Source organism: Lathyrus oleraceus, chromosome 6 (genome assembly GCF_024323335.1).
Source record: "Lathyrus oleraceus cultivar Zhongwan6 chromosome 6, CAAS_Psat_ZW6_1.0, whole genome shotgun sequence".
Taxonomy (NCBI): domain Eukaryota; kingdom Viridiplantae; phylum Streptophyta; class Magnoliopsida; order Fabales; family Fabaceae; genus Lathyrus; species Lathyrus oleraceus.
Window position 1 is genome coordinate 522,674,114 of NC_066584.1, and position 144,179 is coordinate 522,818,292.

The 144,179-nt window shown below is 40.5% G+C and overlaps 1 non-coding gene across 1 annotated transcript; it reads left to right on the forward strand.

The window, feature by feature from the left end:
- The first annotated feature begins 22,939 nt into the window (after positions 1–22,939).
- LOC127098748 (small nucleolar RNA R71) lies at positions 22,940–23,046 on the forward strand. The gene has a single exon (XR_007793448.1). It is a non-coding gene; the product is annotated as a small nucleolar RNA R71 (small nucleolar RNA).
- Positions 23,047–144,179: the final 121,133 nt, after the last annotated feature.

Below are 144,179 nucleotides of genomic sequence, written 5' to 3' on the forward strand. Positions count from 1 at the left end.
ACAAAAAAGAGAAACTGAGAGTGGCTGATCTATACTATCGTACACACCGTTTGGTAATAGTTTATATATGATATATACTTTATCTATTTTGTTGATATATTTGTTACTGTGTTTCAAATACATGTTCATATATGTAACTAGTGTGTTAAAATATATATATATATATATATATATATATATATATATATATATATATATATATATATATATATATATATATATATATATATATATATATATATATATATATATTTCTATTTTATGTTATAGTTTGATTATGTTTTCGGATCGGATCGTGTCAATACGCCGTTTTCACATATACGTGTATGAGGCGTGACATTTGTGTTATCTGATCCAGTTGCGATGATCGCAATTTTGCGCTAGCAACGCCGTTGTTTTTTTTTATATATACATATATTTAGATCTGCACATTTTTTTCATAACTAACTACCCTGATTTTTCCTAAACCCTGACAATTTCGCCACAAACTCTAAATTTCAAACATAAAACTTTAACCGTGTTATTTCCTCTCAACCATAAACCTTTTCTTAAACCTTAACAAAGCTTATTATTATTTCCTATTTTTGCTCATATTTATGTTATTCATACATTGTAACTGTTTCGCCCTTGTAATATTTTAAGTTTTAACTTGTAATATTTTCAGTTTTACTTTTCGCCATCTTCATTATGTAACTGCACTAAAGCGTTGTAATAATTAGGATTTTATTTTCTGCCATTTATTTTCTGCCATTTTATTTTTCTGCCATTTATTTTTCTGCCATTGAAATTCCTGCCATTGATCCTATATTAACTGCGTGGTTTAGTAATGTAGGGCGTGAAAACCTACTAAATTAATTATTTAATATTTTTCTATAACCTTTATATTTTTTGTAAATAAATAATAAATACTAACTATTTTAATAATTTTTTTTTATTACTTACGTATAATAATAAATCCTTATATATTTTGTAAATAAAATCTAATTGACCATTTTTTTAATTGAATAATAATAATAAACCTATTAATCTAATAATTTGATATTTTCTATATTCTTTATTTATTTTTTAAATGACTAACTTAATATTTTTCATATAACTCTTTTATTTTATAATTTGTACATTAATGTATTTTAAATTCTTTTATTATTACTAAATTATTTTAAACTCATATTTTTCTAATAACTTCTAAAAAAATCTAACTTGTTTAACCTAAAATAATTTCTTTTAAAATTCTAACCTTTTTATTATCACTTTATTATTATTGTTATTTTATTATTGCTTTATTACCATTGTTTATTTATTGTTTTATTATTATTTGCTTTTATCTATTCTATTTTTGCTTCATTATTTTCCTTATTTTAATTTTGTTTTATTTATAATATTAGGAACAAATGTATAGGTTATAAATTTATTCTTTCTCGCCTGATTATTATGTATCTGTCCCATAGCCATGTAATAGTTTAGGAATTTATTTTTCTTGCTTTTATTTTTGTAAATATTTATTGCGTGGTTAGTAATTTAGGGAGTACAAAAAACTAACTGTAAATAATTGAACTTAGAAAATTAAATTCAAGACAAATATCTGAAAAATAACACTCACACACGTAAGTCGATCTTTGATCGCCATCTGTACTTCCTAGGGTATTCCTCTTGGTTGCCTTCTTTAAATGGTCAAGTCCCTCGAAAATAGGGGTGTCTTAAGCAAAGTCCCTTCAAACAGAAAAATCATCAAGTCCCTATAAACTTAAAAGATCAAGTCCCTACGAGGTTGCCTACGATATAATGATCTTGTCCCTTCGGTAAATATGATGATAGTCCCTACGAGTTACTAAAAGACACCCCTTATGTTGCCTTCATTGACCATACGATGACCCTACGCCCGTCCCTTAAACGCATCCCAGGTAATGACTACTTATTCCTTAATAATAGGGATAGTCTTACCATTGAAAGAATATACGAGAACACGAAAGACTTAATCTAGGGTAGGTATCTCATAGTTACTTGCTCACACTTTTCAAAATTACTTTTACACCTCACAATTTCTAAACTAGGCTTTGTATACACCCATACGAGGGTCATTACAAAGTACTTAAAGAAATTTTTCTAATCACACACTACACTCTTGCAAACAAACAAAGTGAGCTAAGTAACTAAGAGCCCATGGATAACCATGGATATAAAGGGTGCTAATACCTTCCCTTTGTATAACCTACCCCCCGAACTCAAAATCTTTTTAAGGTCTTTCCTGTTCTTTTATGTCCTTTCCTTTTGGATAAAATAAAAGTCGGTGGCGACTCTTGCTATCCGCAACATTTAACTAAAGTCAGTTCTCCCACCGTGTTACAGAACTGGCAACTTTGCTGGGGATTTAATAAAAGAGGGGTACCCTTAGGAATTAGATAACTTTAAAATTGTTTGCCTTGTTTGCTTTATACTTATCTGTTGGGTGCTCTTATGTGTGAAAGACCCTAACCCGGATCTAGTGTACCTTAGGTAAATGGCAATAGACCAAGGAAACTGTACGGCGTATATCGATATGGTTGATCTGGTGGCCATAGTTAGTGTGACTTCTTGGTTGGTGCTTATGTTCCTTAAGCAAGTTGAGGATAATATGAGGCTGCCATATGTTGTCAATACACTAACTGACTTTTAGAACCCTAGTCATCCCATCTTGGCCTTTAGAAAGTAGTGAGATAACCGGCTTTGGTGAAGACTGAAGTTGGCTGATACTCGATACTACACTCATTGAGATCCTAAACTTGGAGGGTTTTGGTTGGCAAGTAAGTTGCCTACTGAACAACCACCCTTGTGAAGGATCAATGATTTTGAGATCCCTTAGAACCTGGTTACTTTTGTAGGACAGGATGAATCAACTAAACTTCAGGGGAGGGTACTTACCTTTAAACCTCATGCAAGCCTTCAAACTTAGGGCACATGTTTGTGATTGAGCATAACATCATAGCATCATCATGCATCATAAGCATAACATTTTCACTAACCATTTCAAGGACCAAAGGATTTATCTTTGTTCTTTGTTGCAGGTCATGGCTTCTGCTCGTAGGAATACTATCCGGATCAACTTTGTAGGAATACCTCCTAAGCTTAAGGAATTGGTCTCTCAACTTTCTGAAAACTCCCAGTTCATCAAGAGGCATGGTCACCTACTGGATCTAGTCACTTCAGGGTTCAATGAAGACATGATGAGTGTCCTGTTTCAATTCTTTGACCCTAAACATCATTGCTTCACATTTCCCGACTATCAGCTGGTTCCTACAATGGAAGAGTTCTCCAAGCTTCTGGGTATACCTATTCTTGATCAGAAACCCTTCACAGGCTTGGAAAAAGAGCCTAAACCTGAAGTCATTGCTGCAGCCTTACATTTAAAGAAATCAGACATTGTCCTAGAAACAAGGAGTGGAGTTAAGGGTATTCTTGCTAAGGTATTGATGGAGAAAGCTCAAGTATTCCTAAAGGCTATGAGTTATGATGCTTTTGAGTAGATCTTAGCCCTATTGACTTATGGCTTAGTATTGTTCCCCAATCCAGACCAGTTCATAGACGTACACGCCATCAACATATTTCTGACTCGCAATCCAGTGCCTACATTACTTGGAGACATCTTACACTCTCTTCATACCCGTACTACGAAGGCACGAGGAACTCTGATGTGTTGCATACCTCTATTATCTAGGTGGTTTATTTCTCACCTTCCTCGATCAGTGATGAACAATGAACAAGGGTTCAGGTGGTCCAAGAGGATTATGTCACTTTCTCATTCAGATATTCGTTGGTGCTCTAGATCTATGGAGAATGTTACCATCATTGACCGTTGTGGGGAGTTCCCTAATGTACCACTCCTTGGTATAAGAGGGGGCATTACCTACAACCCTTCTTTAGCTCTACGTCAGTTTGGTTACGCTCAGACTGATGGTCCTCATGACATGCTTATTCAGGGTATTGTGTTCGACTACGACAAGGATCTTCAAGGTTACCGTCAAAGGTTCATACGAGCATGGGGTAAAGTGAACAAGGTTGACAGCAAGACTCTGGAACCCAAGTACACTATTCCTATGGAACCACATCTCAGATGGGTACGATCTCGTGCTCAGACTCTTATGATGCCATATCCTGCTATCCTGCCAGTTACCATGGAGCCTGTTGCTGAAGGAGATACTTCTTACATCATTCTTCATCCAGACATGCCCACTGACATGGAAGAGTTACAAAGGTCCTGGATCCAGTTGAAGGAGCAAAGAGATACTTTTGAGACTCATTACAAGGCAAGTCAGGAAAGAATCCTGGAGCTAACAAAACAACTTCACGAGGAGCGGAATCTCAACTCATACCTCAACACAAAGAGGAAACGTCCATGGGAGACTTAAAACCCCATTTTTTGTATTCATTTCATTTTTATTGTAAGCCCAAGGGGCAAACAAGTTTATTACTAATAAAAGTTTACTTTTTGGTGGTTTAAACAAATTTAAATCCTACGGTCCTTGAAAACATTGCATAAGCATCTACATACCATATTATTGCATCACAGGTTTCTTACGAACAGGTATCTTATCTTCTCGCTGTTTATTTCAGCAGAAATGGCTCTTGAACAGACTGTCAAGATCACTTCCAAGGGTCCTATCAAAATTACTGCTGAAGGCCTGGTGAAGACTGTTGCTGAAGTTAGAGTGCCTCCCATGATTATTACCACTCCTGGCCCTATTCCTTATACTTCGGATAAAGCTATACCCTGGAATTACGGTTTTGATGTTTATATCCATAGTGTTAAGCAGGAACCTTTGACTGATACACCTGTTACTGATGATAACCTTGATGTTGATAATATTGCTGGATCTAGTAAGATCACCAGAAGTGGAAGAATTTTCTCTCCTCCAGCTACCTCAAAAAATACAGTTCTTCCAACTACTACCTCCACTTCTGAGCCAAGTACTGATGCTCGAGGCAAAGGTCCTGTGGTTGAACCTGTGCAAGCTGAAGCACCGACTGCTGAAAATCTCTCTAAACAGATGGAAGAAGTGCTGAAGATCATTCGTAAAAGTGATTATGATATTGTTGACCAGTTGGGGCATACTCCCTCCAAAATTTCCATGTTGTCTTTGTTGCTGTGTTTTGAGGCTCATGCTAAAGCCTTGATCAAATTCTTAAGGACTGCTCATGTACCAAATGAAATTTCTGTGGATCAATTTGAAAATTGTGTTGCACATCTGACTTATGATAATGGGTTAGGTTTTTCTGATGCTGACTTGACTCCTGCCAAAAGAAACCATAATAGAGCTTTACATATCTCCATTGAATGTAGGGGAACTACCTTGACTCATGTGTTGATAGACAATGGCTCTTCATTAAATGTACTTCCCAAAGAGGTTCTGAACAAGCTCAGTCTTGAAGATGTTGAGTTAAGATCAAGTAATATAGTGGTGAGAGCCTTTGATGGTTCAAGAAGAGTGGTGCATGGAGAAATAGATCTCCCGATCAAAGTAGGCTCTCAAGTCTTCGATTCTACCTTCTATGTAATGGATATTCGTCCTGCGTACTCTTGTTTGCTTGGGCGCCCCTGGATCCACGGGGTAGGTGCTGTGACCTCCACTCTACATCAGAAGTTGAGATATCCAGTGAAGGGAAAGATCGTAACTGTTTATGGAGAGGAAGAATATATGGTCAGTCATGTGAATACATTTAAGTATGTTGAAGTGGAAAGTGAATATGTTGAGACTCCTTGCCAGACATTTGAAGTAGTTCCTTGGGTCGTTCCCGCTAGTGAAGCTCCTCCTGTGGTTAAAAGAGTTTCTGTGGTTACCAGAGTACCTCCTACAACGGCTTCCCTCAAAGATGCTAGAGCTGTGGTTGAAGAAGGTGGTTGTACTATTTGGGGTCAGCTTCCCGACATTCCTTACAAGTCTGACAAGTTTGGTCTGGGTTTCACTGCAGAGTCCCAGAAGGCTATTCGTCGTGCTCGTGCTGTTCGTATCACCAATCCAGGGAACATGAAAGATCAAATCAATGTTGTGGGTGACTATAATGAAGACTACAATCTGGATAACTGGATTTCTCCTACTGTGGGTGATGGGCTCAACAATTGGAAGACTGAAGACGTTATTCCTATCTCCTTTAGTCAGGAGTAAATACTATTACTGCATTGTTATTTTTAAGCCTTGTGCCTTACCCGGGGCAAAATGGTATGCTTGTTTCGGGATGTCATTTCATTTGCATACTTCATTCAATAAAAATCAATGGACGTTTCGTTTTCGTAAATATTGGGCTATTTGTTTTTCTTTTATTTTATTTTCATCAGCTATGTGTTCTTACACACACCCACATCACTAAAATGCAGATCCTCATCCACTCTGGATCCTGTTGATAACAGTTCTACTATTGCCAATTATAATTTCGAGAATCCGATCTATCAAGCTGAAGATGGAAAGGATGAAGATTGTGAAGTACCTGTAGAGCTTGCTAGGTTATTACAACAAGAAGAGAAAGTTACACAGTCGCATGAGGAATCAATTGAGGTTGTAAATCTGGGTACTGAAGTAGACAAGAAAGAAGTCAAAATAGGAGCAGGCTTGGAAAACAGTGTCAAAGAAAGATTGAGTCGGATGTTACGTGACTATGTAGAGGTTTTCGCTGGAAAAATCAAGAGATGATATGGAATGATGAATGTCAAGAAGCTTTTGACAAAATCAAGAAGTATCTCCAAGAACCTATAAATCTGATGCCACCAGTTGAAGGAAGACCTCTAATCATGTATTTGACCGTGTTAGAAAATTCAATAGGGTGTGTGTTGGGGCAATATGACGAGTCTGGTCGAAAAGAGCATGCAATATACTACCTTAGCAAAAGGTACCGACTGTGAAACAAGATACTCCCAGCTCGAGAAAGCTTACTATGCTTTGGCTTAGGTTGCTCGCCGACTAAGACAGTATATGTTGAATCATACCACTTTATTGATTTCTAAGATGGATCTTATCAAATATACATCTAAGAAACCTGCTCTCTCCGAAAGAACAACAAGATGATTGCTGAACTCTGCACGCAGTTCAAAATAAAACACCATAACTCTTCTCCGTACCGGCCAAAGATGAATGGCACCATGGAGGCTGCTAATAAGAATATTAAGAAGATCATACAAAAGATGACAGTAACATACAAAGACTGGCATGAGATGTTACCCTTTGCTCTTCATGGTTATCGCACTTCAGTGCGCACTTTGACAGGGGCAACTCCTTTCTCTTTGGTCTACGGAATGGAAGCCGTGTTACCAGTGGAAGTTCAGATTCCCTCTCTAAGAATCATGAAAGAGGCAGGTTTAGACGAGGATGAATGGATTCAGACTCGACTCGACCAGATAAATTTGATTGATGAGAAGAGGTTGGCAGCTGTTTGTCATGGTCAGATGTACCAGAAACGGATGATCAAAGCTTTCAATAAGAAGGTTAAGCCAAAGGTATATCAGGCTGGTGACTTGGTAATCAAGCGTATCATACTACCACAGGGTGATCCTAGGGGCAAGTGGACTCCTACATATGAAGGACCATTTGTGGTCAAAAGAGTATTCTCAGGAGGTGCCATGATGCTTACTACTATGGATGGTGAAGACTTTCCACAGCCTGTAAACGCAGACATAGTTAAAAAATACTACGCATAAAAAGAGACCCGCTAGGTTGACTGGCCTAGGCAAAAATAAGGGCATCCCGGCAAACCAAAAGGGTTCGGGCAAAAATTATGGATATATATAAAAAAAATGTACACCCGGCAAGTCGAAAACCTGAAAAGGCAGCTTGGGCAAAAAAGGGTATCCCGGTGGATTGAAAACCTGAAAGGGAAATCCAGGCAAAAGTTAGGGATTAAAGCGTATGACTATGTCTCGTTTGGATCACTCATGTAACTTCAATTGATGGTGCTACCTAAATCAAGTTCAAACAGATACAGATCAATCCAATCGTTTCTGTCTCAACAGCAGAAGATGAGATATTTGAAGATAATGGCAATAGTAGAATTGAAACTCAATAGGATCATTTTTCACATAGCTGTTTTCTTTGTTTTATAAAAAATTTACGACGAATTCCTCTTACTAGGATTTCTGTCTCCTTGTACAAACTTGCCTATGTATAGGTCACTTTGTGATATAAATAAAATTTCATCTTTGAATCCAGATTTACTTTTACTCTATTTACATAAGCGAAAACGTCCATTGGTTGTGTTTGAATGTATGTATGCTTTTGAATACGATTGATGTTTACCAGAAATGCATAAAATGCAGTAATAGTATTTACTAAGGACGAATGAGGGTAGTAGTTCAACGAAGCTTCGCCGGTTCATCCCCACTACAAATCCCCAGTAGAGCAAATATATCTTTATAGATACTTCGAATTACGTCTCCCCTTGAATTTATGTCCATCTCTTTTATCCTCAGTCGGGATACTCAAGAACTTATTCCTTCAATAGAAGTACGACGAACGAATACGGGAAGTGACAAATACTATACTATCAAACAAGACGGGAACGAGTTCCTCATACTCTTCAGCAACGAATCGGGATTTATTTTCCCTAGCCAGCAGTTGTTATACAAAGATATCCGGACGCTTCAGGCCGCATGATTCATACATACATCATTTACATCATACCATAGCATATCCATAAGTGAATAATACATTTACTTAGATGCACCATGCCATGCATGCATACATATTGCATAAACTAACCTTTTCCTTGCAGGATGGTTATATACAGATAAAATACTATCAACAATTCACAACAGGTCAGAAACGATCTATACGAAGATCTAGTGTTGATACTTAATCATTACTCAAGGTGTCCTTGGATAGTAGGCAAACGGTCTATACGAAGATCTATTCCCTAGTCCAGGATGTTTTCAGGAGAGTTAATCCTGATACTCTTTTGTCCTTGGATAGTAGGCAAACGGTCTATACGAAGATCTATTCCCTAGTCCAGGATATTTTCAGGAGATTTCATCCTGACACTCTTTTGTTCTTGGATAGTAGGCAAACGGTCTATACGAAGATCTATTCCCTAGTCCAGGATATTTTCAGGAGATTTCATCCTGACACTCTTTTGTTCTTGGATAGTAGGCAAACGGTCTATACGAAGATCTATTCCCTAGTCCAGGATATTTTCAGAAGATTTAATCCTGATATTCTTTTGTTCTTGGATAGTAGGCAAACGGTCTATACGAAGATCTATTCCCTAATCCAGGATATTTCCAGAAGAGATAATCATCACGAAGATTTATTTCTACTGGTCTATTCAACAATTCAAAACAGTTCAGAGACGATCTATACGAAGGTCTAGTGCTGATACTTAATTCAGAAAGAAATCGCCACGAAGATTTGGTTCTGACACTTAAATTAAAAGTATGTTCTTAGATCCGATTCAGAGACGGCCTATACGAAGACCTAGTACTGATATCCAGTATCAACATCAATATATTATCACCTCCTGATATTATGGATGGCATCTATAAGCCCATCTCCAGTTCTTCCAAGTGGCATCTTCAAGCCCACTTAAGCATATACAACTAGTCATCAGTGTTACTTTACGCACCGGCGAGTGCAAATTTTTGGGCTTTTGTGTTCAATCCCCTTCAACCTTCCAAGTCACGAATGGCACACAGGCCAATCTAACTCCTCAGGTTTCAGAAAATTGAACATGGGCAGCTGTTGCACCCCAAAATTTGCCCTCTATTTTTAACTCTAACCAATTTTTTGTTTCACATTCATTTGCATCATCTTCATAGCATAACATTTTTTTCTGTCTTAATATTAGCCGGAATAATTTCTCGGAATTTACAAACAGACTGGTCAAATTAACTTTTTAACTGTGCCTAAAATTAGTCAACGAAAAAATGTCAAGTTTAAGTTTGCAAATGTCGGTAACATTAATCTGCGGTTCACGTGGTTTAATTTGACATGCTAAAAATATTTTTACGACTATTTTTGGTCATATGTTGATCAGTCTGAGCAGTTTAAACGGTCATAATTTTTATTTCAAAATCCGACCAAACGCTGTATTTTTCCGAGTCATTTATTTCGCGCTGATTATTTTGACGTGTTCATTTTATTTTTTCGAGCATTTTGGTGCCCGACTTTTATTTTTTTGAGTCTATTTATTTTTATATTGGGTCTAGAATAAATAAATAGGTTAATTAGTTTTTATTTTAATTTTAACTATTTTAATTATTTAACTTTATTCAGTTTTTAATTTAATATTGGGTTTCAAAATAAACTTAGGCTCATTATCATTAACCTAATTTGTTCCTATATATATTTACTAGCATGACTGATAGAGGGAGGCAGAAAGACAGAACAAAAAAGAGAAACTGAGAGTGGCTGATCTATACTATCGTACACACAGATTGGTAATAGTTTATATATGATATATACTTTATCTATTTTGTTGATATATTTGTTACTGTGTTTCAAATACATGTTCATATATGTAACTAGTGTGTTAAATATATATATATATATATATATATATATATATATATATATATATATATATATATATATATATATATATATATATATATATATATATATATATATATTTCTATTTTATGTTATAGTTTGATTATGTTTTCGGATCGGATCGTGTCAATACGCCGTTTTCACATATACGTGTATGAGGCGTGACATTTGTGTTATCCGATCCAGTTGCGATGATCGCAATTTTGCGCTAGCAATGCCGTTGTTTTTTTTAATTCATATTTTTTTATATATATACATATATTTAGATCTGCACATTTTTTTCATAACTAACTACCCTGATTTTTCCTAAACCCTGACAATTTCGCCACAAACTCTAAATTTCAAACCTAAAACTTTAACCGTGTTATTTCCTCTCAACCATAAACCTTTTCTTAAACCTTAACAAACCTTATTATTATTTCCTATTTTCGCTCATATTTGTGTTATTCATACACTGTAACTGCTTCGCCCTTGTAATATTTTAAGTTTTAACTTGTAATATTTTCAGTTTTACTTTTCGCCATCTTCATTATGTAACTGCACCAAAGCGTTGTAATAATTAGGATTTTATTTTCTGCCATTTATTTTCTGCCATTTTATTTTTCTGCCATTTATTTTTCTGCCATTTAAATTCCTGCCATTGATTCTATATTAACTGCGTGGTTTAGTAATGTAGGGCGTGAAAACCTACTAAATTAATTATTTAATATTTTTCTACAACCTTTATATTTTTTGTAAATAAATAATAAATACTAACTATTTTAATAACTTTTTTTTTATTACTTACTTATAATAATAAATCCTTATATGTTTTGTAAATAAAATCTAATTGACCATTTTTCTAATTGAATAATAATAATAAGGATTTAATTGAAATACACTGACAGTGTAAAAGGATTTTACACTGTCAGTTAATCATAGCCGTTGGATGTTGAAACAAGTTTGACTTTTTATATAAAAATCTATAAAGTAATGCAAATGGATGATGGTGATGAATTGATTGTGTAAAACATTTTACACTGACAGTGCACAGTAATTAATCTCTAATAATAAACCTATTAATCTAATAATTTGATATTTTCTATAATCTTTATTTATTTTGTAAATGACTAACTTAATATTTTTCATATAACTCTTTTATTTTATAATTTGTACATTAATGTATTTTAAATTCTTTTATTATTACTAATTTATTTTAAACTCATATTTTTCTAATAACTTCTAAAAAAATCTAACTTGTTTAACCTAAAATAATTTCTTTTAAAACTCTAACCTTTTTATTATCACTTTATTATTATTGTTATTTTATTATTGCTTTATTACCATTGTTTATTTATAATTTTATTATTATTTGCTTTTATCTATTCTATTTTTGCTTCATTATTTTCCTTATTTTAATTTTGTTTTATTTATAATATTAGGAACAAATGTATAGGTTGTAAATTTATTCTTTCTCGCCTGATTATTACGTATCTGTCCCATAGCCATGTAATAGTTTAGGAATTTATTTTTCTTGCTTTTATTTTTGTAAATATTTATTGCGTGGTTAGTAATTTAGGGAGTGCAAAAAACTAACTGTAAATAATTGAACTTAGAAAATTAAATTCAAGACAAATATCTGAAAAATAACACTCACACACGTAAGTCGATCTTTGATCGCCATCTGTACTTCCTAGGGTATTCCTCTTGGTTGCCTTCTTTAAATGGTCAAGTCCCTCAAAAATAGGGGTGTCTTAAGCAAAGTCCCTTCAAACAGAAAAATCATCAAGTCCCTATAAACTTAAAAGATCAAGTCCCTACGAGGTTGCCTACGATATAATGATCTTGTCCCTTCGGTAAATATGATGATAGTCCCTACGAGTTGCTAAAAGACACCCCTTATGTTGCCTTCATTGACCATACGATGACCCTTACGCCCGTCCCTTAAACACATCCAAGGTAATGACTATCTATTCCTTAATAATAGGGACAGTCTTACCATTGAAAGAATATACGAGAACACGAAAGACTTAATCTAGGGTAGGTATCTCATAGTTACTTGCTCACACTTTTCAAAATTACTTTTACACCTCACAATTTCTAAACTAGGCTTTGTATACACCCATACGAGGGTCATTACAAAGTACTTAAAGAAATTTTTCTAATCACACACTACACTCTTGCAAACAAACAAAGTGAGCTAAGTAACTAAGAGCCCATGGATAACCATGGATATAAAGGGTGCTAATACCTTCCCTTTGTATAACCTACCCCCCGAACTCAAAATCTTTTTAAGGTCTTTCCTGTTCTTTTATGTCCTTTCCTTTTGGATAAAATAAAAGTCGGTGGCGACTCTTGCTATCCGCAACATTTAACTAAAGTCAGTTCTCCCACCGTGTTACAGATGCACAAGGAAATTGAGGTATATGTTGATGATATGATCGCTAAGTCAAGAACGGAAGTTAAACATGTAGAGCACCTGTTGAAGCTTTTTCAGCGCTTGAGGAAGTATAAGCTTCGCCTGAATCCCAACAAGTGTACATTTGGAGTCCGTTCTGGAAAGTTATTGGGTTTCATTGTCAGTGAAAGAGGTATTGAGGTTGATCCTGCAAAGGTCAAAGCAATACAAGAGATGCCTGCGCCCAAAACCGAGAAGCAAGTCTGAGGTTTTCTTGGCCGCTTGAATTATATTTCCAGATTCATATCCCACATGACTGCCACATGTGCGCCGATATTCAAGCTCCTCCGGAAAGATCAGTCTAATGATTGGACAGAGGATTGCCAAAAAGCCTTTGACAGTATTAAAGAGTATCTGTCTAAACCTCCGATCCTGTCTCCGCCTATAGAAGGAAGACCTTTGATCATGTATCTGACTGTTCTTGAAGACTCAATGGGTTGCGTCCTTGGTCAGCAAGATGAATCAAGAAAGAAAGAATATGCTATTTACTACTGGAGCAAGAAGTTCACCGGTTGTGAGTCCCGATACTCAATGCTTGAGAAGACATGTTGTGCTTTGTCTTGGGCTGCTAAGCGCTTACGCCAGTATATGATAAATCATACAACTTGGTTGATATCCAGAATGGACCCAATCAAGTACATCTTCGAGAAGCCTGCTTTAACAAGGAGGATTGGCCGTTGGCAGATGTTGTTATCTGAGTATGATATTGAGGAGATTCTGTATTTGAAAATGAAAGATTGTGATGAGCCTACACTCGATAAAGGGCCAGAGCCTGGTTCAAGATGGAGTATGGTGTTTGATGGCGCTGTAAATCAGTATGGAAATGGTATTGGGGCAGTGATTATTACTCCTCAGGGCACACATATTCCTTTTACAGCAAGTCTAACTTTCAAATGCACGAATAATATGGCTGAGTATGAGGCCTGTATTATGGGATTGGAAGAATGCATTGATCTAAGGATCAAACATCTTGACGTATATGGTGATTCGGCCCTCGTTGTCAATCAGATTAAGGGTGAATGGGAAACGAATCAGCCTGGTCTTATTTCATATAGAGATTATGCGAGGAGGATTTCAACGTTCTTTATTGAGGTTGACTTCCATCATATTCCTCGAGATGAGAATCGGATGGCAGATGCTCTTGCTACGCTTGCTTTGATGATTGTGGTAAAACTGTGGAATGAAGTTCCCAATATCACTGTGATGCCTTGGACAGACCAACTCATGTGTTTGCAGTTGAAGAAGTAAAATATGATAAGCCATGGTATTATGACATCAAATGTTTCCTTCAGAACCAGGTTTACCCGCCAGGGGCAACTGTGAAAGATAGGAAGACTTTGAGGAGATTATCAGGCAGTTTCTACCTCAATGGCGATGTGCTTTATAAAAGAAATTTTGATATGGTGCTGCTCAGATGCGTGGATAGATACGAAGCAGACCTGTTAATGACTGAGGTCCATGAGGGTTCATTTAGTACTCATTCCAATGGGCATGCCATGGCTAGAAAGATGTTGAGAGCAGGCTACTATTGGCTGACAATGGAGTCTGACTGCTGCAAGTACGTGAAGAAATGTCATAAGTGTCAGATTTATGCGGATAAGATCCATATTCCCCCGACACTTCTAAATGTGATTTCATCACCATGGCCTTTCTCCATGTGGGGAATCGACATGATTGGCATGATAGAGCCGAAAGCGTCCAACAGACACAGATTTATTCTCGTAGCAATTGATTACTTCACCAAATGGGTTGAAGCGACATCGTATGCCAACGTGACCAGGCAGGTGGTCGTGAAGTTTATCAAGAATCAACTCATATGCCTCTATTGTGTGCCAGATAAGATCATTACTGATAATGGATCTAACTTGAACAACAAGATGATGAAAGAGTTGTGTAGTGAGTTCAGGATTGCACACCATAATGCTTCTCCTTACAGACCCAAGATGAATGGGGCTGTTGAAGTTGCTAATAAGAATATCAAGAAGATTATCCAGAAGATGGTTGTTACGTATAAAGATTGGCATGAGATGCTGCCATTTTCTTTACACGGATACCGTACGTCTGTCCGCACTTCAACAGGGGCAACCCCTTTTTCTCTTGTTTATGGCATGGAGGTCGTACTCCCAATAGAGGTGGAGATCCCATCAATGAGAGTCTTGATGGAGGCCAAGTTGACCGATGCTGAATGGGTTCAGAGTCGTTATGACCAGCTGAATTTGATAGAAGAGAAGAGATTGACTGCCATGTGCCATGGTCGGTTGTATCAACAGAGAATGAAGAAAGCTTTTGATAAGAAGGTCAAGCCTCGCGTGTTCCGAGAGGGCGACCTTGTGCTCAAGAAAGTCTTGTCTTTCGCGCCCGATTCCAGGGGCAAGTGGACTCCAAACTATGAAGGCCCATATGTTGTAAAGAGAGCCTTTTCAAGCGGTGCTTTGATACTCACAACTATGGATGGGGAGGATTTCACTCGTCTTGTGAACTCAGATGCAGTCAAGAAATACTTCGCCTAGAGAATAAAAACAGAATAACTCGCTAAGTTGAAAACCCGAAAGGGCGGCTTAGGCAAAAATGAGCGTCTCGGTGGATTGAAAACCCGAAAGGGAGATCCAGGTGATGCGGTCAATAACTTGATGCGGTGTTCGCAAGTATACGAACGCGTCAGAGTAATATAAAAGATTGTCGAATCCACAGAGACCAAGTGTCAATCTATCGTTATCTATTGTTATGATGTTTATCAAAGGCAATTGAAATAGGTGTTTTTGTAGTGTGCAATGAAAAGTAAAGTTTCAGATATAATTAATAAAGACAGGGTCAAATGTAATTCACGTAATTAATTGATAATCCAAGTACTTGCTAGTAGAGCTACTTATGGGCAATGTTTCCTACTTTAAAAAGAACTAATTTAACAGGAAATGTCGCTTTCGCGTATTCAGAACCGAGTTGTATTCCCTAATCAAACCCTCTTATTGTCACTTATAAAAAGGCGCGCATTGCGTTAGAGTAGTAAACCTATTTTTAAGAAATATAGTATCTTGACTAAGTTGAAAAATATTATAACCTGGATTTCCTAACCAAAAGAGGTTCTTACGAACCAGACTCTAAACTTATAAACGCGTCCGAAAATAGTTTTAAAATCTCTTTTCTTCTTAATGTTAAAATCTCCTAATGAACTAAACAAAGCGCTTTCGCTGTTTTTAAAATAGTTAAAAACAATTAAGTTTAAAAAGACGTTGGACGGCTTTCGATCTTACCCAACGGAATTGAAGTGCGGGAAAACTTAAGTTGAAAGTTAAAATAGCCCTTAAGTGTTTCTACGAACAGTTGTACGGATTACATGTTCAATTGCGATCCTTACATTCAAACCTTATAAATTTAGCTAGACATGGTAAAGTAAAAGTGCATTAAAATAAATAAAAGTAGTGCGAGTGCGGAAAGTAAATAAAAGTAGTGCGAGTGCGGAAAGTAAATAATTTAAAGCGAGTGCGAGGAAATAAATAAAAGTAAAGCGAGTGCGAGGAAATAAATAAAAGTAAAGCGAGTGCGGGAAATAAATAATGTAAAGCGAGTGCGGGAAATAAATAAAGTAAAGCGAGTGCGGGAAATAAATAAAGTAAAGGCGAGTAATAAAAACCTGCTCCAATCGGAGGGCTGAGTAAATTGCAATACGGAAAAGAAAATGGCGGCAGGATTAACTTCCTTCCAAAGTGCTCCAAACTCGATTACAGACTCTATCACAGACTCGATTACACAATTGTGGTAACACTTCAATGCAAAGGCATTAAACTCACACTAGCTCCTAACAGGATAAATAACTGACCTATCCTAACAGGAACATCTTCTAAAATGCCTATTGGATATTTAAGAGATCTATCGGCTAACTGAAGTGACATCTTAGTGGGCTGTAATTCTCCTAAGTTTAACCTCTCACAAACTGCTAAAGGCATTAAACTCACACTAGCTCCTAAGTCTAGAAAAGCTTTTTCGATGACATGATTACCCAAAAGGCAAGGAATGGAGAAATTTCAAGGATCTTTATCTTTCTTACTCAGAAAGCTTGCTAATTTATCCTCGGAAATAGCATTACATTCCAAAGGCTTCGGATCGTCAAGTCTACGTTTGTTGGTAAGGATGTCTTTGAGAAACTTTGCATAAGAAGGTATTTGGGTGATGGCTTCTGTGAAAGGGATTTCTACATGAAGTTTTTCTATAACTTTAATAAATTTTTGATACTGTTTATTGATCTGGGTTTGTTTGAGTCTTTGGGATATGGTATAGGTGGTTTATATGGCGGGGGTGGTACGTAAGTTTTATCTTTAGGTTCTTCTCCTTTATCTCGACCTTCCTGGTTTTCAGATTCCTCTGGTTCCTTTACTTCGTCCGTGGGTTTGGTACATTCCTTAGAAGTTTCGGGTTCACTCAATCTTGGGTTTGGTGGCTCATCATAAGCGTTCCCACTTCGTAGGGTAATGGCATTGGCTTGTCCTCTCGGATTTTGTTGAGGTTGTCTAGGGAATTGTCCTCCAGGTGTAGTCTGAGGGGCTTGGTTTAAATCTACCTGAGAGATATGGGTTTCAAGCATCTTAGTATGAGTAACTATTTGGTCAACTTTGGTTCCTAACTGAGTAATCAATTAGTTAACATGAATGTTTTGGTTCACGAACTCCTTGTTTTGTTGGGTTTGAGCGGTGATAAAATTTTCCATAATTTTCTCAAGGCTCGGCTTTGGTGGTACAAGTTGCATAGGTTGATTTGATTTAGGGGCTTGATAACTAGGTCTCGGAGGTGCATTATTTTGGATAGGGTTATTGTTTTTATAGGAGAAGTTCGGGTGATTCCTCCATCCAGGGTTATACGTATTCGAGTATGGGTTCCCTTGGGTGTAGTTCACTTGCTCAGAGTGGATTTCGTTTAATAGACTGCATTCTGCAGATTGGTGTCCTTTGGTTCCACATATCTCACAATCCGATGAAACTGCAGCTACAATATTCGGGTTTATGCACATATGCTCGACCTTAAGGGCTAATGCGTCCATTTTAGCTTGCATCATGTCTATAGAGCTTAGTTCATGCACTCCTCCCTGGGCTTCCTTCTTCTCAACTATCGCTCGTTCGACTCCCCATGATTGATGGTTTTGAGCCATATCTTCGATGAGGGCACTAGCTTCAGGATAAGGTTTGTTCATCATAGTGTAGCACCTCAAATTTGCACCTCCCATTTGTACATTCATTTCATTTTTAGGTCATTAACATTTCATTCACATTGCATAGTCCATTGCATATCATCAGTCAAGACTAGTCAGAAGATTCAACTATGCAAGCAAGCAAGTGCATTTTCCATGGAATCAAAACCCTAAGGTTGGTTCAATGAGTTCATATGATTCAAGGATCATCTTGAAGTGGTTTGACCAAGAATTGAAGGCTCAAAGCTCATCATTCAATGATCAATTCATCTGAAACCCTAGAAAGTCAACAAAAGTCAACTGTCAGTTCAACCATGGATTTAAAGGTGGGAGATGGTTAGAGAGGCCTCATTCATGTCCATACAAGTCTCATTTGACATTTCAAACATCAACAATGAAGAATTTGAGGTCAGATCAAAACTTTCCAAAAATAGTAAGTGACCTGTAATTTGAAATTGCCAAAAATGGAAAGGTTTTCTCCTCAAGATTACATCATCAAGAAAGCTTCAAATGAAATTTTGTCCAACATGAAAGTTGAAGATCTTTCTCTCCCCTTTCCAAAAAGTCCAAGATCATGAATTTCTCATATGTGGTTGAAAAGATATGGATCAAACATGGCCAAGTGAACATGGAACTTCAAACATGCATAACTTTCAAACCAAATGGCCAAATGGAGTGGTTCTTTTTTGTACATTCTTATTTTGACCTCTACTATCCAAAACATGCATTACATGCCATGCATTCTCATCACATAATTATTTGATATTTCATTTGATTTTTGGAAGTGATTTTCAAAGTTTAAAATTGGCCAATTGTTGGAACTTTCTATCATTGCCAATAGCTCCAAAATGAGGTTTTAAGTGAAATTGAATCATAAAAACGTGCATTGTTCCATTCATTTCATGCATAGGGGTGCATTATCCAATTTGCACTTACACTCTCATATTTTCCCTAATCCACTTGCCAAATGCTTAAACATGTTTAAGGACTTGATTAGGAGCAAGTATATAAGCCAAACCCTAACAAATTTCAGCATTAACAACACCACATTTTCAGATCTAAAAAATTTCTTCAAATTTTCTCTCTCAATTTTCTCTCGAATTCTCCAAACACCTTGCATTGTTCTTGATTGATTCATCACCTAGAAGCATATTGGAGCATTATTGAAGCAAGATCTAGCAGGGATCGTGCGACTGGAAGCTGGTTGGAACTTGAAGCTCATCCATGGCAGTTGAGAATTCTGGAAGGATCGTGCACGATTAAGCTTTCATTCTTCATCCATTCATCCATACAAGTATTGAGGAGGATCTGTTTGAGCTGTTCAAGGCCTGAAATCACCAATTCCACTTCTGCATCTTCATTAAGGTCAGAAATCGATCTCCTCTATTCATGAAATTGTTAGGTGTTTGTTGTAGATCCTTCAATGTTGAGCAAACTGAGCTTTGTTTCATAAAAATCTATGCACTATTGTGATAGTTATGCTGATTTGAAGTTTGATGTGTGAAACTTAATTGATTCGATTTGCTTGATATATGTTGAATTAGAACAAACTAGGCATGGATTGTTGATGTATGATGAGAGATGAACACATTGATATGCTTGTTTCGTGTTTCTGAGAAAAATGTTCTTGAAGTATGATGAACATGATGAGGATGATAGGGTTTGCGTTTCCAGAACTCGTTTGATCTTTCCCAGCGCATTTCCAGAATTGTGCATGTGTTTGTGAATTACTCGTTTCTGATTGGGCCAGGCAAGCACCATGCACGCGTATGATTGGTTAGGATGGCCACGTCATTAGTGAAACAGTGCGTTTCACTATGAAGCGCGCCTCAGTTCAAATGTGGTTCCACTTCGAATCCTGGCTGTGACATGAATTCAAATGCATTTTTCGTTTTCTCTTTTCCCTCCATAATATTCATGTGCATTGTTTCATGTTTTTTTATTTTTTCTTGCACTTCATAAATTCATAACTAAATGAATATTGATCCAAATAATGTGTGGATTTTTGCATTATTCTCCTTGTTGTTTCTAGTTTTTTATGAGCATTTTTCCAGAATTTGTGCTCGGATGAAAATTAATTTGGCCTAGGGTTTGTGTGCATGTGTCATATTTTGTACCTTGCTTGCCCTATCTCTTGTGAAATGATGAGATTTAATCCAATGCTTATGAAATTTGACATGCTTAAACTAGACACATTGCTGGACATTTTGGTGTTTAGTTTGCAATTTTATCATGTGCCATTGCTGAGTTATGATCTTTTGAATGTAGGTGTGACAATGTGTTTCACACCTTTGCTTGTCCAGTTTAATTAATTTGTTTGCCATGAATTCCAATTGATGTGATTTTTTGTATGATGCATGAGATGGATGTTGTGATTGATCATGAATTTTGTTGGAATTCTTGGATTGATTTCTGATTTGATTGAGATTTTTCTTGCTGGATGGTCATTTGTGAGCTTTTGAATTGCTTTGAACTTCAATTGTGTGTGAAATGCTTGTGGTTTATCCTATGAATGTGAAATTTTGCACATTGTTTCTAGACATGTTCAAGTTTGTTTTGGCTTTGATTGGAGGTCTTTATCATGTTCCAATTCTGTTTTAGGCTTGTGCTAAGTTGATGTAGCATTTGGTGTCTCATTTGAGCTTGTTTTGGTTGCCTTGACTTGATGAATTTGATTACCATGCCTATTATGGTCCAATTGCCCTAATTTTGTGTGTGTTGATCATGTTGTGTGTTCTGTTTAGCCATGAATTTTGTTGAGATTTATTGAATCATTTTTGAATTAATGTGCATTTGTTCATTCTGTTGCCTCAATGTGCTTTCAACTTGCATACTTGGCCATATTTTGTTTATGAAATGAATTTGGTGCATGTTGTTGACATGAGACCTTTTGGATTGTGTTCTTAATTTATTGAGGTTGATTCATGTTGAATTTCATGTTCTGTTTTGAATTATTTCTCCCTCTTTGACCCTAGGCCTTGACCTAGTGGTTTGTTGCTTATGTTTGAGCTTTGTTTTCAGGATAAGAAGCACATGGCCATAATGGGATTGATTCACTTGCTTGAGTTGAATAATTGGTTGATGTTGACTAATCTTGAGTTGTTTTGTAGGTGGATTTTAGCTCATTTGAGTTGAGCTTGTGGCTTGCACCTTGTTGCATTGCTTGTTTGTCTGTTTGACTGTTAATGTTGAATGTTGTTTGTCTGTTTGACTTGTATACTGATTGAGTTAGATTTTTTCAGGTACATTAGTTGCTTAAGTTCTTTTGAACTTGATTTTGCTTTTGCTTGGTTGCTTAAGCATTGAGGTATAATTTCTCTGACTTCATGTAGTCTGGAAGACTTGTCCTATTACTTGGGCATGCACCTGTCTGAAGCCCTCCTTAAGAGGCAATGCTTGTGTTTGTTTATCTTTTGTGCCAAGCAGGAAAAGTCCTTTGATAAGGCAATTGGCAGATAAAAGAGATGTGTAATCCATCTCCTGCTATTCAGTGTGTCATCCGCTTTGCTCACACACCTTGTGTTGATGCATTGTGGATATTAACCCAAGATCTTTATTGAGTCAGTCATATGTGGAGAAGAGTTCCAACTTTCTGAACTCCCACACTTTCATTTGTCTGAAGCTCTCCCAGGCCAGGGATAAGAGTTGTGGGGTCTTACCCTCACTTCCCATTTCATCTGCTTCACCCTAACTTCAATTGGGTTAAGAGCTAACATCACCCTGTTACAATGGCTTGTTTGTCGAGGTTGACATGACCCCTCGACTAAAGCTTAACCTTGTGTGAGCCCATCTGTTTGTATATAGTGTGTGTGCTTGCTCTTGTGCTTGTGTGACTTTGCTTGTGCTGTTTAGGATAGCTTGCTCCCTGTGCAAGTTAGATAGAAACTTCAACCTAGGACCATGGTGAATTTACATGATAACTATTAGGCTCGAGTTAGTCTCCCTTCTAGTTGGTCATTTCCCAGTCTCTGGTTTGGTTAGAAGTTCTTTCCCTGCGTAGGGGAACTACGTCGCCCTGATCCTCATACCAGATGAGGTACGTAGGCAGGAGATGAGCTGATCTCTCCGGGCGCCCTTTTTGTTTTCAACCCTTTGTGTGTGTTGGAGTCTGACGTAAGTCCAGCGATTGGCAGTCGGTTTCCTGTGTCTTGTTTACTTGTTGGAGTCTGACGTAAGTCCAGCGATTGGCAGTCGGTTTCCTGTGCGTGTGTTTGTTGGTTCGGAGTCTGACGTAAGTCCAGCGATTGGCAGTCGGTTTCCTGTGTGGTTTTGTTTGGCGTGCGTTAGCCGAGCTACGAGTGCTCTGATTCTTCTTTAGTCCGAGAAGATATGTATGCATAGGATGCGACATCCTAGCGAGCACGTTTTCCCTCTGTCCCGAACTACGTCGACTCTGATGTCTGTGCCTGACAGACTACGTAGGCCCAGGATGCGATATCCTGCCGAGTCCTGTTTCTCTTGTCTTTCTGTGTGTTCTTTCCAGCCTTTGTGTGCAGTTTTTAGCAACCTTTATCCTTCCTTTTGTGCGTGGATCCAGTCGAGTACGACGGATGCGTAGGGGTGCTAATACCTTCCCTTCGCATAACCGACTCCCGATCCCATCTCTCTTTGGTCGCGAGACCATTCCTTTCCAGGTTTACTTCGAGCGTTTCCTTTCCCTCTTTTGGGATAAATAACGCACGGTGGCGACTCTGTTGTTTCGTTTTCCCGCCGGTTTTTCGCGTAATGCGACACATAGCACCGCCTGCGGCAGCATCGATGATCATCTTTGTGTTGTAATGAAGTCCATTATAGAAGGTTTGAATGATTAACCAATTTTCTAAGCCATGATGTGGGCATGCTCGTAACAACTCTTTATATCTCTCCCAAGCTTCGAACAACGATTCTCCTTGGTTTTGGGTAAATCTAGTTATATGGTTTTGAAGAACGACGGTCTTACTCGAGGGAAAATATCTAGCAAGAAAAACTCTTCTAAGGTTATCCCAAGTTGTAATGGAATTGGATGGAAGGGAATCTAACCATGATAGGGCTTTATCTCTGAGGGAAAAAGGAAATAATCTTAAACGTATTGCCTCAGGAGAAGCTCCATTGGTTTTAAAAGTGTCTGCTAATTGAAGAAATATTTTTAAATGTTGGTTTGGGTTCTCGGTAGCGAGACCTGCGAATTGTCTCTGTTGCACTAATTGCAATAGGGATGGTTTAAGTTCAAAATTATTAGCTGGTATGGTTGGGTTTACTATACTAGAACTAGGTTCTTCGTTAGATGGTTGAGCGAAATCTTTAAGAGGTCTTTGGTTTTGATCTTCGGCCATAGCTCTCTTAATTTTATGAAAGAACAAACGTGCGCGAGCGTAACGTTCAGGTTCTGCCAGAGGGTATACTAAGCTTAAACTTCCGGTGCTGCGAGTTCTTCGCATTGACCGACGGGAAATAGCCTAAGTCTAAACGATATAACAACAGGAAAAAGAAATTTGACGAAATTGGTCCCCGGCAACGGCGCCAATAACTTGATGCGGTCAATAACTTGATGCGGTGTTTGCAAGTATACGAACGCGTCAGAGTAATATAAAAGATTGTCGAATCCACAGAGACCAAGTGTCAATCTATCGTTATCTATTGTTATGGTATTTATCAAAGGCAATCGAAATAGGTGTTTTTGTAGTGTGCAATGAAAAGTAAAGTTTCAGATATAATTAATAAAGACAGAGTCGAATGTAATTCACGTAATTAATTGATAATCCAAGTACTTGCTAGTAGAGCTACTTATGGGCAATGTTTCCTACTTTGAAAAGAACTAATTTAACATGAACTGTCTCTTTCGCGTATTCAGAACCGAGTTGTACTCCCTAATCAAACCCTCTTATTGTCACTTATAAAAATGCGCGCATTGCGTTAGAGTAGTAAACCTATTTTTAAGAAATATAGTATCTTGACTAAGTTGAAAAGTATTATAACCTGGATTTCCTAACCAAAAGAGGTTCTTACGAACCAGACTCTAAACTTATAAACGCGTCCGAAAATAGTTTTAAAAACTCTTTTCTTCTTAATGTTAAAATCTCCTAATGAACTAAACAAAGCGCTTTCGGTGTTTTTGAAATAGTTAAAAACAATTAAGTTTAAAAAGCCGTTGGACGTCTTTCGATCTTACCCAACAGAATTGAAGTGCGGGAAAACTTAAGTTGAAATTTAAAATAGCCCTTAAGTGTTTCTACGAACAGTTGTACGGATTACTTATTCAATTGCAATCCTTACATTCTAACCTTATAAATTTAGCTAGACATGGTAAAGTAAAAGTGCATTAAAATAAATAAAAGTAGTGCGAGTGCGGAAAGTAAATAAAAGTAGTGCGAGCGCGGAAAGTAAATAATTTAAAGCGAGTGCAAGGAAATAAATAAAAGTAAAGCGAGTGCGAGGAAATAAATAAAAGTAAAGCGAGTGCGGGAAATAAATAATGTAAAGCGAGTGCGGGAAATAAATAAAGTAAAGCGAGTGCGGGAAATAAATAAAGTAAAGGCGAGTAATAAAAACCTGCTCCAATCGGAGGGCTGAGTAAATTGCAATACGGAAAAGAAAATGGCGGCAGGATTAACTTCCTTCCAAAGTGCTCCAAACTCGATTACAGACTCTATCACAGACTCGATTACACAATTGTGGTAACACTCCAATGCGAAGCGATTACCACTTTATAAAACTGAATATATGCCTAAGTGAAACAAAGTTGCTTCTGAGTTTGCCTCTGCTCTAAGTTTGGATGGTTGGAAAAGTGAATTCGCGTTTCTATTTATAAGCAAGTAAAAAGATGGAAATGACTTGGATGCCCCTCAACTTGAAAATAGGAGGGAACCATTTTTCCTCTTGTGGCGCCCGCCACAAGGCCATGGCACCCGCCACAAGCACAATATGGGGCGCCTTAGTGGAAGTAGTGGGAAAATGTGGGAGTTGATGGAAGTTGAATTTGACACGTCATGGCTTGGCCTATGGCGCCCGCCATTGGGTAGGCCATAAGAGCAAAATGCTGAATTTTAGGGTTTTTAGCCCTTTTTCACTCCTTTTCTCGATCGGGGCTCCGATTAAAGTAAAAACCTGTAAACAAAGAAAAACATAACAATAACACAACAAAATGATAATAAAACAACTAGAATGCATGTGAAATCAGAGTCGAAAAGACGTAAATTTTAGTGTGATCAAACTCTCCCACACTTAAACCTTTGCTTGTCCTCAAGCAAAACATTGAAAAGCTCATAAAAGAAAATTTGTGTAAACGAGTGCTTCAGGTAAAAATTCTAAGTTCAAGCCGGGATGCAGTGATAGGTACTAACTGAGTGAACTAAGGGTATCATGATGACACTAATCCGCAATTACGGACATAAACTTCATTCCTATATTAACCAACCCATATTATCCCACAATACCTAGGCCTGCCTCTTCATCTCTTTTTGTGTCTTTTTCATTCAGGCGCAATCACATTAAGCCCGTTATCCGTACATGCTTCATAGTAGAGTGGCCTGTTAGTGATTATGATCTGAACATGGGATTTCTGGCACATAAATATGTGTAAATCCTTTTATTGGACTCAACTGTAGTTGTGGGGGATCGGATCGTAATCCATCCTACCGAGTTTAGTGCCAGATACCTCTGAACCAACTAGTAGTGGGTACTGCTTTTCTTTTTCTTTTTCTTTTTGTAGCAATTTTTTACAATTCTTTGGTTTAAATGACTTTGTGAGGGTCACCTATACCGGAGTTGCCTTTTTGCTTTCTTATTTTTTTGTTTTTCTGGATCATTCACTTATTTGCATCGGTCCCCTATGTAGAGGATGCGTAGGCCGGAGCTGACTACTGAGATAAACTACTAAGGACTTATACAGAAATGATGATTAAGGCCATGGTATATGGGGTTTCGGGAATGATTCCTATATTTACGAAGCTTATGGTGCTAAAACAGATACTGATGTTTCGCAAAGTTCTCCCAAGTCACCGCATCCTTACTCAAAACATGTCCTTAAAACCTGAAAACTTTCGAAATAACACTATTTTCTTTTGCAAAAAAATTTTGGTGAGGCTAAAGGTATGGGGAGGTAGGATTTTACTAAAGATCTACTGTATTTGGTGACTCGTCAGACTCATGCATTATACTAAAAAGCAAAATAAACAACTAAAAGGAAATAACAATAAATAAACTATCTAAAAACAACAAAGAAAAACGATAAAGGAAAAGCGAGAAAAGACAATAAAGAAAAGACGATAGAGTCTCCTCCCACACTTAAATCGAACATTGTCCCCAATGTTTCGAAATAAGATAAGGGAAGAGTTACCTGGCAACCTATTGCTGACCACTAGTGCCCTCTCCATCCTGAGGTGGACGACGGGATCGGGTACGACGTCGGTCTCTCTGAACCATCCTCGCCATCAGAGCATCCTGAGCGGTCCTCATCTCTCGAAGGTTACCTAATATGGTACCCTGAGTGTTCTCTATGAGAGCGATGTGTTGCTGGTGGTGTTGTTGTTGACGGGCTTGTGTATTGGTAACCGTTTGCAGAGACTGTAGAACAGTGTCGTAGGACCTGTCAGACCTCCCCTGCGATTCTTGCATGAATTTCATATTATCCGTCATTTGTTGCTGGAGGGTAGAGAGTAGGTCATCACGCCTTTGCTCTCTAGCCAGGTGGTCACGCCACATCTCCTCTGTAATATAGAAGCCAAGAATGGTACCTGCAGAAGAAGAAGATGGTGCGGTGTGTGGTGGTGAAGGATGATGGGGGGACACATGGGGTACGGGAGATCGCTCTCTCCGATCATATTCATCATCGGTGTCATGTCCCGCCTCATCAGGAATGTTAGGAGGAAGAGGGCCTAAAACAAGTGGAGCGTTTAGATCGTAGGTCCAATTCCTTTCCTCTCGTACATCTGTACGTCTAGTGCACGGTAAAATAATAGATGGGATGGCTACACCATGAACCATAAGCATATAGCCTCCTTCTCTCCTCGAGCGGCACAATTTCATGTCTCTCAGAAATTTTAGGTTAATTGTGCAAGGAGGTAAGAGGTTTAGGGTAGCCATCTCATCGTTTAGGTTAAGCGCCCGAGCAATAGATGTAATCAATCCACCAAAAGAAATCGGTCCCGCCTTATTCCGAGTTAAAATCATATGGGCGAGCATGAACGGAACCGAATTAATTCGCCTATTTGTGAGGCTTCCTTGTAAAAATAGAAGCTCTCTAGCATTAACCTTATTTGGATTCTCCCGGCCAAAAATAGTGCATGCCAACAGATATCTAAAAACTCTGATGGTCGGGTTATGGATAGTTGAGGCAAGAACTCCTTCAAAAGAGTTTATGGAAGTGTTTGATAAACGCTCCCAGAAGGAAAATACCTCAACAGACCATTCGGAATCCAAAGGGGCCTCACAAATAGCACCTTCCCCATGAGGGATCCCTAACAAGCTGGCTAGTTCATCGGTACTAAATTGGTATTCAACAGCAAACATTCTAAATTTGACAGTACCAACTGTGCTATTAGTGTTAGGGTTGACAATATAAATTAAGGAACTTAGAAATTCGATTGTCAACCGCTCATAGGTGGGTTCTTTGTTGATAAAGAAATTATGCAAACCTAAGTTGTCTAATAAATGGAAAATGCTATGATAGATACCTAAAGTGTAGAGACAGTCTTCGTCAACATACCTTGTCAGGAGGATTTCCCGATTTTGCAATCGTTCAATAATTTTTCTTTGTCTTTCCCCCGGTTTCCCTCCTCGAAGAATGAATCCGTTAAACTCCATTTGAATGCTCTTGAAGAAGATGAAGTGGTTGGTGAAAAGGTTGGATTTTTGCAAAATCCGACAGATGAAATTGAAAATGGAAATTGGAATAATGATTTGTGTGGTGTGGTGGTTAGGAAAGTATGAGCTTTTTGTGGGTTCAAGGATGTTTTTCCAAGGTGAAAAAATGGGTTTGGGAGGCTCTAAGTTGCAAAAATGGTGAAGAAAAGGGGTCTGCCCCGACCATTTACAGATGCTGTGGCGGGCGCCACAGGTCCTATGGCGGGCGCCACAAGGCAAAATCTGACTGGGTCAGATTTTGGTCCTTTGGTTTGGGCTTCTCTTGTCTTTTGGCTTTGAGGGGTCTGGATAGCATTTGTCTTGTGATTCTTCTAGTTTCTTTGGCTTGCATAATTTTATAAAAGTAAAAACGAAAATAAAAAGTGAAACTGAAACAAAAACAAAAACAGAAATTAAAAATAAATAAATAACTGAAAAATTAAAATGCAAATAAAATAAATATAAAACATATATAGATAAAATAGAAATACTAATGTATAGTAGTAGTTTATATAATATTCAAATGCGATAATATAAAATGAGTAATGCAAATACGAGAAATATATAAAAGAGAAATAAAATGAAATGAAATGGTGAGATCAGGTAGTAGGGGTGTCGTCTGCCTGAGTGGATCCACGGAGCACGGCTATCTCCTGCCTGAGCTCTGCTGTCTCTTGATATAGACAATCGGCTTCAGTAGCATGGGTGAGATCAGACACTCCCATCTGTAAAGTTAGGTCAGCCACCTCCTGTCTAAGCTCTGCAATCTCTCTACGACACTCAGCAATCTGGGTGCGTACGTCGGGTGTCTGCAATGAATGATTATTAGAGAAAATAGTGATTCTAGGAGATGGTGGTGTAGGCGTGTATTCAGCAACGGGTGGCGATCTCGGTGCCTCGACGGTCTCTCCCTGGTCCTCTAGAGCATAACTCCAATTCGCTGGATCATGTACACTGGTCATCATAGGGTTCGGCTATGTGAAGTAATGGATGGCCTCGCTGTCGACTAGCAATCAGAACTGACATGGGTGGAAAGAGGCTCTCCTCATCAATCATCTGGTCAAACAGAAATCGATGTCCATGGTCGTGTACCCACAGTAGGTCCGAAGATGTAACAGCTTGCGAGACAGACCTAAAGCGACGGCAATCTGTGTGATGATTCCACCAACATGGATGACTCCTTCGGTGGATCTGGAGATACCGCTGAGATTGTTTAATAAAAAGTTCCCACATGCTACTGGGCGAGACTGGGATGCACAAAATAGTAGGAAGATCTCCTCTTCACTCAGTAGTGTCTCTGCATCCGGCCTTCCCAGGAAGGAATGTGCTAATATCATATGAAAATATCTGAAGGTTGGGTTATGTATGACATAAGATAGCTGCGTAGATGGATCCTGGCTTCCGCCACCTGAGATATCACTCCAAAACTTCTCCACTTCCTTACCCAAGAAATATCCCCTAGGTGTCTCCGGGATAGCATCAGGAGTGGTCTGGAAACCCAATAAGTCGCCGAACTCTTTCTGGATGAAAGAGTACTCAACTCCGAAAAGCCTGAAAGCAGTATACCCATCTGGTCCAGAATATGGGTCATAGTCGAATGAAATCAGGAACTCCAAAGTCAGGTTCCTATATGTGTTACTCAAATCATCAGTAAACTCATCCCAGTGAAGCTGGTGGCTAAAGAATCAGATACTAGGCTCGATACCCAGTGCCTCCATACAGTGCTGGTCAGGATAACTTGTGGGTGCCATAGGGCGCTGATACAAAGCGATGTAACGCTCCCTCTGAGCATTATCTCTATAGGCAACATGCATGTCATCGAAACCCTGCATCCTGTAAAAGTTAAGAAAGTGATCCTGAAAATGCAAACCATTCAAACTTTTAGTCTCTATGCAAAATATGATAAAATAAAATAAAAATAAAAATAAAAATAAATAAATGCGAGAAAGTAAAATGAAAGAAAAACCATGGGTTGCCTCCGACGTAGTGTTTGTTTAACGTCAATAGCTTGACGATTAGAATTTATACACCTATAGTAGTAGGAATTGGTGGATCAATCAGGGTGTGGCTCGAGTAGTATGCTAGAATGTGTCCTCCATCGTAGAGCTTCAGTCTTTGTCCATTTACAATGAATGGACTACATGTATTGTTCTTGATTTCTACGGCTCCGGATCTCAGAATCTTGGATACTTCGAAAGGACCAGTCCATCTTGAACGTAGCTTTCCAGGGAAGAGTCGTAACCTAGTGTTGAAAAGGAGAACAGAATCGCCTATATTGAAGTTTTTCTTTACTATTCTTTTGTCGTGATAGGCTTTTGTCCTCTCTTTATATATTTTTGCATTCTCGTAGGCAGATTGCCTAAGCTCTTCTAATTTATGAATGTCTAGGGTACACTTTTCTCCAGCGGCTAAGTAGTCTAAATTCAAAGTTTTAATGGCCCAATAGGCCTTATGCTCTAATTCGAATGGTAAGTGACATGATTTTCCATAAACTAGTTGATAAGGATTAGTTCCTATAAGGGTTTTGAAAGCGGTTCTATAGGCCCATAATGCTTCTTGAAGCTTCTGAGACAAGTCTCTCCTAGAAATAGAAACGGTTTCTCTAGGATTTATTTTATCTCCCTATTAGATACTTCTACTTGGCCACTAGTTCGTGGGTGGCACGGTGTTGCTACTCTATGCCTAACTCCATATTTTCTTAAAAGTTTGTCAAATATTCTCGATATAAAGTGTGATCCTCCATCGCTTATGACTAAACGTGGTGTTCCAAATCTAGGGAATATATAGTTTTTAAATAGTTTGATTACTACCCTAGTGTCGTTTGTGGGTGCGGCTATAACTTCAATCCACTTACACACATAGTCTACGGCTACTAAGATGTACCTATTTCCTAAGGATGGTGGAAAAGGTCCCATGAAATCTATACCCCATACATCAAAGAGTTCTACTTCCTGAATGTTTCTTAAGGGCATTTCATCTCGTCTTGAAATGTTTCCAGTGCGTTGGCATCTATCACATTTGATAATGCAAGCATAGACATCACGCCACATGGTAGGCCAGAATAGGCCAGCTTGAAGAATCTTGGCGTATGTCTTAGAGGTGCTCGCATGTCCACCATAGGGTGCAGAATGACAATGCTCGAAAATACTATTTACCTCTTCTTCTGGAACGCAACGGCGAAAAATGCCATCTTTACCCCTTTTGAAAAGGAGCGGTTTGTCCCAATAGAAGTTTCTCACATCGTGGAAGAACTTCTTTTTGCGGTGATAGTCAAGATCAGGGGGTACTATATCAGCAGCTAGGTAATTAACGAAATCTGCATACCAGGGTACGTTACTTATTGCTAAGGAATTTTGGGAATGCTCATAAGGATCTAAGTTATTATCTTCAATGGTTTCTACTCTAACTATCAGTCTATCACAGGCAAAATCATCATTTATGGGTATTAGTTCTGGTTTTAGATGTTCTAGCCTAGAAAGGTGATCAGCTACTACATTTTCAGTGCCTTTTTTGTCTCTTATATCTAAATCAAATTCTTGCAGTAATAGAATCCATCGGAGTAACCTGGGCTTGGCATCTTTTTACTTAATAGGTAACGAATGGCAGCATGATCGGTGTAAACAATAATTTTTGCTCCTACTAGATAAGATCTAAATTTGTCTATAGCGAAAACTACAGCGAGTAATTCTTTTTCAGTTGTTGCGTAATTAAGTTAGGAAGCATCTAGGGTTCTACTGGCATAATAAATGGCATGTAATCTTTTATCTTTTCTTTGTCCTAGAACGGCTCCAACTGCGTAATCACTAGCATCGCACATTATCTCAAACGGTTTTGACCAATCAGGTGGTTTCATAATGGGTGCAGATACTAATGCTTGCTTTAAAAGATTAAATGCATCATTACATTTTTCATCGAAAATGAATTCAGTATCTTTCATTAAAAGTCCGGTTAACGGTTTGGTTATTTTGGAGAAGTCCTTAATAAAACGCCGGTAGAATCCAGCGTGTCCAAGAAAGCTTCGGACTTCTCTGATGGTTTTTGGGGGTTTTAGATTTTCTATAACTTCTATTTTAGCTTTATCTACCTCTATACCTTTTTCGGAAACTATATGTCCTAAAACTATTCCTTCGGTCACCATGAAATGACATTTTTCCCAATTTAGCACGAGGTTTACCTCCATGCATCTCTCCAGGATTTTCTCAAGGTTAGCAAGACAATTGTGGAAATCAAATCCGCAAACCGAGAAATCATCCATAAACACTTCCATGATACCATCTAGGTAATCTGCAAAGATTGACATCATGCAGCGTTGGAAAGTAGCTGGGGCGTTACAGAGGCCGAACGACATTAGTCTGTAGGCAAAAGTTCCATAAGGGCATGTAAAGGTAGTTTTTTTCTTGATCTTCGGGGTGGATAGGTATTTGGAAGAATCCAGAGTATCCATCTAGATAGCAGAAGTAAGAGTGTCTGGCTAGACGCTCTAACATCTGGTCTATAAATGGTAAAGGGAAATGGTCATTCCTAGTTGCTTTATTTAATTTTCTATAATCTATACACATCCGCCATCCTCCTTCTAAACGTTTTACTACATGTTTGCCTTTATCGTTTTGCACGACTGTGATGCCTCCCTTTTTAGGTACTACATGCACAGGGCTCACCCACTTACTATCCGAGATCTGGTAGATTATACCTGCCTCAAGTAACTTAAGAACTTCCTTTTTAACAACATCACTCATTATAGGGTCTATTCTTCTCTGATGTTCACTAGAGGGTTTTGAATCTTCTTCTAGTGAAATCTGATGCATGCATACGGATGGGCTTATACCTTTCAGGTCAGAGATATTATATCCTAAGGCTGAGGGATATCTTCGTAAAATGTCTAAAAGTTGGTTCGTCTTCTCTTGGCTCAAGGTAGCACTAACTATAACTGAACGGTTCATCTTTTCATCGAGGAACTCATATCTCAGGTTCTTAGGCAGTTCCTTAAGTTCTAAGGTTGGTTTCTTAGGGCATGGCATAGGATCTGGGGTAAGGGATAAACATTCATAAAGGTTATCATCAATGTAGGGTTTCTTAAAGTCATCATCTTCCCTTATGGGGGTTGATGGTAACTTAATTGTTTTTATAATTTCTTTTTGTTCTAATTCTCTAACACATTCATCAATGATATCTAAGGCATAACACGAGTCTCCCATCACAGGTGCCATAAGAAATTTCAAAAGTATAAATTCTATTTTCTCGTCACCTACCTCAAACGTCAACTTTCCTTTCTTGACATCTATTATGGCTCCTGCAGTCGATAAGAAGGGTCTACCTAGAAGGATTGGTATATCATTGTCCTCTTTGATGTCCATGACAACAAAATCAGTAGGGATAAATAACGGACATATCCTAACAGGAACATCTTCTAAAATGCCTATTGGATATTTAACAGATCTATCGGCTAACTGAAGTGACATCTTAGTGGGCTGTAATTCTCCTAAGTTTAACCTCTCACAAACTGCTAAAGGCATTTGTAAGATCCCAATTTTATCCCTAAGATCCCTCATGGCATTATATCTTAACATTGCATTGCCTCAAGGATCATTAAACACCTTGCTTCCTTCCCTGTGGGTGGGATATCTCTTTGAGAGTGGTTCTTGATCATCAAGCATTGCTTGCATTTGTATATCATTGCTTTTCTTTTAATCACTAACCAAAATGTACAAAAATATGTCATTAACCTTTGTTACTTGCAGCTTAAGCAGTCAACAGGTCAAGGCAATTCAAGTGAATCTTTTGTGCAAGAGATGAAATTTCCATTGAGATATGGATCATGTGATCATTATATGGAGCTTATGTGAGCTATAGGTTCATTTTGGAGCAAATTCCCAAGTGGCAAAAGCCCCAGTTTCATCAGAACATTTTCAAGTCATCTAAGGACCAATGCAGTCAACTGAAAAGTCAACTATGGGTTTTGAATGTGAGAATTGAGTTTCTTCATCCCATTCATGTTTAAATCATGCTTATTCATCATGCCAAAGATCAAGGTTGAAGAATTTGAAGCCAAGTCAAAAGTTTCCAAAAAAGGAAAGTGACCTATAATTTCAACTTTCCAAAAATGGAAAGTTTTTGGTCCAACTTCAACTCAACTTTCCAACATCAAAGAAGCTTCAAATTAAATTTTGTCCAACATGAAAGTTGAAGATCTCTCTCTCCCATTTCCAAAAAGTCCAAAATCATGAGTATCTGATGAATGGTTGAGGAGATATGGTCCAATCAATGCCAAGTGTGCTTGAAACTTCAAATGGCCATAACTTTTGATTCATAACTCCAAATTTGGTGCTTCTTTTTCTAAAATGCTTCTCATGACATGAAGTTTCCAAACCATTCATTACATTGCATTAATTTCCATCATATGATCATTTGTGCATTCAAGGCAATTTTGGAGGGAAACTTGAAAATTCAAAAATGGTGCATCATGGGAGCTTTTTACCATTGCTAATGTGTTTGAAAAATGATTTTGAGTGACTTTGATCAAGCACATGGCACTGTTCACGTGGGATTACTACATGCACCATGCAATTTTCAAATTTTGTCAAAACACCTTATTTTGCTAATCACCATTAACCAATTGCTAATTAACATTTCTGTATGATTAGTACAGCATATAAATACCATAATCATAACAGAATTTGGGACTTTTCACCATTTCAGATCTAGTTTTCATCTCACATCAAAAAATTTCTCTCAACCAAAACTTGCAATTTCTTCACATAAACTTGCATTTTTCTTCTATATTCTGAATCATTGAGTGGAGTAGATGGAGAATCAAGCCTTGGATCATTGATTTTGGTCAGAATTCATGCATAATTCAAGCAAGAACTCAAGAATGGAAGTTGATTGATAAGCTAGATCTACATGGTTTCAAGCTTCAATTACTTCACCAAACTTCATTACAAGTATTCTGGAGTTGATTTGGATCATTCAAGGCCTTGGATCGTGCATTTCAAGAAGCTGCTCTTCAAGAGGTCAATTTTTTCGAACTTCACAATTCTCAAATCCATGCACATGTTCATGTAGATCTTTCCATGTTGAGTTTACTGATGCTTTTAGAATTGAAAATGATGCATTATAGAGTAAGAGATGCTTGATTAAAGTTTGTTGCACAAAAATGTTTTTCATCGATTCTCTTTGATCATGATGAATTGGACTAAAATAATGGTTGATCTGAATTCCTGGTTGAAAGAGCGTTCTAATGATGTAAGATTTTGCAATTCTGGAAAAATTTCTTGAGCTTTGTTACTGTTCATCATCGTCTTCGCGAGGAAGATGATGTAGCGTCCGTCTTTGCGTCCGCCTGGTTCGTGCTGACGCTGGCCTAGGGCTTTTGTCTTATTCATCCACGCGAGCGCTTCGCTGGCCTTTCCATTGGCTAGCATCTGTTTGACTACGCCACATAAGCTGTTGACCTCCACGTCGTTTAATGAAACGACTACGTTTCATGTGTTTAGCGCGCTTCATTTCAAATTGCAACCTGGTTCGATTCCGCCTGATGTAGTTTTTCAAATTCATTCACATTTTTTCCTTTTTCCCTCCAATTTCATATCACATGATCATTTTGATTTTAAATTTTTTAGTCAACTTTGAAAATCCATATTAAATTGAAAAATGCTCCAAATAATCCCTGGTTTTTTGCTACTTGTTCATTGAGATGTCCTTTATTTTATGATGTTAATTTCTAAAGTTGTGCATGGCTGGATTTTGAATTGTGTTAGAATATGTGAACATGTGTACATTTGTGACCTTGCTCAATTCATCTTATCATGAAATGCTTGATATTGATCCAAATGCCATGAAATTTTGCATGATTGTTCCTAACATGTTAATGGATGTTTGAGGCTTGATTGTGCATTTTTCTCATTTACCATTTCTGTTTTATGCATGTGTTTGCATGGTGTGACAATTTGTGTCACACAATTGGATGATCAACTTGTGCAATTTAACTTCCATATCAAATGACTTCTGTTGATTCAGATTTTTCTATGATGATCATGTTTGATGTGTTGAATGTTCATAAATATTTCCAGAATTGTTTGAATCATTTCTGTTTTGATTTGGAATTTTCATTCTCAATGTCCAAATGTATGCTTTGAAATTGTCTTTGACTTCTCTTGCTCATTACATGGCCTTGCTTGATGATTTTGTTTTGGTCCTTTTTAGGACATGTTCATATGTGTTTGAAGTTGCATTGTGTTGAATATTAGCTCCTGTTTTGAATTTTTTCTTCACCTTTGACCCTAGGCTTTGACCTAGTGATTTGTACTTACATGTGAGCTTTGAATTTCAGGACCAAACACCTAATCTCCATGGTTGATGTTGCTTCATCATTTGAATGTTGATATTTGCTATTGATTGCTAACATTTGATTGTTTTGTAGGTTGAGGAAAATTCGCTTGAGTTTGCCTTATGGCTTATATGTTGTACATTGAGATTGTCTGTTTGTTGTTGATTGTTGTCTGTTTGTCTGAATACTCTACTGATTTGTTTAGTTGTTTACACAGGTACCTAAGTTGCTTTAAGTTCATTTGAACTTTGCTTTGCTTGTCGTTGGCATACCACTTAGGTATAATCCCTATTCTCCATGTAGTCTGGAAGACCTGTCTGAAGCCCTCCTTAAGAGGCCATGTTTTTGTTTGTTTAATTTTGTGCCAAGCAGGTTAAGTCCTCTTAAAGAGGCAATTGGCAGATAAAAGGGATGTGTAATCCATCCCCTGCTATTCAGTTGTGTCATTCATTTTGCTCACACCATGTGTTGATGCACTTTGAATAAAAAACCCAAAATCTTGTCCATAGAGTCAGTCATTTGTGGAATAGAGTCCCTCATTCTGGACTCCTACACATTCTTTGATTAAAGCTCTCCCAGGCCAGGGATAAGAGCTATGAGGCATAACGCTCATCTCCATTTCATCTGCTTCACCCTAACTCTCAATGTTAGGGTGAAGAGCTCAAAACACCCATTTCCAGTTGGCTTGTTTGTCGAGGTTGATGTGACCCCTTGACTAAAGCCTAACCTTGCTTGAGCCTATTGATTGTGTATAGTGTGTGATAATTGACTGCTTGTTTGCTTATTTGCCCATATGTGCATAATTGTTTGTGTGTGCCTCTGTGCATTGTCCTCATCTGTGAGCATTAATTGTATATCATTTCATGATCATTGTTCATACTTTGTGACATTTTGTTTTGTCCATTGAGGAGTCAATTGTAAGTCCATTTATTGGCAGTTGTTTCCTGTGATCTGGTAGGAGTTGGGAGTAAGACCATTGATTGGCATTCCATTTCCTTGGAGTCGAGTGTAAGACCATTTATTAGCAACTTGTTTCCTCTTGCTTATTGCATTTGTTTTCTTTGATTTGTAAAACTAGTATAAGTCCATAGATTGGCATCTGGTATCTATCTTTGTTTGTGAGGCTAGTATAAGTCTATTGATTGGCATCTGGTATCCATTTTGGTTTTGTGAGGCTAGTGTAAATCCATTGAATCGTATCTGGTATCCATCTTTGTTTTATGAGTCTAGTGTAAGTCCATTGATTGGCATCTGGTTTCCATTTATGTTGACTTGTTTCTGATATATTGCTTATCTGCTTTGCATGTTACCTTTTCCAAAGGAATCACTTGGATCATCTACATATGATCTCAAGAGGTGAACACCTAAGAAGTTTTGCATCTCTTAACCTCCCATCCTTTTTGTTCTTTAAACCTCCATTTGTATGTTAACTCAAACCAAAAAATATTGTGCAGACATTTTCATTTCTTTTCAAACTAGAAACATAGGCCTTAAGCCTTTGATTGTTCAAACTCCATTTTCACAATACCTCTTTTGAATTGAATTCTAATCATACTTTGGCTCCTTTTTTGTGAATAATTCTAATTGACTAATTCCACTCATTCAATTGTTTTTGTGGCTCAAGTCCACTTCTTGATAAGTTTTCATACATTAGCCATAGGTTTGATTTATTCTAGTGGTTGATGTGAATCTCACCTTTTGTCCTTAGTGATTTAATTGTAAGACTTCCTTGCTTATTATAGGGCATGGTCCCTCACTAGCAAGTTGAAGCTTTTCTCACATGGTGGACTTGTGGTTGTATAGGTTGAGTTTTCTCCCGTGGATAACGAAAGACCTTAGGGCTTTTGTTTTAAAATCAATTCACCCATGTTTTGGAAATCTTTTAGCCGAACTACGAGGTTTTGATCCTGTAAAGGTACGTAGGCAATGGTTATCCATCCAAACACAAAAATAATAAAATTGTATATTCTTCTCTCATCCCTTCATTCATGTTTGCACAATAAATGTTTCATAAACAGTACCTTTTGCAATAATTTGTGAAAAGGGTTCCCTAGGAGTACCTAGGATGCTTTGGGTGCCTAACACCTTCCCTTTGCATAATTACCCCCTTACCCAGATCTCTGTACCCCTTTTATTAGTTTTCTTTGCAAAACTTCTTAGGGTTTTGTTCGCTTTTTAGCCATTCCTTTGGATAAATAAAAGTGTGGTGGCGACTCTATCTTGTATGTTTTGCTTTTGGTTTAATCAATAAATCATAAAGTGATGAATACACCGCTACAGAAAAGTGGCGACTCTGTTGGGGAGAGAAAGTTCCTAGTGGGTTTTCCAACTTTTCACATTTGTTGTGATATATTGTTTATGACATATTTTTGTGCAAATTTGGGATGAATGTATTGTTTGTAATGATTGATTTGCTTGATATATCAATTGCTTGCTTGCTTTGGTGATCTGTGAGATGAGTTATATACCCGAACTCGAGTGCACCTTATGATAGGAGAATGTCATAGTCTTGTCGACTTGTGTGGAGTTTTTCCTTAGCAAGTTGATTTGCGAGTCCATTCACTTGGTGGAGGTCATGTTGGATTACTAATGTCACACAAGTTATTTGTGGTTAGGCATTATTCTTCCAATCATGTGCCTTAGAAGCCAAGGACCTTAGTTTACCAAGCCCATCTTGGCCTATTTTTAGGACGTAGTGCGGAGGTCGTTCAAATGTAAGATCTGATGCGATTGTTACACGATACTACACTCATAAGAGTCTCTCTTGAGAATATTTTTGGAATACGAGTATTCGTTCCTCCGATAATATTCAAAAGATGGGATGATGACTATGGGAACCTCTGGTAGAACATGTTCGGCAGGTTTAAACCATAGTACACTCCCTTTGGGTGGTTCTTAACCGAGACTCCATGCTTGTGACTCACAACAAACCCGTGATTCATGGTTGATCCGTTCAGACAACCTTAATATCAATGGAACCTGGGTGTTGATAAGGTGTAAACCATAATCCACCAAAACGGATTATTGATATTAAGGAGGTTTGAATCGCTCGTATATCGTTAATATCAATGGAACTTGGGTGTCGATAAGGTGAAAACCATAATCCACCAAAATGGATGATTGATATTAAGGATAAAATGAACCATTCCATGACCTTTGTCTGGTGTGCTTTGCTTGATCCTTGAGTGTGATTGTTGCATTCATGCATTCATGCATTCATTCGCATCCATATCATCATAGAAAAATAAATTTTCAAGGAACTTAAGGGGTTTATTTGCAAAATTTTCAGATATGGAAAGACCAAAAAGGCATACAAAGAAGTACAGCTTCAGACAACCCGATTTGAAAGAGTTAAGGAATCTAACATCTTATGTATTAGATCCCTTGGGTTTCAAAGCTCGTTATGGGAAGCTTCTGCCTCTGCTGACTACTCAGGTGGATGAAGGATTGATGGGTACTTTGGTTCAGTTCTATGATCCTCTGTATCACTACTTCTCTTTTCCAGACTTTCAGCTGTTTCCTACCCTGGAGGAGTATGCTCATCTTGTGGGTATCCCGATTCTGGATCAGGTGCCGTTCAGTGGCTTGGAGAGTATTCCTACTTCTCGAGAGATCGCAGACATGTTGCACATAGATGAATCCTTGGTTAAAGCTCATATGACTACCAAAGGTGGAATTCAAGGTCTCCCTTCTAAGTTCCTCATCGCTCAAGCTACCGTTTATGGGAAGGCCATGAGTGAGGATGCCTTTGAAGCCATATTCGTGCTTCTCATCTATGGATTGGTATTGTTCCCCAACATCGACAAATTCGTGGATGTGAACGTTATTAGGATCTTCTCTGTTCTTAATCCCGTTCCGACTCTGTTGGGTGATGCCTATGTCTATTTGCATCTGAGGAATGCGAAGGGTGGTGACGCTATTGTGTGCTGTTTGCCTCTGTTGTATAAGTGGTTTATTTCTCACTTACCTCAGACGGTCGCTTTCAAGGAAAACAAGGGATGTCTACGGCGGTCTACGAGACTTATGTCTCTCACTAATGATGATATCTCTTGGTATGATCGTGCATATGACGGTGTCCAGATTATTGACTCTTATGGCGAATTCTCCAATGTGCCTCTTCTTGGCACATGTGGTGGGATTAGCTACAATCTGGTACTAGCACGTCGTCAGCTTGGGTTCCCCCTAAAGGATAAACCTAATAACATTCTGTTAGAAGGTGTGTTCTTTCAGGAGGGTAAAGATCCCCAAGGCCTGAAATCCAGGATGGTCCGCGCTTGGCGCAAGATGCACAAGAAGGGTAGAAGTGAGTTGGGTCCGAAGAATTGCATAGCTTTGGAGCCATATACTACTTGGGTGAGGAAGAGAGCATCTGAGTATCTCATGCCTTATGATTATCCGAGACCTACACCGTTGGTTGCGGCTGGGCCTTCAACCCTCCCTAACCAAGGCGTAGAGGAGTTGAGAGACGAAGACCTTTCACGTGCCTGGATCCGTGAAAGAGAAGAGTTGCTTCAGCAAATCAAGGAGAAAGATGCCATGATCGAGTTTCTCGAGCATCAGGTCATTGATGATCCTGACGATACTTGGACTTCTCTACTTCCTCAGTCTTCTAAGTTCTGGAAAAGGAGGTATGACAGACTCGCCAAAGATAAGGCGGATATGGAAGCAGCATACGAGAGAGAGATTAAGAGGCTTCGTGCAGCTTATCTTCCGGCATCCCGAGCTTCTAGGGATCCATAGGATGTTTATTTTCCTTTTCTCTTGTAATGATTGACAATGTTGTACTTCTTTGTTCAAATATATTTGATGAGATATTTTCCATATACGGTTAAATGCTTAATATTCAAAATTGCAAATAATACCCTAAAAGTTCCTTTGAAAATAAAAAACAAATCATGTGCACGAGCATTGCATGCATCATTTTGCATAAGCAGGTGTTTGTTCCGGTCTTCTTGTCTGTGGCCTAACTCTGTGCTCTTCATTTATTTTGAAGACAAGCTGACTCATCGGTACTACGCCAGAGCCAACTCTTCTAGATTAATGGATCATCTCGAACAAGAGAATCGTGAGCTAAAAGATGAAGTCGCCAGACTCACTGCTCTGATGGAGCAATTCTTAGCTGCACAGAATCAACCGTCTCCAACACCTGCAACTCCTCCCCAGAGGACTGTTATATCCGAGGTTGTTTCTTCAATAGTGCCAGCTGCCAATGCCCATTTTGTGCCAGCCATGCCAGCCGGGTTTCCATGGGGTATGCCTCCTGGCTTTATGCCTGATATTCCGGCTCCAACATTTGCTTCCATGCCGGCATCTAGCTCGGTCCTTGCAATGCCTCCTCCTGTCGTGCATACCATTCCTAGGGTAGACGACACCATCTATCATTCTGAGCCGTCTGAGGGCCCAGATGTTAATGAGAAGATGGACGCAATGAACGGCCAATTTCTTGAACTCCGCAAGGAATTGAAGACCCTTCGAGGAAAGGATTTGTTCGGCAAATCTGCTGCTGAACTATGTTTGGTTCCCGGTGTGAAAATACCTGTCAAATTCACAGTCCCTGACTTTGAGAAGTATAAGGGGAACACCTGCCCGCTCAGCCACCTGGTTATGTATACCAGGAAAATGTCTACTCAAACGGATAATGATCAACTGCTGATTCCTTACTTCCAGGATAGTTTGTCCGGTGCGGCACTTCGATGGTATATGAGTCTGGATAGTGCAAACATCCGTTCCTTCAATGATCTTGGCGAATCCTTCGTCAAGCAGTACAAATACAACGTGGATATGGCTCCCGATCGGGATCAGCTCAAAGTCATGTCCTAGAAGGACAAAGAGACATTTAAGGAATACGCCCAGAGGTGGCGAGAGCTGGCAGCTCAGATTACTCCTCCGCTGGAAGAGAAGGAAATGACCAAAATCTTTTTGAAGACTTTGAGTTCATTTTACTATGAGCGGATGATCGCTAGTGCTCCCTCTGATTTCACCGAGATGGTGAACATGGGGATGCGACTGGAGGAAGGAGTCCGTGAAGGACGTTTATCTAAGGATGAAGGCTCTTCAAGCAAACGGTATGGGGCGTTTGCGAAGAAGAAAGATGGGGAGGCACATGCTGTGCAATCCCATGTCAAACCCAGAAGACCCTCTGCCAGGAGGAAGCCTGTGCGTCATGCCAGCAACCAGCATCAGGTGGCTCACATAGCACCTGTCTTCCGTGATAATCAGCAATATCAGCATCAGCAGCATAATACTCAATAGTCTCAACAATATCAGCAACAGCATCGCCCTCAGCAACAGGCTTACCAGCCCCGCAACAGTAATCCAGCTGGTCCGAATTATGAGAGGAAGAAGATCACTTTCGATCCGATTCCTATGTCATATGCAGAGCTATATCCCTCTTTAATAGAGCGGAAATTGATTACTCCCAGGGATCCTCCGGCTGTACCTGCTAACCCTCAGTGGTGGTACAAGCCCGACCAGCACTGTGTTTATCATTCGGGTGCTCCCGGTCATAATATGGACAATTTCTATCCGCTGAAGACTAAGGTTCAAGACCTTATGAGATGCGGCATTCTGAGCTTTGAGGACTCAGGCCCCAATGTTACGAAGAAACCATTGCCCGAGCATGGGAAGTCAGTTAACATGGTCCAGGGTTGCCCTGGCAAATACAAGGTCAAATATGTAAGCCATATTCGACAATCATTGGTTGAGTTGCATCATCTACTGTGTGATTACAGTCATATGGAGCATGACCATGACAAATGCCGTATCTGCTCTGTCAATCGTCTGGGTTGTCGCCAAGTGCGTAGAGAGCTGCAAGAGCTATTGGATGATGGAACTATTGAGATTCTTCAGAACAGGAATGTTGATGAAGACGAACCAAAAGTGAATGTGATTTCTCCTGCGTTCAAGTTACCTGAGCCTGTTGTCATTCGTTATGATGGCAGCAAGCAGAAGGTCTCTCCTTCTTTGGTGATTAAGCCTGCCGACCCTGTGCCTTATTCATCCGATAAAGCACTTCCCTTCCGCTATAATCCTGTTGCCGTTGAAGATGGGAAAGAAGTGCCTTTGCCTTCACCCTCTGTTGTCAACATAGCTGATGTGAGTGGATTGACCCGTAGTGGTCGTGTGTTTTCAGCACCGAAGCCGCAGGCTAAGGTTGACTCTGTTGAGCATCCGGTGGGGAATGCGGTTAATCCTCCGAACCCGACACTTGCTGTTGCGAAACCCTCCTCTGTACAAAAGACTCCTACTTCTTCTGTTGGCCCTAGTGGCACTGTGAATGAAGATTTTGATGAGATGCTGAGGTTCATCAAGAAGAGTGAGTACAACGTTGTAGACCAGCTTCTACAAACGCCGTCCAAGATCTCCATGTTATCTTTGCTTCTGAATTCAGAACCTCATAGGGAGGCTCTGCAGAAAGTTTTGGACGTGGCTTATGTCGATCACGACGTCACTATTGAACAGTTTGACAGCATCGTTGCAAACACTACTGCTTGCAACACTTTGAGTTTCTGTGACGCTGATCTCCTTGAGGAGGGAAGAGACCACAACATGGCTTTACATATATCCATGAATTGTAAGAACGACGCCATGTCCAACGTGCTAGTGGACACTGGGTCATCTCTAAATGTATTGCCAAAGACCACTCTTTCTAGATTGTCAAATCAAGGGCCTCCCATGAGGCAGAGTGGTGTTGTTGTGAAAGCTTTTGATGGGTCGCGTAAGACCGTGATTGGGGAAGTTGATCTCCCGATCAAGATTGGACCAAGTGATTTCCAAGTTACCTTCCAGGTTATGGATATCCACCCATCTTATAGCTGTCTCCTTGGTAGACCATGGATTCACGAGGTTGGCGCCGTGACATCCACCCTACACCAGAAGCTGAAATTCATTAAGAATAAGAAACTGGTTGTGGTAGGAGGAGAAAAGGCTCTCCTGGTTAGCCACTTATCTTCTTTCTCATACATTGATGTTGAGGATGAAGTTGGAACTCCTTTCCAAGCTTTATCTATTGCTGAGCCGATTGAGAAGAAGTCTCCTTCATTTGCTTCCTATCGAGATGTAAAACTGGCCATTGAATGTGGTGCAGTTGCTGGTCTAGGAAAGATGATTGAGCTTGAAGATAACAAGTCCCGGGCTGGCATTGGCTATTCTTCTGGGGTCTTCAATGAGAAAGGGTTGTTCAAGAGTGGAGGTTTCATCCACACCGATCAAGTTGAGGAAGCTGTTGCTATTCTGGAAGAGGATGCAGAGGATACTGACAACTTCGTTATCCCTGGCGAGATCTGCCACAATTGGGTCGCTGTGGATGTTCCTACGGTCATTCATAAGTCAGCGTAATATGTTCACTTTGTTAAAAACCCTTCTCCCATGCCAAAAGGAGAAGTGATGACATTGTTGGCAGCATTTATACAATGATATTTCATTCAATAAATTCATGTTAAACGTTTGTTTTTCCATTTGTTTTCACTTTTTGCTTTTGCATGAAATTGGTGATCACAAAAAACCCTAAAAAACAAGAATAAAAACAATCTTTTCATCTGCATAATGATTTGCTTGTTTAAATTCTAAAGCTTTTTATTGTCCAAAATCATTATGCAGGTTGATTCTAAAACCCATTGAACATAATGATCCAACGCCATCTCCCAATTTTGAATTCCCTGTATTCGAGGCAGAGGAAGATGATGTTGAAGGGATTCCTGATGAGATTACCCGTCTGCTTGAGCACGAAGAGAAGATCATTCAGCCGCACCTTGAGAATCTGGAAACAGTCAACTTGGGGTCTGAAGATTGTGTTTGTATAGTGAAGATTGGGGCACTCCTTGAAGAGTCTGTCAAGAAGGGGTTGATCAGTTTGCTACGAGAATATTCCGATATCTTCGCTTGGTCGTATGAAGACATGTCGGGTCTAGATACAAATATTGTGCAATATTTCCTGCCTTTGAAGCCTGAGTGCGTGCCTGTGAAGCAGAAGCTCAGAAGAACTCATCCAGATATGGCAGTGAAGATCAAAGAAGAAGTTCAGAAGCAAATTGATGCGGGGTTTCTGGTGACTTCTACATATCCTCAATGGGTGGCCAATATTGTGCCTGTGCCCAAGAAAGACGGAAAAGTCCGTATGTGTGTTGATTACAGAGATTTGAATAAAGCTAGTCCGAAAGATGATTTTCCTCTACCACACATTCATATGTTAGTAGACAATACAGCTAAATTCAAAGTCTTTTCCTTTATGGACGGATTTTCCGGATATAATCAAATCAAGATGGCACCCGAGGATATGGAGAAGACAACAGTCATCACACCTTGGGGAACATTCTGTTATCGAGTGATGCCCTTCGGTTTGAAGAACGCCGGAGCCACGTATCAACGAGCCATGACTACCTTGTTTCATGATATGATGCATAAGGAGATTGAGGTCTATGTCGATGATATGATTGCTAAGTCCCGAACGGAAGTTGAACATGTTGAGCATTTGTTGAAGCTTTTTCAGCGTTTGAGGAAGTTCAGGCTTCGTTTGAATCCGAACAAATGTACATTTGGAGTCCGTTCCGGCAAGTTATTGGGTTTTGTTGTCAGCGAGAGAGGTATTGAGGTTGATCCTGCAAAGGTCAAAGCAATACAAGAGATGCCTGCGCCCAGAACTGAAAAGCAAGTCCGAGGTTTTCTTGGCCGCTTGAACTATATTTCCATATTTATATCCCACATGACTGCCACATGTGCGCCGATATTCAAGCTCCTCCGGAAAGATCAGTCTCATGATTGGACCGAGGATTGCCAGAAAGCTTTCGACAGTATCAAAGAGTATCTGTCTGAACCTCCGATCTTGTCTCCACCAGTAGAAGGAAGACCTCTGATCATGTATTTGACTGTTCTTGAAGACTCGATGGGTTGTGTACTCGGTCAGTAAGACAAATCGGGAAAGAAAGAATCTGCTATTTACTACCTGAGTAAGAAGTTCACTTGTGAGTCTCGATACTCAATGCTTGAAAAGACTTGTTGTGCTTTGGCTTGGGCTGCTAAGCGTTTGCGCCAGTACATGATAAACCATACAACTTGGTTGATATCCAGAATGGATCCAATTAAGTACATCTTCGAGAAGCCTGCTTTAACTGGGAGGATTGCCCGTTGGCAGATGTTGTTGTCTGAGTATGATATCGAGTATCGAGCTCAGAAAGCTATTAAAGGTAGTATCTTGGCTGACCATTTGGCACATCAGCCAATTGAAGATCATCAATCTGTTCAGTACGACTTCCCAGATGAGGAGATTCTGTATTTGAAAATGAAATATTGTGATGAGCCAACACTTGATGAAGGTCTAGAACCTGGTTCTAGATGGACGATGGTGTTTGATGGCGCTGTGAATCAGTACGGAAATGGAATTTGGGCAGTAATCATTACTCCTCAGGGCATACATATTCCGTTTACAACAAGGCTAACTTTCAAATGCACGAATAACATGGCTGAGTACGAAGCCTGTATTATGGGATTGGAAGAATGCATTGATTTGAGGATCAAGCATCTTGATGTGTATGGTGATTCGGCCCTCGTTGTCAATCAGATCAAGGGTGAATGGGAGACGAATCAACCTGGTCTCATTCCATATAGAGATTATGCGAGGAGGATTTCAACGTTTTTTTACAGAAGTTGACTTTCATCATATTCCTCGAGAAGATAATCGAATGGCAGATGCACTTGCTACGCTTGCTTCCATGATTGTGGTCAAGTATTGGAATGAAGTCCCCAATATCACCGTGATGCGCTTGGATAGACCAACTCACGTGTTTGCAGTTGAAGAAGTGAATGATGACAAGCCTTGGTATTTTGATATCAAGAATTTCCTCCAGAACCAGGTCTACCCGCCTGGGGCATCTGTGAAAGATAGGAAAACTCTGAGAAGGTTGTCAGGCAGTTTCTACCTCAGTGGTGAAGTGCTTTATAAGAGAAATTATGACATGGTTTTGCTCAGATGCGTGGATAGACACGAAGCAAACCTGTTGATGACTGAGGTCCATGAGGGTTCATTTGGTACTCATTCCAATGGACATGCGATGGCTAGAAAGATGTTGAGAGCAGGCTACTATTGGCTGACAATGGAGTCTGACTGCTGCAAATATGTGAAGAAATGCCACAAGTGTCAAATTTATGCGGATAAGATTCATATTCCTCCGACACTTCTGAATATAATTTCATCACCATGGCCTTTCTCTATGTGGGGAATCGACATGATCGGCATAATTGAACCGAAAGCGTCCAATGGACACAGGTTTATTCTCGTAGCAATTGATTACTTCACCAAATGGGTCGAAGCCGCATCATATGCGAATGTGACCAGGCAAGTGGTCGTGAAGTTTATCAAGAACCAGCTGATATGCCGTTATGGTGTGCCTGATAAGATCATTACTGATAATGGATCTAACTTGAATAATAAGATGATGGAAGAGTTGTGCGTTGAGTTCAAGATTGCACACCATAATTCCTCTCCTTACAGACCCAAGATGAATGGGGTTGTTGAAGCTGCTAATAAGAATATCAAGAGGATTATCCAGAAGATGACAGTCACGTACAAAGATTGGCATGAGATGCTGCCATTTGCTTTGCATGGATATCGTACATCTGTCCGCACTTCAACAGGGGCAACCCCTTTCTCTCTTGTTTATGGCATGGATGTTGTTCTCCCAGTAGAGGTGGAGATCCCATCAATGAGAGTCTTGATGGAAGCCAAGTTGACTGATGCTGAATGGATTCAGAGTCGTTATGACCAACTGAATTTGATTGAAGAGAAGCGATTAACTGCCATGTGCCATGGTCAGTTATATCAGCAGAGAATGAAGAAAGCATTCGATAGGAAGGTCAAGCCTCGTGTGTTCCGAGAAGGTGACCTCGTGCTCAAAAAAGTCTTGTCTTTCGTGCCCGATTCCAGGGGCAAGTGGACTCCAAACTATGAAGGTCCATATGTTGTCAAGAGAGCCTTTTCAGGCGGTGCTTTGATGCTTACAACAATGGATGGGGAGGATTTCACTCGTCCTGTGAATTCAGATGCAGTCAAGAAATACTTTGCCTAAAAAGAAAAACAGAATAGCTCGCTAAGTTGAAAACCCGAAAGGGCGGCTTAGGCAAAAATGAGCGTCTCGTTGGAAAACCCGAAAGGGTGATCCAGGCAAAAGTTAGAGACATGAAAAAAAAGTATTTGCTTCCCGCTAGATTGAGTACCTCACCCTGGGGCAATCTAGGCAAAAATTAGGGATTTGGCAAGTAACTGCATCCTGATAAGACTTTCTGTTTCACAGTTGTCTTTTCGTCAGAGATTCTCGCTCAGTCATCATCAACTGAAGCTTCGAATACATCGGATTCAAATTGGTAGAGAAATGGTCATAATGTTCAATGTAGCCCTCTTCCAATATATATCACCGATTTCAAATTTGTACAGATCTATGGAGTCTTGCCATTTGCAGGCTACCATTCCATCAAATAAATTTGAGCTTTTATCCAATTATTTGCACTCTTATTTGTTTCAATTCAACAAATGTTTTGCATGTTTTAATTGATAAAATGTCATTGTTTTAAACAAATAAAATTTTTTAAACTTGTTTTTGAACAAAGTGAACATTCACAATGATGAAAGGATACTTAAGAATTTCTCAGTGCTCTCCCAAGGGTGGCATGATTTCCAACAGGGTAAGACATTTGTTCATATTCCTAGCATGGATGTATCCTCTTTCTCCAGATTGTTGTTGGGGTTATTCCCCAAGCAGAGCTTCTGTTGAGATTTTTCCCTGAGCAGGGTGTTTGTTGGGATTTCTCCCGAACAGATTTTGTTGAACAGATCCTTTATTATGACTCCTCCTCACTCAGAGTGTTTGTTGAAGACTTTAATTTTCCTCTCCAGCAATATTCTCTCCCCAGCATGGGTGCTTTCCTTTTGGAAGATTCGGTGGTTGGTGGGTTGACATCCCGGTACTGCGTCATTTTCCTCGGATAGATCCCCAGCGGAGCTGTTGGTATGATGTACTTCATCTATGCCATATCTCCCCGTCAGAGTGCTTGTTGAGGTTGTCACCTCTTTTCCCTTCAGCAGAGCAGTGATTATTTCCTCCTCAGTAATTGTGGTTTTCTTTCGGAAGGTTCAGTATTTGGTGGTTGATCCCCAGTTCTCTTTCTCTGCCTCAGGTAAATCCCCAGTAGATTTGTGGTATGATGGATTATATCTGTGATGATTTTATCCCATGCAGAGATTTGGTGATTTCCTGACGTTTCTGATCCCCAGTAGAGTGGCTTGTGTGGCATAATCTACTTGTGTGATATTTTCTCCCTCAGTGGGTTTTTCCCCAGTGGAGTTGTTTGGAGTTGCTTTCATGGCAGTTTTCGCTTGTGCGGTGAGCTCCTTTTCTCAGTTGAGACTGATGATCCCCCTGTAGAAGTCTCGTGTTTTCTCTACTTCCCTAACAGATTTGCCTTTGTGGCAGTTTCTGCCTGCTGTGAACTTCTGATCCCCAGTTGGGTTGATTGATAATCCATCGCTCATAGATTTTGTGATTTCTTTGATATCTCTGATTTGTTTTTTTCCAGCAGATCTTTGTTTCTTAGCATTCAGATCTCCAGCAGATTGGCTTTCCAGTTGGATTTCTGGGATTTTCCTCTGGAAGTGTAATACCGGGCGTTTGATTCCTGGACCTTGTTTGTGTTAGAAATGTCTGTTTTGTCAGCATTCATCAAACATAAATCACGCATATTCATGCATACTTTCAACATTCAGATATTCATGTTGCATTTCTTGCCATATATCTTTTGTTTGTTGTCTCCTGCTAGTGGTGATATAGATCTCTCCAGTAGATCTCTCCAAGCAGATGTCGGGTGTCTAATCTCTCAATATAGAGTCAGCCCCATAAGCAGAAAGTGTCTGTCTTTTCTTCTGCATTTCCCCACTGAGATATATCCTCGTGGATGACGGTTTTTTCTGTTTCCTCCCAACACATATATTGGGATGGGTTTTCCCTTTTGAGTTCTATCCTCATTAGGACGAGTCTTGATTCAGTTTGCCTTTTTGGTTTGATCCTGAATTGGCCGTTTTTCAATTGTCTCTTGTGCTTCCCTGAGGAATAAATGAATAAATTGCCCAGTAACCGGCAATAGTTCATCTTCTCCCCAGCGGAGTTTTGGGGCTTCTACCCAGTAACCGGTAGTTGTAAGTCCTATTTTTGTGGTTTTCTACCCAGTAGCCGGTAGTTGTAAATCCTATATACCTTTTTTTCCCTTTGTGGAATTTGTGGTTGTGAACATTTTGTTCCTCAGCAAGATTTTATGGTTTTCTACCCAGTATTCGGTAGTTGTAAACCCTGTTTCCTTGCTCTCCACGCAGAGTTTTTGGTTTTCTACCCAGTATCAGGTAGTTATAAATCCTACTTTCATCCCCTAGCAGAGGTAACCTTTGTGATTCATTCTGGTTGATGGTGGATTTTGGCGGTCTTCTACCCAGTATTCGGTAGTTATAAATCCTATGTTGTTGTTGTCTCCCTAGTGGAGTTTGTGCTGCCTTGTGGAATAGTTGGATAATTGCTCAGTAACCGGCAATTATTTCACATTATCCTCAGCTGAGTCTTTGGTTTTCTACCCAGTAGTCGGTAGTGGTAAACCTCTTGTTTCCTCAGCCAAAGTCTTTGGTCTTCTACCCAGTATTCAGTAGTTGTAAATCCTTTGTTCTCCCTTTTGCAGAGTTAACCTTGTTGTTCATCCTAATCGATGATGGTTACTCTTTGTGCTTATCTTCATCCAGTATTCGATTTTGATATTCCCTCTCTTCTGGGTAATTGCTCTGAGTAAGCACTTGTATTCCCAACAAGTCTTTTGTGGATAATTGCCGTATGCTAGCAATTTTATCCTCAGTGGGTCCTTTCACCGTTTGCCAGTGATTTGTTCCCCGGATCATTGATTTTGTATCAATGCATCCCCGGTGAGTCCTCTTTCATTTACCCTTTTGTTGGTAATGATTGTTGCTCCCTTTGATCGGTCATCTTTATACACCTAGTTTTGGTATCCCGATGCCTTTCTTTTCGGTTGATTTATCCTTTATTAACCCAGTAACCGGTTGTGGATAATCTTCCATGCGAGTGTATTATCCATGTTCTGACGGTAATGGATAATATATCTCATGCACTCTTCAGTCGAAGCCTGTTGTGTTTCCCCAGTCGAGTAAGATTCGTGTTTCCTTTGCGGAACTGAATATTCTTTCTTCTCTTTTTGAGCGTATCTCCCAGTAACCGGTGATATGTCTCTTGGACAGTTGCCGTATGCTTGCAATTTATCCCCAATGAGTTATCTTTCGTCTACCCTATTGTTGTTGGTAACGATTGTTTCTCTTTTCGATCGGTCACCTATTATATACCCAGTAACCGGTATCCCTGGTGTTCCTTCCATGCGAGTATACTATCCATGTTCTAACGGTAATGGATAATATATCTCATGCACTCTTTGGTTGAACCCTTCTGTTCTTCCCCATTTGAGTAAGATTCGTTTTCCCGTTGCGGGGTCGAATGTCCATCCTGTAAGTCGATTTGCTTTTTCAAGCCCTCCTTTCGGATGATGAGTATGTTGGCATATATACCAATTCAGGCTTTGGTCGGTCACCTATTATATACCCAGTAACCGGTATCCCTGGTGTTCCTTCCTTCTGCTCCCTATTATGACCTTGGTCCCCTGCGGAGTCAGATTTTCCTGAGTTGACGTACCTTTTTCAGGTCTTCCTCGGATGTTTTGGTTGATTGATATCTCTCACCCTTATATCGGTCTTAGATATTCATTCTTCCTGAGCTTGTTGTTCTTTCACCCAATAACCGGTGTTCAGATCACATTACTCTTTGAGCTTGTTACCCAGTAACCGGTAACACCTCATTTTATAGATTTTCCCCAAAAGAGTCTTTGTTAGACATTCCCCAGCGGAGTTTCTGTTGTGGTTTTTACTCTTTTGCTGTATTGGCGTTTTCCCCAATATATGCAATTTTCCCCGGCAGGGAGGTTCTGTGTGAATCTTTTCCTCGACCTGAGTCCGGATTTTTATCCGAAGTATCCTTTGTGGATAGTTGTGCTGTATTGGCGTTTTCCCCAATACACGCATCTGTGAGTCGGCTTGAGTTTTTCCATTGGATTCGTTCCCTTTGGAAATTTCTTTTCCCCAGTTCGAGTCCTTTACTCCCCAGTGAGGTCTCCAGTCCAGTCGTGTCCTGCTCACGCAGTGTCAAGTTCTTGTTTTTCCTAATTCAGAGTCGTGTCCTGCTCACGCATTCCTTTTCTTATCCCCATGAGAGTCTTGTTAGAGTCTCTGTTCCTGGTGAGTGTATCACTCCGATGGATCATTTTTTCTTCTTTGTGGACCTATATCCCCACAGAGCTGGTTTGTTTTGCATTCATACATTTGCATCATGAGGTCTCTTAGGGACCAAAATTTGTCTCATTATTGTTATTTAAGCCCATTCTACCGCGTCGAGATGAAGATTTTAACCTTCACTTCTCCGGTTAGAATGACCTTAAATAGGGGCATCTGTAAGATCCCAATTTTGTCCCTAAGATCCCTCATGGCATTATATCATAACATTGCATTGTCTCAAGGATCATTAAACACCTTGCTTCCTTCCCTGTGGGTGGGATATCTCTTTGAGAGTGGTTCTAGATCACCAAGCATTGCTTACATTTGTATATCATTGCTTTTCTTTTAATCACTAACCAAAATGTACAAAAATATGTCATTAACCTTTGTTACTTGCAGCTTAAGCAGTCAACAGGTCAAGGCAATTCAAGTGAATCTTTTATACAAGAGATGAAATTTCCATTGAGATATGGATCATGTGATCATTATATGGAGCTTATGTGAGCTATAGGTTCATTTTGGAGCAAATTCCCAAGTGGCAAAAGCCCCAGTTTCATCAGAACATTTTTAGGTCATCTAAGGACCAATGCAGTCAACTGAAAAGTCAACTGTGGGTTTTGAATGTGAGAATTGAGTTTCTTCATCCCATTCATGTTCAAATCATGCTTATTCATCATGCCAAAGATCAAGGTTGAAGAATTTGAAGCCAAGTCAAAAGTTTCCAAAAAAGGAAAGTGACCTATAATTTCAACTTTCCAAAAATGGAAAGTTTTTGGTCCAACTTCAACTCAACTTTCCAACATCAAAGAAGCTTTAAATGAAATTTTTTCCAACATGAAAGTTGAAGAACTCTCTCTCCCATTTCCAAAAAGTCCAAAATCATGAGTATCTGATGAATGGTTGAGGAGATATGGTCCAATCATTGCCAAGTGTGCTTGAAACTTCAAATGGCCATAACTTTTGATTCATAACTCCAAATTTGGTGCCTCTTTTTCTAAAATGCTTCTCATGACATGAAGTTTCCAAACCATGCATCACATTGCATGAATTTCCATCATATGATCATTTGTGCATTCAAGGCAATTTTGGAGGGAAACTTGAAAATTCAAAAATGGTGCATCATGGGAGCTTTTTACCATTGCCAATGTGTTTGAAAAATGATTTTGAGTGACTTTGATCAAGCACATGGCACTGTTCACGTGGGATTACTACATGCACCATGCAATTTTCAAATTTTGTCAAAACACCTTATTTTGCTAATCACCATTAACCAATTGCTAATTAACATTTCAGTATGATTAGTACAGCATATAAATACCATAATCATAACAGAATTTGGGACTTTTCACCATTTTAGATCTAGTTTTCATCTCACATCAAAAAAATTCTCTCAACCAAAACTTGCAATTTCTTTATATAACCTTGCATTTTTCTTCTATATTCTGAATCATTGAGTGGAGTAGATGGAGAATCAAGCCTTGGATCATTGATTTTGGTCAGCATTTATGCATAATTCAAGCAAGAACTCAAGAATGGAAGTTGATTGATAAGCTAGATCTACACGGTTTCAAGCTTCAATTCATTCACCAAACTTCATTACAAGTATTCTGGAGTTGATTTGGATCATTCAAGGCCTTGGATCGTGCATTTCAAGAAGCTGCTCTTCAAGAGGTCAATTTTTTCGAACTTCACAATACTCAAATCCATGCACATGTTCATGTAGATCTTTCCATGCTGAGTTTACTGATGCTTTTAGAATTGAAAATGATGCATTATAGAGTAAGATATGCTTGATTAAAGTTTGTTGCACAAAAATGTTTTTCATCGATTCTCTTTGATCATGATGAATTGGACTGAAATAATGGTTGATCTGAATTCCTGGTTGAAAGAGCGTTCTAATGATGTAAGATTTTACAATTCTGGAAAAATTTCTTGAGCTTTGTTACTGTTCATCATCGTCTTCGCGAGGAAGACGATGTACCGTCCGTCTTTGCGTCCGCCTGGTTCGTGCTGACGCTGGCCTAGGGCTTTTGTCTTATTCGTCCACGCGAGCGCTTCGCTGGCCTTTCCATTGACCAGCATTTGTTTGACTGCGCCACATAAGTTGTTGACCTCCACGTCGTTTAATGAAACGACTGCGTTTCATGTGTTTAGCACGTTTCATTTCAAATTGCAACCTGGTTCGATTCCGCCTAATGTAGTTTTTCAAATTCATTCACATTTTTTCCTTTTTCCCTCCAATTTCACATCACATGATCATTTTGATTTTAAATTTTTTAGTCAACTTTAAAAATCCATATTAAATTGAAAAATGCTCCAAATAATCCCTGGTTTTTTGCTACTTGTTCATTGAGATATCCTTTATTTTATGACTTAAATTCTAAAGTTGTGCATGGATGGATTTTGAATTGTGTTAGAATATGTGAACATGTGTACATTTGTGACCTTGCTCCATTCATCTTATCATGAAATGCTTGATATTGATCCAAATTCCATGAAATTTTGCATGATTGTTCCTAACATGTTAATGGATGTTTGAGGCTTGATTGTGCATTTTTCTCATTTACCATTTCTGTTTTATGCATGTGTTTGCATGGTGTGACAATTTGTGTCACACAATTGGATGATCAACTTGTGCAATTTAACTTCCATATCAAATGACTTCTGTTGATTCAGATTTTTTGTATGATGATCATGTTTGATGTGTTGAATGTTCATAAATTTTTCCAGAATTGTTTGAATCATTTCTGTTTTGATTTGGAATTTTCATTCTCAATGTCCAAATGTATGCTTTGAAATTGTCTTTGATTTCTCTTGCTCATTACATGGCCTTGCTTGATGATTTTGTTTTGGTCCTTTTTAGGACCTGTTCATATGTGTTTGAAGTTGCATTGTGTTGAATATTAGCTCCTGTTTTGAATTTTTTCTTCACCTTTGACCCTAGGCTTTGACCTAGTGGTTTGTACTTACATGTGAGCTTTGAATTTCAGGACCAAACACCTAATCTCCATGGTTGATGTTGCTTCATCATTTGAATGTTGATATTTGCTATTGATTGCTAACATTTGATTGTTTTGTAGGTTGAGGATAATTCGCTTGAGTTTGCCTTATGGCTTATATGTTGTACATTGAGATTGTCTGTTTGTTGTTGATTGTTGTCTGTTTGTCTGAATACTCTACTGATTTGTTTAGTTGTTTACACAGGTACCTAAGTTGCTTTAAGTTCATTTGAACTTTGCTTTGCTTGTGGTTGGCATACCACTTAGGTATAATCCCTATTCTCCATGTAGTCTGGAAGACCTGTCATGTTATTTTTGGCAGGCACCTGTCTGAAGCCCTCCTTAAGAGGCCATGTTTTTGTTTGTTTAATTTTGTGCCAAGCAGGTTAAGTCCTCTTAAAGAGGCAATTGGCAGATAAAAGGGATGTGTAATCCATCCCCTGCTATTCAGTTGTGTCATTCATTTTGCTCACACCATGTGTTGATGCACTTTGAATAAAAAACCCAAAATCTTGTCCATAGAGTCAATCATTTGTGGAATAGAGTCCCTCATTCTGGACTCCCACACATTCTTTGATTAAAGCTCTCCCAGGCCAGGGATAAGAGCTATGAGGCATAACCCTCATCTCCATTTCATCTGCTTCACCCTAACTCTCAATGTTAGGGTGAAGAGCTCAAAACACCCATTTCCAGTTGGCTTGTTTGTCGAGGTTGATGTGACCCCTTGACTAAAGCCTAACCTTGCTTGAGCCTATTGGTTGTGTATAGTGTGTGATAATTGACTGCTTGTTTGCTTATTTGCCCATATGTGCATAATTGTTTGTGTGTGCCTCTGTGCATTATCCTCATCTGTGAGCATTAATTGTATATCATTTCATGATCATTGTTCATACTTTGTGACATTTTGTTTTGTCCATTGAGGAGTCAATTGTAAGTCCATTTATTGGCAGTTGTTTCCTGTGATCTGGTAGGAGTTGGGACTAAGACCATTGATTGGCATTCCATTTCCTTGGAGTCGAGTGTAAGACCATTTATTGGCAACTTGTTTCCTCTTGCTTATTGCATTTGTTTTCTTTGATTTGTGAAACTAGTATAAGTCCATAGATTGGCATCTGGTATCTATCTTTGTTTGTGAGGCTAGTATAAGTCCATTGATTGGCATCTGGTATCCATTTTGGTTTTGTGAGGCTAGTGTAAATCCATTGATTGGTATCTGGTATCCATCTTTGTTTTGTGAGTCTAGTGTAAGTCCATTGATTGGCATCTAGTTTCCATTTATGTTGACTTGTTTCTGATATATTGCTTATCTGCTTTGCATGTTACCTTTTCCAAAGGAATCACTTGGATCATCTACATATGATCTCAAGAGGTGAACACCTAAGAAGTTTTGCATCCCTTAACCTCCCATCCTTTTTGTTCTTTAAACCTCCATTTGTATGTTAACTCAAACCAAAAAATATTGTGCAAACATTTTCATTTCTTTTCAAACTAGAAACCTAGGCCTTAAGCCTTTGATTGTTCAAACTCCATTTTCACAATACTTTTTTTGAATTGAATTCTAATCATACTTTGACTCCTTTTTTGTGAATAATTCTAATTGACTAATTCCACTCATTCAATTGTTTTTGTGGCTCAAGTCCACTTCTTGATAACTTTTCATACATTAGCCATAGGTTTGATTTATTCTAGTGGTTGATGTGAATCTCACCTTTTGTCCTTAGTGATTGAATTGTAAGACTTCCTTGCTTATTATAGGGCATGGTCCCTCACTAGCAAGTTGAAGCTTTTCTCACATGGTGGACTTGTGGTTGTATAGGTTGAGTTTTCTCCTGTGGATAACGAAAGACCTTAGGGCTTTTGTTTTAAAATCAATTCACCCATGTTTTGGAAATCTTTTAGCCGAACTACGAGGTTTTGATCCTGTAAAGGTACGTAGGCAATTGTTATCCATCCAAACACAAAAATAATAAAATTGTATATTCTTCTCTCATCCCTTCATTCATGTTTGCACAATAAATGTTTCATAAACAGTATCTTTTGCAACAATTTGTGAAAAGGGTTCCCTAGGAGTACCTAGGATGCTTTGGGTGCCTAACACCTTCCCTTTGCATAATTACCCCCTTACCCAGATCTCTGTACCCCTTTTATTAGTTTTCTTTGCAAAACTTCTTAGGCTTTTGTTCACTTTTTAGCCATTCCTTTGGATAAATAAAAGTGCGGTGGCGACTCTATCTTGTATGTTTTGCTTTTGGTTTAATCAATAAATCATAAAGTGATGAATACACCGCTACAGCATTAAACTCACACTAGCTCCTAAGTCTAGAAAAGCTTTTTCGATGACATGATTACCCAAAATGCAAGGAATGGAAAAATTTCCAGGATCTTTATCTTTCTTACTCAGAAAGCTTGCTAATTTGTCCTCGGAAATAACATTACATTCCAAAGGCTTCGGATCGTCAAGTCTACGTTTGTTGGTAAGGATGTCTTTGAGAAACTTTGCATAAGAAGGTATTTGGGTGATGGCTTCTGTGAAAGGGATTTCTACATGAAGTTTTTCTATAACTTTAATAAATTTTTGATACTGTTTATTGATCTGGGTTTGTTTGAGTCTTTGGGGATATGGTATAGGTGGTTTATATGGCGGGGGTGGTACGTAAGTTTTATCTTTAGGTTCTTCTCCTTTATCTCGACCTTCCTGGTTTTCAAATTCCTCTGGTTCCTTTGCTTCGTCCGTGGGTTTGGTACATTCCTTAGAAGTTTCGGGTTCACTCAATCTTGGGTTTGGTGGCTCATCATAAGCGTTCCCACTTCGTAGGGTAATGGCATTGGCTTGTCCTCTCGGATTTTGTTGAGGTTGTCTAGGGAATTATCCTCCAGGTGTAGTCTGAGGGGCTTGGTTTAAAGCTACCTGAGAGATTTGGTGAAATTCTAGTTATCATACTTTCGATGTCACACGGGTTGTTATGACATCCAATTCTGCATAGACAAGAATTATGCAGAACTTAAAAGTAAGTGCAGTAAATAACACAAGTAATTGTTTACCCAGTTCAGTCCAACATGACCTACGTCTGGGGGCTACCAAGCCAGGGAGGAAATCCACTATCAGTAGTATTAATTCAAAGCTAAACTCACCCGTTTACAACTCTTCACTTAATCCCTACCCAATGCAATTTCAATCTTACACTAAGATCAGAGTTCCTACTCACTCCCCCTCAATCACCTCAGTGATTACTACCTTTAATCAATATTAAAGACAATTTTGAAGTCACACTTCAAACAATTCTTGATTGTGCTTAACAGCTTTAATCAAGATACACAGCACTCACGCTTAAAAGCTTAGAGTGACACAACACTTACAACTCAATGAACACCCTACACCAAAGCAATCATCTACGAGATATGTCTAATACAAGACTCACAAAAATACAGCAGTGAAGTATGATGGACACACTAACACTTCACGCCTCAAAATCCCCAATTCTGAATGAAGGAACGACTTCCTTTTATATTGCAGTACTTGGGCTTTGCACTTGTATTCTCCTAAATTTAAGGTCCAGCGAGTTCCCTTAAATTCCACATCTAGGTTACTAACAAATAGGCTATTTGTTAGGTTCATTAAATGTAGCTTGGTTGTTGATTTCCTGGATTTTCTCTCAGCTGTTGAATCCCTGAAGAATAGCCTGAGAAAAAGCTGAAACAGAAAAACTAAACAACCTACAATCTAGCATATGCTGTCAGGAATGAATGTCACAACATTCAGCTTGACATCAAGGACCATATGCTAAGTCTGTTTTTCCTGAAAACAAACTGTACAAGTTCGCTGAACTGTACAGGACCAAACTGTCCATTCTACAGTAGCAGCTTACATTAATACATGTCAAAGCATCCAATTTGACATTTACACATTTAGCCTTAAGTCAGTTCTGTTATCCTTTTGAAGAACAGACTGAGAAACATACTGAAGTGTAGCAGAAAACCACTCTATCTATTGTTCAGTATATGCTGTCAATGATGAATGTCATAACATCCAGTTTGACATTCATATAGTAGGCCTTATGCCAGGTCTGGTATTTCCTTGATAACCAGACTGGAAATGAATACTGAGCTTTAATAGAACACCAACTGTTTTATTCCTCAGTATCTGCTGACAGGGATGAATGTCACCACATCCAATTTGACATTCAATAAATCCTGTATTAGCTAATCCTGCAGTAAGATACTCAAGTATGTCATGACATTAGTCAAGACATCAGAGTACAGTTAGATATTCTAACCTACAATGCAGTTACACAAACGCCTTCACAACATGTCATGACATCAGTCAAGACATTAGAATCCAGCTAGTGTTTTACCATACAATGCAGCCAATTAAACACCTACAAACTCCCCCTTTGGCAAATTTTTGGCTAAAACACTTTGATCCCACAACAGAGTTCATAGCAGCGGAAATCACACACCTAGCAGGAAATAGACCTAGCTAATACACTCAGAGTGACAGCACACTCACACACATGGAAGTTAAATACAAACTTCACCACACATCAGCTGCAGGGGAGGGAATCTTGAATCTGTCATGAATATCTGTTTTAACACAATAATCTGTTGTCCTGGGGTATCACCTGTTACTCCCCCTTTTTGTCAAAAATGTTGCCAAAGCAACACTTTAAATTACAGACCACACAAAAAAAAACAGAATTACACACAAATGACAGAATTACAGACTTGGTTTTGCCTCACAGTTTCAACCAAGTTAGCACCCACTTGATCTTGCTTCACAGCTTTGATCAGGTAATCACCCACTTTTGCTTTACAGTAGGTACAGCCATATCAGATGCCATGACTTTGTTTCTGACATCCAGAACCACTCCTGCATGAACAGCGTCCTTGAACTCCTGCAGGTGCATATGCCGCCTCACGTTAGGATATCTCCTTATCCTCTTGTTGCCACACTTGTTGTAAGTGGCATAGCTATGATCTGTTGACCAATCAGAGCATAGTTCCAATTGTTTAATAGGCAGAGATATTAAACAATACATTCCAAACATCATTGGTTGCTATAAGTTCTCAGAGAGACATATTCCCAGTTTGCCCCTTAAGTTTTCAAACTGAGTAGCATCCAGAGCCTTTGTAAATATGTCAGCCAGTTGAAGTTCAGTGGCTACATGTTCCAAGGTAATCACCTTGTCTTCCACCAGATCTCTGATGAAATGATGTCTAATGTCAATATGTTTGGTCCTGCTGTGTTGGATGGGATTCTTGGAAATATTGATGGCACTGAGATTATCACAGAACAATGTCATGACATTTTGAGTGACATTGTGTAGCATTACGCGAAAAACCGGCGGGAAACGAAAACAACAGAGCCGCCACCGTGCGTTATTTATCCCAAAGGAGGGAAAGGAAACGCTCAGAGTAAACCTGGACAAAGCATGGCCTCGCGACCAAAGAGAAAGGGATCGGGAGTCGGTTATGCGAAGGGAAGGTATTAGCACCCCTACGCATCCGTCGTACTCGACGGGATCCACGCACAATAGGAAGGAAAATGGTTGCTAAAACACTGCTCAAAACAAACAAACATTGGTTGAAAGAGACACAAGAAAACAAACAAGACTGACTCGGCAGGATATCGCATCCTGGGCCTACTTAGTCTACCAAGCATAGACATCAGAGTCAAAGTAGTTCGGACCGGGGAGGACACATGCTCGCTAGGATGTCGCATCCTATGCATACGTATCTTCTTGGACGAAGAAGAATCAGAGCATTCGTAGCTCGGCTCACGCACGCCAAACAAAACGACACAAACACGGGCAAACATGGAACCCGAATGCTAATCGTTGGAGTTACATCAACTTCCGAACCAAACACACCCACACTAGAACCCAAATTCCACTTGATGGACTTATATCAGCTTCCGAACATACAACAAGAGGATACGGAATGCCAATCGCTGGGCTTACATCCATTTCCTGACACACACAAGAAGAGGAAGGGTCTCGATTGCAACTAGGGCAAAAGAAAGGGAAGGTCTCAATCACAACAAGGGCGAGAGAAAAGAAGTTAGTGTTAGTTGTTAGTCAAACTCGACAAGACATCGCATCTCGTGCCTACGTATCTCATCTGGACATGAGAATCAGAGTTGCCGTAGTTCGGCTAAACTATTCCTGTTGGTTTGTGTTTTTTAAGTGGATAACGTCACTACGCAATCTACCGGATGCTCGACCTTGGGAGACTTACTCACCTGTAGTAGAAGGAGTTGACGTATCCTTAAGAGGGGATAATGTTTGTTTGTGTTTTAGGAAAGCTCACGCAAGAAAGGAAGTCCTATACGAAGGAACCGTACTACCTTAATTGACATGCAAACGAGACTACGCGGAGTCTAGCAAACCTAGGGGATACAATCACACCACACAAGCACATACAGCATGAAATAAACACACCAACAAGGGGCTCAAACATCAAGGCTAGGCTTTAGTCGAGGGGTCATGTCAACCTCGACAAACAAGCCTCTGTATCAAGGTGAGGTTAGCTCTTAACCTTGACATTGAGAGTCAAGGTGAAGCTGATGAAAGGTGAGTGAAGATGAGACTTCATAGCTCTTATCCCTGGTCAGGGAGAGCTTCAGACAATGAAGTGTGGGTCCAGAAAGTGGGAACCCTTCTACACTTGTGACACTGACTCAACTTATCTTGGGTTAATTTCCACAAGGCATCAACATGTGATGTGAGCCAAGGGACGACTCAACAGAATAGCAGGAGGTGGACTACACACCTCTTGTGTCTGCCAATTGCCTTAACAAAGGTCTTTTCCTGCTTGGGGACAAAAATAAACAATCACAGGCATTGCCTCTTAAGGAGGACTTCAGACAGGTGCCTGGCCAAGTAACAGGCCAGGTCTTCCAGACTATATGGAGACAAGAGATTCTACCTCAATGCTTAAGCAAAGCAAAGCAAGTTCTCAAAGAACTATTAGCAACTAATGTACCTGAAATCAATCAAATACAGTCAGTATACCAATCACAAAGTCAAAACAAGCAAATAAGAATCAACAGTCAACACTATCAATCACATGTGCAAAGCACAAGCCCAAAGCAAGTGAGCTAAGCATCCTACAAAATAGAACAAGTTAGTTCATAAAAATCAACCGAACTCAATCAACTTGCATTGATCTCCTTAAAGCATTTGCTTCTTAACCTGAAAAGCAAACTCAAACATGAGAAATAAGACCACTAGGACAAGCCTAGGGTCAAAAGGAGGTGAAAAATTCAAAACAGCAAGTGAAAATTGATCAAAATCAAGATTTATCAAACAAGAATAGAATCCAATTGGTCTCACATCAAAACTATGCACCAAATCCATTTTATGAACAAAACATGTCAAACTATGCATTTTGGAATCACAAAGGACCAAACAGAATGATCACAATCAAATCAATATCAAAACATTTCAATAAATCCTCAAAAAAATCATGATCAAACAGAATTCATAACATGTCAATCATACCAAATCTCAGCTCATTTGGATCAAGGGAAGCAGGTCAATGAAATTCAGAAAGTCCACACAAATTCAAGCAAGCTCATTCATGACATCAAAACAAGCATCAACTTCAACCAATCATAAAACAGCAATCAAACATGATAAATGAATGAGACCAAAGCCAAAATGCTCTTCAAGATGTCTACAATACACATGCCAAATTTCACATCCATCCAATTAATAACCAGGATTTCACAAATCAAATGGAAGCATGTCTCACAAAAAATCAACAAATGACTAAGCAGCAAATAAAATCCCAATCAAATAGGAAATGGATTCAAAAATTCCAGAAAAATTCACATGTATTCTCAACATTCGCAAGTATTCTCATGCAAAAATTCAGCTCAATTCAGTTTCAACAAGCATAGAAAATAAAATCAAGAAGATGCACAAAGCATGGCATGGCACAAAATGTAACACCTCCAAAGATCATGTCATAACTCTCAATCCAGGAACTCAAAAGTTACAAACCACATATCAAAATGACCAAGAATGAGTCTAGTTTAAGCACAAAAATTTTCATGGATTTCTAATGGAGCATCATTATTTTATGAACAAAAGAGTAGGCATGGTGCATCAAAGGACACATTCACACAAACCCTAAGCATTTTCAAAATCTACCCGTGCACAATATTATTAAAAATCACCATAAAAAACTAGAGATCATGAAGAGCATTTCACAAAAACTCCCACATTATTTGGACAAATATTGAAGAACTTATGATTTTTCTAAGACTGACATACAAAATGAAATAAAGGATGAAATCAAAATGAGATTAAATGGAATTATTGGACATAATGGCAATTGCGTAATTCTGGCGTTCACTAAGTGAAACGCCGCGTTTCATTAACGCGCGTGGCACAACGCTATTGGTCCCAAGGCGCGGGAAACATCAATTCAAAAACAAAGCCAGGCGAAACAGATCAAAGCATGAGTTGGAAAAGAAATTCAAACATCTTCTTCGTGTTCTTCATCCAGAAATCACTCAAGAACACATGTTCATCAAACTCAACAAAACGCATACCATTAGAAAGATCTCATCATGCATATCAACAATCCAGCAAGCATTTGTTTTAATTCTAACCATATCAATGGGATCGATCGAATAAAGTTTCACATTCAAATGTTCAAATCAAGATATCTCATGCGATTCTTAATGGAATTCGATTCTACAAAGTGCAGTGTGCTCTATGCAATAAGATCTATCCTAAGCATATCATGATTTCAAGAATCATAGAATTCGAATTCCAACCTTGTGTGAAGTGCAGATCTTGATTCGATGTTTTCAGGCTTCGAAATGATGAAACAGATGTGGATTGATGCTTAGGAAGATGATTGAAGTAGGTCTTTTAGCTCAACCGTGCCTCAACGATCCAAAATTCGCGACTGCCATGAACATGCTCCAAATGCAACAGTGGTGATGCTTCAAGGTTTGCCACGATTCTCCTTCAAACAGACGCTCAATCTACCTACAAATGATGAATGGAACAAAGAGGAAGCAAAAGGAATCAAGGAATTCGATGAAAAAGTGAAAAAAGATTGAGAGAGTTTTTGAGAGAATTGAGATGATTCTGAGTTTGGATCTGAGAAAATGAAATGTGATTATGTGAAACAGTTAGAATTAATGCTTTATATGATGTACTAATCACTTTGTTAATCAAGATTAAGCAAATTCAAGTGGATTAGCAAAAATGCAATTTTAAGCTAAGTGGCCAAAATGCCCTTTTTCAATTAAAGCCAATGGAACAGTAAAAGTGCAGCTGAAACAAGTCACATTTTCCATTTATGAAATTCTAGTTATCAGACTTTAGATGTCACACGGGTCGTTATGACATCCAATTCTGCACAGACAGGAATTATGCAGAACTTAAACGTAAGTGCAGTAAATAACACAAGTAATTGTTTACCCAATTCAGTCCAACATGACCTACATCTGGGGGCTACCAAGCCAGGGAGGAAATCCACTATTAGTAGTATCAATTCAAAGCTAAACTCACCCGTTTACAACTTATCACTTAATCCCTACCCAATGCAATTTCAATCTTACACTAAGATCAGAGTTCCTACTCACTCCCCCTCAATCACCTCAGTGATTACTACCTTTAATCAATATTAAAGACAATTTGAAGTCACACTTCAAACAACTCTTGATTGTGCTTCACAGCTTTAATCAAGATACACAGCACTCACGCTTAAAAGCTTTGAGCGAAACAACACTTACAACTCAATGAACACCCTATGCCACAACAATCATCTACTTGATAATGGCTTGGCTTACAAGATACGTCTAATACAAGACTCACAAAAATACAGCAGTGAAGTATGATGGACACACAAAATCTTCACGCCTCAAAATCCCTGACATTGAATGAAGGAACACCTTGCTTTTTATATTGCAGTACCTGGGCTTTTGCACCTGTATTCTCCTGAATTTAAGGTCACACGAGTTCCCATAAATTCAACATTTAGGTTACTAACAAATAGGCTATTTGTTAGGTTCATTAAATGTAACTTGGTTGTTGATTTCCTGGTTTTTCACTAAGCTGTTGACTTCCTGAAGAATAGCCCATGAAAAGCTGAAACAGAAAACTGAACAACCTACAATATAGCATATGCTGTCAGGAATGAATGTCACGACATTCAGCTTGACATCAAGGTCCATATGCTGAGTCTGTTTTTCCAGAAAACAGACTGTACAATTTTGCTGACCTGTACATGATCAAAATGACCATGCTACAGTAACAACTTACATTAATAAATGTTAAAGTGTCCAATTTAACATTTACACATTTGGCCTTAAGTTAGTCCTGTTATCCTCTTGAAGAACAAACAAAGAAACATACTGAAGTGTAGCAGAACACCAATCTGTCTATTATTCAGTATATATTGTCCATGATGAATGTCATAACATCCAGTTTGACATTCATACAACAGGCCTTATGCCAGGTCTGGTTCTTCCTTGATAACCAGACTGCAAATGAATACTGAGCTCTAACAGAACACCAACTGTTCTATTCCTCAATAGCTGCTGACAGGGATGAATGTCACAGTCTCCAGTTTGACATTCAATAAATCCTGTATTAGCTAATCCTGCAGTGACTACTCAAGTGTGTCATGACATCAGTCAAGACATCAGAGTACAGTTAGATATTCTAACCTACAATGTAGTCACATAAACATACCATGTCATGACATCAGTCAAGACATTAGTAACCAGTTAGTGTTTTACCATATAATGCAGCCAATTAAGCACCTACAAACTCCCCCTTTGGCAAATTTTTGGCTAAAACACTTTGATCCCCATAACAGAGTTCATAGAAGCGGAATCACACACCTAGCAGGAAATAAGCTTAGCTAATACACTCAGAGTGGCAGCTCACTCACACACATGGAAGTTAAATAAAAACTTCACAAAGCAGCACACATACAGAAGTTAAATCTAAAATCTAAACTTCAACACACAGCAGCTGCAGGGGAGGGAATCTGTCACGAGAGTCTGTTGTAGAGACCCACTCTGTTTGTCAGGGGTGGTGGTTATTACTCCCCCTTTTTGTCAAAAATGTTGCCAAAGCCAACAACAAAACCAGAGAATAATGACAGAGTTACAGACTTGGTTTTACTCCACCGTTTCAACCAAGTTAGCATCCACTTGATCTTGCTTCATAGCTTTGATCAAGTAATCACCCACTTTTGCTTTACAATAGGTACCACCATATCAGATGCCATGATTTTGTTTCTGACATCCAGAACCACTCCTGCATGAACAGCATCCTTGAACTCCTGCAGGTACATTGGCCTTCTCATGGTAGGGTGTCTCCTTACCCTCTTGTAGCCACACTTGTTGCAAGTAGCATAGCTATGATCTGTTGACCAATCAGAGCATAGTACCAATTGTTTAATAGGCAGAGATATTAAACAATACATCCCAAACATCAGTGGTTGCTATAAGGTCTCAGAGAGACATATTCCCAGTTTGCTCCTTAAGTTTTCAAACTGAGTAGCATCCAGAGCCTTTGTAAATATGTCAGCCAGTTGAAGGTCCGTGGCTACATGTTCTAAAGTGATCACCTTGTCTTCCACCAGATCTCTGATGAAGTGGTGCCTAATGTCAATATGTTTGGTCCTGCTGTGTTGGATGGGATTCTTGGAGATATTGATGGAACTGAGATTATCACAAAACAATGTCATGACATTTTGAGTGACATTGTACTCAGTGAGCATCTGTTTCATCCACACCAGTTGGGAACAACTGCTTCCAGCAGCTATGTATTCAGCCTCTGCAGTGGATAGTGAAACACAATTCTGCTTCTTGCTGAACCAAGATATGAGATTGTCTCCCAAGAAGAAACATCCTCCTAATGTGATTTTTCTGTCATCAGCACTCCCAGCCCAGTCAGCATCACAATACCCAGATAGGACAGGCTCAGACCCATGTGAGTACAACATCCCATAGTCACAAGTCCCATTGATGTACTTAAGAATCCTTTTGACTTGATTCAAGTGGCTCACCTTAGGCTCTGCTTGGTATCTAGCACATACTCCAACTGCATAAGAAATGTCAGGTCTACTTGCAGTTAGGTATAGTAGACTGCCTATCATGCTTCTGTACAAGCATTGATCAACACTAGGCCCTCCATCATCTTTGGTTAACTTCAGATGAGTAGGCGCAGGAGTTCTCTTGTGCCTAGCATTATCCATACCAAACTTCTTAACTATGTTCTTGGCATACTTGCTCTGGGAGAGAAACATAGAATCCTCCATTTGGTTTACTTGCATTCCAAGGAAATAAGTCAGTTCTCCAACTAGACTCATTTCAAACTCTGATTGCATTTGGTGAACAAATTGTTGAACCATTTGTTCTGACATTCCACCAAAGACTATATCATCCACATAGATTTGAGCAATCATGATTTTGCTGTCTTCATCCTTCACAAACAAGGTTTTATCTATTCCACCTTTTCTGTATCCATTTGAGGTCAGAAATTCGGTTAACCTTTCATACCATGCTCTAGGTGCTTGTTTCAACCCATACAAGGCTTTCCTCAACTTGTATACATGCTTAGGTTGGTTAGGATCACAGAACCCTTTAGGTTGTTCCACATAGACTTCTTCATTCAAGTAGCCATTTAAGAATGCACTCTTCACACCCATTTGGAACAGCTTAAACTTCAGGATGCAGGCTACCCCTAACAGCAATCTGATGGACTCAAGCCTAGCCCCAAGAGCAAATGTCACATCAAAGTCTACCCCTTCAACTTGAGTGTATCCTTGAGCTACTAGTCTTGCTTTATTCCTAGTAATTACTCCTTTCTCATCAGATTTGTTTTTGTAGATTCACTTGGTACCAATGATGTTGGTCCCTTCAGGTCTTGGAACTAGCTCCCATACTTCATTCCTTTTGAACTGCTCAAGTTCCTCTTGCATGGCAATGATCCAATATTCGTCAGTCAGGGCTTCTTTCACATTCTTTGGTTCAACCTTGGATACAAAGCAGGAATTTGAGCTTATTCCCCGTGACCTGGTAGTCACACCACTATTGGGATCCCCTATGATAAGATCCTTAGGGTGGTCTTTCTGAATTCTGATAGATGGCACTTTGGTGGTTGCATCTACTTCACATTCAGGAGGAGGTTCCTCTCCTTCTTCAGACTTGACTGGAATGTCAGTTGAACTGTCAAGGAATGTTTCAACATCCTCCATGACATCGGTTCCTTCCTCTTTATCGTCCACAATAACATTTATGGATTCCATCAGGACATTTGTCCTGTAGTTGAACACTCTGTAGGCTCTGCTGTTAGTGGAGTATCCCAGAAATATACCCTCATCACTTTTCGGATCTAGCTTCCTTCTCTGTTCACGATCTGTGAGAATGTAGCATTTACATCCAAAGATATGAAAGTACTTCACAGTGGGTTTTCTGCCTTTCCATATTTCATACAGAGTGGAGGAGGTTCCTTTTCTCAAGGTGACTCTGTTGTGAACATAGCACGCGGTGTTCATTGCTTCAGCCAAAACGTGCATGGGGAGCTTCTTTGCATGAATCATTGCTCTGGCAGATTCTTGAATAGTTCTACTTTTTCTTTCAACTATCCCATTCTGCTGGGGAGTTATAGGGGAGGAGAACTCATGACTTATTCCTTCAGATGAGCAAAACTCATTAAACTTGGAATTCTTGAACTCCGTACCATGATCACTCCTAATCCGGACCACACAACTGTCCTTTTCCCTTTGAAGTCTGATGCACAGGTCTTTGAAGACATCAAATGTATCTGACTTCTCTCTGATGAAGCTTATCCACGTGTATCTGGAATGGTCATCAACCACCACGTAGGCATATCTCTTCCCACCAAGACTTTCAACCTGCATAGGTCCCATTAAGTCCATATGCAGCAGTTCCAGAACTCTGGAAGTTGTAGGATGTCCCAGCTTCGGATGTGACATCTTGGTTTGCTTGCCTACCTGGCATTCACCACAGACTCTTCCTTCATCAATAAGCAGCTTTGGGATCCCTCTGACTGCTTCCTTGGATATAATCATCTTCATTCCCCGTAAGTGAAGATGTCCAAGACGTCTATGCCACATCTTCACCTCTTGTTCTTCCTTGGTTGAAGAGCATATTGTTGAAAAGTTAGAGACATTAGGTTCCCACAGATAACAATTATCTTTGGACCTGGTTCCTCTCATAACTTCCTGATTGTCACCATTAGTCACAATGCATAGCTCCTTAGTAAACTGAACGTGAAACCCTTGATCACACAGCTGACTTATGCTGATGAGGTTTGCAGTTAGTCCTCTTACTAACAGCACATTATTCAGTTTTGGAACTCCAGAGCAGTCCAGCTTACCCACACCTTTTATTTTACCTTTGGCACCATCACCAAAGGTCACATAGCTGGTAGTGTGAGGTTGAATATCCACCAGTAGATTTTCCATACCAGTCATATGTCTTGAGCATCCACTGTCAAAGTACCAGTCTTCTCTGGTAGAAGCCCTTAGAGCAGTGTGTGCTATCCTAGCATACCATTGTTGCTTCTTGATGGGAACATGGCGCTTATATGGTTTATGCTTAGGCCTGACATGCGAGGCTTGGTTAGGGAAACCATGAATCCAGTAGCAGAAGGCTTTTATATGACCAAGCCTACCACAGTGGTGACACCTCCACTCCTGGTATTTCCTCTTCTGATGATCATTCATCCTAGTTCCTCGATGTTGAGACATTGGCTTTGACTTCCGCTTGAACTTCTGAACTTTAGCCTTTGGGCGTTTGTGTTCAACTGAGGATCTTTTCCCAAATCCTAGGCCAGATTTGGTTCCAGACTGCTGTCCCACCTTTAGAATCTCTTCCAAGGTGTCAGTTCCCTTATTCATCATTCTGATGGATTTGATCATCTGATTCAGCTTGGAGGTCAGCATGGCTATCTCACCATTTAGACCCTCTATGACAGACAGTTGCTTCTGTCTCTCATCTTCCAGTTCCTTGATGAGTTTCTTCTGCTTTTCTCCTTGTGCACGTACTTCTGCACTGGTGGTACACAGCTTCTTATAGGCTGCAGCAAGTTCATCAAAGGTCAGTTCATCTGCACTTGAGTCATCATCAGAGGCACAAACACTGGTTAGTGCAGTGACATGTTTGGCAGATTCTCCATCAGATTCACTTTCAGAATCTCCTTCAGACCATGTGATAGTTAGCCCTTTCTGTTGCATCTTGAGATAAGTAGGACATTCAGCTCTGACGTGTCCATACCCTTCACAACCATGACACTGGATTCCCTTGCCTTGGTTGAACTTTTCTTCAGAAGTTGATCTTTTCCTGATGTCAGACGGGATGTTCTTGACATTAGGTCTCCCTCTTTGATCAATCTTCTTCACGAACTTGTTGAACTGTCTCCCAAGCATGGCTAAAGCTTCTGATATACTTTCATCACCCTCAGTATATCCTGCTTCTGACTCCTCTTCAGCATTAGATACAAAAGCTATGCTTTTGTTCTTCTTTTCAGCATTCTCACACAAGCCCATTTCAAAGGTTTGGAGAGAACCAATGAGCTCATCCACCTTCATATTGCAGATGTCCTGCGCCTCCTCTATGGCTGTGACCTTCATAGCAAATCTCTTAGGCAAGGACCTGAGAATCTTTCTTACAAGTTTCTCTTCAGCCATTTTCTCACCTAGTCCACCAGAGGTGTTTGCAATTTCAAGAATATTCATGTGAAAGTCATGAATAGTCTCATCCTCTTTCATCCTCAGATTTTCAAACTTGGTGGTCAGCATCTGAAGTTTGGACATCTTCACCTTGGAAGTACCTTCATGAGTTACCTTGAGGGTATCCCAAACTTCCTTAGCTAGTTCACAGTGGTGTACCAGCCTGAAGATGTTTTTACTGATTCCATTGAACAACGCATTCAAGGCCTTGGAATTTCCAAGAGCTAATGCCTCTTGCTCCTTGTCCCACTCTTCTTCAGGAATCTGCACACTGACTCCATCTTCACCTGTCCTCATTGGATGTTCCAATCCTTTGTTGACAGCTCTCCAGACTTTGCTGTCTAGAGACCTTAAGAAGGCTATCATACGAGGCTTCCAGTCATCATAAATAGAGCCATCCAACATGGGTGGTCTGTTTGAGTGTCCTATATCCTTGTCCATGGTACTAGAAAGTAACTTCCCTAGATCTCACCCAGAAATTCACAGGCAGGGTGCCTGCTCTGTTGCCAATTGAAATTCTAGTTATCAGACTTTAGATGTCACACGGGTTGTTATGACATCCAATTCTGCACAGACAGGAATTATGCAGAACTTAAACGTAAGTGCAGTAAATAACACAAGTAATTGTTTACCCAGTTCAGTCCAACATGACCTACATCTGGGGGCTACCAAGCCAGGGAGGAAATCCACTATTAGTAGTATCAATTCAAAGCTAAACTCACCCGTTTACAACTTATCACTTAATCCCTACCCAATGCAATTTCAATCTTACACTAAGATCAGAGTTCCTACTCACTCCCCCTCAATCACCTCAGTGATTACTACCTTTAATCAATATTAAAGACAATTTGAAGTCACACTTCAAACAACTCTTGATTGTTCTACACAGCTTTAATCAAGATACACAGCACTCACGCTTAAAGGCTTTGAGCGACACAACACTTACAACTCAATGAACACCCTATGCCACAACAATCATCTACTTGATAATGGCTTGGCTTACAAGATACGTCTAATACAAGACTCACAAAAATACAGCAGTGAAGTATGATGGACACACAAAATCTTCACGCCTCAAAATCCCTGACACTGAATGAAGGAACGCCTTGCTTTTTATATTGCAGTACCTGGGCTTTTGCACCTGTATTCTCCTGAATTTAAGGTCACACGAGTTCCCATAAATTCAACATTTAGGTTACTAACAAATAGGCTATTTGTTAGGTTCATTAAATGTAACTTGGTTGTTGATTTCCTGGTTTTTCTCTAAGCTGTTGACTTCCTGAAGAATAGCCCAAGAAAAGCTGAAACAGAAAACTGAACAACCTACAATATAGCATATGCTGTCAGGAATGAATGTCACGACATTCAGCTTGACATCAAGGTCCATATGCTGAGTCTGTTTTTCCAGAAAACAGACTGTACAATTTTGCTGACCTGTACATGATCAAAATGACCATACTACAGTAACAACTTACATTAATAAATGTTAAAGTGTCCAATTTAACATTTACACATTTGGCCTTAAGTTAGTTCTATTATCCTCTTGAAGAACAAACTAAGAAACATACTGAAGTGTAGCAGAACACCAATCTGTCTATTATTCAGTATATATTGTCCATGATGAATGTCATAACATCCAGTTTGACATTCATACAGCAGGCCTTATGCCAGGTCTGGTTCTTCCTTGATAACCAGACTGCAAATGAATACTGAGCTCTAACAGAACACCAACTGTTCTATTCCTCAGTAGCTGCTGACAGGGATGAATGTCACAGTCTCCAGTTTGACATTCAATAAATCCTGTATTAGCTAATCCTGCAGTGACTACTCAAGTGTGTCATGACATCAGTCAAGACATTAGAGTACAGTTAGATATTCTAACCTACAATGTAGTCACATAAACATACCATGTCATGACATCAGTCAAGACATTAGTAACCAGTTAGTGTTTTACCATATAATGCAGCCAATTAAGCACCTACAATTTAGAATGTGTTGGAAATGGTTTGAAGTGCAAATGACATGTATTTTTCAAATTGACTATTTTTCCCACCAAAATGCAAAATGAACACTTGAAAAATGGACTTTTGCTATGATGATTTTTGATGAAATGTGATGATGCATTATGATAGTACATGTCAAATGTGACTTGCTCAAAAAAGAATCACCCAATTTGGCCTTTCCATTCAAAAGTTATGGCACTTTGAATTTCAACTTTTTCTGAAAATGATTTGATCATAACTTGCCAACCACACATGAGAAATGAGTGTTCTTGGACTTTTTGGAAATGGGAGAACAAGATCTTAAAGTTTTATTTTGGACAAAATTCCATTTGAATCTTGTATGATGATGTAAATTTGAGGAGAAGAACTTTCCATTTTTGGCAGTTTCCAATTACAGGTCACTTGCTATTTTTGGAAACTTTTCCTCTGACCTCAAATTCTTCAATCTTGATCTTTAAAATGTCAAATGAGACTTGTATGGACATGAATGAAGCCTTTCAAACCAACTCCCACCTTCAAATCCATGAAATCAGGCACAGTTGACCACAGTTGACTCTCTAGGGTTTGAGATGCAATTCAGCTTGACTGATGACTTCTGAACATCCAATCTTTGGCCAAACCACTTCAAAATGATCCCTAGATCATATGAACTTGATAAACCAACCCTAGGGCTTTGTTTCCTTGAGAAATGCACTTGCTTGCTTGTTTGACTGATCTCCTGATCATCTTGACCTAATTTTGTCTGATGACTTGCACTTGGGCAAAGGACAATGCAATGCTATGCAGTGGACTATGTTATGTTAATGACCTAATATGAAAATGAATGTGCAAAATGGTAGGTGCAAATTTGAGGTGCTACAGCTGCCTCTATTCAATCAACTGGGAACCCGAATGGATGAGAGCAACGGCTGTCAGACTTTCAGGGTAAACAGGGATTGAATACCGAAGAACCGTAGAAATTTGCACAATGCGGGGATCCACCAACGGAAACGTCCACTGGGATCTGATATTTATCACTGGTTTTTGGTTTTTCTCTCAAAGGTACAATCACATCCAGACATCTCAAGACGATGAATGGGAATAGAAATCACAACTAGATGCCAACGGACAAATAGGAAACACTCAACGTTTACCAAGACCAACGGAGAGGCAAATCAAATGGGGATGACCAGGAAGGGATACAACCATACGTCAGCGGACGACATGGGAAAAACTCATCGTTTACCGAAACCAACGGAGACGTAAATCAACCGGGGACGACCAGGAAAAACTCGACGTTTACCAAGACCAACGAAGAGGTAACCAGACATTAACGGATGACGGATGAACTGGGAAGACTCGACCAGACGTCAACGGACGAAAGAGAGAAGCTCGACATTTATCGACACCAACGGAGAAGGAGACCAGACATCAACGGACGACGGATGAACTGGGAAGACTCGACCAGACGTCAACGGATGAAGGGGAGAAGCTCGACGTTTATCGACACCAACGGAGAAGGAGAAAACTCGACCAGACGTCAACGGACGAACGGGAGAAGCTCGACGTTTATCGACACCAACGGAGAAGGAGACCAGACATCAACGGACGACGGATGAACTGGGAAGACTCGACCAGACGTCAACGGACAAAAGGGAGAAGCTCGACGTTTATCGACACCAACGGAGAAGGAGACCAAATATCAATGGACGACGGATGAACTGGGAAGAAAGCAATACATCTAGATGTCAACGGACAACTAGGAAAATCTCGACGTTTATCGACACCAACGGAGAGGAGGAGACCAGACATCAACGGACGACGGATGCTGGGAAAGAGGTACAACTATACGTCAACGGACGAATAGGCAAAAACTCGACGTTTATCGACACCAACGGAGAGGAGGAAACTTCACTAAGGAAGGGGTGTAACAACCGAAAACCGAATAGGACGTCACCGACGACTCTACTGGGGAATCTGGCTGGGAATCAACTAGACATTAACGAATGACTGGGGAATAGGATATACAATCAGACGTCAACGGACGACTGAGAAAAACTCAACGTTTACCAAGACCAACGGAGAGGTAGCTCTGCATGGGGAAAGATACAACTAGACGTCATCGGACGAATAAGAAAAACTCGACGTTTATCGACACCAACGGAGAGGAGGAATACTCTGAGGGGAATCATATGGTATTACCAAATGATCTGTGGGGAATAAACAACTATACGTCATCGGACGCATAGGAAAAACTCGATGTTTATCGAAACCAACGGAGAGGTAGCTCACTGGGGATCAAGTTCACGACAGAGAGCCGACAGGAAGGAACACCAAGGATACCGGGTTGTAGGCATGAAAACAGGTGACCGACCAAAGCGTGAATTAGTTTTGTGTTCCAAAACGCTCATCATCCTGAAGAGGGCTAGAAAAACAGTCTTGTTAAAGGATGGACATTCGATTCCACAAGGAATACGAATCTTACTCAGCTGGGGAGGACAAAACTTCGACCCAAGAGCGCATGAGATATATTATCTATAGCCGTCAAAACGTAGATAATAACCTTGCATGGAAGTTTATCCATAACCGGGTTGAGGTTGTTAAATGGATAAATCAACCGACATCATCCTGAAGAGAGCAAAGGCAAACTTGTTAGAGGATGGACATCCGATTCCACAAGGAATACGAATCTTACTCGACTGGGAGGGACGACACTTCGACCAACAAGCGCATGAGATATATTATCTATAGCCGTCAAAACGTAGATAATATACTCGCATGGAAGATTATCCATAACCGGATTGGTTGTTAAATGGATAAATCAACCGACATCATCCTGAAGAGAGCGAAAGCAAACTTGTTAAAGGATGGACATTCGATTCCACAAGGAATACGAATCTTACTCGACTGGGAGGGACAACACTTCGACCAACGAGCGTATGAGATATATTATCTATAGCCGTCAAAACGTAGATAATATACTCGCATGGAAGATTATCCATAACCGGATTGGTTGTTAAATGGATAAATCGACCGAAAAGAAAGGCATCGGGGTACCAGGACTAGGTATGCAAAGATGACCAATCAAAAGGGGAAACCACAGACATTACCAGCAAACGGTGAATGAAAGAGGACCCGCTGGGGATAAAGTTGCTGACTCGGAGCAAATATCCGAAAGGATGGGAATATCAATTCCAACTGGATAATGATAACCACAAAAAGGGGATTACATCTACCGGTTAGTAGGTAGAAAACCACGGAAAACAGTAACCGTCATCAATCAGGATGAGCACAGAGGGTTAACTCCACCAAGGGGAGAACGTGGAGTTTACATCTACCGGGTGACAAGTAGAAGACCACAAAGATAGGACTTACAACTGCCGGTTTGTAGGTAGAAGCCAACAAACAGTCTGCTGAGAGACAGCCACAAGGAAGCCAGTTTAGGGTCGATCCAAAAAGGCAAACTGAATCAAGACACCCTAATGAGGAAAGAACTCAATAGGGAAAACCCATCCTAAGGGGAGGGAACGGAAACAACCGTCATCCACGAGGATATAACTCAGTGGGGATCACAGAAGGAAATGACAGACATTTTCTGCTTAAGGGGTCAACTCTATATGGAGAGATCAGACACACCCACATCTATTAGGGGAGAAACCACTGGGGAGATCTGTATCACCAATTAGCAGGAGACAACCATCAACAGATACCCGGCAACAGCTGCAATAATGAGTACCTGAATGTTATGATTATGCATGTATGCATTATGCATGATGAATGACAAACAGACATGTAAACACACATAGGTCCAGGAATCAACCATCCGGTGCTACACTTCTTCCATAGGGAAGGCCAAAATCACCAGAGAGCAAACGCGACCTGCTGGAAACTGGGATATCAGGGAACAACATCTTCCTGCCGGGGAGGAAGGCCACACGAAGCTTCCGGAGGAATCATCAATCACAACCGAGGAGAAGAGTTCAATATACCGTCAGACATGCCACAACCACAACTCGTGCTGGAGATCAGAAATACCAAGAAGCAACCAGATCTCTGCTGAAGAAAGGTAGGCATTGATAAAGCTCATCATGCCAACAACTCCGCTGAGGAATTTATCCGAGGGAGTGCCGAATTGCTGGGATGTTAATCCACCAAGTACCGAATCTTTCAAAGACAAGCACCCATGCCGGGGAGAAGAGAAGACTGCTCTGCTGGAGAGACGAAAGTTAAAGTCTTCAGTAAACACTCTACTTGGGGAACTGCCCCACAAAAGTATTTCAACAGCAACCTTGCTGGGAATGCCCCACGGTAGGGCTCAAACAACCCTCTACTGGAGATGCCCCACAATAGGGCTAACAGGGACTTGGAGGAAGAATGTTGCACTGTCGGGGACATGAAGATGAACAACTTCAATCACTGCACTGAGCAACCTCGCTGAGGAGAAACCATAAGAGGTTCTACAGGAAAAAGATACAGTTATGCTCGAGATACGAACAAATGTCTTACTTGTTGGTAATCATACCTCCCTTGGGAGAGCACTGCGGATCTCCTAAGTATCCTTCCATCATTGTGAATGTTCACTTTGTTTAAGAACAATTTTGTGAAAAAATTTGTTTATTTTGAAAACAATGATACTTTATCAATTAAACATGCAAAACATTTGTTGAGTTGAAACAAAGAAGAGTGCAAATAATTGGAAAAAAGCTCAAATTGATGTGATGGAATGGTAATCTGCAAAGGGCAGGACTCCATAGATCTGTACAAGTTTGAAATCGGTGATATATATTGGAGAGGGCTACATTGAACATAATGACCTTTCCTCTACCATTCCGAATTTTCGATGTATTCGGAGCTTCAGTCGACAACAAATCGAGAATTCCTGGAAGATGACAGATGTATGGCACAGTCTTGTCAGAATGCAGTTACTTGCCAAATCCCTAATTTTTGCCTAGATTGCCCTAGTGTGAGGTGCTCAATCTAGCGGGACGCAGCTTCTTTTTTCAATGTCTCTAACTTTTGCCTGGACTGCCCTTTCGGGTTTTCAATCCACCGAGACGCTCCTTTTTGCCTAAGTCGCCCTTTGGGGGTGTTCGACTTAGCGAGCTATTCTGCTTCTTTTTTTTTGGTTTAGGCGAAGTATTTCTTGACTGCATCAGGATTCACAGGACGAGTGAACTTTTCCATCCATTGTTGTAAGTGTCAAAGCACTGCCTGAAAAGGCTCTCTTGACAACATATGGACATTCATAGTTTGGGGTTCACTTGCCCCTGGAATCGAGCACGAAAGACAAGACTTTCTTGAGCACAAGGTCACATTCTCGGAACACACGAGGCTTGACCTTCTTGTTGAATGCTTTTTCACTCTCTGCTGATATGACTGACCATGACACATGGCAGTTAGTCTCTTCTTTTCGATTGGATTCACTTGGTCGTAATGACTCTGAATCCATTCAGCATCAGTCAACTTGGGACTTTGAAGGGTGCTACTTCTCTTTTGTTTCTTTCTTTCTTTTTTCTTTTGATTTGATTTCTTTTGGTTTTGCACCCTCCTCTTTCTATTTTTTTTTTATTATTTTTTTTTACTGCCCCAGTTGGCTGTTTTGCTGATTCTCGAGATGCAGCTGAGTGATCTTCTTTTCTTGCTCAAGAAGTCGGGAAATCTCGTCAGGAATCCCTTCAACATCATCTTCTTCCGCTTCGAATACAGGGAATTCAAAATTGGGAGATAACGTCGGATCATTATGTTCAATGGGTTTAAGAAACAACCTGCATAATGATTTTGAGTATAAAAAGCTTTTTGGAAATCAAACAAGACAATCGTTATGCAGATGAAAGGATTGCTTTTATTCTTGTTTTTAGGGTTTTTTGTGATCACCAGTTTCATGAAAAAAGCGAAAAGGGAAAACAATTGGAAAAACAAATGTTTTAACATGCTTTATTTGAATGAAAATATCATTGCACAAAATGTTGCCAACAATGTCATCACTTCTCCTTTTGGCATGGGAGAAGGGTTTTTAAACAAAGTGATTATTACTCTGACTTATGAACAACTGTAAGAACGCCCACAGTGACCCAATTGTGATAGATCCCTCCAGGGATGACAACTGTCAGTATCCTTTGCATCAGCAACTTCTGTTTTTGAACAACCCTCTTTGTTGAAGATCTCAGAAGACAAGTCAACGCCAGCCCGGGACTTGTTATCTTCAAGCTTGAGTAACCCTGGGACCTAAGTCCTCGAAGCTCAGAATTCCTGATCTGACAAGGTCCTGCACCTTACTCTTCAGCTGAAAGCAGCTTTCCACATCGTGACCAGGAGCACCCGAATGATACACACAATGCTGATCAGGCCTATACCACCACCGAGGGTTGACGGGTATAGCCGGCGGGTCTCTGGGAGTAATCAAGTTCCGCTCTATCAAAGAGGGATACAACTCTGTGTACGACATAGGGATCAGATCAAAAATGATCTTCTTCCTCTCATTACTTGTACTAGCTTGATTACCGTTGTGAGGCTGGTAAGCCTGCTGCTGAGGACGATGTTGTTGATGCTGATATTGCTGAGTTGGTCTTCTCTGCTGTTGTTGAGTTGCTGGAATAGTCACAGCAGCAGCCTGACGATACTGTCCTCTGTTTGCACTCATCCGACGGTGCACAGCATTTGTTTCACTTTCTCCCCTTTTGGGTGCCCCAGAGAATGGCTTCTTAGAATTCGAAGAACTTGAAGAGCCAGGATCTTGAATCTTTCCTGCTTTGATAAGACTCTCAATCCTTTCTCCATAGACAACGACATCAGAAAAGCTACTGAACGGGCAACTCCCCATGCGATCCATGAACACACCCTGTAAGGTCCCGGTGAACATGTCAGTCAACTCTCTCTCCAGCATCGGAGGTTGCACTCTTGCGGCTAGCTCACGCCACCTCTGGGCGTACTCCTTGAAGCTTTCACCAGTCTTCTGACACAAGCTCTGCAATTGGGTTCGGCTCAGAGCCATATCCATGTTGTGCTTATACTGCCTCAGAAAGGCTTCACCCAGATCTTTCCAGCTTCTGACTGATTCTTTCTTCAGATCCATGTACCAGTCCAAAGACGCTCCAGACAAACTGTCTTGGAAAAAGTACATCCACATCTTCTCATCGTCAGTATACGCAGAGATCTTTCTGTAGTAAGCCTGTACATGAGTGCGAGGACAGGAAGTGCCATTGTACTTGTCGAAAGACGGCGCCTTGAATTTGTAAGGGATCCTCAATCCATCAACCAAACCCATATCGGTTACGTCGAAACCCAAGGAATTCTGACACTCCATCGCACGGACTTTCTCAGCAAGGGCATCCACTTTTCTATCCCTCTCTCCGAATCTCACAACTTCATCCTCATCACTGAGCAGAGTGAACATGTCCTCTTGTCTATCAACAAGCGGAGCAGGATGACGAACAGGAGCCCGGGTAGCTCTGACATTGACAGTCTCTACAGCAAAAGGCTGTCCATTAATCCTTATTCCTCTGAGTTCATCCCCGACGGCATAGTTGTTAGCGGGAGCAGCAACGTTGACATTCTCATGAACAGGTGCCACAACAGGCGAAGCACGGTTGGACGTCTGAATCACAGTCTCTTGTCTCTGAACCAAGGCTCTAAGCTCCTCCTGACCTTGCGCAACCCCTTGCATCATCGTCATGAACTGGGCCATGTTTGCCCTCATCTCAGCCAACTCTGTCTGAACCTGGTCCATAATCCTCTGATGATTGAGTCTGGTTGAGTAACGATGCGGTCGACGGTCAGCAATCCTGTCTCATTCAGGAACCAAAGTGAGAAGTCTCTCCAAACATGTATGTAATGCAAGGATGCTATGTGCATGATATGCATGATATGGGTACTATTTTGTCATGAATGATCCTGATAAAAGATATGCGTATGCGAGTTAACTTTTTTGGTTTTTTCATGCATTATTATTTTTTTTGAAAAATAAACATGCTATGATGCAGATGATGCAAACATGACTGGTCGGGCTGTGCATCTCAAGGCACAGGATCAGAGCTTCGGCTTGAATTCTGAACCACCATTCATTTGAAACCCAAAGTCATCTGAACCAAAGTCAACTGAACCATATCCACATCTGAGCATCCTCAAATTCAGCCCAGGGATCCGAAATAAACGGAACCCTCTGATCAATGCCAGGATCAAACCTCCGGCGTCCAGAAATAACGATCCATAAATCTGACTTATAAATAGGACTCTGATAAACCAATAGTCACCAACAAAGTCACCATCAGAACATGCATCTGTAAGAATCACCCTCCCCTCACAGGTAAATTCTAATCAGGTCATCCTAAGGCGGACAATGATCTCGACAATCGGGCAAAGATACTCAACGGGTTTGCCCTTTCGGGTGTGCCGTTGTAGCTCTCTTAAGATCGTCTCAATCAAAGATCCGGGAAATGATCGGTCACCAAAGTCAATAGCCCAAAAGAGGTAACCCAACCAAAGTGGAAAACCCCACTGAGGAAGAGCACTCTCAGATGATCCTAGGTGTATACTCGGGCCTGGGTTTTAGCCCCACTCAGAACACCCACCCCAAACAGAGGAACCACCTGCACGGGAGACAGCTCAATGACAATATGATGCATGCAAACAGATATGCACATATATACAACATAATAATCATGAATGCAATAAATAACAGCAAATAGCAACCAAAACCCTATCCTAGAGAGCGCTAGGAGAGACTCGCTTAGGGAAGATGGACCAGCAAGAGGTCAACTTCTCTTTGTCCCCAGCAGAGTCGCCAGCTGTAGCATTACGCGAAAAACCGGCGGGAAACGAAAACAACAGAGCCGCCACCGTGCGTTATTTATCCCAAAGGAGGGAAAGGAAACGCTCAGAGTAAACCTGGACAAAGCATGGTCTCGTGACCAAAGAGAACGGGATCGGGAGTCGGTTATGCGAAGGGAAGGTATTAGCACCCCTACGCATCCGTCGTACTCGACGGGATCCACGCACAATAGGAAGGAAAATGGTTGCTAAAACACTGCTCAAAACAAACAAACATTGGCTGAAAGAGACACAAGAAAACAAACAAGACTGACTCGGCAGGATATCGCATCCTGGGCCTACTTAGTCTACCAAGCATAGACATCAGAGTCAAAGTAGTTCGGACCGGGGAGGACACATGCTCGCTAGGATGTCGCATCCTATGCATACGTATCTTCTTGGACGAAGAAGAATCAGAGCATTCGTAGCTCGGCTCACGCACGCCAAACAAAACGACACAAACACGGGCAAACATGGAACCCGAATGCCAATCGCTGGACTTATATCAGCTTCCGAACCAAACACACCCACACTGGAACCCAAATGCCACTTGATGGACTTATATCAGCTTCCGAACACACAACAAGAGGATACGGAATGCCAATCGCTGGGCTTACATCCATCTCCTGACACACACAAGAAGAGGAAGGGTCTCGATTGCAACTAGGGCAAGGGCGAGAGAAAAGAAGTTAGTGTTAGTTGTTAGTCAAACTCGACAAGACATCGCATCTCGTGCCTACGTATCTCATCTGGACATGAGAATCAGAGTTGCCGTAGTTCGGCTAAACTATTCCTGTTGGTTTGTGTTTTTTAAGTGGATAACGTCACTACGCAATCTACCGGATGCTCGACCTTGGGAGACTTACTCACCTGTAGTAGAAGGAGTTGACGTATCCTTAAGAGGGGAATAATGTTTGTTTGTGTTTTAGGAAAGCTCACGCAAGAAAGGAAGTCCTATACGAAGGAACCGTGCTACCTTAATTGACATGCAAACGAGACTACGCGGAGTCTAGCAAACCTAGGGGAAACGTGCTCGCTAGGATGTCGCGTCCTATGCATACGTATCTTCCCTGACGGGAGAAGAATCAGAGCACTCGTAGCTCGGCTAACGCACGCCAAACAAAACCACACAGGAAACCGACTGCCAATCGCTGGACTTGCGTCAGACTCCACACAAACAGGCAAACATGGAAACCGAATGCCAATCGCTGGACTTACATCAGACTCCAAACAAAGACACACACAAACTGGAAACTGAATGCCAATGCTGGACTTACGTCAGACTCCAAACACACAAAGGGGTTGAAAAAGAAAAAGGGCGCCCGGAGAGATCAGCTCATCTCCTGCCTACGTACCTCATCTGGTATGAGGATCAGGGCGACGCAGTTCCCCTACGCAGGGAAAAAGGACTAGCCTAACCAGATACAAAGGGAGATACAAACTACTAGGGAGACTACGACTCGAGCCTAGAAGTTGTCCTGCATACGATCCCTATGTTAAGGTTTCTATCTAACTTGCACAGGGAGCAAGCTATCCTAAATAGCACAACAAATACATACAAACACACAAAGCAAGCACACACACTATATGCAATCAATTGGGCTCATACAAGGTTAGGCTGTGAAACACAAGCCAACTGGAATCGGGTGTAGTTAGCTCTTAACCCTAACATTGAGAGTTAGGGTGAAGCAGATGAAATGGGAAGTGAGGTTAAGACCTCACAACTCTTATCCCTGGCCTGGGAGAGCTTCAGACAAATGAAAGTGTGGGAGTTCAGAAAGTAGGAACTCTTCTTCACATATGACTGACACAACAAATATCTTGGGTTAATATCCACAATGCATCAAAAAAAGGTGTGTGAGCAGAGTGAATGACACACTGAATAGCAGGAGATGGATTGCACATCTCTTGTATCTGCCAATTGCCTCATAGAGGACTTTTCCTGCTTGGCACCAAAAGTAAACAAACACAAGCATTGCCTCTTAAGGAGGGCTTCAGACAGGTGCCTGGCCCACATAACAGGACAAGTCTTCCAGACTACATGAAGTCAAAGAGTTATACCTCAGTGGTTAAGCAACCAAGCAAAGCAAAAGCAAGTTCAAAAGAACTAAAAGCAACTTAGGTACCTGAAAAAAATCTAACCCAATCAGTATGCAATTCAAACAATCAAACAGACAGTCAATCACACAATTAGACAGATAAGCAAGCAATGTGCAAGGCACAAGCCAATGGGCACAACACAAGTAACTTGGCATCAACCTACAAAACAACTCAAAGTTAGTCAATATTAACCACTTAATCAACTCAAGAGAGTGAGCAACTCCAATCATGGCAATGTGCTTCTTAACCTGAAATCCACAACCCAAATGATAAGTCCAAACCACTAGGTCCAAGCCTAGGGTCAAAAGAGGGTCAAACATTCAAAACAGAACATTAAATTTAACATGGATCAACTTCATTCAATCAAGAACACAATCCAAAAAGTCCCATATCAATATCATCAACCAAATTCATTTCATGAACCAAATATGGCAAGGTATGCAAGTTGTAACCACATTGTGACATCAGAATGAACAAATGCACATTAATTCAAAAATGATTCAAATAATCTTGGCAAAATTCATGAGTAAACAGGACATACAACATGATCATCACACAAAATATAAGGAGCATTGGACATCATTAAGCATGGTAATCACATTGTATAAGTCAAGGCAAGCATAACAAGCACATGTGTGACACCAATTGTCACACCAACTTAGCATAAGCATAAAACAGAAATGGATCATGATAAAAACTTCAAACCAAATCCAAAACACCATTCAACATGTCTATAAATAGTGTGCAAAGTTTCACATTCATTGGATAATCCACAAGCATTTCACAATCAAATGAAAATCAAGGCAATTTAAAAGCTCACACATGACCATCCAGAATGAAAAATCTCAATTAAATCAGAAATGGTCCTAAAAATTCCACCAAAAATCCTGAGAAACCACAACATCCATATCAAGCATCATACAAAAAATCAAAGCAATTGAAATTCATTTGGCATGGCAAATTAATCACATAAGATGAACGAGCAAAGGTGTGACACAAATTGTCACACCAACATTCACATGATCATAAAACAGAAACCACAAATGGTAAAAATACCAAGTCAACACCAAAATGTCAAGCCAAGAGTCTAGTTTCATCATGTAAATGTTCAGATTCATAGGATAAAAACTCAGCATTTCACAAATGTATGATCAAGGCAAGGTACAAAAATGGACATGTGTTCAAGTCTTTAGCACAAAAACAATTTCCAGCCATGCACAATTTATGGAAAAATGATGATAAAATAGTAGACAAAAATGCAACATGATGCAAAAACCTCATATTTTTTGGAGCATTATTCAATTTAATATGAATTTTGGAAGTTGAAGAAAAATTAAAAAAATGCATGAGACATGGCATATGAATGAATGGAGGGAAATGAGAAAATATGAAATGCATTCAAAAGATTGTCCTGGCGCGGAATCGAAGGCTGAGCCAGTTTGCCAATATTTGGCGCCATATGATGAAACGCAGCGTTTCATTTAAACGTTGGAAGGTCAATGCATGGTCAACCAGAATGGACCAATGGGAAGCGCGCAGGGCAAATTCTAGCCAATCACAATTCAGCCCTAAACTAACACATGCACGATACTGGAAAATGGAATCCGCAGGTAAGCACATGAACACGCAAGAGAATTCGCAGCAAATTGTATGCATTCCGCAGGAAATTCCACATGAAATCTGGAGATTGTATGAACACACGATGAAGATCATGAAGATCTTCATCCAATTTTCCAGAAAAATCTCAAAAGTTCCAGAAATCATAAATGAGCATATCATTGTAAAGATCATTCAACATACATCACAAATCCATAATTATTTCATCAAGAAACATCAAATTATGTACGGATCGAAGAAAAGAAAAATCATCAACCAAACTTCAAACAGTCATATCTCATTCAATTTTGCACGAAATCTCATGGTTCAAAGCTCAAATCACTCAGCTAACTTAGATCTATCATAATATGGCAATGAAAATCAAAATTATGAGGTGCGATTTGTAACCTCTTGGAGAAGCAGAACTGGAATTGGATGAATTCAGGCCTTGCAATGCTCAAACAGTTCTTCTATGGTGCTTGTATGAGTGTTTGGAAGAGAGAGATTGTAGCTCAATTGCACACGATTTGGCCAGAACTGGATTTGCCATTGTTGCTTCAAAGCTTCAAGCTGCTTCAACCAGGCACGAATTGCTATGGATCTTCCTTCAAACTTGCTTAAAGATGCTACCAGATGACGAATCAAGCAATGGATGATGAATTGATTTGCAGAAAATTGAAGAAAATTTGAGAGAAAAAATTTCAAGAATTGGATCTAGATCTGAAAAAGTAATTGTTGTTAGTGAAAAATAGTTAGGGTTTACTATATATATCTCTCCCTAATCACTCTCCTAATCATGTTTAGGCAATGGCAATTGTAATTAGCAAAAATGAGGTGTATATGCAAAATTGAGATTTCACCCATATGCATGGTGTGCATGATGAACAGTACACGAAAATGCATTTGATTTCACTTGAAATTTCATTTTAGAGCCAATAGAAGTGGTGGAATGTTCAAATAATTGACCAATTTTAAACTTCACATTTTCCCTCCAAAAATCAAGTGAAATACCAAATGTTCATGTGATCATAATTCATGAAATGCAAGGCATGATTTGGAAAGTAGAGGTCAAGAGAAGAATGTACAAAAAAGAACTACTTGAATTGGAGCTTTGGTTTGAAAGTTATGCCTATTTGAATCTTCAAGTACACCTTGCCAAGATTGATCCATATCGCTTCAACCACACATGAGAAATTCATGATCTTGGACTTTTTGGAAATGGGAGAGAAAGATCTACAACTTTCATGTTGGACAAAATTTCATTTGAAGCCTTCTTGATGATGTAATCTTAAGTTGAAAACCTTTCCATTTTTGGCAAATTCAAATTACAGGTCACCTGCTATTTTTGGAAAGTTTTGATCTAACCATTTCCCACCTCCAAAACCATAGTTGAACTGACTGTTGACTTTTGTTGACTTTTTTAGGGTTTCAGATGATTTGCACATTGACTGATGATCTCTGAACCTCCAATGCTTGGCCAAACCACTCCAAAATGATTCTTGAATCATGTGAACTCATTATACCAACCCTAGGGCTTTGATTCCATAGAAAATGCACTTGCTTGCTTGCACAGTTGAATCTCTTGACCAGTCTTGCCTGATGACTTAATGGACTATGTAATGAACAATGCAATGTTAATGACCTAAACATGAAAATGTATATACAAAATGGGAGGTGCAAATTTGAGGTGCTACAGCTGCCCCTATTCAATCAGCTGGGAACCCGAACGGATGAGAGCAAAGGCTGTCAGACCTGCAGGGTAAGAAGGGATTGAATACCAAGAACCGTAGAAATTTGCACTCCGCAGGGGATGATACAAGAATTTGTAACAGCAACCAGACAAGACGTTTACCGACGACTCCTGGGGATTTGATTTTTATCAAAAGAAAGGTACAACCAAACGTCAACAGACGAAAGGGAAAAACTCAACGTCTATCGACACCAACGGAGAGGTGACCAGACATTTACGAATGACTGGGAAACACTCGACCATACGTCAATGGACGAAAGGGAGAAGCTCGACGTTTATCGACACCAACGGAGAGAGGTGACTAGACATTAACGAATGACTGGGAGAAAGAGATACAACCATACGTCAACGGACGAATGGGAAAAACTCAACGTTTATCGAAACCAACGGAGAGGTGACCAGACATCAATGGATGAATGGGAAGACTCGACCAGACGTCAACGGACGAACGGGAGAAGCTCGACGTTTATCGACACCAACGGAGAGAGGTGACCAGACATTAACGAATGACTGGGAAAGACTCGACCAGACGTCAACGGACGAAAGGGAGAAGTTCGACGTTTATCGACACCAACGGAGAAGTGAACACTTCACTGGGGAAGGAAAACAAATATTTGCAACAGGAAACCAAATAGGACGTTTACCGACGACTCTACTGGGTATTTCTGGCTGGGGAATTACCATACATTTACCAATGACTGGGATAAGACTCGACGTTTACCGACATCGAAAGATGATGTTTACCGACATCAAACAAAGGACGACCAGACACTTACCGATGACTGGGGTGAGACTCGATGTTTACCGACATCGAAAGAATGGTGTTTACCGACACCAAACAAAGACGACCAGACATTTACCGATGACTGGGAAATAGGATATACAACTAGACGTCAACGGATGAATAGGAAAAACTCAACGTTTATCGACACCAACGGAGAGGTGATTCTGTAACACCCTTCTAAAATACCCCAATAATTAATTAAACACAAAATATAAATCAGAGTAGATATGCAATTAAGGGTGTCACACCTGACACTTCACACCATTCACCAAAATATTTTGTCATGCTCATTTATTAATCAAAATAGAATATTGCACAATTCGCAGCGGAGTATAAAATCTGACAACATGCAAATCCATGTAACACATTACATATAAAGTTGTTCAACAACCAAATGAAAACAAGTAAAACATCCCGTCCCGATGTTACATCTACCAGAGCATGACTCACTAATGAACTACGCTAGACTCCAATCACTAGCTTCTACTCAATCACTGCTCGTTACCTGAAAACATAGTTGTAAGGGTGAGTTCCTCAATCGATATAATAAGCATTATAAAATATCATGTAATGCTAAGTAAATTAACACATTTCATCACCCTAATCAGATCACACATTCAGTAACGGCAACACCGACTCATAATCACAATCATATTCAACACAAACACAAAACACACGTATAATATTGGAATACATCCATTCATATTATACGTCATACATACATTATGCAATGAGACTCCATGCATGCGGTACCGACTATTCGTGAACATATAGTTCAACCTCACCGATCAAATCCAGATACGGCTACCAAGCTCACTAGTCCCACTCATTTGAGACCTAGTGACTCACATCACTAATTCCTCACCATGGGAATTAGCTACCACCCCAAGGGCTATGCTATGCACGCTAAATCACCTAGCATGCAAACATCAACAACAATCCACAATAATTCACTCACTAATTCCTCACCATGGGAATTAGCTACCACCATAAAGGCCATATTATGCACACTAAATCACCTAGCATGCAACCATCAACAATCCACAATGGACATATGCTCACACTCTAAGCCATAAACAGTCCATTCACAATAGCATACATAATAGATATATTCACAACATTATGCACACCATCATACATCCTCAATACAATTATCACAGAATTATATTATGTCATGCCACATAATCAATCATAGTATTAGCACACTCTACTAATACCTACACTGCTCAAAACAACAGGAAATTGATCCCTCCTATATCATACACTGTAAGACCCCAATTTTGGCCCTAAGATCCCTCATGGCCCATACCATATCATATCATGGCCTCAAGGATCATTGCATGCCCTAGCTTCCCTCCTAGTGGGTGGGTTACCTTGTGAGTGTGGTTTTTGATCACCAAGCATGTTTTGCATTTGTATATCTTTGCTTTTCATTTGTCTACTAACAAAAAGTACAAAAATATTGTCATCTAACCATGTTACTTGCAGATGAAGCAAATTAGGTCAAAATCAGTCAAAGTCAGTCATTGCAGTGGATGGTGGCCATTCTTGCAGAATTTGGGCACCATGATCAATCAACAATAGTTCATATGAGTTGTGACATCATTTGGAATCAAGATCTCAAGTGATTAGGGTTTGGAATTCATCAGAACATGGTTCAGTCAAGCAAAACCCTAGCAAAGTCAACTGAAGTCAACCTTGGTCAACTGTCCATTTAATCAGTGATTTGATGGTGGGATTTGGTCTGAGAGGTCTCATTCATGTATATACAAGCCTCATATAACATGTCAAGCATCCACAGTGAAGAAAATAAAGTCAGACAAGAAATTTCCAAAAATAGAAAGTTGACCTGTAATTGGAATTTGCCAAAAATGGAAACTTCTTGATCCTCAACTTACATCATCATACAAGCTTCAAATGAATTTTTGCCCAACATGAAAGTTGAAGATCTTGTTCTCCCATTTCCAAAAAGTCCAAGAACACTCAATTCCCATTTATGGTTGGCAAGTTATGATCAAATCATTCTCAAAAAATTTTGAACTTCAAAAGGCCATATCTTCCAAACCATTTGGCCAAATTGGGTGGGGTTTTTTGCTACAAGTCACATTTGATGCCCTCTTTCCAAATTTGTCATCACAATTCACCAAAACTTCACCAATCAAAATGGCATTTTTGAACTAACATGAATTAATTCAAGTGAAGTGAAAAAGTGAGTTTCCAAAATAACCAATTCCAACACATTTTGCCAATGGAGAATGTTCAGAAATTGTGTTTTGGATATGATTGAGGCCCAAATTCGCAGCTGCACACATCCACCTTGCCACTTAAGTGAAAATGCACAAATTAGCAAAACACCTCCAATTACCAAATTCTGTTTACCACTTTGATTAACCATGTTTAACCAACCTTAATCACAATATATATGTCATTTTTCTGCCAAAATAACCCTAGGAGCCACATTCTAAACAGACCAAAACCCTTGTTCTCTCAATTTCTCCTTTCTTCATTTTTTGGAAACTTTTCTGAAAATTGCAAAGAGCACGAACTTGTATTGGTTGCTTCATCATATACTATCATTTTTGAGCTCATTGGAAGCCCTAAATACCGACTGTAAAGCCATTACACGTTACTGTTCCATTGAAGCACATCTATGGCAGTCCACGATTTGAGTTGGAATCAACATTGTTGAGCTTAAAGTCTTCAACCATCCATCATCTGGAGCTTGAAGCTTCATCTGTTTCAGCCATTCACAGCCAAACAGCATCTGTTTCATCATTGTGCTTCAGATTTGGTGAGTTTTCGAATTTCACTATTTACAAAACCATGATATGCATTAGATAGATCTCCTTGCCATGAACATGTTGAGCTTTGAAACACTGAAAATGGTTGGTTATTCTGAAAGTTATGCTGAAAAGAAGTTTGATGTTCATTATTGTTTTTACATGATGCTTCCATACTAGCTCGATTTCATGAATTTGGATGTTAGAATGTTGATGAGGGTTGTTTAATGGTTCGATTGCTATGCTGGTTTTTCATTTCTGGGCAAATTAATTTTCACGATTTGATTGAAGAAGATGAACATGTACTGTATGCGATAAACCCTAATCCCATGCCCAGAACTCATTTGAATCGCGTTTGGCTTCTTTGTGTTGCATGAGAACACTGTACTATTGCCATGCACGTATCACCGCCTGCCACGTTTCTTTTCAATACGCACCGTTTTACTAACAGTTCCAAATATTTACCAAATTGCCACTCCGTGTTTCATTATTTAAATAAATCCATTAAATCATTTTATCCTTTTAATATTTATTTCATTTTGGTACACAAACTTACAAAATTCATATCACATTCACTTTTGATCCAAAATTCATGGGATTTTTTGCATATTGTTCATCTCAATCTCTAGTTTTTTATCATGATTTTTCCAGAATTTTTGGATGAATGGTTTTTAAATTGTGCTAGGGTTTATGACATGTGCTCATTTTTTGTACCCTTTGCCAAATCATTTGTGAAATGATGATGCTTTATCCAATGGATTCCAAATTTGTTTTGCTTAAACTAGACACATTCATGGTGATTTTGGTGTAGAGTTTATGAATTTATCATTTCTGGTTTGTAAGTTATGATTTTTTGATTTAGGGTGTGACAATTTGTGTCACACCATTGATGTCCAACTTCATGATTTTCAATACCATGCTTCTTGAACTCAAATTGGCTTGAATTTTTGCATGAACATACTCTTGGATGTCTAGTTTACATGTGATTTTTCTTGGAATTATTTGTGGCATTTCCTAATTGTTTGAGATTTTTCTCCCCTGTTTGACCAAAATGTTGACTTTTGTGATACATGTTCCCATTTCATTTGTGAAATTCTCATACTTAATTGGATGGACTTGAAATTTGACATGTGATTAGTAGACATCTTAAGCTTTGTCATGGTGTTGATCCCATTCATTTCTCATGTGTTGTCACTGATTTATGAATTATTGAAGTTGATACATGTTTGGTTGACTTCTTTGAACATGCTTGAACTTGCCTTGCCTTTCTGATTTTCATTGACCAACTTCCCTTGATCCAAACGGGCTGAAATTTGATATGCATGTCATGTTATGGATTATGTTTGATCATGAATTATTTGATGATTTTTTTTGAAATGTTTATGATTGGTCTTGAGTTAAGTCTTGCTGTTGACTTCTATGAGCTTCTATATGCCATGCTTTGACCTAATTTGCTTATGAAATCATAATGATGAATGATATGAATGTGGAACCAATTGAGTTTGTTTCTTAATTATTTAAACTTGATTTTGGTTGGATTTCATTTGCTGTTTTGACTTTCTCATCCCTTTTTGACCCTAGGCTTGTCCTAGTGGTCCTGTTGCTCATGTTTGAGTTCATGTTTTCAGGTTAAGCAACAAATGCTTCAAAGAGATCATTACAATTTGATTGAGCTTGATTGTTTATCATGAATAACTCATTTGTTTTGTAGGTTGCTTGGCTCACAAGCTTTGAGCCTTGTGCATTGCACATTTTAATCAATTGTGTTGACTGTTGATTTTTATCTCCTTTTGATTTAAACTTTGAGTTGTGTACTGATTCTGTTTGACTGTTTCAGGTACCTTTAGTTGCTTAGTTCTTTAAGAACTTGCTTTGCTTTGCTTAATAGCAATTTGCATTGAGGTATAATCCCTTTTCTTCATGTAGTCTGGAAGACCTGGCCTGTTACTTGGCCAGGCAACTGTCTGAAGTCCTCCTTAAGAGGCAATGCTTGTGTGTGTTTACATTTGTCCCAAGCAGGAAAAGTCCTTTAAATAAGGCAATTGGTAGATCAAAGAGATATGTAGCCTATCTCCTACTATTCTGTGAGTCTTCTCCTTGCTCCCATTACATGGTTGTAGCATTGAGATCCAAACCCAAGATCTATCGAGTCAATAATCTGTGGAAAGAGTTCCTACTTTCTGAACTCCCACACCTTCTGATATTCAAATGCTCTCCCTGACCAGGGATAAGAGCAATGAGGCACACCCTTCATATCCTCTCATCTGCTTCACCTTAGCCCCTCAATGGCAAGGTTAAGAGCACCATTAACCTATTCCAGTTGGCTTCAATGCCTAACCCTTTTGTATGAGCCTCATTGTTTGGTTATAGTGTGTGCTGATTGACTTTCATTGATTGATTGTTTGCTTCATATACACATGTTTGCTTGCATGCTTTGTGCACTCATCATCATTTATTGCTCATTAATGCATAACCATTTCATTTGTCTTTATGACTTATCATTATTGTTTACCCATTGAGGACAATTGTAAGACCATCCATTGGCCATTGCTCCTAGGATATGGAAGTGAGTATAAGACCATCACATTGGCCACTCATCTTATCTTTGCTTGATGCATTTGTTTGTTGTATGTGAGGATGCAACTGTAAGTCCCTGCAAGTTGGCATTTGTTTTCCTATGACCATAATGATGCATTTGTTTGTTGTATGTGAGGATGCAACTGTAAGTCCCTGCAAGTTGGCATTTGCTTTCCTATGATCATATGTTGGATATTGGCATAAGTCCAAACAGATTGGCATCCGGTATCCAAGTTTCATTTTGTTAGGAGATTAGTACAAGTCCATTGAGTGGCCTCTGATATCCAGTTCTGTTTTAGGAGATTGGTGTAAATCCATCTAGTGGTATCCGGTATCCGCTTTTGTTTGTGAGATTGGAGTAAGACCATTGAGTGGCATCCGGTATCATTTGCTTGCTTACATTATTATTGCTCATTGCCTATTCCAAAGGACACACTTGAATCATTTCCTATATGATTTCAAGAGGTGAACCCTCTAAGAAGTTTTACGTTCATCCTCCACCATTCATCCCCATTATGTCCTAAATCTTTTCACACTTTGATTTCAAACTTGAGATAAATATTGTGCAAACATCTTCATGCTTTTCAAATTAAAAAACCTGGACCCCAAGTCCTTGACTTTTTTCAAACTCCATTTCATAACACTTCTTTTGAATCAATCTTAATCATACTTTGACCCTACTTTCATAATCACAATCAGTTAACTTCACCCATTCAATTGTTTTGGCTTTGTCCATTGTTAATCTTTTCACACATTAGTCATAGGTTTCAATTATCATTGTGGTTGATGTAAACCTCACCCTATCCTTAGTGAGTCGACTATAAGACTTCCGTACTGAAAACAGGGTTAACCCCTCTAGTACGTCGAAGCTATCCTCGCATGGTGGATGTTGGTCTTGGTCGAGTTTTCTCCCATTGATAATGAAGAGCCTCAGTGCTATTGTTTAAAATTGAATCCACAAACTTTTTGGAAATCTTTTAGCCGAACTACGGCGTTTTGATCCTTACCTTTGATGGGAGGTACGTAGGCAACGGGTTCATCCGTTCGAACACAAAAATAATTAACTTGTACATTCTTTTCTCACCATCCCAATCATGTTTGCACAATACTTATGTCATAACAAATAACAATCTTATACAACAAGTGTGAAAAGGGCTCCCTAGGAGTACCTAGGACGTGATGGGTGCCTAACACCTTCCCATTGCGTAATTTACCCCTTACCCAGACTCTCTGATCTTTTTATTAGTTTTCTACGTGTAAAACTTCTTAGGCTTTTGTTCGCTTTTTAGCCAATCCTTTGGATAAATAAAAGTGCGGTGGCGACTCGAAATTCATTGTATGCTTTGCTTATGGTTTAATCGATAAATCATATAGCGACGAATACACCGCTACATACACCAATATAGGCCAATCATCAATTGTTCACAATATTTAAAATATCAGTTTTTCTACTTTTCGAACAGTGTTAACCGGTTAACGCCATGGGTTAACCGGTTAACGCAAACAGAACACGCTTCCTGGCACATTTTAACAGTGTTAACCGGTTAACACCCTGGGTTAACTGGTTAACGCAAGACAGACAGCAATATTTCTCAATTCATAACAGTGTTAACCGGTTAACACCCTGGGTTAACCGGTTAACGCAAGACAGAAAGCTGTTCCTGCGCTAACACGAAGCAGAATGCAGAATTCTCTACATTTTCCGCCGTTGGAGGACTTCCGGACCTCCGATTCCAATTCCGTAAAAAGCTACACGTTCGGAAAATCACAACTCACCCAAATATAGATTCAATTACAGCTTTAACATAACTTATTCATCACAATTTTTCAGCACTCATCATCCCAATTAGGGTCAATTCAACGGCTTATTGTAACACCCTTCTAAAATACCCCAATAAATAATTAAAACAACCAAACATAAATCAGAGTAGATATGCAATTTAAGGGTGTCACACTTGACACTTCACACCATGTTCCAAATTAACTCGTCATGCTCATTTATTCATCAAAATAAACATTTTGCATAATTCGCAGCGGATAGAAATCTAATCAACATGCAAAACATGTAACACATGACATGTAAACTGTTCCACAACAAACAAATAAAACAAGGTAAAACATCTCGTCCCGATGTTACATCTACCAGAGCATGACCCACTAAGGAACTACACTAGACTCCAAGCACTAGCTTCTACTCAATCACTGCTCGTTACCTGAAACATAGTTGTAAGGTTGAGTTCCTCAATCGATATAATAAGCATTATAAAATATCATGTAATGCTAAGTAAATTAACACATTCAATCACACTAATCAGATCACACAATCAGTAACGGCAATATCAACTCCAAAATCATACTCAACACAATCACCAAAACAACACGTATAATATTGGAATACATCCATTCATATTATACGCCATACATACATACATTATGCAATGAGACTCCATGCATGCGGTACCGACTATTCGTGAACATATAGTTCAACCTCACCGATCAAATCCAGATACGGCTACCAAGCTCACTAGTCCCACTCATTTGAGACCTAGTGACTCACTCACTAATTCCTCACCATGGGAATTAGCTACCACCCCAAGGGCTATGATATGCACGCTAATCACCTAGCATGCAGACATCAACAACAATCCACAATACTCACTCACTAATTCCTCACCATGGGAATTAGCTACCACCATAAAGGCCATAATATGCACGCTAACCCAACCAGCATGCAAACATCAACAATCCACAATGGACATATGCTCACACTCTAAGCCATAAAACAGTCCATTCCACAATTTCATACATAATACATACATTCACAGCATTATGCATATCATCATACATCATCAGCATATTATCACAAAATCATATCATGTCATGCCAATTAATAATCACAGTATTAGCACACTCTACTAATACCTACACTGCTCAAAACAACGGGAAATGATCCCTACTACATCATACATCAGCTAAATTACATCACCCAGCTGCAACAACCAAAACTGCACAACAACAGCTCAGAAAAAATCACAATTCTGCCCATACGCGTATTGCCTAGTCCCATACGCGTATGGCCCATTTCTCAGCCAATCCCATACGCGTATTGCCTGCCTCATACGCGTATGCTACGCGTACCACTTCCTCATACGCGTACCAACAGAGACAAAACCACGTTCAAAACATCATCTTCCTCGTCCATACGCGTATGGCCTCACCCCATACGCGTACTACTCACAGAATACGTGTAATAACATGCGTATGGCGCGTATCAGCGCCAATCCTCTCCCTTCCAAGCCATCTCATACGCGTATTGCCTAGTACCATACGCGTATGACCCAGAACCAAAATTTCAGATCTGCAATGGGTTTTCTCTGCTACGAGATTCTTCAGATCCAACCTCCCACAGTCCAATTTTTCACAGTATTCGTTCATATCATCTAACACGAATCATACCCTATTCAATTTCACAAATTCGAACATTATTACATCTAATTCCTACGAATTTCCTTCAATTATAATTCCAAATTTCGTTCATCCAATATTTCACAATTTCAGCATACATCATTCTAATCAGAGTCAAATCAATGGTTTATCACTACCCATTACATGTTAACCCATAATACCCATTAAACGACGATAAACCCCCCTTACCTGAGTTTAATCCGGCAATCCTTTAGCTTCGAGCTCTTCCTCTCTTCAACCCTTGTTCTCTGGCTCTTTGCCCTTTTCCCTTTTCCACTTTTTTGAGTCGTTTCTCTGTTTTCACGTGAAAACCTCTTTTTACCAAATGGGACCTTTTCTAATTCCAACTTTTATTCCAATAATAATAATAATAATAATCCAATAATAATAATCCCAATAATATTCCAATAATAATCCAATTATTTAATTAAATTAATAAATATACTATTAACTTAATTTAAATAATTATCTTATTTTTATCGGGGTGTTACAACTCTCCCCCACTAAAAGAGTTTTCGTCCTCGAAAACATACCTCAAGTGAATAACTCAGGATAAGACTCCTTCATCTGACTCTCAAGTTCCCAAGTCACATTGCCACCTACTGGTCCTCCCCAAGCTACCTTTACCAAAGCAATCTCTTTACCCCGCAACTACTTCAACTCTCGATCCTCGATCCTCATAGGTGATGTTTCAACAGTCAGGTTATCTCTCACCTGTACATCATCTACTTGGACCACATGCGACGGATCAGGAATGTACCTCCTCAACTGAGACACATGAAAAACCTCATGCAAATTCGCAAGTGACGGCGGTAAAGCGATACGATAGGCTACCTCCCCTATCCTCTCCAAAATCTGATAAGGACCAATAAATCGAGGTGTCAACTTCTTCGACTTCAAAGCTCGACCAACCCCAGTTATCGGAGTAACACGAAGAAACACGTGATCTCCCTCTTGAAACTCAAGTGACTTCCTCCTCTTGTCGTGATAACTCTTCTGACGACTCTGAGCAATTCTCATCTTCTCCTGAATCATCTTAATCTTTTCCGTAGTTTGTTGAACAATCTCCGGTCCAACCACAGCACTCTCACCGGACTCGTACCAACATAAAGGTGTCCGACATCTCCTACCATACAAAGCTTCAAACGGTGCCATACCAATGCTCGAATGAAAACTATTGTTGTAGGTAAACTCAATCAAAGGTAAATAACAATCCCAAGCACCTCCTTTTTCCAAAACACAAGCCCTCAAAAGATCCTCCAGTGACTGAATCGTCCTCTCAGTCTGACCGTCAGTCTGCGGATGATATGCAGAACTCAATCTCAGCTTAGTTCCCAAAGCCCTCTGCAAACCTTCCCAGAACTTCGATGTAAATCTAGGATCTCTGTCCGAAACAATACTCGACGGAATACCATGCAAACATACAATTTTCTCAATATACAACTCGGCTAATCTCTCTAACGAATAATCCATTCTGATCGGAATGAAATGAGCCGATTTTGTCAATCTGTCAACAATCACCCAAATAGCTTCAAAATTCTTAATTGTCCTCGGTAAACCAGAAACAAAATCCATACTGATACTATCCCACTTCCACTCTGGAATAACCAACGGTTGCATTAGCCCAGACGGCTTCTGATGCTTAATCTTTGACTTCTGACAAGTCAAACAAGAATAAACAAAACTCACAATTTCTCTTTTCATTCCCGGCCACCAAAATAACTTTTTCAAATCATGATACATCTTCGTAGCCCCAGGATGAATACTCAAGCCACTACGATGTCCTTCCTCAAGAATACTCTTCTTAAGTTCGGTAACATCCGGAATACACACCCGATTACCAAATTTCAAAACACCATTCTCATCAACTCTGAATTCACCACCTTGACCTTGATTCACTAGAGTCAACTTATCAACCAAAAGCACATCGGATTTTTGGCCCTCTCTAATCTCGTCCAGAATACCACTCGTTAACTTCAACATTCCCAATTTAACACTATTGTGAGTACTCTCACACACCAAACTCAAGTCTCTAAACTGCTCAATTAAATCCAATTCCTTAACCATTAACATAGACATATGCAATGATTTCCGACTCAATGCATCAGCTACTACGTTTGCTTTACCCGGATGGTAATTCAAACCAAAGTCATAATCCTTCAGAAATTCTAACCATCTCCTCTGTCTCATATTCAGCTCTTTCTGATCAAACAAATACTTTAAACTTTTATGGTCACTGAAAACCTCAAATCTTGACCCGTACAAGTAATGCCTCCATAACTTCAGAACAAATACCACAGCTGCCAACTCTAAATCGTGTGTCGGATAGTTCCTCTCATGAACCTTCAGTTGTCTCGAAGCATAAGCTACAACCTGCTTATTCTGCATCAAAACACCACCTAAACCCAACAACGAAGCATCACAGTAAACCTCAAATAGTTCCGATGGACTTGGTAATATCAGAATAGGAGCAGTAGTTAACCTTCTCTTTAACTCTTGGAAACCTTCTTCACATTTTGAGTCCCAAACAAACGCTTGCCCCTTTCTAGTCAACATCGTCAACGGTAACGCCAACTTAGAAAATCCCTCAATGAATTTCCTATAATAACCTGCAAGTCCAAGAAAACTCCTTATCTCAGAAACTGACTTCGGAGCTTCCCACTTAGATACCGCTTCTATCTTAGAAGGATCAACAGCAACACCACCTCTTGAAACCACATGACCAAGAAAACTAACCTCTTCTAACCAAAATTCACACTTAGACAGTTTAGCAAATAACTTCTTTTCTCGTAGAACTCCTAAAACCACTCTCAAATGCTCAACATGCTCTTCTTCAGATTTCGAATACACCAAAATATCGTCAATAAACACCACAACAAACTTGTCTAGGTACGGATGGAAAATCCTATTCATATACTCCATAAATACCCCAGGCGCATTAGTCACACCAAAAGGCATTACAGAATACTCATAATGTCCATACCTTGTTCTGAAAGCAGTCTTCTGAATATCCTCAGTTTTCACACGTATCTGATGATACCCCGATCTCAAATCTATTTTGCTGAACACACTCGCACCAACCAACTGACCCATCAAATCATCAATCCTCGGCAGAGGATACCGATTCTTGATCGTCACTTTATTCAGTTGCCTGTAGTCCACACACAACCTCATAGTACCTTCTTTCTTCTTAACCAACAACACTGGTGCACCCCACGGCGACACACTCGGACGAATAAATTTCTTATCCAACAGATCTTCCAGCTGACTCTTCAATTCAGTTAACTCAACAGCAGACATACGGTACGGAGCCATCGATATCGGCCTAGTACCAGGTACCAAATCAATCGAGAACTCAACTTCACGTTCTGTTGGTAATTCATTCACTTCTTCAGGAAACACATCAGGAAAATCACACACCACGGCTAGATCGCAAATCACCAGCTTATCTTTAGCCTCCAAAGTCGCTAACAGCATAAACAACTCTGCCCCATCTGCTACTGCCTCATTCACCTGCCTTGCTGATAGGAACAAACTCTTTCCTTCCTCAGTCTCAGGAAAGATCACAGTCTTATCAAAACAGTTGAGATAAACTCGGTTAAACACCAACCAGTTCATACCCAGGATAACATCAATCTGCACTAGTGGAAGACACACAAGGTCCATCCCAAAGTCTCTACCAAAAATACTCAAAGGACAATTTAAACAAACTGAAGTAGTAATCACTGAACCCTTCGCAGGAGTATCAATCACCATACTTCCATGCATATCAGATATCTCTAATTTAAGTTTCACAGCACAATCCGAAGATATAAAGGAATGAGTCGCACCTGTGTCAATAATAGCTACAAGAGGAAAGCCATTAATATAACACGTACCTCGGATCAAACGATCATCTGCAGAAGTCTTAGAACCCGATAAAGCAAAGACTTTGCCTCCCGACTGGTTCTCTTTCTTCGGCTTAGGACACTGTGGACTGATATGACCCACTTCTCCACAGTTGAAACAAGTCACAGTCTTCAACCGGCACTCTGCAGCCAAGTGACCACCTTTTCCACACTTGAAACACTTCTTCTCATTACTGGTACACTCATGGATACGATGTCCAGCCTGACCACATCTGTAACACTTAGCAGGGGCACTGGAGTCTCCCCCACTAGGCCTCTTCGTCCCACTCTGTCTCTGGAAACCTTTGCCAGCTGCATACGGTTTCCCACGATCATTCTGATTCTTGCCCTTCCTATCAACCCTCTGTTGATAGCTCTCCGCTCTGGCCTTGGTATCCTGTTCAAAGATCCTGCAACAGTCAACCAGGTCAGAAAACACTCTAATCCGCTGATACCCAATAGCCTGCTTGATCTCGGGACGTAACCCGTTCTCAAACTTCACACATTTTGAAAATTCCCCAGTAGCCTCGTTATAGGGAGTGTAATACTTCGACAGCTCTGTGAACTTAGCAGCATACTCAGTAACAGACCGGTTACCCTGCTTCAATTCTAAGAACTCTATCTCTTTCTTTCCTCTGACATCCTCTGGGAAGTACTTCCTCAGGAATCTCTCTCTGAACACCGCCCAAGTGATCTCAGCACTCCCAGCAGCTTCCAACTCAGTGCGGGTAGCAACCCACCAATCATCTGCTTCTTCTGACAGCATATGCGTACCGAACCTGACCTTCTGGTTATCGGCACACTCAGTCACTCGGAAGATCCTCTCGATCTCCTTCAACCACTTCTGAGCACCATCTGGATCGTATGCTCCCTTGAACATTGGAGGATTATTCTTCTGGAACTCACTCAGCTGACGAGCAGCTCCCAATCCCACAACATTCGGATTCCCTCCAAGTACTCCAGCTAGCATACCCAGAGCCTCAGCAATCGCAGCATCGTCTCTACCTCTTCCAGCCATCTCTATTCTGAAAACCCAACAAGCAAAAGCAATAAGTACTGATAGGGTTACACAACACCTATCCCGTACAGGGAAACAGAATAATTACGACTCGACTCGACCGACTATGCTCTGATACCACTAATGTAACACCCTTCTAAAATACCCCAATAAATAATTAAAACAACCAAACATAAATCAGAGTAGATATGCAATTTAAGGGTGTCACACTTGACACTTCACACCATGTTCCAAATTAACTCGTCATGCTCATTTATTCATCAAAATAAACATTTTGCATAATTCGTAGCGGATAGAAATCTAATCAACATGCAAAACATGTAACACATTACATGTAAATTGTTCCACAACAAACAAATAAAACAAAGTAAAACATCCCGTCCCGATGTTACATCTACCAGAGCATGACCCACTAAGGAACTACACTAGACTCCAAGCACTAGCTTCTACTCAATCACTGCTCGTTACCTGAAACATAGTTGTAAGGGTGAGTTCCTCAATCGATATAATAAGCATTATAAAATATCATGTAATGCTAAGTAAATTAACACATTCAATCACCTTAATCAGATCACACAATCAGTAACGGCAATATCAACTCCAAAATCATACTCAACACAATCACCAAAACAACACGTATAATATTGGAATACATCCATTCATATTATACGCCATACATACATACATTATGCAATGAGACTCCATGCATGCGGTACCGACTATTCGTGAACATATAGTTCAACCTCACCGATCAAATCCAGATACGGCTACCAAGCTCACTAGTCCCACTCATTTGAGACCTAGTGACTCACTCACTAATTCCTCACCATGGGAATTAGCTACCACCCCAAGGGCTATGATATGCACGCTAATCACCTAGCATGCAGACATCAACAACAATCCACAATACTCACTCACTAATTCCTCACCATGGGAATTAGCTACCACCATAAAGGCCATAATATGCACGCTAACCCAACCAGCATGCAAACATCAACAATCCACAATGGACATATGCTCACACTCTAAGCCATAAAACAGTCCATTCCACAATTTCATACATAATACATACATTCACAGCATTATGCATATCATCATACATCATCAGCATATTATCACAAAATCATATCATGTCATGCCAATTAATAATCACAGTATTAGCACACTCTACTAATACCTACACTACTCAAAACAACGGGAAATGATCCCTACTACATCATACATCAGCTAAATTACATCACCCAGCTGCAACGACCAAAACTGCACAACAACAGCTCAGAAAAAATCACAATTCTGCCCATACGCGTATTGCCTAGTCCCATACGCGTATGGCCCATTTCTCAGCCAATCCCATACGCGTATTGCCTGCCTCATACGCGTATGCTACGCGTACCACTTCCTCATACGTGTACCAACAGAGACAAAACCACATTCAAAACATCATCTTCCTCGTCCATACGCGTATGGCCTCACCCCATACGCGTACTACTCACAGAATACGCGTAATAACATACGTATGGCGCGTATCAGCGCCAATCCTCTCCCTTCCAAGCCATCTCATATGCGTATTGCCTAGTACCATACGCGTATGACCCAGAACCAAAATTTCAGATCTGCAATGGGTTTTCTCTACTACGAGATTCTTCAGATCCAACCTCCCACAGTCCAATTTTTCACAGTATTCGTTCATATCATCTAACACGAACCATACCCTATTCAATTTCAGAAATTCTAACATTATTACATCTAATTCCTACGAATTTCCTTCAATTATAATTCCAAATTTCGTTCATCCAATATTTCACAATTTCAGCATACATCATTCTAATCAGAGTCAAATCAATGGTTTATCACTACCCATTACATGTTAACCCATAATACCCATTAAACGACGATAAACCCCCTTACCTGAGTTTAATCCGGCAATCCTTTAGCTTCGAGCTCTTCCTCTCTTCAAACCTTGTTCTCTGGCTCTTTGCCCTTTTCCCTTTTCCACTTTTTTGAGTCGTTTCTCTGTTTTCACGTGAAAACCTCTTTTTACCAAATGGGACCTTTTCTAATTCCAATTTTTATTCCAATAATAATAATAATAATCCAATAATAATAATCCCAATAATATTCCAATAATAATCCAATTATTTAATTAAATTAATAAATATACTATTAACTTAATTTAAATAATTATCTTATTATTATCGGGGTGTTACACTTATTACTACCCATTACATGTTAACCCATAATACCCATTAAACGACGATAAACCCCCCTTACCTGAGTTAATCCGGCAATCCTTTAGCTTCAAGCTCTTCCTTCCTCAACCTTCTTCTCCTACTCTTCCTCTTTGCCCTTTTCTCACTTTCTGTCGCTTTTCTGGTTTTCACGTGAAAAAACCCTTTTTACCAAATGGAACTCTTTATATATATATTCCAACTTTATTATTCCAATAATAATAATTCCAAATAATATTCCAATAATAATCCAATTATTTAATTAAATTAATAAATATACTATTAACTTAAATTAAATAATTATCATATTTTATCGGGGTGTTACAACTCTCCCCCACTAAAAGAGTTTTCGTCCTCGAAAACATACCTCAAGCGAATAACTCTGGATAAGACTCCTTCATCTGACTCTCAAGTTCCCAAGTCACATTGCCACCTGCTGGTCCTCCCCAAGCTACCTTTACCAAAGCAATCTCTTTACCCCGCAACTGCTTCAACTCTCGATCCTCGATCCTCATAGGTGATGTTCCAACAGTCAGGTTATCTCTCACCTGTACATCATCTACTTGGGCTACATGCGACGGATCAGGAATGTACCTCCTCAACTGAGACACATGAAAAACCTCATGCAAATTCGCAAGCGACGGCGGTAAAGCGATACGATAGGCTACCTCCCCTATTCTCTCCAAAATCTGATAAGGACCAATAAATCGAGGTGTCAACTTCTTCGACTTCAAAGCTCGACCAACCCCAGTTATCGGAGTAACACGAAGAAACACATGATCTCCCTCTTGAAACTCAAGTGACTTCCTCCTCTTGTCGTGATAACTCTTCTGACGACTCTGAGCAATCCTCATCTTCTCCTGAATCATCTTAATCTTTTCCGTAGTTTGTTGAACAATCTCCGGTCCAACCACAACACTCTCACCGGACTCATACCAACATAAAGGCGTCCGACATCTCCTACCATACAAAGCTTCAAACGGTGCCATACCAATGCTCGAATGAAAACTATTGTTGTAGGTAAACTAAATCAAAGGTAAATAACAATCCCAAGCACCTCCCTTTTCCAAAACACAAGCCCTCAAAAGATCCTCCAGTGACTGAATCGTCCTCTCAGTCTGACCATCAGTCTGCGGATGATATGCAGAACATAATCTCAGCTTAGTTCCCAAAGCCCTCTGCAAACCTTCCCAGAGCTTCGATGTAAATCTAGGATCTCTGTCCGAAACAATACTCGACGGAATACCATGCAAACTTACAATTTTCTCAATATACAACTCAGCTAATCTCTCTAACGGATAATCCATTCTGATCGGAATGAAATGAGCCGATTTTGTCAATCTGTCAACAATCACCCAAATAGCTTCAAAATTCTTAATTGTCCTCGGTAAACCAGAAACAAAATCCATACTGATACTATCCCACTTCCACTCTGGAATAGCCAACGGTTGCATTAGCCCAGACGGCTTCTGATGCTCAATCTTTGACTTCTGACAAGTCAAACAAGAATAAACAAAACTCGCAATTTCTCTTTTCATTCCCGGCCACCAAAATAATTTTTTTTTCAAATCATGATACATCTTCGTAGCCCCAGGATGAATACTCAGGCCACTACGATGTCCTTCCTCGAGAATACTCTTCTTAAGTTCGGTAACATCCGGAATACACACCCGATTACCAAATTTCAAAACACCATTCTCATCAACTCTGAATTCACCACCTTGACCTTGATTCACTAGAGTCAACTTATCAACCAAAAGCACATCGGATTTCTGACCCTCTTTAATCTCATCCAGAATACCACTCGTTAACTTCAACATTCCCAATTTAACACTATTGTGAGTACTCTCACACACCAAACTCAAGTCTCTGAACTGCTCAATTAAATCCAATTCCTTAACCATTAACATAGACATATGCAATGATTTCCGACTCAATGCATCAGCCACTACGTTTGCTTTACCCGGATGGTAATTCAAACCAAAGTCATAATCCTTCAGAAATTCTAACCATCTCCTCTGTCTCATATTCAGCTCTTTCTGATCAAACAAATACTTTAAACTTTTATGGTCACTGAAGACCTCAAATCTTGACCCGTACAAGTAATGCCTCCATAACTTCAGAACAAATACCACAGCTGCCAACTCTAAATCGTGTGTCGGATAGTTCCTCTCATGAACCTTCAGTTGCCTCGAAGCATAAGCTACAACCTGCTTATTCTGCATCAAAACACCACCCAAACCCAACAATGAAGCATCACAGTAAACCTCAAATAGTTCTGACGGACTCGGTAATATCAGAATAGGAGCAGTAGTTAACCTTCTCTTTAACTCTTGGAAACCCTCTTCACATTTTGAGTCCCAAACAAACGCTTGCCCCTTTCTAGTCAACATCGTCAACGGTAACGCCAACTTAGAAAATCCCTCAATGAATTTCCTATAATACCCTGCAAGTCCAAGAAAACTCCTTATCTCAGAAACTGACTTCGGAGCTTCCCACTTAGATACCGCTTCTATCTTAGAAGGATCAACAGCAACACCACCTCTTGAAACCACATGACCAAGACAACTAACCTCTTCTAACCAAAATTCACACTTAGACAGTTTAGCAAATAGCTTCTTTTCTCGTAGAACTCCTAAAACCACTCTCAAATGTTCAGCATGCTCTTCTTCAGATTTCGAATACACCAAAATATCGTCAATAAACACCACAACAAACTTGTCTAGGTACGGATGGAAAATCCTATTCATATACTCCATAAACACCCCAGGCGCATTAGTCACTCCAAAAGGCATTATAGAATACTCATAATGTCCATACCTTGTTCTGAAAGCAGTCTTCTGAATATCCTCAGTTTTCACATGTATCTGATGATATCCCGATCTCAAATCTATTTTGCTGAACACACTCGCACCAACCAACTGATCCATCAAATCATCAATCCTCGGTAAAGGATACCGATTCTTGATCGTCACTTTATTCAGTTGCCTGTAGTCCACACACAACCTCATAGTACCTTCAATCTTCTTAACCAATAACACTGGTGCGCCCCACGGTGACACACTCGGACGAATAAATTTCTTATCCAACAGATCTTCCAGCTGACTCTTCAATTCAGTTAACTCAACAACAGACATACGGTACGGAGCCATCGACATCGGCCTAGTACCAGGTACCAAATCAATCGAGAACTCAACTTCACGCTCTGGCGGTAATTCATTCACTTCTTCAGGAAACACATCAGGAAAATCACACACCACGGCTAGATCGCAAATCACCAGTTTATCTTTAGCCTCTAAAGTCGCTAACACCATAAACAACTCTGCCCCATATGCTACTGCCTCATTCACCTGCCTTGCTGATAGAAACAAACTCTTTCCTTCCTCAATCTCAGGAAAGATCACAGTCTTATCAAAACAGTTGATATAAACTCGGTTAAACACTAACCAGTTCATACCCAGGATAACATCAATCTGCACTAGTGGAAGACACACAAGGTCCATCCCAAAGTCTCTACCAAAAATACTCAAAGGACAATTTAAACAAACTGAAGTAGTAGTCACTGAACCCTTCGCAGGAGTATCAATCACCATACTTCCATGCATCTCAGATATCTCTAATTTAAGTTTCACAGCACAATCCAAAGATATAAAGGAATGAGTCGTACCTGTGTCAATAATAGCTACAAGAGGAAAGCCATTAATATAACACGTACCTCGGATCAAACGATCATCTGCAGAAGTCTCAGAACCCGATAAAGCAAAGACTTTGCCTCCCGGCTGGTTCTCTTTCTTCGGCTTAGGACACTGTGGACTGATATGACCCACCTCTCCACAGTTGAAACAAGTCATAGTTTTCAACCGGCACTCTGCAGCCAAGTGACCACCTTTGCCACACTTGAAACACTTCTTCTCAGTACTGGTACACTCATGGAAACGATGTCCAGCCTGACCACATTTGTAACACTTAGCAGGTGCACTGGAGTCTCCCCCACTAGGTCTCCTTATCCCACTCTGTCTCTGGAAACCTTTGCCAGCTGCATACGGTTTCCCACGATCATTCTGATTCTTGCCTTTCCTATCAACCCTTTGTTGATAGCTCTCTGCTCTAGCCTTGGTATCCTGTTCAAAAATCCTGCAACAGTCAACCAAATCAGAAAACACTCTAATCCGCTGATACCCAATAGCCTGCTTGATCTCGGGACGTGATCCGTTCTCAAACTTCACACATTTTGAAAATTCTCCAGTAGCCTCATCATAGGGTGTGTAATACTTCGACAGCTCTGTGAACTTAGCAGCATACTCAGTAACAGATCGGTTGCCCTGCTTCAATTCTAAAAACTCTATCTCTTTCTTTCCTCTAACATCTTCTGGAAAGTACTTCCTCAGGAATCTCTCCCTGAACACCGCCCAAGTGATCTCAGCATTCCCAGCAGCTTCCAACTCAGTGCGGGTAGCAACCCACCAATCATCTGCTTCCTCTGACAGCATATGCGTACCGAACCTGACCTTCTGGTTATCGGCACACTCAGTCACTCGGAAGATCCTCTCGATCTCCTTCAACCACTTCTGAGCACCATCTGGATCGTATGCTCCCTTGAACATTGGAGGATTGTTCTTCTGGAACTCACTCAGTTGACGAGCAACTCCCATTCCCACAATATTCGGATTCCCTCCAAGTACTCCAGCTAGCATACCCATAGCCTCAGCAATCGCAGCATCGTCTCTACCTCTTCCAGCCATCTCTATTCTGAAAGCCCAACAAGCTAAAACAATAAGTACTGATAGGGTTACACAACACCCATCACATACAGGGAAACAGAATAATTACGACTCGACTCGACCGACTATGCTCTGATACCACTAATGTAACACCCTTCTAAAATACCCCAATAATTAATTAAACACAAAATATAAATCAGAGTAGATATGTAATTAAGGGTGTCACACCTGACACTTCACACCATTCACCAAAATATTTTGTCATGCTCATTTATTAATAAAAATAGAATATTGCACAATTCGCAGCGGAGTATAAAATCTGACAACATGCAAATCCATGTAACACATTACATATAAAGTTGTTCAACAACCAAATGAAAACAAGTAAAACATCCCGTCCCGATGTTACATCTACCAGAGCATGACTCACTAATGAACTACGCTAGACTCCAATCACTAGCTTCTACTCAATCACTGCTCGTTACCTGAAAACATAGTCGTAAGGGTGAGTTCCTCAATCGATATAATAAGCATTATAAAATATCATGTAATGCTAAGTAAATTAACACATTTCATCACCCTAATCAGATCACACATTCAGTACCGGCAACACCGACTCATAATCACAATCATATTCAACACAAACACAAAACACACGTATAATATTGGAATACATCCATTCATATTATACGTCATACATACATTATGCAATGAGACTCCATGCATGCGGTACCGACTATTCGTGAACATATAGTTCAACCTCACCGATCAAATCCAGATACGGCTACCAAGCTCACTAGTCCCACTCATTTGAGACCTAGTGACTCACATCACTAATTCCTCACCATGGGAATTAGCCACCACCCCAAGGGCTATGCTATGCACGCTAAATCACCTAGCATGCAAACATCAACAACAATCCACAATAATTCACTCACTAATTCCTCACCATGGGAATTAGCTACCACCATAAAGGCCATATTATGCACACTAAATCACCTAGCATGCAACCATCAACAATCCACAATGGACATATGCTCACACTCTAAGCCATAAACAATCCATTCACAATAGCATACATAATAGATATATTCATAACATTATGCACACCATCATACATCCTCAATACAATTATCACAGAATTATATTATGTCATGCCACATAATCAATCACAGTATTAGCACACTCTACTAATACCTACACTGCTCAAAACAACGGGAAATTGATCCCTCCTATATCATACACCAATATAGGCCAATCATCAATTGTTCACAATATTTAAAATATCAGTTTTTCTACTTTTCGAACAGTGTTAACCGGTTAACGCCCTGGGTTAACCGGTTAACGCAAACAGAACACGCTTCCTGGCATATTTTAACAGTGTTAACCGGTTAACACCCTGGGTTAACCGGTTAACGCAAGACAGACAGCAATATTTCTCAATTCATAACAGTGTTAACCGGTTAACACCCTGGGTTAACCGGTTAACGCAAGACAGAAAGCTGTTCCTGCGCTAACACGAAGCAGAATGCAGAATTCTCTGCATTTTCCGCCGTTGGAGGACTTCCGGACCTCCGATTCCAATTCCGTAAAAAGCTACACGTTCGGAAAATCACAATTCACCCAAATATAGATTCAATTACAACTTTAACATAACTTATTCATCACAATTTTTCAGCACTCATCATCCCAATTAGGGTCAATTCAACGGCTTATTACTACCCATTACATGTTAACCCATAATACCCATTAAACGACGATAAACCCCCCTTACCTGAGTTAATCCGGCAATCCTTTAGCTTCAAGCTCTTCCTTCCTCAACCTTCTTCTCCTACTCTTCCTCTTTGCCCTTTTCTCACTTTCTGTCGCTTCTCTGGTTTTCACGTGAAAAAACCCTTTTTACCAAATGGAACTCTTTATATATATATTCCAACTTTATTATTCCAATAATAATAATTCCAAATAATATTCCAATAATAATCCAATTATTTAATTAAATTAATAAATATACTATTAACTTAAATTAAATAATTATCATATTTTATCGGGGTGTTACAGATTCTACTGGGGAAAGAGTTAACACAACCAAACGTCAACGAACGATCGGGAAAAACTCGACGTTTATCGACACCATCGGAGAGGTGACTCTTGGGGAAGGAGAAAGATGTTATGAACATCGAAAGATGATGTTTACCGACATCAACAAAGAAGACCAGACATTTACCGATGACTGGGGTAGGACTCGATGTTTACCGACACCGAAAGAATGGTGTTTACCGACACCAAGGAAAAAACACACGCGGGTGCTGACATGATACTTACCGGTATCACAGGAATGACATCTTCATATGTCAGGGCAAGGTTAAACACTCGCTGGGGAATTCACTGGGAAGAATCAAGCTTTCCTTTTACGGACGGGTGAGGAAGTAAACCTCTCTGGGGGATACCAATCCTGAATGCTGTCAGGAGCAACTGTAGCAAACGTGTTGTACAGATGTTGAACAAAGATCCGCTTCTGCCGGGGATATGGTCTGATTGGGTTTGACATATGAATGCATATGTTTGAATTTTCTATGGCGTAATGCTCCATATTGAATGGAAATGCTACGCAATTTGAGGATGCAATGATCACTACATGCAAAATGCAAAATGATGAACTCCTGCTGGGTAGCAAGCTGATTAGATACTCCAACTCTGTGGGGAAGCTCTGTCTGAGGAATACTCTGCGGGGAGTAAGCACCAACTTCTCACTCATGCTGGAGGATAGCACTGCTGCTGGGGAAAGGATCCCAATCCACTCGGGGACTCCGCTTGGGACATAACCAAAGTAACTTCTCTGGGGAGAGCTGCCAAACCACAAGTAGGATAAACTCTACTGGAGATAATTTTCACTGAACCGGATCCACTCGGGGAATCTGTTGGGGAAAACATCAACACAACCCTCTGCTCGGGAGATCTGTTAGGGGAAAACCTTCACAACCCTGACTTTTGGGGAAAGGCATTCACCACTCTGCTGAGGAAAAGCACCTTTGGTGGGGAAAGTAATATACCAGACCACGCTGGGGATAGACCACACCAACCCTGCCGAGGACAAGCGTTCACGACCACGCTGGGGATAACATTACTTCAAACCAGACTGCTGGGGATAAAACCACTCTACTGACACCTCCGCTGGGGAAAAAACATCCTTCCAATCCGGTGGGGATTAACAATCTCTAGCTCTGTGGGGAAATGCCAGCTTTCAGACTAGCTGGGGACTTAACAATCGTTAGCTCTACTGGGGATAGAAGGCACTATCCACAGACGTCTCTGCAGGGAAGAAAAATAGTTCTGATAGCTTTCAGATTTGCCTGGGGAAACAGCCATAATCTGGCTGGGGAATTTCTGATCTTGATCTTGACATATGCTGGGGAGACAAGCCTCGAACTTGCTTAATCTGCTGGGGGAACATCCCCATCCTCTCACACTGCTGAGGAAACCACCGTGGCTTAACTGCTTCAGCCAGGAATTAAAAAGCAACAACCTGCAAAACAGCACGACAAACATGCCCCAGGGATTGCGTGGACAAGATACGCTCAAGTGTTCTCAACATTCAAAATGATTTTCAAATGTTTTATTTTTCTGCACGTTATTGTTCAGCCTTCATGTTTTTATATGCAATGTTTATCAAAAATTCGGACGCTTTTGCAAACAAAACAGTAAAATAAAAACAAGAGAGCAATTTATCTGAATAACGACTTTTATTGATTGAAAATGGGCCTGAAAAGGCGAATACATCAGGAAGCAATTCCTAGGAAGAGGTAATTGCGCACAAAAGGAAAAATTTATCCTAATGGCAATGTGAATACGGCATCCACTATTTCCCAATTCTGTTATAACTCACAAATCATCAGTTTCCTCCCAACTTCCTTGCTTTCCGAGAAGAATGATTGGACCGATCCTATCCTTCGAGATGGTAGACGACGAAGCGTGATGAAATACAGGTAACTCAGACTGTAGTCTTCGCTTTAATCCCTCTTTTGCCTGGATCTCCCTTTCGGGTTTTCAATCCACCGGGATACCCATTTTTGCCTAAGCCGCCCTTGCGGGTTTTCGACTTATCGGGTGTACAAATTCTTTTCATTCTTTATCCCTAACTTTTGCCCGAACCTTTTCTTCTTTTTTTTTTGGTTCGCCGGGATGCCCTTTTTTGCCTGGACTCTTTTATTCTTTTTGTCCAGCGGGTCAATTTACGCAAAGTATTTTTTGACTACATCTGAGTTAACAGGGTGCGAAAAATCTTCACCATCCATAGTTGTAAGCATCAAGGCTCCACCGGAGAAAACCTTCTTAACAATATATGGACCTTCGTAATTAGGAGTCCACTTGCCCCTGTTATCTGTATCGGGAGGAAGGATCCTCTTCAAAACTAGCTCACCGATCTGATAGCTTCGAGGACGCACTTTCTGATCAAAGGCTCTCTTCATCCTTCTCTGATACAACTGCCCATGGCACACAGCTGCTAGTCGTCTCTCCTCGATAAGGCTCAACTCGTTAAACCTTGTTCGAATCCACTCGGCTTCGTCAAGCTTGACATCTAGCAAGACTCTCATAGAAGGGATCTCCACTTCAACAGGTAGGACAACTTCCATACCATACACGAGGGAGTACGGGGTTGCCCCGGTCGACGTACGTACCGAAGTACGATACCCATGCAAAGCGAAAGGCAACATCTCATGCCAATCCTTGTACGTCACGACCATCTTCTGCACAATCTTCTTGATATTCTTGTTTGCCGCCTCTACAGCACCATTCATCTTCGGTCTATAAGGAGAAGAATTGTGATGTTCAATCTTGAAATCTTTACAAAGCTCTTTCATCATCTTGTTATTGAGATTCGAACCATTATCAGTGATGATTCTCTCAGGAACCCCATAACGACAGATGATCTCTTTCTTGATGAACCGGGCAACCACTTGTTTGGTAACATTAGCATAGGAAGCTGCTTCCACCCATTTGGTGAAGTAATCAATCATAACCAGGATGAAGCGATGTCCATTCGAAGCAGTAGGCTCAATCTTCCCAATCATATCAATGCCCCACATGGCGAACGGGCAAGGCGAATTCATGACATTCAGAGGGTTGGGTGATACATGCACCTTATCTGCATAGATATGGCATTTATGGCACTTTCGAGCATACTTGAAACAGTCGGATTCCATAGTCATCCAGTAGTAACCGGCTCTTAACAATTTCTTAGACATTGCATGACCACCAGCATGGGTACCAAACGAACCTTCATGCACTTCTTGCATCAACATATCTGCTTCGTGTCTATCCACGCATCTGAGCAGAACCATGTCAAAGTTTCTTTTGTACAGCACATCATCCTGATTCAAATAAAAGCTTCCAGCTAGCCTTCTCAGGGTTTTCTTATCATTCTTCGACGCACCTTCAGGATACTCCAGGCTCTTGAGGAAGTTCTTGATATCAAAGTACCACGGCTTCTCATCAACAATAGACTCGGCTGCAAACACAAACGCAGGCCTCTCGAGTCGATTCACTGCAACATGTGGCACATGATTCCACCAATGAACTTTGATCATAGAAGACAAAGTAGCCAAGGCATCAGCCATCTGATTCTCGTCTCGGGGGACATGATACAGCTTCACTTTCTTGAAGAACGTCAGTATTCTTCTGGTGTAATCTCTGTAAGGAATCAAATGCGGCTGGTTGGTATTCAAATCTCCATTGACCTGGTTGATCACTAGAGCAGAATCTCCATAAATGTCAAGAGTTTTGATCCTTAGATCAATGGCTTCTTCTATCCCCATGATACAAGCCTCATACTCAGCCTCATTGTTGGTGACGTCAAACGTCAATCTGGCAGAAAAAGGTATATGAGCCCCTTTTGGATTGATAAGCACTGCACCAACACCGTTACCATTCACATTCCCAGCCCCATCAAACATCAATGTCCACTTGTCATCAGGATCCGGTCCTTCCTCGACAAGAGGCTCTTCGCAATCTTTCATCTTAAGATACATGATGTCTTCATCAGGGAATTCAAACATCATCGGCTGATAATCATCAATCGGTTGCTCGGCGAGGTAGTCTGACAGAATACTACCTTTGATGGCCTTCTGCGACGTGTACTGGATATCATATTCTGTTAAGATCATCTGCCAACGGGCAACACGTCCGGTGAGAGTCGGCTTCTCAAAGATGTACTTCACTGGATCCATCTTAGAAATCAATAAAGTAGTATGGTTCAACATATATTGCCTCAGTCGGCGAGCAGCCCAGGCCAAAGCACATCAAGTTTTCTCGAGCTGTGAATATTTGATTTCACAGTCGGTAAACTTTTTGCTAAGGTAGTATATGGCATGCTCTTTTCGACCAGACTCGTCATGCTGTCCCAATACACACCCCATCGAGTTCTCAGTCACTGACAGGTACATTATCAGCGGTCTCCCAGGAACTGGAGGAATAAGGATTGGAGGTTTCTGCAAGTATTCTTTTATCTTGTCAAAAGCTTTCTGACAGTCATCATTCCACCTTATTGCTTGATTCTTTCTTAGCAATTTGAATATTGGTTCACACGTGGCAATTAGGTGAGATACAAACCTTGCGATGTAGTTCAATCTCCCTAAAAACCCACGAACCTGCTTTTCAGTTTTCGGTTCAGGCATTTCTTGAATAGCTTTGACTTTCGCTGGATCAACCTCAATCCCTTTTTCACTGACAATGAAGCCTAACAGCTTACCGGATCTCACACCAAACATGCACTTGTTCGGATTCAGCCTCAGTTTGAACTTTCTCAATCTGTCAAACAACTTCTGCAAATTAACCAGGTGCTCCTCTTCTGTCTGCGACTTCGCAATCATATCATCCACGTACACTTCAATCTCTTTGTGTATCATGTCATGAAAGACAGTCGTCATAGCCCTCTGATAGGTAGCACCAGCATTCTTCAGCCCAAATGGCATCACCTTATAGCAGAACGTGCCCCAAGGTGTAATGAATGTCGTCTTTTCCATGTCCTCTAGCGCCATCTTGATCTGATTATAGCCAGAGAAACCATCCATGAAAGAGAAAACCGAGGATTGAGCCGTATTATCCACCAATACATCAATGTGAGGTAATGGGAAATCATCTTTCGGACTCGCTCTATTCAGATCCCGGTAATCGACACACATTCTGACTTTGCCATCCTTCTTCGACACAGGAACGATGTTGGCTACCCACGGGGGATAAGTAGTCACTGACAAGAAACCCGCATCGAACTGCTTCTGAACCTCTTCATTGATTTTAACAGCCATATCAGGACTAGTTCTCCGAAGCTTCTGCTTGACTGAAGGACAATCTTATCTGAGAGGTAGTCTATGCACCACAATATCGGTATCCAACCCAGGCATATCTTGATACGACCAGGCGAATATCTCCACATACTCTCTCAGCATCTCAATCAACCTGCTCTTGACATCTGCCTTCAAAGCAACCCCGATCTTAATATCTTTTCTGGCGTCCTCGGTACCAAGATTAATAATCTCCAACTCCTCCTGATGAGGTTGGATGACCCTTTCCTCCTGCTTCAACAATCTGACCAATTCTTTAGGGAGTTCACAGTCTTCGTCACTCTCCTCTTCAGCTTGGTAGATGGGATTATTGAAATCATACTGAGCCATAACAGAACTGTTCATAGTGGATTCCGTGAGATCACTTCTGCATGTTTAATGCTTTGTTTTAGAAAAAGAATTCAAGAAAGTCACAAAAAACAAAAACATCGCCATTTTTATTTGTTTTGAAAATTGAAAGCAAAAAAAAAAGACAGGGATCACAAAATTGTTTGCAAAACGTCCTTTATTAATGATATCATTGAAAAACATGATGAGGCCTTACAATGAACCACTACGCCTTGGGCAGAACGTAGGGTTTTGTGCAAAATGAAAAACAAAAGAAAATTACTCTTTTTGAAGAGTAACTTGGACCACATCTTCTGCTGTCCAATTGTTGATCGACTCCCCTGGTGCACACGGGCGAACCCAGTTGTCTAGATCACAATCACTGTCACTGTCTTCACTACTGGCTACAAAGACATCACCGTGATTCATCAGCCCAGCGCTGTTAAAGGTACTCGGACCTGTCTGCACACTCTGCTCCGCCTGCAGAGGTTGATAGCCAATTCCGAACTTATCTTCTTTGATAGGCAAATCCACCATCTTGCCCCAGCCTTCTGCTTTACCAGAGTTGACAACTTCTACTACCTGCTTGTACGATGCAATTGAGGCACTTGGCTTCTTCTACTCAGCAAAAGCCACCCTCTCAAGAGCAACAATCTCAAATGCCTGGCATAAAGTCTCATGGATCTCGCCATCCACCTCCACATATTTGAAAGAGGATAGTTGACTCACCAGAATATCTTCTTCACCACATACAGTCACAATTTGACCGTTCCAGACATACTTCAACTTCTGATGGAGAGTTGACGAAACTGCCCCGGCTGCGTGAATCCAAGGACGCCCCAATAAACAACTATATGCTGGCTGGATGTCCATCACATAGAAGACAATACCGAAAACCTCCGGACCGATCTTCACCGGCAAGGTGACTTCACCAAAAACAGACTGTTTGGATCCATCAAATGCACGCACTATCAGATCACTCGGAGTGAGGATGATCCCTTCAACATCAATCTTACCCAGAATCTTCTTAGGCAGCACATTCAGAGACGAGCCAGTGTCTACCAACACATGTGACAACACTGCACCCTTGCACTCCATAGTGATATGCAGGGCCTTGTTATAGTTACGTCCTTCAGGCGTCAAGTCCAAATCTGTGAATCCCACACCATGCATGGTGCTCACATTAGCAATGACACCCTCCAGTTGGTTGACAGAAATCTCTTGAGGTACGTAAGCCAGATTCAACATCTTCAACAGGGCATTACGGTGCGCCTCAGAGCACAGAAGCAATGAGAGGATAGAAATCTTGGACGGAGTCTGATTCAGTTGATCTACAATCTTGTAGTCACTCTTCTTGATTATTTTCATGAACTCCTCCACGTCTTTCTCAAATGAGCCCTCAGGCGCCTCCTTCTGAGCAGGTTCTTCATCAACCACAGCCTGTTTACCTTTAGTTTTGGCGAGTGCCTCAGCATTATTATCTCTCAACGGTTGCGGAGCAAATAGACGTCCACTTCTGGTAAACCCTCCTGGTCCTCCAACATTGTCCACAATTGGACTCACAACCACAGGAGTTCTAGCTGGCATTCCGATAGTTACTGGAGCTTGATTCACTGGCCTGACCTGATTCTCAGCCCTTCTGTTGCTGCGATAAGCGTTGTCATACTTCCATGGCACAACCCTACTATCAACAGCCCTTCTACCCGAAGCACTAACAGTTACAGGAGCGGAAATAGTAACAGGAATACCACTAACTGCAGGCGCATTACCAGTCCTCTGACCACGCCCCTCGGACGGTTTGAAATAGATAGTGACGGTTGACACCATCCCACGATCTCTAACAGCCCGACTGAACTGCAAACAACCCTCGTCAATCAGATTCTGTATACCAGCCCTCAACTGATTACAACCATTCTCAGATTCAACACACTCTGCACAAACTTGATCACAACCCGGGAATACGCCCCCCTTCAACAAACGGTCCTTTACAACAAACAATGAAGTCTGAACATCCTCAACATTGACCACCAAGTCTTCAGTTTCTCCCCCTTCCACATTGTTCACTCTGTGCGCACCATGCGAAGGCATAGGGTTGTTTACAACATTCGGCACAGGAGCAAAATTGATAGTTTTAGCGTCAATTAGGTCCTGGACCTTATGATGAAAAGCCTTGCAGTTCTCAATGTGGTGCCCCGGTGCACCAGAGTGGAAATCACATCGCACGTTGGCATCATACCCAGGTGGTATTTTTGTCAACGGAGCCATGGTTCTCAACTCCACGAATCCCAATCTGAGCAACTCAGGTAGCAACTCAGCATAGGTCATCGGTAAAGGATCAAAACATCAATCAGGCATCCTCTGTCTCGGCTGATACGGACGTTGCTGTTGTTGTTGTTGTTATGGTGGCGGTTGTTGAACCCTCTGTTGTTGCTGTTGTTGACGAGGTTGAGGTGCTGGAATTGTTACAGCAGCAACCTGGCGATATTGCCCTCTGTTTGTACTCCTTCGATGTTGCACAGCATTGGTTTCACCCTCTCTCCTACGAGGTGCCCCAGCAAATGGTTTCTTGGAAGATGAGGAACCCACATCCTGAATCTTTCCAGCTTTGATCAGGCTTTCTGTCCTCTCCCCACAGATCACAACGTCTGAGAAACTACCAAATGAGCAACTCCCCATCCGGTCCATGAATACACCCTGTAATGTCCCGATAAACATGTCAGTCAACTCCCTCTCCAGCATAGGGGGTTGTACTCTTACAGCCAACTCACGCCACCTCTGGGCGTACTCCTTGAAGCTTTCACCAGATTTTTGACAAAGACCCTGCAACTGAGTCCGGCTCGGCGCCATGTCCATATTATGTTTATACTGCCTCAAAAAGGCCTCACCCAGATCTTTCCAGCATCGGATAGAATCTCTCTTAAGCTCCATGTACCAATCCAAGGAAGCTCCAGACAAGCTATCTTGGAAGAAATACATCCACATTTTCTCGTCATCTGTATAAGCAGAGATCTTCCTGTAATAGGCCTGCATGTGGGTGCGAGGACAAGAAGTGTCGTTGTATTTATCGAATGAGGGAGCTTTGACTTTGTAGGGGATCCTCAAACCTTCCACTAACCCCATATTGGTCACATCAAACCCAAGGGAGTTCTGACATTCCATAGCTCGGATTTTCTCAGCAAGAGCATCAACTTTACGGTCCCTCTCTTCGACTCTCCCCACAACCTCATCATCTTCACTGAGCAGAGTGAACATGTCCTCTTGTCTATCAACAATCGGAGCAGGATGACGAATCGGAGCCCGGGTAGCTCTAGCATTAACAGTCTCTGCAGCAAGAGGTTGTCCGTTGATTCTGATACCCCTCAATTCATCCCCTACAGCGTAGTCAGTGGCGGGAGCAGCAGCAGCAACATTCTCATGAACGGGTACACCCACTGGTGACGCACGGTTGGACGGCGGAATCACAACTTCCTGTCTCTGGGCTAAGGCACGCAGCTCCTCTTGCCCCTGAACAACCCCTTGCATCATTGTCATAAACTGGGCCATGTTTTCCCTCATATCAGCCAATTCTGCTTGAACCTGGTCCATGTTCCTCTGATATTTCAGTCTGGTTGAGTAGCGATGCGGTCGCTGATCAGCTATCCTGCCTGACACAGGAACCAGAGTGAGAAGTCACGAACAAGAACACCTGTTATGCAAAATGATATGTGTATAATGCTAATGATGCGTATGATGCATATGATATGTTCATTTCTCAGCCATTCAAAGAGCCCGATTCATCTTCGAAAGATGGCAACTGTAATACCCCAAAATTTACCCTTCATTTTTTCTAAAAAAAAAAAAAAAAAAAAAAAAAAAAAAAAAAAAAAACGAAAAAAAACCGAAAAAAAAAACGAAAAAAAATATTTAATTAATTAATTAATTAATTAATTAACTAAATAAAATAAATAAATAAATAAAATATAACAAATTATTTTGGACTTGGGTCTCCCTCATTTGAGCCCATTACCCACGAAAATCAGTCTATAAATACTGAGGTTTCAGTAGAGGAAAAGACACTTGGAGTTACACTGGGAGATTCACTTGAGAAAAAGGGAGAGAAGCAAAAGTACTCTGAGGTTTCCTTAGAACAAAATCACGAGGAAAAAGATAGTGAGAGAAGGAAACCTAGGAACTACTCTGCAGCAACCTCCAGGCAACTCTGAAAGGTTCATTCTGACTCACAGACTTTCAGCTCAAGCAAACCCTGCCATTTGATTTTTCTTCTCCAATCAGGTTTGCCCTATATCCATCATCTTTATGCCTTTAATTTGAATGCTCTAAATATATGAGGTATTATGGGTGAATTTGATACCCTTTTGATGCATGTGTTTGACAAGAGGTTTAGGCCTCCTACCCTTTATTGCTTTTCGTGAATTGAAAGGGCATGATTCATGTGGTTACATTTTGATTTGAGGGCAATTCTTGGTTACCCTATTTTGTTTCACTAACCCTTTTGTTGAGTTTTTGTGAAGGCACATGACTTTTGCAGGGATAACTCGCGTGGTTTCCCACTTTATTTGTGGGATACCCCTAGAGGTTTCATTCCGATTACCTGTACTGACTCACTTTCTTTGATGGTGTTTAGCTTGGAAGGATCCCTGGGTTTCCCATTCCTTTAATTGCTGTAACTTCGGATCTTTATCCGTGTGGTAATTTTTTCCCTTTCTCATACCTTATCGCTTTCTTAGCTGGAAGACCTCGATAGGAGGCAATGTTTGAGCCCCTTGGTGGCATTTTACTTTGAGATACATGTTTTGTGTTTTGTATTCGTATCCCCACATGTAGCGCGGTTCCTTCGTCAAGGACTGCCCGTTTGCCCTCGAGCATCCCAAACCCTAAAACCCATCACACACGTTTACTCCTTCTACTACAGGCGAGTAAGTCTCCAAAGGTCGAGCATCCGGTAGATTGCGTAGTGACGTCGTTCATCCAAAACCCATTCCATGACCCCGTAGTTAGCCGAACTACGGCTTGCTCTGATTCTCATTCCAGATGAGATACGTAGGCATAAGACGCGATGTCTTAGCGAGCATACATCCCCCCAACCCATAGGTCAGCCGAGCTACGAAGACTCTGATTCTCATATTCAGATGAGATACGTATGCAGTGGATGCGACATCCGCGCGAGTCATTTCTCTTAACCTTTTTAGTAAATAAACACATTAGGTAAACCCACACCCTTTAGACGAAAACTACAAAAGTGGATCCCGTAGAGTACTATGGATGCGTAGGGGTGCTAATACCTTCCCTTCGCATAACCGACTCCCGAACCCAAGATTTGGTTGCGAGACCCTGTCTTGTCCTTTCCTCTTTTCAGGTTTACTTCGAGCGTTTCCTTTCCCTCCTTTGGGATGAATAACGCACGGTGGCGACTCTTCTGTCATTTTCTTTCGCCGGTTGTTTTTTCGCGCACTGTATTTTTCAGGTTGCGACAGCTGGCGACTCTGCTGGGGACTTAAGAAGTTGACCTCTTGCTGGTCCATCTTCCCTAAGCGAGTCCCTCCTAGCTTTTGTGATTTTCTTGTTTAGTGGGTGTTCATGCTTTTGTATATTTTATTTACTTACTTGCTTGCATTCATCTGCTGTATCTGTTGGAGCTGTTGTTTGTTTGTTGGGATGGGATGTTCTACGAGAGATAAGCCCATTACCCAGGCTTGAGTGTACACACAGGTTTTAGAGTGGATGATCATGAGGCTTGCGTGGCATGTTGCTACGTTAAGTCGTTCGTGAAGAACCACACCCAGACGAGGTTTCTCTTGGATATATTATGTCCTACGGATGTTCCGTAACGACATGATGTTCCTTTAGAAATTGTCAACTCTGGTGACCATTTCCCGAGAACTCAGTCGAGGCCTCTCCTCCGAGACGTGATTATGTTAGCTCTGGTGGGCGCATTCTCGCCGATCAACCCGAGGACCCCGAGACTGGGAACTTGCTTTAGGATGTCCTGTTGAGGGGAGTCAGTGGAGGTCTTTTATCCCGTAATAATGCCAAACCTTCAGTGGTAAACGTATTATTCGCGACTGAAGGGCTGAAGTTGACGAACTTCTGTTCTTAGAACCTACCAGTGAGGGGCGGGCTAAATTCAGGAAACCTTAACCTCCAACCAACCCGGTTTTCTGGAGCAGAGCTTTGATCTTGTATTATATTCCTTAGTGGTTCTCTCTTCAGACAGTGTAACCTGACAGATGTTCAAGCAGATACAGCAATCCGGATTGACATGCCACTGCATTGCATTCACATCATCACATCATTTGCATTCATATCATTTAACACATGTTTATCCTTTTCAAGGGGGTTTAAATCTTCTTCTTGATTCTAGTCGGGATTTTCTTCTTACACTGTTTATCAAATGTGAGACTGGAATCAAGGGGGTAGAATACCTTTTGGAATTGATAAACATGTCATTGCATTTGCATAGTCATCCGCATGTCTTGCATAACAGGTACCGCCACAGTGTTCTCAGTTTGTTTGGTGTCCCATCAGCAGGATAGCTGACTCAGGCATTCACCAATACGGTACCCGAAGGAATCAACAAAGAGCGATGGAGAGCCTACAAGCAGAGCTCGCCGAGATGAAGATTCGCATGAATCAATTCATGGATTTGGTTCAAGGGGTGGCTCAAGGACAGCAGGAGCTTAGATTGTTGGTGCAGAGGGATCCCCCTATTACTCAACCGGAGACGTTGGCTGATCCTCCAGCTGGAGAGGCTAATGGTCCCAATGGACCGGGGCCTATCCCGATCCCGCATGTCAACCTAGATCAACAACCTATTCAGGATGGTCAGGATGATCAGTTCCCTTTGCTTCAGGAAGACTTTGGCATGGACCCCATGTTTAAAAGATTGGAAGAGAGGTTGAAGGCAGTGGAAGGACAGAACCTTCTGGGAGTAGATGTTGCTGACTTGGGCTTGGTCCCAGGTGTGAGGGTGCCACCGAAATTCAAGGTCCCGATATTTGACAAATACCATGGCAGCACTTGTCCCAAAACTCACGTGCAAGCCTATTTCCGTAAAATGGTTGCATACTCTGACGACGAGAAGCTACTTATGTACTTCTTCCAGGACAGCCTGGCTGGGGCATCCTTGGAATGGTATATGAGGCTGGACAGAGCCCACATCCGTTGCTGGAGGGATTTGGCAGAGGCTTTCGTGAAGCAGTATCAGTATAATGCAGACATGGCTCCGGACAGAACTCAACTTCAGAATCTGTCTCTTAAAAGCAATGAGTGCTTCAGGGAATACGCTCAACGCTGGAGGGATACAGCTTCCCGTGTTCAGCCTCCTATGTTGGAAAAGGAAATGGCCAACATGTTCATGAATACTCTGCCCGGACCTTACTTGGAGCGTCTGGTGGGGTGCAATGCTTCCAACTTTGCTGATGTGGTCTCTACCGGAGAAAGGGTGGAGAATTACCTAAAGACCTATAAGAGCCAGAGTGGAGGTGGATCCTCATCAGGGGTGAAGAAGCCGTTCATTCAGGGACAGAAGAGGAGAGAAGGGGATGCAAATGCCATATATTCTTATCAGAACAGGGATAACCGGAGGAATAACTTTTAGAATTATCATCAGCAACCGTATGTTGCGGCTGTGACCATTCCAGCTGCAGCAACACTACAACAACAACAATCACAACGTCAACCAGCTCAGTATCAACAGCAGCAACAACCGGGTAACAGACCCGCTTATCAACAGAGGCAAAGGATGATGGACCGGCATTTCGACACCCTTCCAATGTCGTACGCTCAGATGCTTTCTAGTCTTCAACAACTACAACTTGTGCAACTGCGCACTCTGGCTCCTCCTATTGGTAGACTTCCGGTGGGTTACGACGCCAACGCTAGGTGTAGCTTCCACTCTGGGGCACCTGGCCACAATATTGAGAACTGCAAAGCTTTTAAGCACGTAGTTCAGGACCTCATAGATTCAAAGGCTATCGACCTTGCACCGGCTCCGAATGTCGTTAACAATCCCATGCCCCAACATGGTGGTGCGAACGTTAATTTGGTAGAGGGAGAAGCCAAGTCCATTAAGGATGTGTTGAAGCTGAAGACTCCATTGTCGGATGTCAAAGGATGCTTGCTGAAGGCCGATGTTTTCCCCGGTTGTGGGAAGGGTTGTTTGGATTGTGCCACTCAGAGTGGAGGTTGTTTGAAGCTACAGCAGGGTATCCAGGCCTTGCTCGACAAAGGTATCCTCCAGGTTGAAGATTTGTCTGTCCAAGAGTCGGTGGAAGAGGTTAAAGTGGGTGCCTCTATCTCACCCTTTAAGCAGGCACGGGCCGTGGTGGATTCAGGTGTTGCTCCCGGTTGGGGGCGTCTGTTGGAATTACCAGTGAAAGAAGATAAGTTCGGTATTGGGTATCAGCCAGTTTTGACTTCTACAACTTCAACACTTCAGACTCGTCAGGGGCCGATCACTTTCTCCAGTGCTGGCGTCATTCAGTATGGTCAAGTCTCTGCAGTCAACAAAGAAGATGGGGATAGTGATTGTGACATCGACAACTGGGTGCGTCCGAAGATTCCGGGTGAAGTCATCAACCATTGGTCTTCTGAGGAGATTGTCCAAGTCACTCTTCTTGAAGAGTAATTTTCTTTGTTTATTCATGCATATCCAAGTCTTACGTTCCGCCCAGGGCGTAATGACTCATTGTAGGGCCCATCTATGTGACACTTGCATTTTTTATCATAAATAAAGGACGTATTTTTGCATTCAAATATTTCGTTCCCTGTCTTTCTATTTTTGCAGTTTTTCAAAATAAAAAAAATGGCAATGTTTTGTTTAGTTTTCACTTCTTGTTCACACTCATAAGCACATACCATCACTCATGCAGATGCACGTCACCGGATCCTATTGATAACGGTTCTGCTATGGCTCGCTTCGACTTTGAAAATCCAATCTTTCAAGCTGAAGAAGAGGGTGATGAAGACTGTGAACTCCCTGAAGAACTTACCAGGTTATTAAAACAAGAGGAAAGGGTTATTCAACCGCATCAAGAGTCTGTTGAAGTGATTAATCTCGGCACCGAGGACGCCAAGAGAGAAATCAAGATAGGGGCTGCTTTAGAAGACAATGTGAAAAAAGGGCTGATTGAATTGCTGCAAGAATACGTTGATATCTTCGCCAGGTCTTATCAGGACATGCCTGGGCTGGACACAGACATCGTGGTACACCGCTTGCCTCTCAAAGAAGGTTGTCCCCTGGTCAAGCAGAAGCTCAGAAGAACAGCTTTCTGTCTTGCGTTAACCCGTTAACCCAGGGTGTTAACCGGTTAACACTGTTATAAATTGTGAAAAACTGTTGTTTTGTCTGCGTTAACCGGTTAACCCAGGGCGTTAACCGGTTAACACTGTTGCGTTTTGCCAGAAAGTGTGTTATGTGTTGCGTTAACCGGTTAACCCATGGCGTTAACCGGTTAACACTGTCAAAAAGAGGAAAAATGGATATTTTAAATGTTATGTGTATATGTGATGGTTGGCCTATATCGGTGTGTGATATAGTAGGGATTATTCCCGCTGTTTTGAGCAGTATAGGTATTAGTAGAGTGTGCTAATACTGTGATCAATTATTTGACACGATATGATGTTTTGATGAATGTGTTGATGATGTATGATGGTATGCATAATGCTATGAGTGTATATATATTGCATGTGTTTGTGAATGGACTATTTTATGGCTTAGAGTGTGAGCATATGTCCATTGTGGATTATTGTTGATGATGTTGCATTGCTAGGTGAATTAGCATGCATATTGTGGCCTTTATGGTGGTAGCTAATTCCCATGGTGAGGAATTAGTGATGTTAGTCATTTTGGACTGTTGTTGATGTTTGCATGCTAGGTGAATTAGCGTGCATAGCATGGCCCTTGGGGTGGTAGCTAATTCCCATGCTGAGCAATTAGTGATGTGAGTCACTAGGTCTCAAATGAGTGAGACTAGTGAGCTTAGTAGCCGTACCTGGATTTGGTCGGTGAAGTTGAACTATATGTTCACGAATAGTCGGTACCGCATGCATGGAGTTTCATTGCATAGTGTATGTATGGCGTATAATATGAATGGATGTATTCCAGTATGATACGTGTGTTGAATGTTGTGTGATGTGTTGATGTTAAGCATGTTTGAGTTGATGTGCCGTTACTGAATGTGTGTTATGATTAGGGTGATGAAATGTGTTAAATTACTTAACATGACATGATATTTTATAATGCTTATTATATCGATTAAGGAACTCACCCTTACAACTATTTTTCAGGTAACGAGCAGTGATTGAGTAGAAGCTAGTGCTTGGAGTCTAGCGTAGTCTCCCTAGTGGGTCATGCTCTGATAGATGTAACATCGGGATGGGATGTTTTAAATGTTTTATCGTTGGTGGTGAACCAGTTTACATGTATTGTGTTACATGTTTTGAATGATCGATTTGATCTCTATCCGCTGCGTATTGTGCAAATGTTTTATGTTTTGAGTTAATAAAAGAGCATGACAGTTATTATGGTGTGAAATGTTGTGTGACACCCTTGATTGCATAATTACTCTGATTTATATACGTTGTTTTAATTAAATATTTGGGGTATTTTAGAAGGGTGTTACAATTATGAGCCAATGAAGTTTGAATTCCCTGATGAAGACATCATGTTCCTCAAGATAAAAGACTGTGAAGAGCCAGTTGTTCAGGAGGGACCTGATTCAAACGAAAAGTGGACTTTGTTGTTTGATGGGGCTGTCAATGCTAGAGGAAGTGGAATTGGCGCTGTCATTACTACTCCGAAGGGTGCCCACATGCCTTTCACCGCTCGTCTGAATTTTGAGTGCACAAATAATGAAGCTGAGTACGAGGCCTGTATTTTGGGTATTGAGCAAGCCATTGATTTGAGAATCAAGACTTTGGACATCTTCGGAGATTCAGCTCTGGTGATCAATCAAGTGAATGGTGATTGGAATACTCTCCAGCCCACTCTGGTCCCCTACAGAGATTACACGAGAAGACTGTTGACTTTCTTCACAACAGTAAAATTGTATCATATACCTCGTGATGAGAACCAGATGGCAGACGCACTTGCTACTCTATCCTCCATGATCAAGGTAATTCGTTGGAACCATGCTCCCAGGATCGATGTGATGCGCCTTGACAGGGCCGCATATGTGTTTGCTGCTGAACTGGTAGTCGATGACAAGCCCTGGTATCACGATATCAAGTGCTTTCTGAAGAATCAAGAGTACCCTGCAAGGGCATCCAACAATGACAGAAAGACTTTGAGAAGATTGGCAGGCAGTTTCTTCTTGAACAAAGACGATGTGTTGTATAAGAGGAACTTCGACATGGTTTTGCTCAGATGTGTAGACAGACACGAGGCGGACATGTTAATGCAGGAAGTTCATGAAGGTTCCTTCGGTACTCATGCCGGTGGACATGCAATGGCTAAGAAATTGTTGAGAGCGGGTTATTATTGGATGACCATGGAATCAGATTGTTTCAAGTATGCTCGGAAGTGTCATAAGTTCCAGATTTATGCTGATAAGGTGCATGTACCTCCGAATCCTCTGAATGTGATGTCTTCGCCGTGGCCGATTGCCATGTGGGGCATTGACATGATTGGAAAGATTGAGCTGACTGCTTCCAATGGGCATCGCTTCATCCTTGTTGCCATCGACTATTTCACCAAGTGGGTCGAGGCAGCGCCGTTCGCGAATGTCACCAGACATGTGGTTGCCCGTTTCATCAAGAAAGAAATCATTTGCCGCTACGGGATTCCCGAAAGAATCATTACTGATAATGGTTCTAATCTCAACAACAAAATGATGAAGGAGTTGTGTCAGAACTTCAACATTCAGCATCACAATTCTTCCCCTTACCGCCCTAAGATGAACGGCGCTGTTGAGGCGGCAAATAAGAACATAAAGAAGATTGTGCAGAAGATGGTCGTCACGTACCGAGATTGGCATGAGATGCTACCCTTCGCCTTGCATGGGTACCGCACTTCGGTACGTACATCGACCGGGGCAACCCCTTACTCCCTTGTGTATGGTATGGAAGCAGTCCTACCTGTTGAAGCGGAGATTCCTTCTCTAAGAGTTCTGTTGGATGTCAAGTTAGACGAAGCTGAATGGATTCGGACAAGGTTCAATGAGTTGAGTCTTATCGAAGAGAAGCGAATGGCAGCCATTTGTCATGGGCAGTTGTATCAGAGTCGGATGAAGAGAGCTTTTGATCAGAAGGTGCGTCCTCGTTGTTTCCAAGTCGGAGATTTAGTGTTGAAAAGGATCCTTCCTCCTCAGACAGATCACATGGGCAAGTGGACTCCTAACTATGATGGACCGTATATTGTCACCAAGGTTTTTGATGGTGGGGCTTTAATGCTTGCAACTATGGATGGTGAAAACTTCACTTCCCCTGTGAACTCAGACGCAGTTAAAAAATACTTCGCATAAAATAGACCCGCTGGACAGTAAAAAGAGTAGTCCAGGCAAAAAATGGGCATCCCGGCGAACCAAGAAAATGAAAAGGTTCGGGCAAAAATTAGGGATTAAAAGTGAAAAGATTGTACACCCGGTAAGTTGAAAACCTGAAAAGGCAACTTAGGCAAAAATGGGTATCCCGGTGGATTGAAAACCCGAAAAGGGCGATCCAGGCAGAAGTTAGGGATTAAGCGAATGACTGTGTTCTGAGTAGTTCTGAATCTCATCTCGTGCCAATGACTGGAAATTTTTGAAGGATAGGAAACAGTCCAATCACTCTTTCAGAAAGCTGATCATCTGGAGGATCTTGAAGACGGGCAAGTCATAGCAGAATTGGAACCCAATAGAAATCCATTTCATATTGCCATTAGATTAATTTCAGTTTTTATCTATTGTGCGATTACCTCTTTCCAGGGATTGCTTCTTAGTGTAAATGCCTATTCAGAGGCCGTTCAATCAATAAAATCATGTTATTCAGTATATCTCTGTTTTCATTTTCATTTTACTGTTTTGTTTGCAAAAATGACGTCCGAATTTTTGATAAACATTGCATCATGACACATAAGGGCTTTACAGGTACATGCTTAATAAACATTTAAAATTACTGTAAATTTTAAGTGCTTTGGATCGTCTATTCAGAACAGATACCCTCGGGGCATTTCCTTAAAATTCCCTGCAGATGATCGTGAATATCTTCCCCAGTGAAGTCACCAACAGACAAATTCGGTGTCTTATCCCTGCAGAGCTGATCAGAGCGTTGGATTCTTCAATCCCCAGCAGTTTCTCACCACCGTACTTCCCCAAGCGGTTGTTTCAGGACATACACTCCCCAGCGGAGTTGACAGTGCCAGACTTTATCTTCCCAGCAGAAGTGGCTGCTCCTTAGAGTTCGATGCCAGATCGATAATCCCAATGCCAGATCCATGGTTTCTTTCCTTAAATAAGAACCTCGGTACCGTATCAGTGTTTGCTCCCCCTGCTGAGTCATCTCTCGCAAACTGTGGTTGCCAGAATCAGTGTAGCTTTCCTCAGCAGCAGGCTTCCAATGCCATTCTTTCCCCGATCAGAGTCTCGGTATGGCCAGAACACCGCATGGCTAGTCATCTCCCCACAGAGTTCATTGTGGTGTGTATCTCCAGCAGCCTGGCCAGAGCCCAGAGGATGGTAATCATTTCCCCAGCAGATCCCCTTGCCTCGACTTGGCATTCTACCCAGCATTTCGCATCCCTGCATGTAGAATCATATTGTATTGCATCATTCCAAATCGCGTAGCATTTCCATTTTCATGGAGCATTACGCCATTGAAAAATTCAAACATACGCATGTAAGCATAAAACATTCTCGGTATCCCAAGTAATAAGCTAGAAGTTGTTTCCAGTACTCAGACTGAAGATTGTTCATGACTTACCTTTGTTATCCCCAGCAAGTGTCATTGGCCCATGCGCCGCCTCTATTATCATTCCCTATTTCTGCCAATACTGACAGGCATGAAGTTTTCCGGTATCCAGACCGAAGTGGCATTCAGGCCAGTTTTCCGGTATCCAGACCGAAGTGGCATTCAGGCCAGTGTTCCGATGTTCAGATCGAAGAAGTTTCCGACGTTCAGGTCGATGCGACTTGTGGCATTCAGGCCAGTTTTTCCGGTATTCAGACCGAAGTGGCATTCAGGCCAGTTTTCCGGTATCCAGAAGTGGCATTCAGGCCAGTTTTCCGGTATCCAGACCGAAGTGGCATTCAGGCCAGTTTTCCGGTATCCAGACCGAAGTGGCATTCAGGCCAGTTTTCCGGTATCCAGACCGAAGTGGCATTCAGGCCAATTTTCCGATATTCAGATCGAAGAAGTTTCCGACGTTCAGGTCGATGCGACTTGTGGCATTCAGGCCAAGTCTTTCCGATATTCAGATCGAAGAAGTTTCCGACGTTCAGGTCGATGCGACTTGTGGCATTCAGGCCAAGTCTTTCCGATGTTCAGATCGAAGAAGTTTCCGACGTTTAGGTCGATGCGACTTGTGGCATTCAGGCCAATTTTCCGATGTTCAGATCGAAATCCATTCCAGTATTCAGACTGCTGAGCGGCATTCAGGCCATGGTTATTTCTGTGTTACCATTTATTTTGGTATCCAGTTTATAATTCTTTTTCGATATTCAGACTGACTCTCACCGTACCAGACGGATTCTTCTTTCAAGACCACCTCTTTGCCGATTCTGACAGGCATTGTGACTTCACTTCACTTCAGTGCAAATTTTTGGGCTTTTATTGTATTCAATCCCTTGATACCTCGAAAGCATGAAAGCAGTTGTCATCTTCTTTCCGGGTCTCCAGTTGATTGAATAGGGGCAGCTGTAATACCCCAAAATTTACCCTTCATTTTTTCTATAAAAAAAAAAAAAAAAAAAAAAAAAAAAAAAAAGAAAAACGAAAAAAAAATATTTAATTAATTAATTAATTAACTAAATAAAATAAATAAATAAATAAAATATAACAAATTATTTTGGACTTGGGTCTCCCTCATTTGAGCCCATTACCCACGAAAATCAGTCTATAAATACTGAGGTTTCAGTAGAGGAAAAGACACTTGGAGTTACACTGGGAGATTCACTTGAGAAAAAGGGAGAGAAGCAAAAGTACTCTGAGGTTTCCTTAGAACAAAATCACGAGGAAAAAGATAGTGAGAGAAGGAAACCTAGGAACTACTCTGCAGCAACCTCCAGGCAACTCTGAAAGGTTCATTCTGACTCACATACTTTCAGCTCAAGCAAACCCTGCCATTTGATTTTTCTTCTCCAATCAGGTTTGCCCTATATCCATCATCTTTATGCCTTTAATTTGAATGCTCTAAATATATGAGGTATTATGGGTGAATTTGATACCCTTTTGATGCATGTGTTTGACAAGAGGTTTAGGCCTCCTACCCTTTATTGCTTTTCGTGAATTGAAAGGGCATGATTCATGTGGTTACATTTTGATTTGAGGGCAACTCTTGGTTACCCTATTTTGTTTCACTAACCCTTTTGTTGAGTTTTTGTGAAGGCACATGACTTTTGCAGGGATAACTCGCGTGGTTTCCCACTTTATTTGTGGGATACCCCTAGAGGTTTCATTCCGATTACCTGTACTGACTCACTTTCTTTGATGGTGTTTAGCTTGGAAGGATCCCTGGGTTTCCCATTCCTTTAATTGCTGTAACTTCGGATCTTTATCCGTGTGGTAATTTTTTCCCTTTCTCATACCTTATCGCTTTCTTAGCTGGAAGACCTCGATAGGAGGCAATGTTTGAGCCCCTTGGTGGTATTTTACTTTGAGATACATGTTTTGTGTTTTGTATTCGTATCCCCACATGTAGCGCGGTTCCTTCGTCAAGGACTGCCCGTTTGCCCTCGAGCATCCCAAACCCTAAAACCCATCACACACGTTTACTCCTTCTACTATAGGCGAGTAAGTCTCCAAAGGTCGAGCATCCGGTAGATTGCGTAGTGACGTCGTTCATCCAAAACCCATTCCATGACCCCGTAGTTAGCCGAACTACGGCTTGCTCTGATTCTCATTCCAGATGAGATACGTAGGCATAAGACGCGATGTCTTAGCGAGCATACATCCCCCCAACCCATAGGTCAGCCGAGCTACGAAGACTCTGATTCTCATATTCAGATGAGATACGTATGCAGTGGATGCGACATCCGCGCGAGTCATTTCTCTTAACCTTTTTAGTAAATAAACACATTAGGTAAACCCACACCCTTTAGACGAAAACTACAAAAGTGGATCCCGTAGAGTACTATGGATGCATAGGGGTGCTAATACCTTCCCTTCGCATAACCGACTCCCGAACCCAAGATTTGGTTGCGAGACCCTGTCTTGTCCTTTCCTCTTTTCAGGTTTACTTCGAGCGTTTCCTTTCCCTCCTTTGGGATGAATAACGCACGGTGGCGACTCTTCTGTCATTTTCTTTCGCCGGTTGTTTTTTCGCGCACTGTATTTTTCAGGTTGCGACAGCAACCTGCAATACACAACAAGGAAGCAACATACACAAGATAGTGAGCACAAGGTGGAACACCAACAACCTCATCTATAGATAAGAGCAACAAGGATCATTCAACAATGTCAACAAAGATCCAGGTAAATCAAAGTACAATAATGAATCCCATCCAACAAGCCTGGAGGTGATTCTCAACATAAACATCAGAGATACAAGCTAAGACAAATGGCTTCCAGGAATGAGAGTCTTCAGGTAGTGGCACTGGTCTATCAACAGGTCACACTCTGAACATTCTGGCAAGGGAGTGAGCTTCTCCTTCAATTGTCTTCTGAGCTCCACAACTTCTCTTCCGAGTTGGCTCTCTGATGCACGTCTCAAATCTGACTCCTTCTTCAACTGGATATCTTTGTCTCTGAGTTGCTTCTCCAGGTCTCTTATCTTCTTCTGATAATTGGCTTCAGCTCTCTGCAACCTCAAGCATTCCCGGTGTTCTGCATTCAACAAGTTCTCCATCTCTTCATAGGATCTCTTCTTGCTCTTCAACCTAGCAGTATATTTACCCTGCACGTCTCTGAGTTGATGAGTCAGGTTCAACTTGTCAGCTTTGGCTTTGTAGAGCTCCATCTGAGTATCTTGCTCTTTCTCTTTCAATCGGCGATTCTCCATCAGGGCTTGCTTGTACTGCTCAGCAGGTACATTCTCAGCAAGGATCAAAGGTGGTTGCACTTGCAAAGACTCCATCCTATCATAGGGCAACAACAAAGTTTCCACTCTCTTCTTGACCCACTCAGTGTAGTCAGGCATAGAAATGGCAAACTTCTTCCCTAAAATAGCTCCATCCTTAACACCAATAGACTTCCAAGCTCTTCCTACTCGCTCCAAACTAACAGGGTCACTTCGCTTCTCAAAGTACACACTCTCAGCTATCTCAGCATCAAGTGGTCTTCCATTCATCACAAACCCCAACTGGCGAAGAGAAAGGACTGGATTGTAATTGATGCAACCCTTGGTCCCTACAAGTGGCACATTCCGGAACTCTCCACAACTCATAATGACATTACGCATATCCATCCGGTAAGACTGCCACCTGATATCATAGGAGGTAAGAGACATAACCCTCTGAGTCCACTTATGAGTGCTCTGAGCATCCACAAAAGGTCCACTGACTGGCAGGAGAGACAAGAACCATCTGAGCAGCAACGGAAGACAACATCTGATAGCTCAACCCTTACCATGCCTACCGTGAATAGCATAGTAAGTGTCAGCTAACAAGGTAGGAACTGGGTTTCCTCCAATGAAAATAGTGACTGCAGCAAAGTCCACAAAGTTGGGCATACTCGGGAACAGGACAATCCCATAAATCATGATGGCCAACTGAGCATGAAAAGCTTCCCAATTTCCCTTCTCTGCTTCCTCTCTAGCAATCCTCAACAGGAACTTCAAAGGCAGACCTACAACATCCCCACTGGACTTCCAATTATCACTGACTTCTTTGATACCCAAACGGAGAACTCTGGCAACGACTCTGAAATCAACCTCCTTAGGAACATCCAAGAAAGGAACCTGATACCGGATCGGGACATTCAGCATAATGGAGTACTCCTCGAGAGTGGGTGCCAACTGATAATCCTGAAAAGTGAAGCAACGAAGCTTTGGGTCATAGAACTGTAGAAGAGTATGCAACGGCACTAGATCTACCACCGTCTTCAATAGTGTCAACAAATCCCCATACTGATCAACAAACCCCTTCTGGTTACCACTGGTCACAAGGTTGCTCAACTCTATCAAAGACGTCAATGGCTCACGGTGAAAACTATAGGAACAAGTCTTCCGCTTCAACTCTGGACCAGTTGCCATCTCTATCAATGAATCGAACTCCTGAATGAACCTGAGAAATGATATGCATGAAGAGATTAGCTTTTTTCTTTTTCTTTCTCCTTTTTTTTATTTCAATTCTTTTTTTATTGCGTATTTTTTTGAAAATAAACATGCTATGATGCAAATGATGCAAACAAGACTGGCTGGCTGTGTATCTCGGAGCACAGGATCAAAGCTTCGGCTTGAACTCGGAACCACAAATTCATCTGAAACCCAAAGTCATCTGAGACCCCAAAATTCTGAACCAATACTCACCAACAGGATCACGAGTCACCAACAAGTCACCGACAAGTCACCAACAAGTCACCAATTGTACCTGTAATAATGATCATTCCCTCCCCACTCACGGGTGTCATCTAGGCCAGGGAAGGCCGAGAGAAACGCAGCATAAATAACCCTTTCATAGAATACCATCATATACACACCCGAAGTATGTAACGACAATACCCCAACAGAGTCTGAACTGCTCGTGATATCAATGTTCCGCTAAGTGGCGCAATACCACCCGCTTCCCATGAATCACTCTATTCCTAGGTATCCTAGATTTCACTCATAGCCTGGGTATTGGGCCTTTTACCTCATGTAACTCCCACCCCAACAGAGAGACAACACAGCACAGCCAGATGAACAGATGAAAATGATGAATGCAAACATAAATGCAAATATAAACAAATAAATGCAATCAATGAAACAGCAAAAGCAACCAAACCCTATCCTAGAGAGCGCTAGGAGAGACTCGCTTAGGGAAGATGGACCAGCAAGAGGTCAACTTCTCTATGTCCCCAGTAGAGTCGCCAGCTATCGCATTACGCGAAAAACCGGCGGGAAAACGAAACAACAGAGCCGCCACCGTGCGTTATTTATCCCAAAGGAGGGAAAGGAAACGCTCGAAGTAAACCTGGAAAAGTCATGGTCTCGCGACCAGAGAAAGATGGGATCGGGAGTCGGTTATGCGAAGGGAACGTATTAGCACCCCTACGCATCTGTCATACTCGACGGGATCCACGCACAAAAGAAAGGATAAGGTTGCTAGAAACTGATCACAAACTGCACACAAGGCTGGAAAGGGACACAGGAAAGACAAAAGAAACTAACTCGGCAGGATATCGCATCCTGGGCCTACGTAGTCTGTCAGGCACAGGCATCAGAGTCGACGTAGTTCGGGACTAGGGGAAACATGCTCGCTAGGATGTCGCGTCCTATGCATACGTATCTTCCCTGACGGGAGAAGAATCAGAGCACTCGTAGCTCGGCTAACGCACGCCAAACAAAACCACACAGGAAACCGACTGCCAATCGCTGGACTTACGTCAGACTCCACACAAACAAGCAAACATGGAAACCGAATGCCAATCGCTGGACTTACATCAGACTCCAAACAAAGACACACACAAACTGGAAACCGAATGCCAATCGCTGGACTTACGTCAGACTCCAAACACACAAAGGGGTTGAAAAAGAAAAAGGGCGCCCGGAGAGATCAGCTCATCGCCTGCCTACGTACCTCATCTGGTATGAGGATCAGGGCGACGTAGTTCCCCTACGCAGGGAAAAAGGACTAGCCTAACCAGATACAAAGGGAGATACAAACTACTAGGGAGACTACGACTCGAGCCTAGAAGTTGTCATGCATACGATCCATATGTTAAGGTTTCTATCTAACTTGCACAGGGAGCAAGCTATCCTAAATAGCACAACAAATACATACAAACACACAAAGCAAGCACACACACTATATGCAATCAATTGGGCTCATACAAGGTTAGGCTGTGAAACACAAGCCAACTGGAATCGGGTGTAGTTAGCTCTTAACCCTAACATTGAGAGTTAGGGTGAAGCAGATGAAATGGGAAGTGAGGATAAGACCTCACAACTCTTATCCATGGCCTGGGAGAGCTTCAGACAAATGAAAGTGTGGGAGTTCAGAAAGTAGGAACTCTTCTTCACATATGACTGACACAACAAAGATCTTGGGTTAATATCCACAATGCATCAACACAAGGTGTGTGAGCAGAGTGAATGACACACTGAATAGCAGGAGATGGATTGCACATCTCTTGTATCTGCCAATTGCCTCATAGAGGACTTTTCCTGCTTGGCACCAAAAGTAAACAAACACAAGCATTGCCTCTTAAGGAGGGCTTCAGACAGGTGTCTGCCCCACATAACAGGACAGGTCTTCCAGACTACATGAAGTCAAAGAGTTATACCTCAGTGGTTAAGCAACCAAGCAAAGCAAAAGCAAGTTCAAAAGAACTAAAAGCAACTTAGGTACCTGAAAAAAATCTAACCCAATCAGTATGCAATTCAAACAATCAAACAGACAGTCAATCACACAATTAGACAGATAAGCAGGCAATGTGCAAGGCACAAGCCAATGGGCACAACACAAGTAACTTGGCATCAACCTACAAAACAACTCAAAGTTAGTCAATATTAACCACTTAATCAACTCAAGAGAGTGAGCAACTCCAATCATGGCAATGTGCTTCTTAACCTGAAATCCACAACCCAAATGATAAGTCCAAACCACTAGGTCCAAGCCTAGGGTCAAAAGAGGGTCAAACATTCAAAACAGAACATGAAATTTAACATGGATCAACTTCATTCAATCAAGAACACAATCCAAAAAGTCCCATATCAATATCATCAACCAAATTCATTTCATGAACCAAATATGGCAAGGTATGCAAGTTGTAACCACATCGTGACATCAGAATGAACAAATGCACATTAATTCAAAAATGATTCAAATAATCTTGGCAAAATTCATGAGTAAACAGGACATACAACATGATCATCACACAAAAAATTAGGAGCATTGGACATCATTAAGCATGGTAATCACATTGTATAAGTCAAGGCAAGCATAACAAGCACATGTGTGACACCAATTGTCACACCAACTTAGCATAAGCATAAAACAGAAATGGATCATGATAAAAACCTCAAACCAAATCCAAAACACCATTCAACATGTCTAGAAATAGTGTGCAAATTTCACATTCCTTGGATAATCCACAAGCATTTCACAATCAAATGAAAATCAAGGCAATTCAAAAGCTCACACATGACCATCCAGAATGAAAAATCTCAATTAAATCAGAAATGATCCTAAAAATTCCACCAAATATCCTGAGCAACCACAACATCCATATCAAGCATCATACAAAAAATAAAAGCAATTGGAATTCATTTGGCATGGCAAATTAATCACATAAGATGAACAAGCAAAGGTGTGACACAAATTGTCACACCAACATTCACATGATCATAAAACAGAAACCACAAATGGTAAAAATACCAAGTCAACACCAAAATGTCAAGCCAAGAGTCTAGTTTTATCATGTAAATTTTCAAATTCATAGGATAAAAACTCAGCATTTCACAAATGTATGATCAAGGCAAGGTACAAAAATGGACATGTGTTCAAGTCTTTAGCACAAAAACAATTTCCAGCCATGCACAATTTATGGAAAAATGATGATAAAATAGTAGACAAAAAATGAAACATGATGCAAAAAACCTCATATTTTTTGGAGCATTATTCAATTTAATATGAATTTTGGAAGTTGAAGAAAAATTAAAAAAATGCATGAGACATGGCATATGAATGAATGGAGGGAAATGAGAAAATATGAAATGCATTCAAAAGATTGTCCTGGCGCGGAATCGAAGGCTGAGCCAGTTTGAAAATATTTGGCGCCATATGACGAAACGCAATGTTTCATTTAAACGCAGGAAGGTCAATGCATGGTCAACCAGAATGGACCAATGGGAAGCGCGCAGGGCAAATTCTAGCCAATCACAATTCAGCCCTAAACTAACACATGCACAGTACTGGAAAATGGAATCCGCAGGTAAGCACATGAACACGCAAGAGAATTCGCAGCAAATTGTATGCATTCCGCAGGAAATTCCACATGAAATCTGGAGATTGTATGAACACACGATGAAGATCATGAAGATCTTCATCCAATTTTCCAGAAAAATCTCAAAAGTTCCAGAAATCATAAATGAGCATATCATTGTAAAGATCATTCAACATACATCACAAATCCACAATTATTTCATCAAGAAACATCAAATTATGCACGGATCGAAGAAAAGAAAAATCATCAACCAAACTTCAAACAGTCATATCTCATTCAATTTTGCACGAAATCTCATGGTTCAAAGCTCAAATCACTCAGCTAACTTAGATTTATCATAATATGGCAATGAAAATCAAAATTATGAGGTGCGATTTGTAACCTCTTGGAGAAGCAGAACTGGAATTGGATGAATTCAGGCCTTGCAATGCTCAAACAGTTCTTCTATGGTGCTTGTATGAGTGTTTGGAAGAGAGATTGTAGCTCAATTGCACACGATTTGGCCAGAACTGGATTTGCCATTGTTGCTTCAAAGCTTCAAGCTGCTTCAACCAGACACGAATTGCTATGGATCTTCCTTCAAACTTGCTTAAAGATGCTACCAGATGACGAATCAAGCAATGGATGATGAATTGATTTGCAGAAAATTGAAGAAAATTTGAGAGAAAAAATTTCAAGAATTGGATCTAGATCTGAAAAAGTGATTGTTGTTAGTGAAAAACAGTTAGGGTTTACTATATATGTCTCTCCCTAATCACTCTCATAATCATGTTTAGGCAATGGCAATTGTAATTAGCAAAAATGAGGTGTATATGCAAAATTGAGATTTCACCCTTATGCATGGTGTGCATGATGAACAGTACACGAAAATGCATTTGATTTCACTTGAAATTTCATTTTAGAGCCAATAGAAGTGGTGGAATGTTCAAATAATTGACCAATTTTAAACTTCACATTTTCCCTCCAAAAATCAAGTGAAATACCAAATGTTCATGTGATCATAATTCATGAAATGCAAGGCATGATTTGGAAAGTAGAGGTCAAGAGAAGAATGTACAAAAAAGAACCACTTGAATTGGAGCTTTGGTTTGAAAGTTATGCCTATTTGAATCTTCAAGTACACCTTGCCAAGATTGATCCATATCTCTTCAACCACACATGAGAAATTCATGATCCTGGACTTTTTGGAAATGGGAGAGAAATATATACAACTTTCATGTTGGACAAAATTTCATTTGAAGCCTTCTTGATGATGTAATCTTAAGTTGAAAACCTTTCCATTTTTGGCAAATTCAAATTACAGGTCACCTGCTATTTTTGGAAAGTTTTGATCTGACCTCAAATCCTTCAATGTTGATGTTTGAAATGTCAAATGAGACTTGTATGAACATGAACGAGGCATCTCTAACCATTTCCCACCTCCAAATCCATAGTTGAACTAACAGTTGACTTCTGTTGACTTTTTTAGGGTTTCAGATGATTTGCACATAGACTGATGATCTCTGAACCTCCAATGCTTGGCCAAACCACTCCAAAATGATTCTTGAATCATGTGAACTCATTATACCAACCCTAGGGCTTTGATTCCATAGAAAATGCACTTGCTTGCTTGCACAGTTGAATCTCTTGACTAGTCTTGCCTGATGACTTAATGGACTATGTAATGAACAATGCAATGTTAATGACCTAAACATGAAAATGTATATACAAAATGGGAGGTGCAAATTTGAGGTGCTACAGCATGTGAAATCGGAGTCGAAAATACGTAAATTTTAGTGTGATCACCCGGCAAAAGTTAGAGACATAAAAAATGAATACGTATCCCGCTAGATTGAGTACCTCATCCTGGGGCAATCTAGGCAAAAATTAGGGATTTGGCAAGTAACTGCATCCTGACAAGACTTTGTTCTACATTTGTCATCCGTCAGAGATTCTTGTTCATTCGTCATCAACCAAAGCTTCAAATACATCGAATTCAGAATTGATGGAGAAATGGTCATTATGTTCAATGTAGCCTTTTCCAATATATATCACCAATTTCAAACTTGTAAAGATCTATGGAGTCTTGCCATTTGCAGACTACCATTCCATCAAATAAATTCGAGCTTTTATCCAATTATTTGCACTCTTATTTGTTTCTATTTCAACAAATGTTTTGCATGTTTTAATTGAGAGAATATCATTGTTTTAAATAAATGAACTTTTCATGAATTGTTTTTAAACAAGGTGAACTTCCACAATGATGAAAAGGATACTTAGGAGATCCTCAGTGCTTTCCCAAGGGTGGTATGATCCCCAACAGGGTAAGACATTTGTTCATATTCCTGGCATGACTGTACCTTCTTCTTTCGGAGCCCCTTTTATGGTTTATCCTACTGAGTGGTATGCTTGTTGAGATGTTCACCATTCTCCCCTTCAGCGGAAGAGCGATCTTTTCCCCTCAGCGGATGTGATCTCCTTGGTGGGTATGGTACCTGGCGTTGGATCCCCAGATTCCTCTTATATCCCTTGGATAGATTCCCTAGTAGAGTTGCTTATGTGGAAGATTCTGCCTGTATAATGAACTCTTTCCCCAGCCGGGTTGACTGATGATTCATCCCTTGCAGAGATTTTGTTGTTTCTTTATATCTCTGATCCCCAGAAGATTGGATACTCTCCATCGGAATTTGGCTTTCTCTCTTGAAATGTAGTACCGGACGGTTGTGTGCTTATTCCTTGGAGCTGTTTATGTTAGAAATGTCTGTTTGTCAGCATACATCATACATAAACCATGCATATGTGCACATATTCCCAAACATGCGGATAATTCATGATTACATTCTTTGCCATATATCTTTCGTTTGTTATCCTCTGCTAGTCAGTAATGTATTTCCCAAGCAGATGTCGGTGTTTGATCCCTCAATATAGAGTCAGCCCCTTAAGCAGAAAGTGTTTACCTTTCCTTCTGCACTCCCCACTGAGTTATATCCTCGTGGACGACGGTTGTTTTTGCTTCCTCCCAACACATATATTGGGATGGGTTCCCCTATTGAGTTATATCCTCATTAGGACGCGTCTTGATTCAGTTTTCCTCTTTGGTTTGATCCTAAATTGGCCTCTTGTGACTGTTTCTTGTGCCTCCCCGTGGTATAAATGAATAATTGCTCTTTAAGCAATAATTATTCACCTTATCCTCGGCAGATTTTGTGGTTTTCTACCCTTATACTGGTAATTGTAAACCCTTTTTCACCCCTTTGCAGAATAACCATTGTTGTTCATCCTAGTTGATGACTGTTACTCTTCCGTGGTTTTCTACCCAGTATCCGGTAGATGTAATCCCCTCTTTGACGGTTGTCATTATCCAATATTTGGTATTGATATTCCCTCCTTCCGTTGGATAATTGCTCTGTTTAAGAAATTTTATCCCCAGCAAGTCATCATTTACCGGTTACCGATAATGTTTGTTGCTCCCCTTGATCGGTCATCATTATATACCTAGTTCCGGTATCCCGATGCCTTTCTCTGTCGGTCGATTTATCCTTTATTGACCCAGTAACCGGTTGTGGATAATCTTCCATGCGAGTATACTATCTACGTTCTGACGGTAATAGATAATATATCTCATGCACTCTTTGGTCGAAGCCTCTTGTTCTTCCCCAGTCGAGTAAGATCCGTATCCCTGTTTTGGAATCGAATGTCCATCCCTTAATCGAGTTTTCTTTTTGCCCTCTTTTTGGATGATGAGTGTTTTGGGAATATTCCCCAAATCACGCTTTGGTTGGTCACCTATTATATGCCCAGTAACCGGTATCCCTGGTGTTCCTTCCTTCTACTCCCTATTATGACTTTGGTCCTCTGTGGAGTCAGATTTTCCTGAGTTGAGATATACCTTTTTTAGGTCTTCCTCGGATGATTTGGTTGATTGATATCTCTCACCCGTATACCGGTCTTAGATATTCATTCCTCCCGAGCATGTTGTTCTCTCACCCTTATACCGGTGATCAGATCCCATGTCTCATTGAGCTTGTTACCCAGTAACCGGTAACACCTCATCTCGCTGCTTCCCTAGGAGAGTCTTGTTAGACATCCCCAGCGAGGTATCTGTTGTGGATCTCCTTTTGCTGTATTGGCATATTCCCCAATACGGGCGTATTCGAGTCAGCTCGATGTCTTTCCATTGGATTTACTCCCTTTGGAATTCCGTTCCCCAAGTTTCAAGTCGTGACTTGTTCACGCATTTTTATTCTTTTTCTTATCCCCATGAGAGTCCCCAGAGTCCCTACCCCTAATAAGGGTATTACTCCTATGAATTGCCGATTTCTCCAGATGTCTTTTCTTCTTTGTGGACACATATCCCCACAGAGTTTGTAATATTTGCATACATACATATGCATCATGAGGTCTCTTAGGGATCAAAATTCGTCTCTTTGTTATTATTTAAGCCCATTCTACCCCGTCGAGACGAAGATTTTAACCTTCACTTCTCCGGCTAGAATGACCTTAAATAGGGGCATCTGTAAGACCCCAATTTTGTCCCTAAGATCCCTCATGACATCATGACATTGCATTTTTTGCATTGCCTCAAGGATCATTAGCATCTTGGTTACCTTTCCCTTTGGGTGGGACTCCTTGTGAGTGTTATGAGATCACCAAGCATGCTTGATTTTTTATATCATTTCTTCTCATTTTTGTTTACTAACCAAAAGCACAAAAATATGTCACTAACATCTTTTGTTTGTAGCTTGAGCAATCACAAAGTCCAAAGCTTCTAGGAGACCATTGGTACAAAGACATGGTCAAGAAGAGATGATAACAAGCATGGTAATGGTTCCCAAAGCTCTCATCCATCAAATATGCTTCCCTAGTGCCTCAAGGTATCATTTTGATTAAGCAAGTCAAAGGGTTTGAAGTCTTGTTCCCCAGAGAAATCCTAATTCATCAGTGCACCACAATGCCTTGCTCATGAAGCAACCTCAACCCATGATCAAATACAATCAAGGGAAGTTCTTTAATTCATCATTTAATGCATATTTGAACTTATTTGAGTGTCCTCAATCATCAATTCATCAAGATATGGGTTGTGGACTTGAGAAGTTGATCAGTCAATTCATCTGACTATTTTGAAATGCACTGAGACCTAACTTTTTATGTGTTGGTCAAATGGAGATGGTTCCAAAAGCAAAAATGTTCTTAAGGACAATATGAACAATTTCATGTTCATCAAAATTTGATTTGAAACTTGGAAAACCATCTGCTATTCCAATACATTATAGGTCATTT